Source organism: Balaenoptera ricei, chromosome X (genome assembly GCF_028023285.1).
Source record: "Balaenoptera ricei isolate mBalRic1 chromosome X, mBalRic1.hap2, whole genome shotgun sequence".
In the NCBI taxonomy this organism is placed as follows: domain Eukaryota; kingdom Metazoa; phylum Chordata; class Mammalia; order Artiodactyla; family Balaenopteridae; genus Balaenoptera; species Balaenoptera ricei.
The window spans coordinates 91,455,605-91,599,783 of record NC_082660.1 but is presented as its reverse complement, the minus strand read 5'-3'; the positions used below and the strand labels follow the sequence as shown (position 1 = coordinate 91,599,783).

Genomic DNA, 144,179 nt, shown 5'->3' with positions numbered 1-144,179 from the left:
AAGGCACAAAAACAAAAGCTCAGCGAGGTGGGGGAAGATGGCTCTTAAGAATCTAGGCAAATTTCAGAGCTCTTTAAGACACCCCTCTCAATTTTTACTAACAGCTCTCCTGGCTCCTCTCCACTCTATTTAGAATTTGGCACCTCTTCAGAACCTTACAGCCAAAGACCTGAAAGTTCATTCTAAAGTTCCCATCCTGGCCTCATTTTGCAAGTGGAGAAATCAAGGCATATAATATGGGTCTGTGGGCTGACCTTGAGTCTTTTTTTTTTTTTTCAGGGGTGTAAAACACTAAAGGTTTATTTCTTGCTCATCCTAGATATGACCTTGAGTCTTTCTTTGACATTCCCTCTTTCTCTTTCTTCCTTCTGCTACATACACTCTCGCTTGGAAAGGAAACTCTACGGCCCAATTGCCCCCCAGGTCTCTCCCCAACCCCACCGTGATAAAATCTGTAGGGCAATAGGACCTAGGGAAATTCAACCCTGAGGCCGAGAGAGACACTCCTGCTTAACCGCCTGGCTTGAGCGAGTGTGGGAGCGAGCTAGTTAGGGAGGGCGGGGTAGAACTGGGGGTCTGCTGCTGTTGGCTAAGAGGAAAGCTGTGGCTCCCTCCAGGGTCCGGGGGTCGTGATGAGAAGTGCTTCTGAAGGCTGGCCCAAGCCCCTTTGTGTCGCGCCTCTATGCACCGAGTACCCTTCATCTGGCCGCCCTGGAACTCGCAGGCTGGTTTTGTTTGGCCCCAGCTGTCTCTCCCATTTCGTGCAGCCCCGCCATCGGTGCCTTCGTTCCTGAAGCCACCGACCTCTCACAGCTGGAACTGCGAGCCAGGCAGGGACCCCGGCAGCAGACGGCGCCCGAGAGTTTGCCGACATCCGTCGGGCCGGGTTGGCGCCCCGCACGTCGTGTTTTTCGCTAGCAAAGTTTCTCTGTGGAAAAGAAGCCCCTCCAGCTTTCTCTTGATCCTGTAGCGGGCGCGCGCTCTGCTTCTCTCCCCGGTGACTGCGCTCGGGGCCGGGGTTGTGGCTTTGCTCCTGCCCCTGGCCTGGCTGCCTTGGGGGCGGAGCTTGGGGAATTGGAGGAGCCGCCGTGAGAACGCTTGACTAAGCGCGGGTGCGGAGAGACCGCCGGCGAGCAGGCGAGCTAATAGCCGCAGCCTAGCAGTAGCTAGGGTACCTGGGCAGTGAACTGGATCCCCAAAGGGACGCTCAGGCTGCGCCCACTCTTCTGCCCTGGCTCAGTTCTCGGCTGATCTGAGAGAGCACACTGGTCAGGGCTCCTCAAGAGGAGCTGCTGAGTGTCGGTGCCCCAGAGAGAGTGGCTACCCGCCCTGCCTGGGGGGCTGCGAAAGGCGGAGCCGCCACGGAAACAGCTGTTCCCATGGCTCTTGACGCGCCTGGAACTGGACTCCGGACTGGGCGCTAAGATGCTTGCTTTTTGCCTTGTCCAACTTCCACAGCACGTAGTTGACGATTGGAATCCTGGGCCAATCAAGAGTCTAGTTTCAAAGTGGTACTCCTGGCCTCTTCATCCCAGACTCCAGCAAGTCTAGTTTGAGACGAGAAGAGAGCGGTCTCCTGCTCTAATTAGTAGATCTCCGTTCTGGAATTGGACTTGACAGCTCTCCTCACCAATACTTGCACTGCAGTGGCTACAGGGTTCTCTTGGGAGGTGGGGATGGGAGTGCTCTGAAGACCAGACCACAACACTCAGAACCTCAACAATGGACCGAGATTTTGAAATTCCTGAGGAGCCAAACGTGGAGCCGATATCCTCTCTGGAGGAAGATGTCATCCGTGGGACCAACCCCCGATTTACCTTTCCATTTGGCATCCTCTTCTCCACGTTTTTGTACTGTGGGGAGGCAGCAGCTGCCTTGTACATGGTTACAATCTATCGGAAGAATAGTGAAACCTACTGGATGACATACACCTTTTCCTTCTTTATGTTTTCATCCATTATGGTCCAGTTGACCCTCATTTTTGTCCACAGAGATCTGGCCAAAGACAAGCCACTATCACTGTTTATGCATCTAATCCTCTTGGGACCTGTTATCAGGTGAGCAACTTTTAAATCTTTTCCCTCCTCCCCTGCCCCCCAACTGTGCAGAGAAAGATGAATTTAATATTTTTAGGACTGTTACTGTGCCTCGAATCGAATCGATTCTCCCATTCCCTCCCACTCTTGGTTTCCCTGCCTGCCATCCAAAAAGTCTTATCTGCAGTCTTAAGTGCCACCACAATGAACATATGGCATGTACCTGTGTTCCGAAACCATGTATGGTACCATTAACAAGACTTCATTTGACAATGTTTGCTATCTGGATTTGGGTTGTGAAAACTGGTATGAGACCAATTGATGTGGTCACCTTGTAAACACAGGCTGTAGCTTCAGAGTGTGTTATTTTGACTCTGCCTTTTAGATGCTCTTTAAATTGGATGGAAGTTCCTTACCCCCTCCATCCCATCTCACATTCAGTTTCTTTACCCTGAGTTGCTTGGGCTGCTGCCACTGATATTTTCAAATTTTCTGGAGTTATTTGACATCTGGAAAGTATTTTAAGCCATTTGTGCTCATCTGGTACCCGAACCCATAGTAGTTTATTTTTCTCTGTCAGTTTATTGGTCTCCTATTTATCTCTGTATCTTTCTGCAATAAAGGTACACGGTTAGAAGGGGGCAAAGGAAGATAGCCTATCTCTCCATCTGGATGCTGTAGCACAATGTAATAGTATTGAGTCTTTCCATTCAGATTGCTTTGAAGGGACAAGAATGTGCCTTCAGGGAGATCAGCTCGGTGCTTTGTGACCACCTAGAGAAGTGGGATAGGGAGGGTGGAAGGGAGACGCAAGAGGGAGGAGATATGGGGATATATGTATATGTATAGCTGATTCACTTTGTTATAAAGCAGAAACTAACACACCATTGTAAAGCAACTATACTCCAATAAAGATGTTTAAAAAAACAAAGAAAGAATGTGCCTTATCCTAGGGATACAGGCATCTGTGTCAGAAGTCTCATCTGGATGCTATGTGATTTTCAAGGTAGAGAGATGTTGCAAAACTTCTGAGGTCAGTAGGAAAGAATGGACCAAGTTTATCTTGATTGCAAGAGAGGCGGAAACTTGCAGTCAGCTGAGGAATATGGGTCAGAGTGTTGATGTTGTAATTGCAATGGGAAGATATTTCATCCTTAGAAATAAACACAGTCTGAAACTGACTAAGGATGGAACTGCCCCCTTTAAAAAATTTTTTTATCAATATGTTTAGATGGGGAGGAATTGATTACACTCCATCAGCGAAAATATGAGACATCGACAGAAACAGTGGCCTGGAATTCAGGAGACCTGGAATCTAGTTTGCCCTCTGTCATTGACTAGTTACATGGCCTTGGTGAAATCCCTGAAGATGCCTTGAGCCTCAGTTCCTTCATCTGTAAAATAAATGGGTTGGGCTAGATCATGGGTCTCAAACTCAAACACTTACAGGGGCCAGCCAGGCAGGTATCATAAATGACTGAAGCAAGCCAAGGATGAGAAAAAACAGTAGTTTCATGTGTGATGATAAGTAAAAATGAAGTCTCGATGTCAGAGAAATGATGGAGCGTTAGTGAGTACTGTGGCGGTCTGGAGTCCGCAAGATCTGCCTAAAGGAGGCCAGCCGCTCTACAGAACAGCTCCAGCCCATTGTTTCCCTGTTGGAATTCAGACCCAGTATCGCCAAGGCCCCAACTTTTCAGGACAAGCTCCCAAGACAGGATTTTATGTGAAATAGAATGATTGAACATGTTGACAGCTGATTTTGGTAATTAAATAAAAGCACTGTCGGGGCCAAACACACCACAGCTGTTCGTCAGATGTGACTCAGCTGGCCTATGCAACCTCTGGACTAGGTAATCTAAAGGGCCTTTCCAGTTCTAAATCTTTGAAGTTAAACTGTGAAAGGAAGACCTCATCTCGAACTTGGAACCAAGATGTCATTTAGAGATGTCATTAGAGCAAGGAAACCATTCTTCTTGCCCTTTTCAAATGCAATATATTGAGTTAACGGATCAACCCCTCTGAAGATGCAAATTTCAGTAGGTTCTGCCCCAGCTCCCCGTTTCAACTTCTCTCTTTGCTTTGTGGCCTCCCAAGCCATCTTTGATTTGGACCGTCCATATGGAGTGTTGAGTACTATGTTTCATTTTTGTCATTTAGCTCCCACTAGAAATGATCGGAAAGCATTTATAATCTCAGTCAGCTACCCCACAGCAGGGAAAAAAAATAATTAAAAGCTCATAAATCATATCCTTGATAATGCTTATTTTCAAGGCAAATTACTTTTTAGGTAGGCAGCAACTTGATGAATGCTATTAGGCACATGGAGGTGTTTGGAGGGCCTGGCTCCCTTGTATGAAACGCAAAGATACTTCTGGAAATGAAAATGTACTCTCATTTGCTGCCGCTTATAAGCAAGGCAAACACGCTTACTTAAACCAGTAAATGGCCTTAAGAATAGAAGCATAAACAGAATTCTTCATGCCACCACCTCCCCCAATGTTTTATTCAGCAATAACATTGATGGGCTTGGGTTAAAATCTAAACTCTCTTGTTGGAAATGCACTTATGCATTTTTCCTGAATAAGAAGAGAAAGTTGCTTTTTTTTCCTTTTCTGTTCTCTCCTTCCATCTTTTGCTCTCCTGGATTTTAGAGTTTTCCCTACAACATGGATGTTTCAAACTACATGCTTTAGGCTGGTACACACGCACCAATCTCAAAGGGATCCTGTGGGAAAATGATACAAATGAACTTATTTACAAAACAGACTCAAAGACTGAGAAAACAAACTTATGGTTACCAAAAGGGAAAGGTGGTGGGGGGAGGGATAAATTGGGAGTTTGGGATTGACATATACACACTACTATGTTTAAAATAGATAACCAACAAGGACCTACTGTGTAGCACAGGGAACTCTGCTCAGTATTATGTAACAACTTAAATGGGAAAAGAATTTGAAAAAGAATAGATATATGTATATGTATAACTGAATCACTTTGCTGTACACCTGAAGCTAACACAACATTGTAAATCAACTATAGTCCAATATAAAATAATTTTTTTTAAAAAAGGGGTCCTGTGGAGAATGGCAGCCAGCACTGTTCCAAGCTTTTCTATTGGGAGCCAAAGGCCTAGAGAGCATATAAATCTGAGCTCGTCTTTGGTCTGTTTTTTTTGTTGTTGTTAAATTACATTGCCATTATTAATTATTATCTTCTCCTTCCATCACTTCTCACCCTGTATTCTTTTTTTCCTTCTTACTCTTTCATTTACTCAGCAAATGTTTATCAAATGCCCACTATGTGATAAGAGCAGTGGGTAAGATAAATGCAACCCGTGCCCTCAGCCTGTCAGGAAAGACTGCTTAATTTTTGACACAACTGTTCTTACTTAGAAGAAATAGTCCACAGTTTCCATTTATTTCAGTGTGAGTGGGGGAAGTGGTAACTCAGGTGTTCCAAAACAATATGTTCTAGTTGCTTCTCTTTTCACCACATCAGAACTGCTAAAGACTTCTGATTTATATGGGGGATATGGGACAGGTACAGCAGGAAATGTGGTCTTAATATTATTTCAAGGATGATAGGATCTCATAAGGATGTTTTACTCTTTGTAGAGAAAGAATGAAGTTTAAAAGGCTATTGTTCCCAAACAGGTCAAGAGGCACCCAGAACAACCTTTAAAGAGATCTTTTGAGGTTCCCTAGGTATATAGTACACTCGGTTCTGAGTTGTCAAGCCTTTTAAGTACCTTTGTTGCTAAATGGCTTTCCTGTGTATTTGAGAGGTTTTTCCAGATCCCCTCCAAGACTTTTTGGCTGCGACAGTTATAGTTGTGGGCTTTGTCTTGAAAAAGCAGAGCTCAAAAGCTCTGATTATGGAGCTGAAAGCTTTGAATAAGGAATGCTTTACCTCAGGAACCTGAGGTGTTATGAAAACCAGAGCCTTTTGGAACCTTCATCATTTTCTCTCAACACATTTTTTTTTTCTCAACACATTTTTAATGTCTTTGTGTTCAAGCCATTTTTCTGTCACAGGCTTATTCTTAAGTCCTCAAACACTTCTGAATTGGTGTTCTTAGGTTGGTCGATTGCCAACCCAACACAAAGGATTTAGACTGAAGTGACACGTGGAAGGCATGACCAACTCCTTGCCTCATGAGAAATGAGTAGAACAGGAGAGAAGGAATGGCAAAAAGTAGCACAGCCCTCCTGAGTTATTGTTCCCCCCTCACTACAACTTTCCTTCCTAGGACAGCTTTAGTTAAGTACTCATGATGCTTTACTTCTGCAGATGTTTGGAAGCCATGATTAAGTACCTCACACTGTGGAAGAAAGGAGGGCAGGAGGAGCCCTATGTCAACCTCACCCGAAAGAAGATGCTAATAAATGGCGAGGAGGTGCTGATAGAATGGGAGGTGGGCCACTCCATCCGGACCCTGGCTATGCACCGCAGTGCCTACAAACGTATGTCACAGATCCAAGCCTTCCTGGGCTCAGTGCCCCAGCTGACCTGTCAGCTCTATGTGACCCTGATCTCTGCAGAGGTCCCCCTGGATAGAGGTGAGTGGGGTCAGGAGAGGGGAGGGCTCCACTGAAATCAAGGGTCTTAGAAATCTACACCTGAGCTGTCCAATATACTGGCCACCAGCTTCATGTGGCTATTTAAATTAAAATGAAAAATGAAAAATTTATTTCCTCAGTCATACTAGCCACATTTCAAGTGCTCAGTAGCTACGTGTGCCTAGTGATTACTCTATTGGTATTATAGAACTAGTTCTATTGGACAGCACCAAGAGTCAACTTGGGGAGCCAGACATCTCAGGCCTGCCAGATTTCTTGAACTGGGGTGAGGTATTTAGACTAAAAATGCCACAGATAAACCCTCTCTGGACCCAGAAGAAGTGAGTAATACCAGCAGCCAGTAGGACATTTTCCCTACCCACAGTGTTTAAATTGTACTGAGTGTGTTTGGTTGGTTGGTTGGTTGGTTGGTTGGTTGGTTTAGGGATGGCTGCCTTTAAGTAAGAGGTTCCCAAATATTACGGATCATGAGAAAACATAATTACTGGATGAAAGCTTCCTTTAAAACTTACATCCCATACTCAGACCTGAATCAATCTGAGTGTGGGAGACCAAGAATCTGCATTTTTTTTAACGTACCCCAGTTGATTCTGATCAGCCACTTTTGGGAACCACTGATTTAATCACTCCTTCCAACTCCAGTGGGGAGAAAGAAAAAGGGGTGTGGAATGAATACTGATGCGAGTCAGGCCTGGTCCCAGTCCTGACCTTCTCTGTAATCTTTAGAGGAAGTTACCAAAGAGGTCACTGTCTTAATTTCCCACTTGTAAAAGAGGGATCCCGAGATGAGTAAGCCTCTAGCTTGGGCTGGAGCTGGTACAGCTGTGGGTACAGCTTTGGACCATTTCCTTATTATTAGGTGCTGACCCTGCTTGGCAAAGCCGTATGTTTCAAATAAAGGAGGAAATGTGCCCTCTTTTTTTCTCTACTAAGAATTGTTCATGAAGTTCTACTGGTCTTGAAGCTTTTTACCTACCTAGAATTGACAGTAGTATGGGGAGAAAAATCTGGAAATGATGATGCTCTTCCTCCTGGGAATTTTGAGGGTAATTAAATCATCTAATTAAAATATGTATGCATCATAAAAGTAATACATGCACAAACCGGATGGCCTGCAGGTAATTGTACATGCACAGACTATTTCTAGAAAGATATGCAAGGAACCATTTACCTCTAGCGAGTGAAAATGAGAAGTCAGCTGACTTTTATTAGCTTTTACTTTATACCCTTTTATATGGTTTGGATTTCTTTTTACCATGATCATGTATTACTATTTTTGGTCCTTATTTTTTTTAAATATAAAAATCAGACATGGTTATGGTAAAGATTCAAAGCTGTACAGAACATATATATAAAATAGGAGATGTAATCTGACTTCCCAAAGGTAATCTGTTTACCATTTAGTGTATATCCTTCCAGACTCTTTCCTTCCTCCCTCCCTCCCTCCCTCCCTCTCTCTCTCTTTCTCTCTTTCTCTTTCTTTCTTTCTTTCTCTCTCTCTCTCTCTCTTTCTTTCTTTCCTGTGCTATACAGCAGGTTCTCATTAGTTATCTATTTTATACACAGTAGTGCAGACTTCTTTTTATTATGTAAATATAAACATACATACAACATATATATATGTATATATATATATATTTGCCAAAAAAGGCAAATTAAACATTCTATTCAGCAGCATGTTTTTTTCAAAAGTATGCCAATATTTCTTCAACAGTTATTTATATATATAATAATAATAATGATAAATATACTATATATTTCCTTTATATGAATTGGACCATTCTTTCTTATTTCCCTAATCTTCTGTTGGTAGGATTAAAGTTTGTTTATAATTTTTCCATCCATGCAAAAAAGTTTTTCTCTGATTACAGACTATGCTCCTGTGAACATCTTTATAAGCATCTGTGTACTGGAATGAGACTTTGTAGAATAACTTCTTAGCAGTAGAATTGCTGGGAGAAAAGATATGCATATTTAGAATTTTAGCAGTACTGCCAAAAGGTTGTATGAATTTGTATTCCCACCAGCAGTGTATGAAGATGCCTGTTTCTTTATATCTTAAACTAAATATTTATATAATTATAAAATAACTGTTTTAATAGTTTACTTTCTTTATGAGTGAAGCTGAGCATCATTTGGTCATTCTGTTCTTTAAATATCTTATTTATATGTTACTCACTTTTTCTAGTGGGTTGTTTATCGTTTCCTTATTAATTTGGAGGATCTATTTACTTATTCTGGCTATTAATCCTTTCTCTGCTGTGGATAAGTGTGTATGTATACATTTGTATAATGTTCTGTATGTGTGTACACACACACATTTTAAATGTGCATATACATGTCATACATGCAACAGATGTGCAACACACTATATGTAAGAGACAATATACTTGTAGTCTTTTCTGGCATTTTGAAGTATTAAATTTTTATGTATTCAAATTCTTTATGGCTTTTAGGTCTTGTACCTTTCAAAGGCCTTTCACAGCTCATATCTAGTAGAGCAATTTAGCCTGATCTTCCAAACAGAATGAATTTTCACAATCAATTTGTCAATTCCCCCACCAGAAAACAAAACAAAGCAAAACAATAACAACAAAAGAAAAAACATTTTATTGAGACTGTGATTGGGATTGCATTCAGTTGTTTAGGTTATTTTAGAGGGAGTTTACATCTTTACAGGATCAATCAATTTCATATTAGAAGATAATTTAACTCTCCATTTCGTTAAATATTTAAAAATCACTTCATCAAGGTACAACTGACAAACAAAAACCTCTACCTATTTAATGTGTACAACTTGATGAGTTTGGAGATAAATATACATCGGTGCAGCATCGCTACACTCTGTGCCATAAATATGTAAGACCCGTAGCAAGAAAACTATAGTTGACCCTGGGTATCTGCAGGGGATTGTTTCCAGGACCCCCTGCGGATACCAAAATCCGTAGATTTTCAAATCCCTTATATAAAATGGTGTAGTATTTGTGTATAACCTGTGTACCTCCTCCCGTATAGTTTACATCATCTCTAGGTTACTTATAATACCTAATACAATGTAAATGCTATGTAAATAGTTATGAATATGATGTAAATGCTAAGTAAATAGTTGCCAGTGCATGGCAAATTCAAGTTTTGCTTTTTGGAACTTACTGGAATTTTTTCCCGAGTATTTTCTATCCATGGTTTTGGTTGTATCTGTGGATGCAGAGGGCCAACTATATACAAGTTTACCGAAGTACATGTCATTAAATATTTTTAAATGTACTTCAGTGAAATTGTATCATTTTCTTATTATAGGTTTTTCACATTTTTGTAAGGCTTATGTCTATCTATCAGTTTTGAAATCACCTGATTTCCTAAGTGTCAGGGTAGCACCTAAGCAAAGTAAATGCATCTCCTGCACTTTTGGAAATAGAGAATGGTGATGATGATGATGATGATGATAGGAGCTAACAGATAGCATTTACTATGTTCCAGGCATTTCTCTATTTCATTTAAATCTTCACAACAACACTATGAGATACTTGTTATTATCCACATTTTACAAATGAGAAAACAGAGGCACCAAGCGGTTAAGCGAATTCCCCCACAAGGTTCCATAAGTAATAGATGGCAAAGAGGTTTGGAATGCAGGACATCTACCTTTAGGATCCGTGTTTCTAACTATAGGTCACTCTACAAAGGATGTAAGGGAAACTTTCTACAAGGCCTTGTTTTCAATTCTTCAGTGATTTCTCCTATTAAAAACTTTCTGACAACACCCTCTCTTTTAAGGTTTTGTGAACTACTTCTTGGTTTTAGTTTTCCTCATTTTCACCCACCCTCCTGTCTTCTCTTTGCTACCCCTTTTCTTATTCCTTTTTCTCTGGAAGGCCATCCAGATCAGCATAGATGAGCAAATTTCACTAGTAGCATTATGACCTCTTATGGCATGTGTCTTTTTGTAGGGAGACAGATGGAAGGTGTTTTTACATTTATTGGAAGCATCAGGCTTTCTGCTTTTTATTACACTACTATCAATAAACAAGTTCTAAATTTAAGGGAAAGCATCACCACACTTGGCTGGCTGTACGTATGCCCTGATGTTCCAAACTCCACAAGGAGCATCAACTCTTGAGGATGGGACTGAGAGTGGTTTATAAAGCTAAGAGTATATCAAATCATTACGCTGTACACCTTAAACTAATACAATGTTATATGTTGATTATATCTCAATAAAGCTGGAAAAAAATAATAAGGAATAAAAATAAAGGTAAGAGTAGACACTTTAAGAGAGTCTTCCAGTCTTAGAGACTGCAACCCTCTACTTAGAGCTGGAAAAGATCTCGGAAACAACGCTGTGCTTCTTTTTGGGTTTCTATCAGAAGGTCTTTACTTTGCTTGCAGATTAAATTGACATTTCAGTGGCTCTAGTTCCCTGGATCCAGTGTTTTTATGGGAACAGAAAGCTCCAGCTTTTCTTTTGGATGAGTACACTCTGGCGTCTCACTCTCCTTGAGAGCACTAGATTTTTCTTAGTGATTGGTATCCTCTGATATAAAGAAAGGAAGAAAAGGAAAGAGCCACTGTGTGACCTATAGTTGAGACTTAGGATAGCAGGATTAGAGGGCATCCTGATCCTTCAGGGCCCCTACTCTAACGCACAATGGTATGGATGTTATGGGCTAGGAAATGGGATTTTTAAATTTTTAAACCACTCTGCCAGAAGTTTGGGGATTCCTAAAGTATACCAAAGCATTGGGAAATTGGTATTGCTGATGAGTAATACAAGCAACTCTAGAGTATCTCAGTGTAGGTCACCTAGGGGACCGAGGCACATGGATATTCAGTGAGTCGCACAAGCTCTCACACTGCTGAACCAAGCACTTCTAATCGTAGGTATGTTATGGTGCCTCTCTAAACTCAGAATTCTTCATTAATTCCACAAACATTTGTTGAGCACCTACTATGCTCCAGGCAGTGTGCTAGGCTCTGGTGATACAGCAGTGAACAAAATAGACATGGTCCCTTCTGCCCTCATGGGATTTCCAGTATATATTTTATGTTCCAGAAGCATACACAAGCAAGATTAGTTCCTTGAAGAAGATGTTCATCAAAGCAGGGACTTCTATAACCAAAGGCATTCTCTCTGAGTCTCCTAAGACTGGATTTTTTTTCAGATCAAGTTCTCTCTGCCTCCAGCACTGTTTTCTCAGAAGCTTGTTTCATCAGGTAGATGCTGCCCATCCCTTTATATGTACTCTTCTTGTGTTAGTGACCTCTCAATGCTAGTGACCTCTCAATGATGGTTCTGAGGCCCACTGTTTTTTTAGTTTATTTTGTATGTTTACATGATTATTAAAATATTACCAGTATATGTTCATTTCTTATTTCATGGGAAATTTAGAAACTAGAGAAATGTAGAAAAAATTAAAAACTGCCCCAATCCCTGTCATGCAAAAAAATTTAGTTTATTTCCATTTTCTTTCTGTGTATGCTGTTTGTTTACATAGCTCTGTTCATTCGTAGGTTTGCTCTTAACTTGGGCCCTTGAGTCTCACCTATCATCTCTCTGGACCTCTGGGTCAGAGTACAAACTTCACCAACATTGACTGATTATCTATTTTCTTCTGTTTCTTTTTTTTTCTTACAGCTGTGCTAATAGTCTTTTCCCTGATATCTGTCACCTATGGGGCTACCCTCTGCAATATGTTGGCTATCCAGATCAAGTACGATGAATACAAGATTCGCCTTGGGCCACTAGAAGTCCTGTGCATCACCATTTGGCGGACATTGGAGATCACCTCCCGCCTCATGATTCTCGTGCTCTTTTCAGCCACCTTGAAATTGAAGGCTGTGCCCTTCTTATTGCTGAACTTCCTGATCATCCTCTTTGAGCCTTGGGTTAAGTTCTGGAGGAGTGGTGCCCATATGCCCAGTAACATAGAGAAAAATTTCAGCCGGCTTGGCACCTTAGTGGTGTTGATTTCCGTTACCGTCCTCTATGCTGGCATCAACTTCTCTTGCTGGTCAGCTTTGCAGTTGAAGTTAGCAGACAGCGACCTTGTTGAGAAAGGTCAGAACTGGGGACACATGGGCCTGCACTATAGTGTGAGATTGTTAGAGAATGTGATCATGGTCTTGGTTTTTAAGTTCCTTGGAGTGAAAGTGTTGCTGAATTACTGTCATTCCTTGATTGCCTTGCAGCTCATTATTGCTTATCTGATTTCCATTGGCTTCATGCTCCTTTTCTTCCAGTACTTGCACCCGTTGCGCTCACTCTTCACCCACAATGTAGTGGACTATCTCCACTGTGTCTGCTGCTACCAGCACCCTCGGGGCAGGGTTGAGGACTCAGAGCCATCCGTTGATGCTGAAGCAGGGCAAAGCATTGTCTGATTCTGTCTTTCGGGTATTTTGGGATGGGTTGGGGTTGCCAAGAGCAACCGTGAAATTGAAGGAGACGATGAGGCTCATGGGTGAGTACCCACCAGGACATTGTTTTGAGTTTTCTGTAAGCCTATCAGAAGAAAGAGCAGCCCCCAAATAGATTTTATTTCCTTAAGAGTGACTGCTATGTTTGGACACCAAGGTAACCACTGTGTACCTGGGAGGGTCAGAGATATCATTCACATTCCTCCCACCCAGGTCAGCTGTCTGGCTGCCCTATGAGATAACTTACCTCCATGCACCTAAGGCTCTCTGTAGCTCTGCTCATTGGCTTGAGCGTTACTGAGGTTTCTGTGGGCTGGACTGAATGGCCCAGAATCCCACCAGAATATATCCTGACTGATCAGAGGATGTGCCTGCTTATCAGCTATGGGTACCTCCCAGGAAACAGTCTGACTTATGTGAAACCTGTAACTGTGAACGTGGCTGGGGTCTTTTCATTCCAGTGAGAAACACTGATTAAGAGGAAAACCCCCACTATTAAAAGAGCTGCTCCTTAAATGAGTTAGCTGTCCATTAGGACTTTACTAGTGATCATTCATCAAGGATCTTTCTTTTCAGTGGCCCTTCAAAGGCACACTCTGAGGAGGGAGTACAGAGTGGGTTTCCTTCAAGGCATAAAGCAGAATGACTATCTCAGGGACCTGCATGGGCCTCCACTGTGCTGAGTGGAGTGGTTGAATCAAAGCTCTCACTTCATGCCTCCTTATCAGGGATTCCCTCCAACCTGGCTTTTCTGTGCTCTTTGACCAACATTGATGTAGATCTCAGAGAAGCTGAACTGTAATTGAAAATGTTTCTAATGTGTGGAAGAAATGAAGATTGCTTTGTGTTTCCTACTATCCTGAGTATTTTGTTGATTTGTTTTTTAGGGGGGAGAGAGAGGTAATGATAGCTAGGACATCGCCTTTATGTTGTTTGGGGTTGGGAGAGTGGCTAACACTCCAAGGTAGAGTGAAGGCAGAGGAGGGAAACGAGATCACGTTAAATCATCATCGGTACTGCTTCCTGCCCACAGGATTTTATTTTCTAATAAGGAGCATATGCTTATCAACCATCTGCTCGCTCACACACCCCCAGTGGATGAATGCAGTTCTCCCTTCCTTATGTTTCTTAATGTTTATATCTTTTATGAGTTGGGTATTTTGATGAGAAAGTCAGCTGGATGCCTCTAAAGTCACCAAGGAATTGAAGTTACTGTGGCCACTGCCTATTGGGATCGAGTATCCCAGCATTTACCTAACTAATGCTTGCCCCTCACAGACCAGGAAAGTGAGAAGAGCTCCTAGTAGCGTGTACAGTTGTGCCCACCACAATGCTGTGAAGAACTGTGAACAATCTAACCTAAGGCTTTCCATTCTCATCCAGTTTTACTCTTGGGATCATGTTAAGAATTTATCTTTAGCCATTTCCCCTCCTCTTATACAGTGTCAGGACATTATGTTGGAAGAGCTCCCTCTTCTAAGTAGCAGGGCTATGAGCCAGAATTGTCCTATTTGCTGATATGTCTAGTGTGGTTTTCCCATCTTCAACCACTGTTTGGGGCTAAAAGGATTGGATACTTAGTTTGGGGGAGAGTGAAGTGACTTGCTTTGGAGCAGTGGAGATTTCCTTTTTCAACCTAACTCCCGCATTCCTCATCCTCATCTTTCATGATAGAGATGAAGGTTGTTGTCATAAAAAGCACACACTGCTGTCCTCTGACTGTTATTCAAGGTGCATTTGAAAGAAATAATCTACCAAACCTCCAGAAGAACACACTGCCTCTTTGGAATTCAAGCAAGAATTTCTCCCTAATGGTTAATATGCCTTCCTTTAAGAGCAAGAGCAGTGTGGAACTATAATTTGGTCCATAAAAGCCGTGTGACTCGGCTACTTAAGGGTCAGATGCTATGAGAACACAGAGACACACAGTGAGCAAGGCAAACCAATTAGAGCTGGAGTGGAGATACACAGGGCAGAAAAATGTGCCTCATGCCGGACCAGGCATATTTTCCCCCACGTATCCTCTCCAGCCTCAGTGACTTAATATCCCAGGAATGCAGCGAGTTTAGGGTAAGGAGTGTGGAGCAAGTTCCACCTGAAAAACCTGTTGCCCTTACCTACAGAGGAGAGACACTAGTGATACATTATACAAATGAACCTTCAGAACCTCCTGTAGGTGGTGGCCTTTCTGTTCCACAGCAATCTCTTAAATACACAGGAGATGAAGAAATTGTGGAATACGGGGGGTAGAGCAGAGGAAAGTGCTCCCTTCCATCCGCAAACAGTTCTTTAATTGACAACTCTCTTTTTATCCTCAAATCTTAAAGTAACACAGGGTACTTTTGTAGGGGCAAGTCTAATGGAGTGGGAGAGGAGGCAGAGATGGGGCCAGCAAATAGGTCTTGGAAAAGGAGTGCAGAATCACAAAGTTTGGGTGTAAATGCTAGGCCACTGTAACAACAACTATCCTCGTGTCATTGGAAAGTCAGTAGGCTAAGTATGGGGAAATGAACATATTAAGGAAACGTATTAAATAAACTAATGGTCATCAATTTCATTTGCTCCACAAATGCCTTAAAGACTATGGGCATAGAACCATGAGGCACTGTCGGATAATTAAAGACTAGCTAATATTTATGAGCACTTATGATATGTCTGGCATGGTCCTTTATATGCATTATTTCATTCAATCCTCAAAACAACTCTTATGAGGGTAGGTACTGTTATTCCACATTTTACAGATGAGGATTCTAAGGCATAGAAAAGTGAAGTGACCTGCCTAAGGTCACAGAGAGTGTCAGAGCCAGATTCAGTCTTGGGCACTCAGGCTCCAGACCTTATACTCTTGATCATGACGTAAACCTCTAAGTTGTCTTAGGTCTTTTGTGAAATTATTTTAATATGTTAGTGGTTTCAAGAATATTTTATGGGCTATGGCTGGGTTCGTATCAAGCATGCTTTCTCACAAACACTCCTTATCAAGGGGCACCACTCAGTTCACTCTAGAGAAGGGTCAAGTCCTAAAAAGCTTAGGATAAAAACCGAGCATGAGTTCACATGCACTTATAGGCTGGGGACTGGGAGAGTTAGGAAGTGGGGGGTGAAGGGAATCATTTCCTTTCTAGTTTCAGGATTTTGTCTCCTGTATATTCTTAGACACATACCTTCTAGACCCTGGTTGTGGGGATAAAACTGGAGGGAGCAATTCCCAGTCAGGTTTGTATGAGTACTTCCTCCAGAAATAACCAATCAGAGCAGGGTAGTGCTGAAGCTCATTCTCTTATACTTTCTCTTGCCAACACTGCTCTTACTCCTGCTGAGAAGCTGACTCCCAGAGCAGGCCAGAGGATGGGGATGGTACAGAATAATGCCCCACTGGGAGCTGTCAGTCCTGAGAGACTAGGTCAACCTTGAGTGCTCTTTCAGCTAGCCCCCTCATCCCTGCACCTCACAAGGTCATAGTCCTTAGCATTACAGAATTGATTGCTACTTCCTGGGATAGGCGAGGTGGGCGGCTGTAGGGTTGGGTACTCCCCAGGATATTTCCATCTAAATCCATGAGACTCTGTCTCTGAGAAATCTTTTAGTACAAAATCAGTTGACTCTGGACCCTCCAAAATATTTATCTAAGAATGGAGATCCTCCTTCTCTGAAGCTTTTGCTATTGGGCTTTATTACTGTTGGGAGGCGGGGATATTGAGTAATATCCTCTGAACTGAGAAGGAATTTTAGGACCGAAAAGTGAAGCAGGCAACTCCATAAAGTACAATTATGAAGTTTGTTGGGGGTAACTTACATACAGGCAGGATCGGGTGGACAATGATCCAGAGGTATTCACAGCTGCACTCTGTGCCCCCGAAAGGGGTATGGGGGAGCTTAAAGGGGCCAAAGCTACAAATAGAATCTGGCTACCAAGGGAGAAGCACGGCTGCACCTATGGGAACCAGGCTTTTTTCCTCCCCCACCCCAGGGGTGTCATTACCATTACCCATCTATGTCAGCAGAAGGTATTCTTCTAGTTTTCATATCAGATGAAGGCAAGGGTAAAAGTTGATAGGGAACTTATCTGGCTTGGGTGCATTCCTAGTGAGTAAGCTAAAGCTCAGTCATGCAGAGAGGGGAGGGGGTAGGACCACGGGCCTAAGATGGAGCTGACAAAATGGAGTCAGTGTGGTTCAGCCACACAATTACTATCTTCAGGGGACACGTATGCCCATAATCTTATCATGCCTTTCCTCCTGAAAGACGGGCACCATCATCAGTCACACACTTTAGACCTTAGAGCCTGTGGAGTGCACAGTGAAAGTATGTTATGGGCCTTGGCAACAAAGCATATACCATGTGAACCTGGGAAGCAGCAAGGCCAATCTGTGTGAGATATGAGAACTACCTGTGAAAACACATTTCCATGTATAGAAATAACTAACATCTGAATAGCACTTTATAATATTCAAGACACACTTACACATATTGCTCTCTTACCAATGTGTCATTGTTAGGACAAGCCCTCTGAGTTGTACACATGAATTTGCATTGTTCTAATGACCGGGATAAATTAGGAGGATGGGATTAACATATACACACTGCTATGTATAAAATAGATGAACAAGAAGGTCTTACTGTATAGCACAGGGAACTATAATCAATATATTATAATAACCTATACTGGAAAAGAAACTGAAAAAGAAACTGAATCACTTTGCTGTACACTTGAAGCTAGCACAATGTTGTAAATCAACTATACTTCAATTAAAAAAGAAGAAGCATGGCAAGAAGGCTGATGTAATAAGGATAAATAAATTTAGCCGTGAGTGTATTAAATAAATAAATAAATACAATAGCTAACTTTCAATTCAATTCATCAAACAATTATTAAACTCTTATTTTGTGCCTGTAAAACCTATACAGATATCTCAAAGTGCTACATAGATGCTGAAAGACAAGTGAATCCAAAATATCAAGTGTACAGCAGAGGGAGGAACACTCCCAAACTCATTCTACGAGGCCACCATCACCCTGATACCAAAACCAGACAAAAATGTCACAAAGGCAGAAAACTACAGGCCAGTATCACTGATGAACATAGATGCAAAAATCCTCAACAAAATATTAGCAAACAGAATCCAACAGCATATTAAAAGGATCATACACCATGATCAAGTGGGGTTTATCCCAGGAATGCAAGGATTCCTCAATATACACAAATCAATCAATGTGATACACCATATTAACAAACTGAAGAAGAAAAACCATATGATCATCTCAATAGATGCAGAGAAAGCTTTCGACAAAATTCAACACCCATTTATGATAAAAACTCTCCAGAAAGTAGGCATAGAGGGAACTTACCTCAACATAATAAAGGCCATATATGACAAACCCACAGCCAATATCATCCTCAATGGTGAAAAACTGATATCATTTCCACTAAGATCAGGAGCAAGACAAGGTTGCCCACTCTCACCACTATTATTCAACATAGTTTTGGAAGTGTTAGCCACAGCAATCCGAGAAGACAAAGAAATAAAAGGAATCCAAATCGGAAAAGAAGAAGTAAAGCTGTCACTGTTTGCAGATGACATGATACTATACATAGAGAATCCTAAAGATGCTACCAGAAAACTACCAGTGCTAATCAATGAATTTGGTAAAGTAGCAGGATACAAAAGTGGTGCACAGAAATCTCTTGCATTCTTATACACTAATGATGAAAAATCTGAAAGAGAAATTAAGAAAACACTCCCATTTACCCTGCAACAAAGAGAATAAAATACCTAGGAATAAACCTACCTAAGGAGACAAAAGACCTGTATGCAGAAAACTATAAGACACTGATGAAAGAAATTAAAGATGATACAAACAGATGGAGACATATACCATGTTCTTGGATTGGAAGAATCAACACTGTGAAAATGACTATACTACCCAAAGCAATCTACAGATTCAATGCAATCCCTATCAAACTCCCACTGGCATTTTTCACAGAACTAGAGCAAAAAGTTTCACAATTTGTGTGGAGGCACAGAAGACCCCGAACAGCCAAAGCAATCTTGAGAAAGAAAAACGGAGCTGGAGGAATCAGGCTCCCTGACTTCAGACTATACTACAAAGCTCCAGTAATCGAGACAGTATGGTACTGGCACAAAAACAGAAATATAGATCAATGGAACAGGGTAGAAAGCCCAGAGATAAACCCACGCACATATGGTCACCTTATTTTTGATAAAGGAGGCAAGAATATATAGTGGAGAAAAGACAGCCTCTTCAATAAGTGATGCCGGGAAAACTGGACAGCTACAAGTAAAAGAATGAAATTAGAACACTCCCTAACACTGCACACAGAAATAAACTCAAAATGGATTAAAGACTTAAATGTAAGGCCAGACACTAAAACTCTTAGAGGAAAATATAGGCAGAACACTATGACATAAATCACAGCAAGATCATCCTTGACCCACCTCCTAGAGAAATGGAAGCAAAAACAAAAATAAACAAATGGGACCTGATGAAACTTAAAAGCTTTTGCACAGCAAAGGAAACCATAAACAAGACAGAAAGACAACCCTCAGAATGAGAGAAAATATTTGCAAATGAAGCAACTGACAAAGGATTAATCTCCAAAATTTACAAGCAGCACATGCAGTTCAATATCAAAAAAACAAACAACCCAATCCAGGAATGGGCAGAAGACCTAAACAAACATTTCTCCAAAGAAGATATACAGATTGCCAACAAACACATGAAAGAATGCTCAACATCACTTATCATTAGAGAAATGCCAATCAAGGCTACAGTGAGATATCACCTCACACCAGTCAGAATGGCTATCCTCAAAAAATCTACAAACAATAAATGCTGGAGAGGGTGTGGAGAAAAGGGAACCCTCTTGCACTGTTGGTGGGAATGTAAATTGATACAGCCACTATGGAGAACAGTATGGAGGCTCCTTAAAAAACTAAAAATAGAACTACCATATGACCCAGCAATCCCACTACTGGGCATATACCCTGAGAAAACCATAATTCAAAAAGAGTCATGTACCACAATGTTCATTGCAGCTCTATTTACAATAGCCAGGACATGGAAGCAACCTAAGTGTCCATCGACAGATGAATGGATAAAGAAGATGTGGCACATATATACAATGGAATATTACTCAGCCATTAAAAAAAATGAAATTGAGTTATTTGTAGTGAGGTGGATGGACCTAGAGTCTGTCATGCAGAGTGAAGCAAGTCAGAAAGAGAAAAACAAATACCGTATGCTGACACATATATATGGAATCTAAAAAAAATAAAATAAAATGGTCATGAAAAACCTAGGTGTAGGACTGGAATAAAGACGCAGACCTACTAGGGAATGGACTTGAGGACACGAGGAGGGGGAAGGGTAAGCTGGGACGAAGTGAGAGAGTGGCATGGACATATATACACTACCAAATGTAAAATCGGTAGCTAGTGGGAGGCAGCTGCATAGCACAGGGAGATCAGCTTGGTGCTTTGTGACCACCTAGACGGGTTCGATAGGGAGGGTGGGAGGGAGGCAGATGCAAGAGGGAAGGGATATGGGGATATATGTATGTGTATAGCTGATTCACTTTGTTATAAAGCAGAAAGTAACACACCATTGTAAAGCAGTTATACTCCAATAAAGATGTTAAAAAAATATATCAAGTGTAAGTGATGTTGGAGGTAAATAGGCACTTTCATATATTACTAGTATGAGAGTAAAATATTCACACAAATTTTCGGAAGGCAGCTTGTCAGTATTAGTCAAAATTAAATGGGCATACTTTTTGTCTCAGAATTTTAACCTCTAGGAATTTTTCCTATGGAAACATAGCCACAATTGTGCAGAGAGATATGTACAAGAATGTTCTTTGAGGCACTGTTCATAACCATGAAAAACTGGTAACTTAAATTTCCATCTACAGGGAAATGACTAAATTCTGGCAATTCCATAACTGGAATACTGTCCAGTCATTAAGAAGAATTGGGGGGGTGTGCTTCCCTGGTGGTGCAGTGGTTAAGAATCTGCCTGACAATGCAGGGGACACGGGTTTGAGCCCTTGTCCAGGAAGATCCCACATACCACGGAGCAACTAAGCCCGTGCACCGCAACTACTGAGCCTGCGCTCTAGAGCCCGCAAGCCACAACTACTGAGCCCATGTGCCACAACTACTGAAGCCCACATGCCCAGAGCCTGTGCTCCGCACCAAGAGAAGCCACTGCAATGAGAAGCCCACACACCGTGACGAAGTGTAGCCCCCACTCTCCGCAGCTAGAGAAAGCCCGCATGCAGCAATGGAGACACAACGCAGCCAAAAGTAAATAAATAAATAAATTTATTTTAAAAAAAGAAGAAGAAGAATGGGGTAGGTGTATACAGCATGTGCTGAGTGAAAAGATAGGTGAAAAGCAAGTTGGAGAGCAAAATATATAGCATAAGTTTATGAAGAATTACTCAAAATTTGGAAACAGGGGTGTGATAGGAAGAATGATACCCACTCCCTCCCACTCTGCCCCAAAGATCTCCCTTGTCCTAATTCTCAGAACCTGTGAATATGTCATGTTACATGGCAAGGGAGAATTAAAGAGGAATTGAGGTTGCTAATCAGTTGGCCTTGAAATAGGAAGTTACCCTGGATTATCCGGGTGTGCTAGATGTAATCATAAAGGTCCTTATAAGAGAGAAGGTGATGTGAAGATGGAGGCAGAGATATTTGAAGATGTTACACTGTTGGCTTTAAGATGGAGGAAGGGGCCACAAAATTAGAAATGCAGCTCTAGGACCTGTAAAAAGCAAGGAAGTAGATTCTCCCATAGAGCCTCCAGAAGGAGCAGGGCCCTGCTGACGCTTTGATTTCGGCCCCATGAAACTGGTTTTGGATTTCTGACTGTCAGAACTCTAAGGAAATGTTCTTTTTTTTTTTTTTTTAAATGAAAGTACCTAGTTTGTGGTACTTTATTAAAGTGGCACTAGGAAACTAATACAAAGGGAAAAGATGATTACTTGATGCTTTAATGTCACGTTGAGAGCATTTTCTAACAGGCTTGTTTAAGTGTCATCTGACTCTCTAGGTCTAAGAGAAGTGTAATTTAGCACAACTGATTAGGGTTTAGTCATTTTACAATTCTGTAAAACTGATGCAGTGACATTTTCTGTCCACCTAAAGAAGACACCATGATTATGGCTCTTATTGCCCTGTTGGACATTTATCAGTTTTGAGTCTAACTTAGCAATATTATTTTAACATTCCTTTGTTTTTTAACTGACTATATATAAAATACCAGTTCTCACATCCTCTTTTGAGTTAACTTTGCCATCCTGCTGGTTTCCTCCTTCATGAGTTAAATAAACTTTGACACATGCTCACAATCTTTGTATAAAACTTTTTTTGAACATTTTGAAAATCATACTTTAACAATGATCCCATTTTTGTAAAAACAAAACAAAAACAACAATATGGTGGTGGGAGGAGCTGGAAGAAAATGCTCCAAACTCTTCACAGCAGTTCTCTGGTTGGGGAAGTGGGGGACATGATTGGGGATTTCTTTTGTGTTAAGTAGTTTGTAATATTTGAATTTTGTATAATTTTACATGATGTTTGTAATTTGAAAAATATATTACTTTAAAAAGTAAATATATGTAAAAAAATCATTCACACACAGTGTCTGCCCCCAACAAGTTTAAGATCTGGTTGAAGAGGGAGAGATGTACTGCATACAACTAACTAGAAATATAAGACAAATTAAGATAGGTGCCCATGAAGGATGTGGGCTATCATCTGTTGAGTGCTTATTAGATACCAAGGTTCATGTCGGATCGTTTACATAATTTTATTTCATCACAACACTCCTCTGAGGTAGATGCTATCTATCTACATTTTTCAGACAAAGAAGCTGAAGCTGACAGTGACTTGCCTAAGGTCACACTACTCAGGGAAAGAGGCAGAATTTGAATCCTGTTCTTTTTTATTCCAAAGCTCATATCCTTCCCATTCTACTACACTGCCTCCCATAGATATTTGGTCCAATGGTCTGGACTGGGTAGGACTGAAGTCAGTGGGTATCTTATATTCAGCTTTGACTTTTTAAATGGGGCAGGTACATTCACAGAAGGGAACAAAGGATGCTTATCTCTGATATATACCCAAACTAACCTATGGCTTAGCCTGCTCTATATAGTTTCCTGACCTCCATGCGCTCATATTCTTGGCTTTGGACTCCAGTCCCTTCTTGCTTTCCAGACCCATTTTACTCTACTTCTCTGGTTTACCAACCTCTGCCTGCCTCACTTGACTCTTCAATTTGCTCTTTCCCATTGGATTGGCTCACTGCAATCAGGACACAAAACAATTTCAATACCCAAAAGAATTTCCTTATACTACCCCTTTACAGTCACACCCTCCCCACACCCCAAACCCCTGGCAACCACTGATCTGTTCTCTTTCCCTATAGTTTTGTCTTTTTGAGAATGCCATACATATGGAATTATACAGTACACAGCCTCTTGCATTGAGGGTTTTTGAGCAGAGGAGTGATGTAGTTAGGGCTATTTCAAGAAGATCACTTTTGTGGTGTGTGAAGGATGGATTACACGAGGGTAAAACTAGATGTCGAGAGACCAGCTGCAAGAATTTAAACTAGAGATGACCATATGTGGTACATATTCATTAAAGGGCCGATTGTAATTAATCAGAGCTGTAGGGGAAAAAAAGAAACTAAACTAGGTCATGTTTACATATCTATAATGTTTTGATATATTTTAGTTTCCATTGATTACTCAAAGGGTATAATAGTACACACTATAGACAAAACAAAACAAAACAAACAAACAAAAAAAAACAAGCCACAAAAGGACACATACAGAATAGTCCAAATCTTATATTTTTTTAAAAAGACATGTATCTATAGATAGTAAAATGTCTGGAAGGTATATAAATATACACCAAGATCTTTTTTTTTTAATATTTATTTGTTTATTTGGTTGTGCCGGGTCTTAATTGTGGCATGCATGTGGGATCTAGTTCCCTGACCAGGGATCGAACCCAGGCCCCCTGCATTGGGAGCGCAGTCTTATCCACTGCGCCACCAGGGAAGTCCCCTACACCAAGATCTTAATGTGTTATTTCTGCATGATGGAATTAGAAGTGATAGTTTTCTTCTCTATAATAGTTTACATTTCCAAAAGCCACATTTCCTCTCCTCCCACTTCCCCACCCGAACCCGGATGCCTGGAGAATAGGTAGGAGAATAGGTAGTATATATACAGTTCTTTGTTCCTTTGTACTACTTGGCATAATTCTAGGCACACATTAGACGGTAAATTTTATCATTATTTTATCAGTTATAATTTCTAAGTTACTAAGGAAAGAGTTAAGGTACTGTAATGAAGTGGCTTGGCCAGGATCACACAACTAATTAAGGATAAATCAGAATGGAATCTAGGGCTCATACCCCTAGTCTATACTTCTTTTTTTTAAAAAACTTTTTATTATAAAAGTGTTCAAACATACATAAAAGAGAGAATATAATATACTTTCATGTACCACCAACCAGCTTCAACAATTATCATTTTGCCATTCTTATTTCATCAAGCTTCCAATCGTTGTTTCTTTTCATCTGGCTGGAGGATTTTTTTTAAAAATTTACAATAATTAATTTGGTGTGCAATCTATAACTGTTAAAGACATTAAGAAATACACGTAGCACTATGCCATCATCACATCCAACAAAATTAACAATAATTCCTTAATTTCAGTCCATATTCAAATTTTCTCAATTGTTTTCAAGATGTCTTTGTACTGTTGGTTTGTTCAGATCAGGATCCAAACAAGATCTACACATTGCACTTGGGTAATAGGTCTCAAGTTTCTCTTATTTTGTAGTAGTCCATACTCCCTTTTTTATGTCACTGATTTGTTGAAGAAACAGGATCATTTTTTCTGTAGACTGTCATGCACTCTGGATTTGGGCAATTGCTTCCTTATGATATTGTTTAACTTGCTCTCCCATCACCTATATTTCCTATGAACTGTTAGATCTAGAGATTTGATTAGATTCAGCATCAATTTTTCGGCAAGGATACCTGATAGATGGTGCTAGGTGCTTCCTACCACATCAGCTTGTGAGGTGCATTATGTCTGCATATCTCATTTTGATTGATGCTAAGATCAGTCAGTGAGTTTAGATGATGCCAGCTTATCTCCCCTATTATAAAGCTCTCCGTCAACCTTTGCCTAGATTATTATGGAATTGCAAGATGGTGATTTTCTAGTGCTAACATTTCTTCGGCATTTATTAGCTGGAATTCTATAAATAATAACTTTCCCTCATCAGCTATCTGCTTACTCTGAGAAACCATTTATACACGGAAAGGCAGAATAAATGCTTCATTTCTTTTCTGTTTATTGGTTTTCTGAGTAATAAGTTGTTGCCTTAGCAATCTCCAATGGTGCTCAACAAAGGTTTTTTGCTTTTAGCATCATTATGAATTTATGTATTTTTATATGTTTGATGTGCTTCAATCCAATGCAGTCATTATTCTTTGTTTAATAAACTTTTTATTTTAAACTAGTTTTAGATTTATAGAAAAGTTGCAAAGATAATACAGAGAGTTCTCATATATCCCTCACACAGTTTCCCCTATTCTTAATATCTTACATTACTATGGTACATTTGTCACAACTAAGAAACCGTTATTGATACGTTGTTATTAACTAAGCTCCATTGTTTACTCAGATTTTACTAGTTTTTCCCTAGGGCCCCTTTTCTGTCCCAGGATCCCACCCAGGATACAACATGACACTTAACTGTCATGTCTCTTTAGCCTCATCTGGTCTGTGAGAGTTTCCCAGACTATCCTTATTTTTGATGACCTAGACAGTTCTGAAAAGTACTGGTCAGGTAATTCGTAGAATTTGCATATATTTTTCTCATGATTAGACTGGAGTTATGAGTTCTTGGGAGGAAGACCACAGAGATAAAGTGTTGTCATCATATCAAGGATACATGCTAGCAACATGACTTATCACTAATGATGTTAAACTTGATCACCTGGCTGAGGTAGTGTTTGCCAGGTTTCTCTGCTGTAATAGTATCCCCACCACTCACTCCATACTCTAGTCTTTGGAAGCAAGTCACTAAGAACAGCCCACACTCTAGGGGTGAGGAGTTAAGTTCCATCTCCTTGAGGAGGCATTATCTACATAAATTATTTGGAATTCATCTGTATGGGAGATTTGTCTATTCTCCCCAATTTATTTATTTGTTCAATCATTTATTTGCATCATGGATATTTATTTTATTCTTTGGGCTATAATCCAACCCTTCCTTCCTTCCTTCCTTCCTTCCTTCCTTCCTTCCTTCCTTCCTTCCTCCCTCCTTTTCTCTCTTTCTCTCTTTCTCTCTCATTCATTCATGGTGCCTTGCTACAATCTGGTGATGGTGAAAGTCTAGGTTTCCGCTCAGCCTTTGCTGGCATGGATGGGGTGGGACCACATTTTTTTCTGTGATGTTTGGCTGGAATAGAGCAGTCGTTGTCTAAAAGTTTTCTGTCTTACTAGGCTGCCCCTTGCCTAGTCCATTGGCTAAAGACAGCAGACTTTTGTTGGAGTTTTTTTGTTTTGTTTTATTTTGGTCTACACTCATTGGCATTTCCAACTTGCTGGCTTCTTCAGATCCAAGTCTATGATATGTGATGCAAAAAAGAAAACCCAGAGAACTCACCGCCATGTACTACCTTGGGTTCTGAGGTCTCTAGCCTGTCTGACTTCTTATCTCCATCTTTCAGAGGCTTCTTATGTTTGCTTATGTCCAGATTTTTAGTTGTACTTAGTGAGAGTAACAGGAAAAAGTACGTCTACTTCAACTTCCCAGAAACAGAATTCCAGCAATGAACTTTTGGACATTGACCTTATATCTTGCTATCTCACTAAAGTCACTTATTAGTCCCTGGAGTTTTTTGTAAATTCTTTGGGGTTTTCTACACAGTTTTGTTTCCTCCATTCCAACTAGCATGCTTTTAGAAAATTTTAAAAATCTTTATATCTTCTAATTCTTTAAATGCCATATCATTGCAAGTTTCTTTTTTTGGTTTTATATCAAATTCCTTTTTTATTGAAGTATATTTGATTTGCAATATTACATTAATTTCAGTGATTCAGTATTTTTACAGATTATACTCCATTAAAAATTATTACAGGATAATGGCTATAATTCCCTGTGCTGTACAATATAGCATTGCTGCTTATCTATTTTACATATAGTAATTTGTATCTCTTAATGCCATACCCCTAACGTATCCCTCCCCTCTTCCCCTCCTCACTGGTAACCATTAGTTTGTTTTCTATATCTGTGAGTCTGTTTTTGTTTTGCTATAAACAACAAAAATAAAAACAAATTTAAAAAATGAAAGCAATTTAAGAGATCTCTAGGATAACATTAAGCATATCAACATTCACATTATAGGGGTTCCAGAAGGAGAAGAGAGAGAGAAAGTGATCGAAAATCTATTTGACGAAATTATGGCTGGAAACTTCCCAAACTTGAAGAAGGAAACAGATATTGAGGTACAGGAAGCAAGATGGTCCCAAGCAACATGAACCCAAACAGACCCACACAACACATATCATAATTAAAATGGCAAAAGTTAAAGATAAAGAGAGAATTCTAAAGGCAGCAAGAGAAAAACAAAGAGTCATGTACAAGGGAACCCTGATAAGGCTATCAGCTGATTTCTCTACAGAATCTTTGCAGGCCAAAAGGGAGTGGCATGATATATTTAAAGCACTGAAAGGGAAAAACCTGCAACCTAAGATACTCTACCCAGCAAGATTATCCTTTAGAATAGAAGGAGAGATAAAGGACTTCTCAGACCAGCAAAAACTAAAAGATAGTTCATCAATACTAAACCCACTCTAAAAGAAAAGTTGAAGGATCTTCTCTAAGTGGAAAAGAAGCAAAAATCTATAGGAAAGGGAAAATGCCACTAGGAAAAACAAATAAAAGTAAAGACTAAAGATCAACCACTTAAATAATCCAGTATGAAGATTAAAAGAAAAAAATTGTAAAAGCAACTATAACTAGAATAAACAGTTAAAAGATGACCATGAAGATGTAAAATATGACATGAAAAAACACAGAATGTGGGGGATGGGAGTAAAAATGTAGATATTTTAGAATGTGTTTGAACTTAAATGACTACCAGTTTAAAACAAGCAGATATAGTTATAGGTCAACGTATATGAAACCTGTGGTAACCACAAATCAAAAACCTGCAATATGGTAGTTCTATTTTTAGTTTTTTAAGGAACCTCCATACTGGTAAGGGAAAAAAAAAAAAAAGGTCATGAAGAACCTAGTGGCAGGACGGGAATAAAGACACAGACCTACTAGAGAATGGACTTGAGGATATGGGGAGGGGGAAGGGTAAGATGTGACAAAGTGAGAGAGTGGCATGGACATATATACACTACCAAACGTAAAATAGATAGCTAGTGGGAAGCAACTGCATAGCACAGGGAGATCAGCTCGGTGCTTTGTGACCACCTAGAGGGGTGGGATAGGGAGGGTGGGAGGGAGGGAGATGCAAGAGGGAAGAGATATGGGAACATATGTATATGTATAACTGATTCACTTTGTTATAAAGCAGAAACTAACACACCATTGTAAAGCAATTATACTCCAATAAAGATGTTAAAAAAAAACCCTGCAATATATACACGAAAACTAAAAAGAAAAGAACATAGGCAGTTTCTTCCCTTTCATTTATTTGTCCTTTTAATTTTGCCTAAGATGTCCTTTGCTATAGGTAAAATGTTGAATTTTTTCTTTTACTGCTAAACTTTATTTTTAGAGCAGCTTTAGGTTCACAGCAAAATTGAGTGAAAGTTACAGAGTTCCCATATACCCCTGTCCCAACACATGTACAACATCTTGCACCATTATCAACATCTTGCCCCAGAATGGTACATTTGTTACAATCTATGAACCTACTTTGACACATCTTTATCACCCAAAGTCCACAGTTTACATTAGGGTTCACCCTTGGTATTGAACCTTCTGTGGGTTTTGACAAATGTATAATGACATGTGTCCACCATTGTAGTATCATAAAGAATAATTTTACTGCCTTAAAAATCTTCTGGGGCTTCCCTGGTGGCACAATGGTTGAGAATCTGCCTGCCAATGCAGGGGACACGGGTTCGAGCCCTGGTCTGGGAAGATCCCACATGCCACGGAGCAACTAGGCCCGTGAGCCACAATTACTGAGCCTGCGCGTCTGGAGCCTGTGCTCCGCAACAAGAGAGGCCGCGATAGTGAGAGGCCTGTGCACCGCGATGAAGAGTGGCCCCCACTTGCCGCAACTGGAGAAAGCCCTCGCACAGAAACGAAAGACCCAACACAGCCAAAAATAAATAAATAAATAAATAAAATTTAAAAAAAAATCTTCTGTGCTCTGCCTATTCATCCCTCTCTCCCCTTTAACCCCTGGCAACCACTAATATTTTTAATGTTTTCATAGTTTTGCCTTGCTCAGAATGCCATATAGTTGGAATCATACAGTATGTAGCCTTTTCAAATTGTATTCCTTCACTTAGTAACATGTTCTTAATTTTCCTACGTGTTTTTCCATGGCTTGATAGTTCATTTCTTTTTATCTATCTATCTATCTAGTGAATAATATTCTGGGTCGGTCCATCAAAAAGATATAACAATTGTAAATATTTACATGCCCAACATCACAGTACCTAAATATATAGAGCAAAAACTAACAGAGCTAAAAGGAGAAATAAAAAGTAATATAATGATAGTTGGGGACTTTAATACTCCACTCTCAACAATGGATAGATCATCCAGACAAACAATAAGGAAGCAGCAGATTTGACAGGTCAAAATACACATTCACAGTTCTTTGAGGATAAGGTCTGTATCGTTGTTTCCTCTGGCACAACAACCTGCACCAGGAGTATAGGTTGTTATCTTCACAGCTGCTGCCAATCTGGAGTGAGGGATGGCAAGTACACAATTTAAAATGCCACAGTCCTCTCACTGTAATGCAGCATCTTCTTCATTAAGCTTTCCCTTGGTTGGTATGAGTTTTTTACTAGATTCCAGAGATCCCAAAAAGTTGATTCTGAAAGTTTGATAGCTTATTAGTTGCTTCTGTGGAGGGACAGAACCCTGGAATTACCTACTCCACCATTTTCGGTGACCTCCATTTAAAAAAAAAAATTTTTGTAAGGATGGAAATTCCACTTCCAAGCTCTTAATATGCCTGAGCTAAAACCAGATGTCCATTCATTACCTTTAATGCACAAATTGTCTCATCATTGGCCAGTGGAATCCCCTTCAAAGTGGCTTGTTGTCCTTTTGACAGACTCCCAGTAATTTTTGATAGCTTCCTCGCTTTTTGCTACAAGATATCTCAGGCTCATCTTGTACACTTACTGACTCAGACCTGGATATTTGTTGCTATTGAGTTGTCATTGCTTCTAGGCTTTTCACTGGATAGAGCTAGGAAAAACATACAGAGTGAAGTAAGTCAGAAAGAGAAAAACAACTACCGTATGCTAACACATATATATGGAATCTGAAAAAAAAAATGGTTTTGAAGAACCTACGGGCAGGACAGGAATAAAGACACAGACATAGAGAATGGACTTGAGGACATGGGGAGGGGGAAGGGTAAGCTGGGACGAAGTGAGAGAGTGGCATGGACATATATACACTACCAAATGTAAAATAGCTAGTGGGAAGCAGCCGCATAGCACAGGGAGATCAGCTGGGTGCTTTGTGACCACCTAGAGGGGTGGGATAAGGAGGGTGGGAGGGACACGCAAGAGGGAGGAGATATGGGGACATATGTATATATATAGCTGATTCACTTTGTTATACAGCAGACACTAACACACCATTGTAAAGCAATTATACCCCAATAAAGATGTTTAAAAAAACAAAAAATATGAGTTTGTAATGATATTTCCAATTCAAATTTAATAGTACAGGGTTTTACCTAATTTCTTTATTTTGTACTTATATCTTTTTTCTCTTACCCTGGTAATCTTGGTTTATAACTACATTAACATCATACTTATTTACTTTATTCTAAATAAGCCAATAATAATTTAAAATAACAATGCCAATATTACGATTAACAATAAGACTACTGAAAGCACTTTAAGATATCTCTTTCTTTTTTTTTTTGCCACACCATGTGGCTTGTGGGATCTTAGCTCCCCACCAGAGATCGAACCTGTGCCTCCTGCAGTGGGAGCTGGAGAATTTCCATCTTTGTGGTTCATTTTGTTCTTAGACCATATATAGCTAGGGATGTACAGCCAAAATACTGTCTTTTAAAGTCACTTGACGTTATTCTCTTCTTTGTGTGATTATGCCACCAACTTGATAGACAGTGAGGTTCATTTGTTTCAGTTTGTTTTCAGTTTTTAAGGATTGATTTTTATTTTCCTTTTGATTTAATTTTATTTTTAATTATGCTTCCAACATCAAAACTAGATAACAAGGTACATTCAGAGAAGTTTAGCTTCTATTCCTGTCACTGCACTCTTCCCTCCTTCTCCCAGGTTGGTTTATACTATTGATGTTTCTTGTTGAAAAATATAAGCAGATATGTATAGGTATTTCTACCCTTTTTGTACATAAAAGATGACATACTATAGAAACTATTCTCTACCTTGCTTTTTACCACTTAGTATGTTCTGGAGATCATTCTATGTCAATACATGAAGATTATCTTCATCCCTTTTTGTAACTGTATATTATTCCATTTCGTGGAGGTACTGGGTTTCTTTCAGTCTTTTGATATTACAAATAATGTCACAATGAATACATTGGACATATGATATTTTTGAATTTTTTTCCAATATGCCTTTGGAATAGTTTCTGGAAAGTGAGATTGCTTTATGTATGCACGTCTAATTTTACTAGATTGAGACAAATTCCTCCCCGTAGGGGCTATACCATTTTTCATTCCCATCACCAATGTGTGAGAGTTCAGGCCTCTTTATATCTCTCCACAGGGCCAGTGTGGATCAAATTGGTAACTCTGGCCTTCATGGCACAGGAGAGGCTTCACCTTCCTCACCACTCATCCCACAGATACATAAGAGAGCTTGCATCCTATTATTTTCTCTATTACATACTCTGTGCTAAAAACAAATGGGTTGCCTGACAGTAATGAGGAACAAAGTAACGTGGCAAGCCTTGGCTTTTTTTGCGCCAGGTCACAAGCTGCCTGAGGCTGAAGTAGGTTCCGAAACATGTTAAACAGCCCTGACAGCCTGATTGCAAATAGTCCTCATTGTCCGCCGTCTATACCAATCATATGATCTTGCCTATGACCCTGTGACTGAAGGGCATAGACCAGTACGCACAAGGCAGAATGGGACATTAGATGTGCATCTTTATACTTCCCTGAAGTACTTGTTTTCTGTTCACTATTGTCAACTTTGAAATAAACCCATTGGAGGCATCCAAAAGACAAACACATTGTTGTTATTGTTATTGATATTTCTTTCATCTGAGGCACTTGTCTTCACTTCCATTCACTGCTTCTCCAAGTGTCTCCTTGGAGCTCTTGCCATCTTATGGCAGGTCAGCAGGCTTAAGAACTGAAATATTGACTTTTCAGAAGTGTGAAGAAAGTGTTTTCTAAACTATAACAGGCTGAGGCTCCACCCCCCACCAGCTTTGGCAACATTGTGAGGTAGAAAATGTTCATTACCAATATTCCAAGGTTTTCTTTTCTAGACCTCCCCTTATTCTTGTGTTCCCAGCCCTTCTTCAAGGTGCCCTCTCTCTGACCTCAAATACTCAGAGCCCTGGTGGTCTCTGCACCTATCAATAGCCTCTTGTGACCATATGTCATCACATTCCTCTCCTGGAGAGTTTGTCCTCTGACTGTGAAAAGAAAGGCTCTGTCTTTGGCTAAAAGGAGTTCAGGCTCCAGGGAGGGTGGCAATGGCAGAATGAAGGGAGGATACAAACTTGAGAGTGAGACCTTTTCCTGAAATCATGTCATGCAAACATCGTCTATTCAGCTGCTGCAGGGACCCTGAATTAGCAAGCTGAGAGAGGAACAGAAAGCACTTTCTGATATAATGGCAAATTTTCACAGTATCCTATCAGTTATTTCTATCCATGGTACATGCTGGGTACTGCAGCTCATTAAAGCTTTTCCCCAGAGCTGACTTGATGTTTCAGTGGTAGTCTAAATGTTGTGATCCGAAGGGTTCTGGGAAGACTCCGGGGCCAAAAAGATGTTTTCCACTAGACTTTTACTCTTCCGGAAATTTTCACTTGTATGTGAAAATATGTACTGTAAATTATAAAAGCAAAACATGGTTCCACTTAAATATGGCAGATTGAACATGTGAATTTGGTTTTGCTCCTTCACCAAGCCCCATTTAAATGACAGTGAAAGAAAACCTCCAAGACTTGCAAAATAATAACAAAAGGATTAGTATCCAGAATATGTGTGTTTAATATGTAAAAAAATGACAATGAAGGGATTTTTTAAAAAGGCATAACCCACAAGACTGAAGGGAATAGGAAAGAAGATAGCATAGATAGTATTTTGAAAGCTGGAAAGCAATGGTGAAGTGGGTAATTTACTCAGCAGATCTGACAAAGCTGAACCTTATAACAATAGCAAGAAAAAAAACAATTTGCACTGCCCCCCAAAAGGGATCAGGAATTGACAGAACCTTCAAAAGTGGGAATGAAGATGGGGCTAAAAACAGGGGGATTGGTTGAAAGCAAATCCCCGGAATCCTTCCTTCATTCCATGCATAGAGCAACTGTCCTTCTTTTTCCTGACAAAGGATTGAAGATTTATTTTCTGGAAGGTGTAAAACAGAGAATGTCTGGACAGGAGGGTTACTAGATACAATTGAGGACAAAGGTATCCAACCAGAAACAGAGAGATTAAGTGAATGTTTACATACTGAACGCTGATACTTTAGCCCTCTTCCCCACTCAGTTTCCAGAAAGCTGGTGGCCAGTTATGTATCCTCCAGATAGGAGACTGGAAGACTCTTCTCTGGAGAATCAGAAGAGCCCAAGAATAAAGACCTAAATATATTGATGCCAAATGTTCCCCAATGAAATGGCCTAACTACATTATCCTACAGTGAGTGTCACAATTGACAAACACCAACTACAGGCTTTGAACTTCCAAGTCGCTTTTTAGCTTCCCATTGTTAATTATAATCAGATGGCCAAAGGTCAGTACACATCTGAACAAAGTCTCTAATATGAAAGATAGTAGCCCACGTAAACATAGCAAAAGTGGATAATGTAAAGTTTTTCAGTCTGTTTCCTCTACCCCAAAGCAGAGCTTGAGGTAAAGGCTTGCCTGCAGGTGATTTATTTTGGGAAGTAATCCCAGGAAACAAGAATGAGAGACCTGGGATAGTAAAAAAAAAGGGAAGGAAGGAAAGGATGCATTATCAAGTAGTCACTGCTGTTGGCAACTGGGGTTCTATCTTGCTAGTACCTTCTGAGGAGCTATGTTGAACCTATCTCAGAATTATCCTCCTGAGATATGAAAAGGGAGAGCATTAATCCACTGGCTCCCATCCTTCACTGGTCAAGGATGTCAACTACCGTGCACTTCTGGGTTATGTAGGCTGCAGTGCAGAGCTGATTTCCCCAAGCATAACTTTGTAGGTCAGAAGAGCTCTAGGGCGTGAAGCAATTCTTGGTGCAGCTAAAGTGAGGCACTGTCAGATTACTCCTGCAAAAGACTGGTTGCCACAGCAATGGCTGGGCTAAACTGTGGGCTGAAAGAATGTGAAGCAATGTACACCAGGCGTCTGCTACATAGGGAGAAGAAAAGATTAAAAAAAAAAAAAAGAACTATTGTTAGTATCCCTAGAGTTAAGAGAAACCATTAGTAAGAATGGGTTGGGTTTCCCTGGTGGCGCAGTGGTTGAGAATCTGCCTGCCAATGCAGGGGACACAGGTTCGAGCCCTGGTCTGGGAGGATCCCACATGCCGCGGAGCAACTGGGTCCGTGAGCCACAATTACTGAGCCTGTGCGTCTGGAGCCTGTGCTCCGCAACAAGAGAGGCCGAGATAGTGAGAGGCCCACGCACCGCGATGAAGAGTGGCCCGCACTCGCCACAACTAAAGAAAGCCCTCGCACAGAAACGAAGACTCAACACAGCCAAAAATAAATAAATAAATAAATAATAAAATTAAAAAAGAAAAAGAATGGGTTGCACCTTTTTAAAAGGAAAAATCAGAATAACAAAGAGCTCTTTGGAAATAAAAATATGACAATAGGAAAAAATTCAATAGGAAAGTTGAAGATAAAGTTGAAGGAATCTCCCAGAAAGGAGAGCAAAAAGACAAAGATTGAAATAGGAGAAAGAATATTTGAAAATTAGAGGACCTGTCCAGCAGGTCCAGTATCAGAAGAGGAGGCATTCTATTTAGAGAGAAGAGAAAATGAAGGGAATAAAATGTTTAATATAGTCAAGAAATTTCCCCCAAACTGAAGGTCATGAGTTTCCAGGTTGAAATATCCTTGACTGATGAAAATGGACCCACACCAAAACACAGCTTCATAAAATTTCTCAACATTGGGTTAAAAAGAAGACTTTACAAGCTCCCAGAGATAAAAACAGGTCACATATAATGGATCAGGAATCACAATGGCTTTGGATTTTTCAATATCAACATTGGAAACTAGGAGATGAGCAAAAATGCCTTCAAAATTCTGAAGGATAGTTATTTTTAACCTAGAGTTCTGTACCCAGCCAAGCTGTCAATCAAGTGTGAGGATAGAACAAATACAATTTCAGATAAGCAAATTCTCAAAAATTTACCCCTCATACACCTCTTGAAACCAAGAAAGAAATCTCTTTAAACCTCTTTCTTTAAAAAATTTTTTTTATTGAAGTAGAGTTGATTTACAATGTTGTGCCAATCTCTGCTGTACAGTAAAGTGACTCAGTTATACACATGTATACATTTTTTATATTCTTTTCCATTATGGTTTATCACAGGATATTCAGTATAGTTCCCTGTTTGAAACCTCTTTAAACCAAGAAAGCAGAAGGACTTGGGTTTGTGGGGAGATGATCCAGCATAAGAAAGAGGCAAAAGGGAAGCTCCAGAAGAGGGTGAAGGTAGGTTCCAGGATGACAGCTGCACACAAAGAAGGAATAGAGGTCAACTAGCTCATACAGGTCAGGAGACTTCAGGAGAGATATCTTCAAGATACCTGATACACCAAAACACATGGAGAGGAGCTGGAGGTAACTGATCAAGAGTTTAAAGTTGAATTCTTGCTAAGTACATAGAAAATTATTTAAAGAAAAAACAAAATAATTATCAGCTCCAGGAAACACAAAAAGTTGTGCAAGTAAGGAAAAGTATTTGTGACTTCATGGCTGTGAATAAAGTTTCCTTGGTCACCATGCTGTAAACATTGAATAGTGGTCTAACCAAAATTATGATATGCCTATATTGGAAGAATGTAGGGATAAAAAGGGTCTTTGGGTGAATTGGGAGGGCAGGGTGAGTGTAGGTAATGCCAATAGACAATGTCAAAAACTTAAAATTCAAGAAGTAGCAATAAAATAATGTTATTTAGAGAACCAAGGTAAATACCAAAAGAATCACCTAAAAGAGTTGAAAACTCTTGCCTCTGGGGAGAGGGAAATTATGGGGAAGGGCAAAGGGCACTGTTTTTCATAACAAAACTTGTAGAACTTTTAAACTCTGTAAACTATGATAATGCATAACTTTGATAAAAATTTTAAAAATTAAAATATAAAAGCAATGATGCACATTATAAAAATGTAGAAAATTCAGAAAATCAAAAAAAAATCATAAAGAAACTCATTACTTATCAATTGCCACCTTTAATATTTTGCTATATTTCCTTTCAGGCCTTTTACATGCCAAATTATACATTGTTGTGATTATTCTGATATCTTGGTTTTTCTCTCCATTAACTTCAAATCATACACATTTTCCTGTTTCATTCTTTTAAATAGTTGTGTAGTGTTCCACTGTGTAGATATGCTATAATTGATTTGACTATTCTCTGTTATTGAGCATTTAGATTATTTCCTTTTTGTTGACCACTACAGATAATGCTGCAATGAACATCTTTTTTCATAATTTTTTTCCGTACTTCAAATTATGTCCCTAATATATTTTGAAGAATGGTAATCTTGTGGACTAAATTGTGTGTCCCCAAAATTCATATGTTGAAGCCCTAACCCCTAATGAAACTGTATTGGAGATAAGGCATATAAGTAGGTGATAAAGGTTGAGGTCATAAGGAAGGGGCCTTAATCTGATAAGGCTGGTGTCCCGGTCTCCCTGTCTCCCTCCCATTCTCCTTCTCTTCGTCTCTCCCTCTTTCCCTCTCTCCATGTACACAGAGGAAATGCCATGTGAGGACACAGCGAGAAGATAGTTATCTACAAGCCAGGAAGAGAGCTCTCAGCAGAAACCAACCTGATGGTGACCTTGATCTTGGACTTCCAGCCTCCAGGACTGTGAGAAAATAAATTTCTGTTGTTTAAGCCAACTGCTCTGTGCTATTTTGTTAAGGCAGCATGAACAAACTAATACACATACTTACTCTGTATTTTAAAGCACCCATATGAAAATATCAATGTCCCTAGGGAAGGCTCACACAAGGGGCTGTTGTCAGTCATTCCCACCCTTGTGCTAGTCATTCGTGCTGCTTTCTCCTTTACAATGAAGTGAAATACTGGCACCTGGAGGTGGGACTTAGCTGCAGCTAATGAAAGATTGGCAGAGCTTCAGAAAGTCAAAGAGATTCAGTAGTACTGACTTAATGAATGTCAAAACAAGAGTTAAGACTTATTTAGATTTGTAGCAATGTTTTCTTTTTGCTTAATGAGTTGTATACATTGTTTATCAATATGAACGAACATTACTGGTCTTCTTCCTCTTCAAAGTATTTACTAAATCCACACTTTCTTCCTACCTCCACTGCTCCAACCTTAGACCAAGCCTCTCTGGTCACATCCACCTCTCCCCTGATCTGTTCTTTGCACAACTACCAGCGTATACGTATAAAAAATGAAAACCAGATCACATCTCTTCCCTGCTCAAAATAGCTTTCTATCACATTTAAAATAAAATCCAAACTCCTCGCCGTGTTATATTGTATGTGTGCAATGTTTTATATTGCCTATAATTTACTTCAAAACACTTCAGTATCAGCTGTGTAATATACCTTGTTTATTCTAAGATGCATATTTTTCCCACTTTTCATCACCTCTGAAATTGGGATGAATTTTACCATTAATGGTACAGCATAGTTTAATTAAGAGCAATTTTTCTTTCTTGGTGCGTAAGAGAATGATGGGTCTTACAACCTATGGACATCTTGGATTCATAGAATCAATGATTTAATGAAACGGTGTATTGGTCTAAAAAATAATCTTTTGAAACATTGGTCTAGGGTGGGGGCAGTGGAGGTAGGAAGAAGGGGTGGGTTTAGTATATATTTTGAAGTGGAGAAAGAACAGGCAATGATTATTCACATTGATAAACAATTTATTCAACTCACTGTAAATTAGTTTTAATCCACACTCTGGGGGTGGTTAGTTAACATTTGAATTATCCTAATCAGGAATATAGACTCAGGAGTGGTTAGTTAGCATTTGAAAGATCCTACTCAGGTGTCCTTACCCCAAAGATAGTTACATGCCCCTCCCCCCCACACCATGTTCACATTTTCCTATCTGAACCTGTGCTAAAGCAGGAGTTCTTAAACTTTCTTTGTGCCATGGGCCCCTTTGGCCAACTGTTGAACCCGATTCAGAGTCATGTTTTTAATGCACAACAAGATAAAACACATAAGATTACAATTAAAACCAATTGTGTTGAAACGCAATTATCAAAATATTAAAGATACAGGGTAGGGGGGTGGGAGGAATTGGGAGACTGGGATTGACACATATACATTACTGATACTATGTATAAAATAGACAACTGATGGGAACATACTGTATAGCACAGGGAGCTCTACCTAATGCCCTGCCCTATGGTAACCTAAATGGGAGGGAAGTCCAAAAGGGAGGGGATATCCGTACGAGTATGGCTGATTCATTTTGTTGTGCAGTGGAGGCTAACACAACATTGTAAAGCAACCATACTCCAATGAAAATTAATAATAATAAAAAAAGAAATAGGAAAAAAATATTAAAGATACAATTTTGACATATTAATATATATATTTCTTTATTAGCCCAGCAAATACCAAGATCTAGCAGCAGATCTAATAATCACCATAATTTTGAAATAGTAATGAATTTAATGATCTTTTAAGATATTGGCAATAGCTATAATGTGATATGAAATTATCTTTGATATGTGCTGGTGACAAAGTCACAGGTACTACTAATAAGAAAGACTGTGGTTTGTTGACTACATTCAGCAAGAAAAAAAAATAAAGGCATAATTTTTTCCCATCAAGGTCCCAGAACCCCCTGGATTCTATCCCCAGGACCCAAGGTTAGGAAACCTTGCACCACAGACTCCACTTATCAGCATAAAAGATGTAAGAAATATATTTCATTGGTGAAATGGATTGCTTTCAAAATATGTGAAGTGGCTAGAAATATTGTCCAGGTGCTTCCATCCTTGCATGATCAGAATATAAAAATCTGGCAAGCAAACCCAACAGCTCAGTACTCTTTGGAGTGGCATTCTAGGCCTCAGACTCTGTGTGGTCCTCTATCTCACTACATGATAGCCAGCCTGCCAGATGGTCCCCAGTGATTCTTTCCTTGTGTAGTTACTCCCTTCCCACACTGAATAGGGAAGAATGTAACCACTGTAATGTAACCAGTAGACTATTATGGAAATGACCAAATGTGACTCCCAAGGCTGGGTCAGAAAAGACATTGCAGCTTCTGTCTTGCTGTGTCTTGGATCATTGCTCTGAGCTTGCACGTTATGAGAAATGGAGGGCCATGTGTTGAGGAACTGAGATCTGCCAACAACTAACACTAACTTGCTAGGCATATGAGTGAACCACCTTGGAAGAAGATCCCCGGGCCCATTCAAGCCTTTAGATGACTGCAGCCCTAGCCAACATCTTGACTGCAACCTCCCGAGAGACTCTCAGCCAGAAGCAGCCAACAAAGCTGATCCTGGATTCCTGACACACAGAAACTATGTGATATAATCAATGTTTGTTGTTAAGGCACTAAATTTGGGGGTAATTTGTAGCACAGCAATAGATAACTAATATATATCACTTAATGGAAGATTTTCCTGCTCCACCCAGAAGATAGGTTGATCCTGTTACCAGATTATTAGACCATCTGTTTCAGGTAAATCTTTCATGCAAGCAACTTGCTGGAGTTCCTAAAGGTCAGACAGAGAGTATGTATTGATACTTCACCCAATTTACAAGAAGAGGCTATGTGACTGTTTTGACCCCTGATTGCTAATAACTGCATGTGTCATAGAATTTAGTCTGACAGTTACCTTCTCTGTAATGTTCTACCTAGTAAGGAGGTTGTGGGAGAGGCGACCTATAGCCCTCATTTACCTCTAATCTTTAGAGGCTCCCTAAGTCTACCAAAAACAATGGGTTTAGGTCTATTTGCATCACATTTGCAAAGGCCTGCAAGACCCTAGATAATCTGACTTTTACCTACCTCTCTGAACTCATTTCTTACCCCATTCTCTCACTTGCCTCCAGCAACACTGGCTGTATTCATTTGTTAGGGCTGCCATAACAAAGTACCTCACACTGAGTGGCTTCAACAGAAAGAAGTTTGTTGTCTCACACTTCTGGAGGCTAGAAGTCCCAGTTCAAGATGTTGGCAGGGATTTTTCCTTCTCAGAGCTGTGAAGAAGAATCTGTTCCATGCCTGTCCCCTAGCTTCTGATGGTTTGCCGGCAATCTTGGGTATTCCTTGGCTTATAGAACTATCACCCTGATCTCTGCTTTCATCTTCACATGGTGTTCTCCCTGTGTGCATGTCTGTGTTCAAATTTCCTCCCTTTATAATGACACTAGTCATATTAAAAGCCCACCCTACTCCAGTATGACTTCATCTTAATGAATTACATCCAAATAAGGTTGCTTTCTAGGGTACTGGGGGTTCTGCATACAAATTTTTCTTTTTTGGCCATGCCACAGGGCTTGCGGGATCTTAGTTCCCTGACCAGGGATTGAACCTGGGCCCTCGGCAGTGAAAGCGCTGAGTCCTAACCACTGGACCGCCAGGGAATTCCCCTGCATATGAATTTTAGAGGAGACACAATTCAAGCCATAACACTGGCCTTCTTGCTGTTCCTCTAGCACACCAAGCTCATTTCCACCTCAGGTCCTTTATATGTACTAGCTCTCCCTCTAGAACGCCAAAGAAGCATGACTGTTCCCTTCTCAGCACACAAGTGTCATATGTCAACTCCTCAAAGAAGTCTTCCCTGATCATCCTATCTAAAATAGCCCCTCCACCACACACATCATTGTCTATTCCCTTCCCTGTTTCAATTTTCTTCATAGCACTCCTCATTACCTGAAGTATATTTCTTTTTATTTGTTTTTAATCTGTCTCTCCCACCAAAATATAAGTTCCATAAGGACAGGGAGCTTGTATATCTTATTTACTGCTGTATCATCAGCTCCTAACACAGTGCCTGTTAGAGAGTAAGTATTTAATAAATGTTTGTTGAGTGAACATTGAATGAGCAAATGCTCACTTTGTTGATTCTCTGATTTAGTCTTCGGAAAGCCCGGTAGAATCAAGTTTTCCCTGAGAAAATGGAACTTACCCCAAACTCCTCAAGGTATTCATTTTCCGCCTTGGAAATGAACTAATTTATAATCCAATTATAAAACAGTAAAATAATATTCCTCGTCTCCCCCCAAATTACCTGTTTTTCCTCTCTTTATACTACCAGGAAGCCACCTGAGGGTAGCAAAAAATCAGAGTGAAGAGAGGTCAGTTCCAAGGCAGAGGCACATTTTCAATCTTTCCTCAAAGATTGTCTGCCACCTGCTCTGTCTCCAGCCTGGCTAGTTTTTTTCCCTTCTAATAGGCACACATTAACGGGCCTAGCTGGACTACCTATTAGGAAAAATAGGGGATCCCTTTTCGTTGAATCAGCTTGCTCAGAAAAGGCCAAGGAACTAAGCTGAGTTCCAACTGAGATTTCTAAATGTAAGAGCCTTAAGTTGGAGCAATGACTATATTTTGTTCCTTTTTTTTTTTTTTAAGAGCAGTCCACTTTGAGATCTGACCTGCCACCTACCTCCCAGCTCTCAGCTGTATGACCTCTGACAGGTGCTAAGATAAAGTGGTATCTAAACAAAGTCTCTAGGGGTTTTTTGATTATCGTTTGTTTTCATTTCCTTAACAATCAAAAGAAGGGCTCCAACCCCGGAATCTTGATGTTTATTTCACCTAAACTGAGGCTTTTCCTGTAATAAAAAAAAGGGAGATTGTGTGTGGTTTGCAATCCGGGAAGATTCAAGCAAGGGGGGAAGGAAGTTTAGTTTCTAAACCATTTCTTAAAGGACAAATCTTTGTTAAATAAAGGAATCTAATTAAACCATTTTGTGAGATCAATTCCCAACTTTTTTTCCATTTAATCTTTTTCCCAACCTGCTTAAGTGTTTGAGCCCTTGTGAGTTGCAGACTCTGTAAGAGCAACACTTCTCAAATTTAATGTGCACATGAATCACCTGGCTATCCTGTTAAAATGAAAATTCTGATTCAGTAGGTATGGAGAGGGCATTATAGGTGGATCAAGGGGTTCTTCAGGCATTCACTTTGGCTTCAGTCCACCTCCAAACACCCAATGCACCCCTGTTTTCCAAAGTCCTCTGCTGCAGTACCCCATTCTAACTTCTCCTTACTGCCAGATGCCCCAGGAATCTGTCATAGGTCCCCTTCTCTCTGGATCCTGCCTTCTGTGAAAATATGAGTTACAGGTGATAGTGGGTTGATTCGTTATTTCCCTCTCTCTCCTTAGATCAGAGGCCTCATCCCCCACCCCCCACCCCTCCATCAATACAAGATAACAATGGAATTTAATCATAGCCTCTGGGAGCACAGCTTTTTAATTCCAATGGTAAGAATTTCCTACCCTATGACAGACTAATGAAAAGGCTATTTTTTAGTGGGATGGGGAAGAGGAATGTCATTTTGAATTTCTCAAAAAATTATACAACATAGGAGACTGCCTGCCTGACTTGCTTATACTTTCTCCTCTACCTCTCATCTGCTTTGGTCTCATTAAAGGCAACATTTTTTTATTTTAGAAGTGGAACCATGAATCTGTCATATTACCATCCATTTCATATTTATGTACAAAGAGTTGCAATTCCATAGCAAGACAAGCAACAGAGATCTGAGTGAAGGTTTCCCTGTTGATGACAGTACATTATTTGGTGCTTACAGAAGGTAAAAGGATCCTGATACTATTTGACCAATATTTCACCCAATAATTTTTCTATAATTTCCTCATTTAGGTAGAATTGAAACTAGTTAGCTAAAACTACTTATTTAAGCTTTCAACCCACAGCACAAAATACTTTATAGGGCAGCCTATTCTCACGCTCATTTTTTTTTAACGTCTTTATTGCAGTATAATTGCTTTACAACAGTGGGTTAGTTTCTGCTTTATAACAAAGTGAATCAGTTATACATATACATATGTTGCCTCCTCCCATGGGCACACCAAAATTACAATTATTTACAGAGAAACTATTGATTCGAAAAACAAAAGACTAGCAGAAAAGATCTTCTACAATGAAAGATATAGAGAAGGAACCATAATGAGACAGGACAAAAGATGAAACATCAAGAAAAAGAAAGAGAAGAAAAAAAAGAAAGAAACAAGTTCATACTATCACCTTTCCAAGAGGGGCTGAAGCCAGGTTGAACTTCTGATTTCCAAAACTTAGTCTTTTGGTGTAAGGTGGCCAAACAAGGATGCAGAGCCAAGCACTGTGAAACCTACAGACACATTGAAGAGCTCAGGGAATACGACGTCTTTCCCACCATGTCAAAACTCCTGAAACCAATCTCCACATCCTCTGTAACCACACAATAAAGACTTGGGAAATCACACCAGAAAGAAAGGAAAAAGAAAGGAAGGAAGGAAGGCCAGAAACTAGACTAGACACTTCTCAAAGAAGAAAACTCACTCAAATGGCCAACAGTTGAATTAAAAGATGCTCAACTGGGAGCTCCCTGGTTGCCTAGTGGTTAGGATTCCAGGCTTTCAATGCCATGGCCCGGGTTCAATCCCTGCTCTGGGAACTGAGATCCCGCTGTGGGAACTACACGTGCCAACATGTATGAATCTCAGAGACACAATGTTGAGTGAAAGAAGCAAATCACAGGAGCATATATACATACAAACAGATTCCATTTATTTAGAGGTTCAAAAACAGGAAAAACTAAACAATATGTTGTTTAGGAATGCATTTAGTTAGTAAAACTGTAGAGAAAAACAGGGCAACGATTACTCCAAATTTCAGGATAGTAGTTACATCTGATGGGGGAGAGACTGGGGAAGAAGGGAAATCGTGATCACAGAGGGACACACAGAGGACTTTAAGATACTGGAAGTAAATATTTAATTTTTTTAAACCTGGGTACGGAGTACATAGATATTCATTCCTTAAAATTATTTTTAAAATTACATATATATGTTTTATACATTCTTCTGTGTATATTTCACCATTTTAGAAAAGGAAAAATATCAGTGCCCAGAACTGAACACACAACTCTAGCTAATCCATCATACTAGAAGACAATCACCTCTCTCGTTTGGAATACTTTGCCTCTGTTTTTTTTGAACCGAGGTGTTCATTTGTACCTGCTAAATTTTCTTTTATTCTATGTGGCCATTCTTTTCACTTGTCCTTCCAACCAGTCAAGCGCTCCCCAGAGCCAGATTATCTTCCAGGAGAACTGGTAAACAAAGTTTCTGAGCTAGCCAGGCTGAGGTCCAAACTGCAGCAGGCAGCTGCAGCAGCTCTTCTGAAAGCCCACCTTAAAGCAGCTTCCTTAACCTGCGTGCCTTCTGCCCTGCTTTTCCTGAGATCATCTGTTTATAGCCTCAGCCTAAAATCTTCCTTATGAGAAACCTTAGCGAATGTCTTATCAAGGAAGACAATGCCTCACATTAAATCATGTTGATAAGTTGATGGGAGAGAACATTCTCACCCAAGAAGATTGTCATTTCCTGAAGGGATAAAACCTCACCAGGGAAAACACCCGTGGTACTTATAGGTAGGGCTGGTCTACCAAAGCTGATAACATAGTTCTGACCAGAGGAGGAAGGCAGAGTGCATGTATTCATTCCTGAAAGCTTTGTGGGTAGGTGTGCATCTTTCACATCGTAGAGATTCACAGCCCCTGAGCTGGACAGAGGTGCCAACCCTGAAGAATCTCTCCAGAATCCAAGTTGCTGAATCTTCCCTGCTGCCTACAGAGGCTCCAAACCACCACTTGACAATGGGAAACTGGGTGGTTAACCATTGGTTCTCAGTTTTGTTTCTGGTAAGTGATGTTTCACTTTCTAATAATTACTCTTAGAGTAAGGAGACGTTATGTTTGTTAATATTTGTGAAGTTACTTGAAAGGGAAAGATTCCATGCCAATATTGAGCTCATCAAGGCCAGTTATCAGCTGAAAGGTCCAACTCTAGGATTACATATATATGTTTTATATACTTTTCTGTGTATGATATATTTCAGCATTTTAGAAAAGGAAAAAAAGTCCAACTCCAGAAATTGATTGGTAAAGAGACAAAAATATAAACCACAAATATTTGGAATTTCAATCTGTTTTCATTTTTTGTGTTCTCTTTTTCTCTTCCATTTCACTTCTAACTAGTGCCATGGAGCATTCATTTCTCTCCATTCTTATATTGCTCACATCAAGAAATAATAAAATTGAATATTTGAGATAGAAGTGATCTTAGAGATTATGATCCAGTGCTGTCCACTAGAAATATAATGTAATGTCACATATGTAATTTTAAAATTGTCTAATACCTAGACAATTGAAAAAGGTAATAGGTGAAATTAATGTCCAGTAATATATCTTGTTTAACCCAATATATCAAAAAGTTATCCTTTCAACCTGTAATCAATATGAAAATATTAATGAGATAATTTATATTCTTTTATTTTTACTGTCTTTGAAATCTGATGTGTATTTTATACTTACAGCACATCTCAATTAAAACTAGGCATATTTCATGTGCTTAGTAGCCGCATGTGCTTAGTGGCTACAGCTCTGTGTAGTGCAAAACCAAACCAACTCTTTGATTTTATAAGGGAAAATAAGACCTAGACGTCACACAGTGAATTGATTGCAGAGCCATCACTCAAATCTAGCTCCCCAGGGTTCAAGCCAGAATGCCTTTACCACACCACATATGCACAATCCCCTTCTAATGCACTCTCTAACTGAACTCTAGTTTCAGTTCTGCTATTAATTGAGTGACCTTGTTCAAATTATTTATCCTCTCTAGCCTTCAGGTCACCTGTGTGTGTATGTGTGTGTGTGGGGGGGGGATTAATGAAAACTAGATTAGGTATAAGTGTGTTTCTAGCTCTAAAATCCTCTGCATTTTTTAAATAGATTTCCTAAGCACTAATTTATTTATTTATTTATTATTTATTTATTTATTTATTTTATGGCTGTGTTGGGTCTTCGTTTCTGTGCGAGGGCTTTCTATAGTTGCGGCAAGCGGGGGCCACTCTTCACCGCGGTGCGCGGGCCCCTCACTATCGCAGCCTCTCTTGTTGCGGAGCACAGGCTCCAGACGCGCATGCTCATTACTTGTGGCTCACGGGCCCAGTTGCTCCGCGGCATGTGGGATCCTCCCAGGCCAGGGCTCGAACCCGTGTGCCCTGCATTGGCAGGCAGATTCTCAACCACTGCGCCACCAGGGAAGCACCCCTTCTGCATTTTTTATTCCTCTCTTAGGTTTTGCTTGGAGAGTTCATCACCCCTGGTGGTGATGATGATGTAACTAGCTTTGATTTCCCACCTTGCACCAATGCCACTGGCAGGCTCAGACTTCTTGTTATCTCTGACATACACTCCTTTGAACTATTTTTTTTAATGAAAAATAAATTACCCCCAAAATATTTTTACTCTTCCTGCCAGGTCTTCTACTCTTTCTTTTCCATTCATAGTGGAGGAAATTATAGTCAAGGTGGGGAATGGAATTCCTTACTCTCAGATGTCACTGTATTTCATCATTCATCTTACCTACAGTTGATGATGGGCCGACACGGAGGTCTTTGCCTCTGTGTCCCTCTCAGATTCTGAAATATTTCTGCTCCCTCTAAATAAGCTTCTCTCCTTTGTCTTCTGAACTCTTTTTTTTTAAAATAAATTAATTAATTTATTTATTTATTTATTTATGGCTGTGTTGGGTCTTCGTTTCTGTGCGAGGGCCTTCTCCAGCTGTGGCGAGCGGGGGCCACTCTTCATCGCGGTGCGCGGGCCTCTGACTGTCGCGGCCTCTCCTGTTGCGGAGCACAGGCTCCAGACACGCAGGCTCAGTAATTGTGGCTCACGGGCCTAGTTGCTCTGCGGCATGTGGGATCTTCCCAGACCAGGGCTCGAACCCGTGTCCCCTGCATTGGCAGGCAGATTCTTAACCACTGCGCCACCAGGGAAGCCCTGTCTTCTGAACTCTTGAAGTATCTGTGGCTTTCACCTCTCTTTTTCCATTAAGGTCAAATGATCTCTGGAAGACACACAACTCTGGAAAGGGTGTGTGGGCAAAGAATGCAGGAAGAAATTGATTGGTAAAGCCAGTCTGGTGATGACACAGGCAGAATTTATTGAGCTTCTACTATGCACCAAGCATTGTATTAATCACTTCACATACATTATTTCATGTAAGCCTCACAGCATTGCTGTGGGGTAGATATAGTTATTGTCCTCATTTTATAGGTGAAGAAATGGAAGTCCAGAAAAGTTAAATCACAGATCTAAGGTTACAGAGCTAGAAAGTGGTGGAGCTAGAATTTGAGCCCAAGGAGTTTGACTCCAATATCACACTTCGAATCACTGTGTTATGATGCCAGAGGTGTGTGAGTGGTCCAGACCTAGGGAATCTGAATGGGCCATGTTCTAGGCTAAAGGCCCTCTACCTGTGGGGCTGAGATGGTTCTGGACCATCCTGGGGCCATGGATATATATCAGAGGCATCCCAGTGCCCTAGAGTCCTGATCAATTACAGACTAGCACCTTCAAGCTTGGGCTAAAGCCCACCTGGTTGTTCTCCAAGGCAATGGGCGGTAGGTTCCAAATTTCCCCCTTTGCCAATGTAGAGACAGATCTTGGGACAGACAAAAGAAGTCTTAAGAGCTCAAATGAGTCCAAAGCAATGATAAGTTAGTTTGAAAAAAGAATCACCATCTAAAAACAGGAAAGTGTATGTCAGGAAAGTGTATTAAAGAGGCAGGCCCATCTGGAATGGTTTAGTCCCTTCAGATGGGTATTGACACAGATGTTAAATTTATTTTCTATTTCTTTAGAAATCCATTTATTCACGTATTGCCATCTTTTAGGTGCAATAGTTTGAACGCTCCAATCCATAAGTTGGCAAATGTTTTCTGTAAAGGGCTAGGTAGTACATATTTTAGGCTTTGCAGTCCATATGTTCTCTGTCACAATTACTCAACACTTCCATTGAATCACAAAAGCAGTTATAAACAATACAGAAATAAGTAGGTGTGGCTAAGTTCCAATACCACTGTATTTATAGATACTGAAATTTGAATTTCATATAATTTTCACATGTCATGAAATATATTCTTCTTTTGATTTTTCCCAACCATTTAAAAATGTGAAAACAACAAAATATAAAAACCATTCTTAGCTTGTAGGCTGTACAAAACAGGTGGTAAGATAGATTTGGTCTATGAGCCTTGATTTGCTGACCCTGGTCATTAGCATCTAATGCATGTCTTGAAGTCCTAACTGACTCTGAGAGTAAGTTGACTCATTTAAAATGAAAACAGATATGGGAATTCCCTGGCGGTCCAGTGGTTAGGACTCTGCACTTCCACTGCAGGGGACATGGGTTCTATCCCTGGTCAGGGAACTAAGATCCCACATGCTGTGTGGCACACCCACCGCCCCCAAAATGAAAACAGATAAACACAAGATAGCCAAATGGTAACACTATTTTCTACCCCTTATCTACTCTTTCCCGTACCCAAATTTCACTTTATCCCTTGCTTAATTTTTCTTCCTCTAGGCTGCTTGGTTGGGGCTGAATGTTTTCCTGTTTGTGCATGCCTTCCTGTCATTTGAGAAGGCAACAAGTACTACTACACAAGACAAATCCTGGGGGTGGGTATCACAGTTGTGATGTGGGAAATCTCTGTTTTTTCTTATCTCTGACACTGGCTTCTTTGAGACCCAATGCACTCATTTCGCCTAGAGTTAGGGTTGCCAGAAAAAAAATACAGGATGCCCAGGTAAATTTGAATTCCAGAAAAATAACAAATATTTTTTTGGGGGGGTATAAGTTATTCCACATATTGCATGAGACAGGGGCATATTAGAAAATTATTCATTTTTTAAAAATCTGAAGTTCAAATTTAGCTGGGCATCTGTATTTTTGTTCATTAAATCTGACAGCCCTATCCAGGGCACACTCCCCGGATCCAATAATGAAAATACACAGTAAAGAAATATTGAGCAATTTTCAAACTGGTTTCCACAGAAATTCAGGTATCCCTACAGGGTGTGAGGGGAAGGCTAACTGGGCAGTGTCTCTACTTCAACCAAAGCAGCCTTTATCTGTCTTATGGATGCCTGCTTATGATTTTAAGAAAGAGTTTGGTTGAAAACAAATAAACGAACAAGTTGAAAACCACCGCTGTGGACTGATCTCACAGAAGAATACCTATCAAACAAGAGGGATACTTGGGGTGGGGGGTTTTGTGAAGTGGGTGGTGTTGCCAAATTCAAAGCCTGTAGAAAGGTGGGGTCAGGTCAGAGTAACAGGATGGAGAAGGCTGGGGAAGGAGCAGATCAAGGACAGAAGAGGAAGGGTGGGGGTGGGTATGGCACGTTGGTGTATGGCGGTTCCTAAAAAACTAAAAATAGAACTACCATACGACCCAGCAATCCCACTACTGGGCATATACCCTGAGAAAACCATAATTCAAAAAGACTCATGTACCACAATGTTCACTGCAGCTCTATTTACAATAGCTAGGACATGTAAGCAACCCAAGTGTCCATCGACAGATGAATGGATAAAGAAGATGTGGCACATATATACAATGGAATAGTACTCGGCCATAAGAAGAAACGAATCTGAGTTATTTGTAGTGAGGTGGATGGACCTAGAGTCTGTCATACAGAGTGAAGTAAGTCAGAAAGAGAAAAACAAATACCTTATGCTAACACATATATATGGAATCTAAAAAAAAAAGGGTTCTGAAGAACCTAGGGGCAAGGACAGGAATAACGACGCAGATGTAGAGAATTGACTTGAGGACATGGGGAGGGGGAAGGGTAAGCTGGGACAAAGTGAGAGAGTGGCATGGACATATATACACTACCAAATGTAAAATAGATAGCTAGTGGGAAGCAGCCACATAGCACAGGGAGATCAGCTCGGTGCTTTGTGACCACCTAGAGGGGTGGGATAGGGAGGGTGGGAGACGCAAGAGGGAGGGGATATGGGGATATATGTATACGTATAGCTGATTCACTTTGTTATAAAGCAGAAACTGACACAATATTGTAAAGCAATTATATTCCAATAAAGATGTGTTAAAAAAAAAAAAGGGGGGCTTCCCTGGTGGCGCAGTGGTTGAGAATCTGCCTGCCAATGCAGGGGACAGGGGTTCGAGCCCTGGTCTGGGAAGATCCCACATGCCGCGGAGCAACTAGGCCCGTGAGCCACAACTACTGAGCCTTCGCGTCTGGAGCCTGTGCTCCGCAACAAGAGAGGCCGCGATAGTGAGAGGCCCATGCACCACGATGAAGAGTGGCCCCTGCTTGCTGCAACTAGAGGAAGCCCTCGCACAGAAACGAAGACCCAACACAGACAAAAATAAATAAATTAATTAATTAATTAATTTTAAAAAAAAGAATTCATCCCATACAGATAGCCTCCACAGAATATGGAACTGTGAAATTGTAGTCCTATGTTCTTCAATTCACTTGTCAATTTTAGCTTTAAGGAACCTCTGTGACTCAAATAAGCAAGCAGTGGGAACCAATGTGGAAATGCAGGATCTTTGAGATGAGCAGAGAAAATTTACTCAGAAATAGAACCGGGCGTCTCTACCAAAAACAGTTGGAGTGTGACTCAGCAGAGGGAGAAAACACAGGTCATGTGGAAGAGTCAGAAATGGAAAACAGTAGGGTAGCTCATGTTCATTGCACTGCCTGACATTGTAAGCTATTATGGATGGTAGGCAGATCTTGACCTGGCTTATTAAACCAATGTCACGTTGTCCCGGGTTTAGGTTGTATGGAAAAATAGTTTTTGTGCCGAAAAGATAAAGAAAAGGCCGAGAAATTGTTAACTCTATCTCATATTCTTTTAGCAAGTCATTGACAGGCACACATGTAAGGCTGACCAGTCAGCTGAAGTGAACAAAAATTGCCTGGTTGCTGCCACCACTTTCACTGCTGCTGTGAAACTGTCACACTCCATTGTCTGCAATCCCAAGGAGCTGACTCAGAGACCAGTTGTACAGCTGAGGAGAGAAGTCAGAATTAGCTACCACAGAGTTGAACATATTCTGCCTAGCCTATACCTAATCAAGCCTATTTCTGGGCTCAATACTTCTTTGAAGCACTGATTCCTTGTCTCCTTTTCTAGCAGCTTCTACTGTTGGATCAGATTGATCTTGATGTATGCTGCCTGGCCACCCAAGGAAATCAGGTTGGAATTTTGTTCTTAGAAGTTCTCCCTTCTCAAATCTCTACCTAAGTTTAAAATTTTTGCTCTGAGGGGTTCATTCATTTTGCCAGTTTTATTCAATTATTAAAGAGATCTTAAATATAAATGGTTAATTTTTTATTGTTTTTATTACATGATTATTACATGCTTATAATTGCAACATTAGAAAATATAGAAAAGAGGAAAAATAGTTACCGTCTGTAATTATAACTCAAAATATCTAAGCTTTATTTAAAGTGCAAATAAAATATATATGATCTTCAAGATTGTTTTACAAGTGACAAACTAAAATCATAATTGAGTGTATTAAGCAAAAATCCTCGTAAAGTATTACATTCATAGAATTGATTTGTTAACATTAAATCTTGTTCTCTTTCATATTGATAAATATATAGTCAAACATTTCCAAACCACTGTCATGAGGATTTCTCAATTCAATGTTAAGTTCAGCAAATTTTCTGTCATTTGTAAACAGAGATTTTGGACTGATTGTCCAGGTCTCAGGCAAGGGGACTGGGCCCATGCTCACCTGCAAGATGAGGAGATGAAGCAGCTAATGGTTTCTTCTCTCCTCTGTTCTAGTCGGCATTGGCCTGGGCCCGAGCCTCTGCTCGCAACTTGCATTTTAACAGCATGCAGCAAGATCCTGCTTCCCGTGTGTCGAAATTTGCTGTCCTTCCTGAGAGGCACCTGCTCACTGAGTCCCAGCCACTTGTAGGTCAACTTTCACATTAAAGACAAGAGACTCTTGACGTCTCAGTAGGACAGCTCAACACCAAGCCCCTAGGAATGGAAGCCAGGGGTCTCCTTTGGTAACCAAGGGGGTGAGCAAGAGTGGGTGTGTATTGGCATACTCTATGTAAGACATGTTGGTTATGGGTTAGCAAATTTCATAAAGCTGCCTGGATACACCTCATCTTGATCATTTTACATTTGTCGTTTTGTAGGCGCACCCTGGGAAAGCAACTGGATCACAACCTCACCTTCCACAAGCTGGTAGCATATATAATCTGCCTACACACAGGTAACTGGGCAAACGATGAAACTGCAGGCTCCCGGACATTCAGAATCTAGTTTCATTCATCCACGCATATAAACATTCAAAATATATTTATTGAACACCTGGCACTATTTGCCAGGCACTATTCTAAACCTGCTTTCATGGAATTTACATTCTATTCCTTTGGGGACAGAGTGAGTATAAAAAAGATCTTGATTCTCTCTGTAATCATTATTGGGCACCTTCTGTGTACTCACCATTCTACTTGGCACTGTATATAGGATCCTCCTCTTCAAGTGGGGCATGCCTGCCATGATGTTTCTGAGACAACTCTCACATTCCTTTCCATCTTTTCATTTAGCTATTCACATCACCACACACCTGTTTAACTTTGAACGATATAGCAGAAGCCGACAGGCCACAGATGGATCCCTTGCTTCCATTCTCTCCAACCTATCTCATCAGGAGAAAGATTCTTGGCTAAATCCCATCCAGTCCTCAAACACGGTGAGTTGACTCAAGGGCAAAGCACCTGGAATCTGGTCATGAGCAGGAAAGGCATGGTGTCCCTGGTGGAAATTGTGTCAGGCTGAAATTTCTCCTTTCATAGACAATGGAGTATGTGACATTCACCTACACTGCTGGTGTCACTGGAGTGATCATCACAATAGCTCTGGTTCTCATGGTGACTTTAGCTATGGAATTTATCCGGAGGAGTTATTCTGAGGTCTTCTGGTATACACACCATATTTTTATCATGTACTTCATTGGCTTAGGGATTCATGGCCTTGGGTAAGGTCCTCAAACTCCCATTTTCATGCCCCAATTCCTGACCTTGCGTAATTCTTTGCCACATATTGTCTTTTTGTCTGTCTCAGTGGACTTGTCCGGGATCAAACAGAAAAGAACATGGATGAGAATCATCCTCACAGGTGTGCAGAGTTTCTTGAGAAGTGGAGCGATCCTGACTCCCACTGCAAGCCTCCCCAGTTTGAAAGGCTCCCCGCTGAGGTAAGACCAGGACAAGGATAGTAGATTCCTGTTAGGAGCTGTTATTGTTATTGTTATTATTACTCTTCTTATTATAACCATTATTAGCTCAGCCTGGTGCTGGCTCCTATGGAGGACATATGCTATACGTTATTCATCTTCTGACTGAAGGCTTGTACCCTTTGACCAGCATCTCCCCATTTCCCCCACCTTCCAGCTCCTTACTACTTTCTGTTTCCGAGTTCAACTTTTTTTCTTTTTTTTAAATTGAAGTATAATTGACTTACAATATTATATTAGTTTCAAGTGTACAACAGAGTGATTTGGTATTTTTATACATTACAAAATGATCACCATAATCTGTCACCATACAAAGTTATTAAAATATTACTGACTATATTCCCCATGCTGTACATTACATCCCTTTGACTTATAACTGAAAGTTTGTACCTTTTAATCTCTCTCACCTATTTCACTCATTGCCCCCCTCCATCTCCCCTCTGGCACCACCAGTCTCTTCTCTGTATCTACGAGTCTCTTTCTGTTTTGTTATGTTTGTTCATTTGTTTTGTTTTTTAGATTCCACGTGTAAGTGAAATCGTAAGGTATTTGTCTTTCTCTGACTTATTGCACTTTGCATAATACCCTCAGGATCTGTCCATGTTGTTGCAAATGGCAAGATTTCATTCTATTTTATGGCTGAGTAATATTCTATTATGTGTGTACATATATATAATATTCCATTATATATATATATGTCACATTTTCTTTATCCATTCATCTATCAATGGACACTTGGTTGCTTCCGTATCTTGGTTATTGTAAATAATGATGCAATGGACATAGGGATGCATATATCTTTTCAAATTAGTGTTTTTGTTTACTTTGGAAAAATACAGTTGACCCTTGAACAACCCAGGGGTTAGGAGTGACAATCCTGGAAAGACAAAAGTCTGTGTATAACTTTACAGCTGGCCTTTATCCACGTTTTGGCATCAGCAGACTCAATGAACCACAGATCTTGTAGTACTATAGTATGTATTTATTGAAAAAAATCTGCATATAAATGAACATGTGCAGTTCAAACTCGTGTTGTTCAAGGGTCAACTGTACCCAGAAGTGGAATTGCTAGCTCCTATGATAGTTCTATTTTTAATTTTTTGAGGAACTGCCATACTGTTTTACATAATGGCTGCACCAATTTACACTCCCTCCAACAGTGCACAAGGATTCCCTTTTCTCCACATTCTCACCAACACTTATTTGTTGTCTTTTTTATAATAGCCATTTTGAAAACTGTAAGGTGATATCTCATTTTGGTTTTGATTTGCATTTCTCTGATGATTTAGTGATATTGTGCATCATTTCATGTGTCTGTTGGCCATCTGTATGTCTTTTTTTTTTTTTTTTTTTTTTTAGAAATTCACGTTCTTTTATTTATTTATTTATGACTGTGTTGAGTCTTCGTTTCTGTGCGAGGGCTTTCTCTAGTTGCGGCAAGCGGGGACCACTCTTCATCGCGGTGCGCAGGCCTCTCACCATCGCGGCCTCTCTTGTTGTGGAGCACAGGCTCCAGACGCGCAGGCTCAGCAATTGTGGCTCACGGGCCCAGTTGCTCCGTGGCATGTGGGATCTTCCCAGACCAGGGCTCGAACCCGTGTCCCCTGCATTGGCAGGCAGATTCTCAACCACTGCGCCACCAGGGAAGCCCTGTATGTCTTTTTTTGAAAAATGTCTATTCAGGTCCTCTGCCCATTTTTTAATCGGGTTGTTTGTTTGATGTTGAGTTATATGAGTTCTTTGTATATTTTGGATATTAACCCTTTATTGGATATATCATTTGCAAATATCTTCTCCCATTCAGTAGGCTGTCTTTTCGTTTTGTTGATAGTTCCCTTCACTGTGCAAAAGCTTCTTATTTGATATAGTCCTATTAGTTTATTTTTGCTTTTGTTTCCCTTGCCTGAGGAGACGTATCAAAAAAATATTGCTAAGACTGATGTCAAAGAACATACTGCCTGTTTTCTTCTAGGAATTTTACAGTTTCAGGTCTTACATTGAAGTCTTTAATTCATTTCGAGTTTATTTTTATTTATAGTGTAAGAGAGTAGTCCAATTTGATTCTTTTCCCTGTAGCTGTCCAGTTTTCCCAACACCATTTATTGGAGAGGCTATCTTTTCCCCATTGTATGATCTGGCCTCCTCTGTCATAGATTAATTGACCATCTAAGTGTGGGTTTATTTCTGGGCTCTCTATTCTGCTCCATTGACCTATGTGTCTGTTTTCATGCCAGTATCATACTTTTTTGATTACTGTAGCTTTATAGTGTAGTTTGAAACCTGGGAGCTCTAGCTTTGTTCTTCTTTCTCAAGACTATTTTGGTTATCCAGGGTCTTTTGTGTTTCCATACATATTTTAGAATTATTGTTCTAGTTCTGCAAAAAATGCCATTAGTATTTTGGTAGGGATTGCATTGAATCTGTAGATTGCCTTGGGTAGTATGGTCTTTTTAGCAATAATAATTCTTCCAATCCATGAGCACGGTATATCGTCCCATGTATCGTGTCCTCTTGAATTTCTTTCATCAATGTCTTATAGTTTTCTGAGTATAGGTTTTTTATACCTCTTTGTTTAGATTTATTCCTAGGTGTTTTATTCTTTTTGATGCCATTGTAAATGGGATTGTTTCTTCATTTCTGTCTCTGATAGTTCATTTTTAGTGTATGGAAACACAACAGATTTCTGTATATTAATTTCATACCCTGAAACTTTACTCAATTAATTTATTAGTTCTAATAGTTTTTTAGTGGGGTCTTTAGAGTTTTCTATATATATTATTATGTCATCTACAAACAGTGACAGCTTTACTTCTTTCTTTCCAATTTGGATACCTTTTATTTATTTCTCTTGTCTGCTGTGGCTAACAATTCCAATACTATGTTGAATGAAAGTGGCGAGAGTGGGCATCCTCATCTTGTTCCCGATCTTAGAGAAAATACTTTAAGGCTTTCACCAGTGAGTATGATGCTGGCTATAGATTTGTCATATATGGCATTTATTTTGTTGAGGCATGTTCCCTCTATACACATTTTGTTAAGAGTTTTTATCATAAATGGATGTTGAATTTTATCAAAAGCTTTTTTGCATCTATTGAGATAATCATATAATTTTTATTCTTCAGTTTGTTAATGTGGTGTATCACATTGATTGATTTGTGGATATTGAAGCATTCTTGCATCCCTGGGATGAGTCCCACTTGACCATGGTGTATGATCCTTTTAATGTGTTGTTGGATTCTGTTTGCTAGTATTTTGTTGAAGATTTTTGCATCTATGTTTATCAGTGATATTGGCCTGTAACTTTCTTTTTTTTGTGGTGCCTGGTTTTGGTATTAGGGTGATGCTGGCCTTACAGAATGCATTCAGAATTGTTCCTTCTTCTGTGATTTTTTGGCATAATTTGAGAAGGGTAGGTGCTAACTCTTCTTCAGGTGTTTAGTAGAATTCACCTATGAAGCCATCTGGTCCTAGACTTTTGTTTGTTTGGAGGTTTTTTTTTTTTTTACTACTGATTCAATTTCATTACTGGTAATCAGTCTGTTCATATTTTCTATTTCTTCCTGATTCAGTCCTGGGAGATTGTATGTTTCTAGGAATTTATCCATTTCTTCTAGATTGTCCATTTTATTAGCATATAATAATTTTTTTATAGTAATCTCCTATGATCTTTTATATTTCTATGGTATCAGTTGTAAATTTTCTTCTTTCATTTCTGATTTCATTTACTTAGGCCCACTCTTTTTTTCTTGATGAGTGTGGTTAAAGGTTTATCAGTTTTGTTTATCTGTTCAAAGAACCAGCTCTCAGTTTCATTGATTATTCTTCAGTCTCTATTTCATTTGTTTCCACTCTGATCTTTACTGGTGCTAAGCTCGTTTAGCTTTTGCATGACTGTAAAACTCTTTATCTGTTCTTCAAATCTGAATGATAGCCTTGTCAGGTAGAGTATTCTTGGTTGTAGGTTTTTTCTTTTCATCACTTTGAATATACAGTGCCACTTCTTCTGGCCTGCAAAGTTTTTGCTGAAAAGTTAGCTGCTAGTCTTATGGAAGTTCCCTGGTACATAACTAGTTCCTTTTCTCTTGCTGCTTTTAAGATTCTCTCTTTATCTTTAATTTTGCCATGTTAATTATAATGTGTCTTGGTGTGGACGTCTTTGAATTCATCTTGTTTGGGACTCTCTGTGCCTCCTGGACCTGGATGTCTGCTTCCTTCCCCAGGTTAGGGAAGTTTTCAGCTATTATTTCTTCAGATAAGTTCTCTGCCCCTTCCTCTCTCTCTACTTCTCTGAGACCTGTATATTGCAAATGTTAGCATGCTTGATGTGGTCCCAGAAGTCTCTTAAGCTCTCCTCATTTTTTTATTCTTATAGGCTTTTTAATATACATACATATTCAGACATATGTATCTAGTTTTTTGTGGTTTTTAATAATGGAACAATTCTGTAGTACTTGTTTGATTCCTGATTTTCAAGAAAACCATATATCTTGAGCATCTTTTCAGGTCAATATAGCCCTATATCATTTTTTTCTCCTCATTTTTTAAAATTCTTTTTTCTGTTTAGCTTCAGTGATTTCCATTACTCTGTCTTCCAGTGTACTGATCTGTTCCTCTGTATCATCTAATCTACTGTTGATTCCTTCTGGTGTATTTTTTATTTCAGTTATTTTATTTCAGCTCTATTTGGTTCTACTTTATATTTTCTAACTCTTTGTTAAAACTTCTCAGTGTTCATTTTTTATTTTCCTGAGTGTGTTGAGCATCTTTGTGATCATTACCTTGAATTCTTTATCAGGTAGATTACTTATCTCCACTTTGCCTAGTTCTTCTGGGGTTTTGTCTTGTTCATTTGTCTGGAAGATATTCCTCTGTCTCCCCATTTTGCCTAATTGTTTATTTCTGTGTATTAGATAGGTCAGTTACATTTCCCGATCTTGGAGAAGTGGCCTTATGTAGGAGACATCCTATGGGGCCCAGTAGCACACTCCCCTCTGATCACCAGAGCTATATGCTGTTATGGGTGCCACCTATGTGAGCTGCATGGGCTCTTCTGTTGTGATGAGGCTGACTACTGTGGGCATACTGGTAAGCATGACTGGCCTCTGGCCACATTGGCTGCCAGGCCCTGCCTCTTGTAGTGGCTGCCAACCTGCTGGGTGGCTGGGTCCCTGTGTGGCTGCCTTCATAGTCTGGGGGTCCTAGGGCTGGTGCCAGATTGCTGTTGGGTGGGACCATGTCCCAGTGTGACTGTCTTTGCAGCTGGGGGAGCTCCAATGCCGGCCCACTGGTGGGTGGGTAAGCTCCCAGCACTAATAGGCTAGAGGGAGGACTCCAAAATGGCACTTGCCAACACCAGTGTTCTAGTGGTAGAACGAGCTCCCCCAAATGGTTGCCACCAGTATCTATATCCCAGTGGTTGGGCTCCAATGACCTCCTGCCTCTCCAGGAGGCTCTCCAAGATCAGCAGGTGGTCTGACCCAGGCTCCTTTCAAACAGCTGTTTCTGCCCTGGGTCCTAGAGCATGTGAGATTTTGTATACACCCTTTAAGAGTGGAGACTCTATTTCTCACAGCCCTCTGGGCCTCCCAAAAAGTAAGCCCCAGTGGCCTCCAAAGCCAAAATTTCAGGGGCTCGTGCAAAACCGCAGTCTGGGGAGCCCAGTGTGGGCCTCAGACCCCTCCCTCCTTGAGGAGAACCTCTGCAATTGTAATCATCCTCCCGTTTGTGGGTCACCCACCTGGGGGTATGGGTCTTGACTATAACACAACTCCACCCCTCCTAGCCATCTCGTTTTGGTTATTTCTTTATATTTTTAGTTGTGGAAAATCTTTTCTGCTGGTCTTCAGGTCATTCTCATAGATAGTTGCTCTGTAAATATTTGTAATGTTTGTGTGCGTGTGGGAGGAGGCAAGCTCAGGGTTTTCCTACTCCACCATCTTGGCCACAGCCCGCTGCCTTGTGATTTTATAAAATACCAACAAGAACCCTCTGAAGGAAGGTCCTCTCCTCAACTCCTGGATGGGGAACCTGAGGCTCGGGGAGCTTAGTGCCCTATTTTGCCATATGTCATTGGCAGAGGTCACACGGGAAGCCCCCTCAATTTATTTTTAAAACCATTCTTGAAGTTGGCTTTCTTTGGTATTGTAAGAACATGCCTGGAAATTATTGTTAGATAATGGATGATCAATAAACTGGATTCCAGGGAACTTAAGGTGTGCCTCAAGGTAATTGCCATGGATATTACGCTTTACCTTTGCTTGTTCATAAAATATGTTAGACTGAGGAAGAAATGGAAGGGAAAGGTTGATTTGTGGTGTCTTAAAGTGCTCTGAGGATGATTAAAGTCTTTAAATCATATGCAGAATTAAGAGCAATAGCTCTGTCCTCATGTAGAAAGAGAAAAATGTTTTTTGAAAACCCCCTGTGACTTCCTTGGTGGTGCAGTGGTTAAGAATCCGCCTGCCAATGCAGGGGACACGGGTTCAAGGCCTGGTCCGGGAAGATCCCACATGCCGCAGAGCAACTGAGCCCATGCACCACAACTACTGAGCCCGCGTGCCACAACTACTGATGCCCACGTGCCTAGAGCCTGTGTTCTGCAACTAGAGAAGCCACCACAATGGGAAGCCCACGCACCACAACTAAGAGTAGCCCCCGCTTGCTGCAACTAGAGAAAGCCCACTCACAGCAATGAAGACCCAACACAGCCAAAAATTAATTAATTTAAAAAAAAAGAAAGAAAGAAAGAAAGAAAATCCCCTAAAGTTGACATTGCAAATCAGTTGGGAAAAAAGATACATTATTCAATACTTTTCTTTACAATAATAGGATAGACATCTAGGAAAAAAAGCTGTCTCTTTATTCCACACTTTACAGTAAAATATGGTTAAGGATGCATGGATCAAGGGTTTAAATGTTGAAAAAAAAGAAAGAAATCATAAAAGCACCCTAAGACCACATGCGAATCTTTTCCTAATACTGGAGTGTTAGTATAAATACTCTAAATAATATTTTTAGAAAGCTCGAAGCCAGAAAAGGAAAGAAAATATATATTTTTATTCAAATTTATTTATTCTCTCCCTCTCTCTCTCCATCCATCCATACATATATATTTTTTTATGGCAAAAAAAAAACCATCATAAATGAAGACAGGTAACAAATTACTGAGTAGGAAAAGTATTTACAGTTCACAGACCGTGAATTAATTTCCTAATATACAAATATAGAGGTCAATAAGAAAAAGTCTAACAACCTGATTTAAAAAAAAGATGTAGAAGATATGAACAGAGTGATCACAGTAATAAACCTAACAGATTAGCAAAGATCAAAGAGTTTGCTCATGTGCTGTGTTGGTAATGCTCTCAAGCATTGCTGGTGAGCATCTAAAATATGCTTGCAAATGTGTTAAATTACATGTATTAGGTTATTCATTGAAGCATTGCTTGATAGAACAAAAGATTGGAAATAAGTGCCCATCAATAGGGGACTAGTTAAATTACAGGACTTTCCTACAATGGCATACTCTGTAACCATTGAAAATAAAAAGGTAGCTTTCTAGATGTGAATATGGACCAGTCTCTAAGATGTTAAATGAAAAAAAGTCAGGGCAGTATGTATGCTCTGCTACCATTTGTACTTAATGTAATATTATCATTTAAATGCATATTCTCCAAAAGGATTCACAAAATAATAATACTGACTGCCTTGGGGAGCTGAGGGGAGCAGTGGAAGGGAGATTTACTTTTTATTGTATACCCTTTTGTACTTTGAAATTTTGTGACATATACGTGTATTACCTATTATAAAAATAATTTTAAAAGGACATACCTGATATATGTTAATAGCACATTTCATTTCTAAAGTCAGTGGAACTTGTAGGCTATGACCAGACACCTTTTATATTATTTGACCAGTAAGAGGTCCTTAAAGACAAGAAGCTATAACGCTTGACTAGTCCCTTACTAGCTAAGGCAATTAATCCCCTGTCTTACCTTGCACATCAGCTTCTATCCCTTTCCCATCTATTACCTGAGATAAAGGTATAGTTGGCCTATTTGGAGGTATACTTAGAACTCAGGGGTTGCTTTGAATAGTCATGTAATACCACAAGGGAGAGAATACCGGTTTTGCCATCTGTTTGAATGTATTGGTTTGTTTCTTCCATAAACACACACAAAAATACTCTCTCCACATTCTCCCCATTTAAAAATTATAAAAATAATACATGCTTATTGTAGAAAGTTTGGAAAACACAGAAAAATATTTAGAAGAAAATTAAAATTTCACAGAATTTTATCACCTAGAAGTAATAACTTTTTTCCTTTAGTCTATATCATGGATCCTTTCCTATATTGTCAAGCATTCTACTGAAACTTTTTTTTTTTTTTTTTGCTGCACCACACAGCATGAGGGATCTTCAATCCCGACCAGGGATTGAATCCATGCCCCCTGCATTGGGAGTGTGGAGTCCTAACCACTGGACCACCAGGGAAATCCCTGAAGAATTTGTTTTAAAAATGCCATATGTTATACCATTTTTGTCATTTTTTTCTACATGATCATTTTTAATGACCTTGAGGGTATTATGCTAAGTGAAATAAGTCAGACAGAAAAAGACAAATACTGTATGATCTCACTTATATATGGACTCTAAAAAAAAAGGCTCATAGATACAGAGAACAGATTGGTGGTTACCAGAAGCAGGGATTGGGGTGTAGGCGAAATGGGTGAAGGTAGTGAAAAGGTACAAACTTCCAGTTATAAAATGTCCTGAGGATCTAATGTACAGCATGGTGACTATAATTAATAATACTCTACTGCATATTTGAAAGGTGCCAAGAAAGTAGATCTTAAAATTTCTCATCACAAGAAAAAAAATTTTTTTGTAACCATGCATGGTGAGAAAGGTTAACTGGAATTATTGTGGTGATCATTTTGCAATATATACAAATATTGAATCATTATGTTGTGCACATGAAACTAATATATGTCAGTTATATCTCTATACAAAAAAATAAATAAAAATTAAGAAAAGACAGTTTGGTATTAGCCAAAAAAATCTGTATGATATGCCACTTTTTTTAAAAAATAAATTTATTTATTTCTTTATGGCTGCGTTGGGTCTTTGTTGCTGCACGCGGGCTTTCTCTAGTGGCGGTGAGCAACAGCTACTTTTCGTTGTGGTGCGCAGCCTTCTCACTGCTGTGGCTTCTCTTGCTGCAGAGCACGGGCTCTAGGCACGTGGGCTTCAGTAATTGTGGCACACGGGGTCAGTAGTTGTGGGTCGCGGGCTCTAGAGCGCAGGCTCAGTAGTTGTGGCGCACGGGCTTAGTTGCTCCACGACATGTGGGATCCTCCCAGACCAGGGCTCGAACCCGTGTCCCCTGCACTGGCAGGTGGATTCTTAGCCACTGTGCCACCAGAGGAGTCCGATATGCCATTTTTGTCATTTTTTTCTTAGTAAATAAGGGGTCATGACTATACTTATATACTTTGTGCACACCTTAATTATTCTTTTATGCTCCATTTCCTAGAAGTAAAATTCCTGTGTCAAAGAGAAGGAAGGCTTTCAAGGCTGTTGAGATGTTTTGCCAAATTGCTCTCTGGGAAGATGCTACTTATTTGTACTTCCCCCAGGTGCACATGTGAATGTGTCTATTTCCCTGCATCCCACTTAATGGTGGGCATTATTGTTTGAAACTGCTTTCCAATTTGAGACGCTAAAATGCTATTTTGTTTTAATATTCATTTTCTCTGATTACTTTCAAAGCTAACATTTTTTTCCCACATTGGTGATTAGCCACTTTTTAAAAAAATTTGTTTTTGGCCACACCCCACAGCATGCAGAACTTCCCCGACCAGGGATCAAACCCGTGCCCCCTGCACTGGAAGCACGGAGTCCAAACCACTGGACCACCAAGGAGGTCCTAGCCACTTCTTAAATATATTTCTTTCATGTCTTCTGAATTCAGCTGGGGATTTTTTCCAAATAAGAAGTAGCATCAAATTGTATTATACCCACTCTCCGATTTACTGGCCCCGTCTCTGCCCCTTTCCTCCCCAGAGATACCCAAGAAAGTATCTTGCCTGAAACAGCATAAGAAACCTCATTCCACACAGTTCCAATGTATTGTGATTGAGCAGTTGGGCAAAAAAGAACATGACTTAGCACTGCTAGGAAATACATTTTTAGTAGCTCCTGTGCATATAGAAGCAAACTGCTGCCTTTGAGAAGATCTCAGGGATAGAGAGGCTGCTTTAAAAAAAAAAAGTATACAAGATAAAAAGTGTTTTACTATGTTAGATGTTTTGAGCACCTGAAAAAAGAGGTGATGGATAAATACCAAGTTTTATATATTACTGTTACCAATAGTGTCAGCCACACACTTTCCCTTTTTTGTTTGTTTTGTTTTTAATCATCTGCTGCTATTTCACATCTACCTTCTCTGGTGGTTTTTCAGATTGGACAAGTTGTCCTGGAAGATAGTCTTAGATTCTTAAAATTAAACTTTAAATATAATTTAAGAATATATATAATTACCATGTATTTTATTTCTGTGCTTTTCTCTTGCTTCCTGGTGAGACCTGTAAGATTTCAGGAAATGATCTGCTTTATGAGTAACAGATTAGCAAACAAAACCATTGTGGATTACTCCTTTCCATTTCCGGCTTCAAGCTTTGGTGAAATTAGCGGCTTAATAATGATACACATCAGAGAACTCAGTAAGTATTTATTGAATGAAGGAACGAACTGCTACACAAACAAATCCTAGAGAAGAGATTAATGTGTAACCTCACTTTTTTTTTTAAATTGGGAGGGTTTGTTTTTGGTTTTGTTTTTTAACTTTTGGGTTTTATTTATTTATTTATTTATGGCTGTGTTGGGTCTTTGTTTCTGTGCGAGGGCTTTCTCTAGTTGCGGCGAGCGGGGGCCACCCTTCATCGCGGTGCGCGGGCCTCGCACCATCGCGGCCTCTCCTGTTGCAGAGCACAGGCTCCAGACGCGCAGGCTCAGTAGTTGTGGCTCACGGGCCCAGTTGCTCCGCGGCATGTGGGATCTTCCCAGACCAGGGCTCGAACCCATGTCCCCTGCATTGGCAGGCAGACTCTCAACCACTGCGCCACCAGGGAAGCCCTAACCTCACTTTTTATTGTCTCTGTGTGCAGTCTTGGAAGTGGATCCTTACACCAGTCATTATTTACATCTTTGAAAGGATCCTCCGATTTTATCGCTCCCAGCAGAAGGTTGTGATTACCAAGGTAAAGAATATGCACTTTCTTCTTGCTCTGCTAAGAGTTGTGTTCTTCCTGATTATAGAAATAAATTGCCACGTTGTCACCTTGACGGGAATAAAAAAGAATTTGAGGGCAATATATTTGAGTTCCTCCAGAGCTGGACAGAGCTGGAAAGAGAGGTTTGGCAGAAGTCATCAGCATGGGTCTATGTCAGAAGCTGCCAACAGGCAGTCTGCGCCATATCTAGCCCACAGACATATTTTGTTTGGCACACACCCTGATTGTTTAGAAAGTCAAATTGGTTGCTAACATTTAGAAATCTGGATGGAGGCTTTCACATTTAAAAAATGGCATTTCTTGTTGCTTTTCCAGCCTACCCAGTTACAGCACAGGGAATTATATTCAATATCTTGCAATAACCTATAATGGAATATAATCTGAAAATAATAACTGAATCACTATGCTGTACACCTGAAACTAACACAATATTGTAAATCAACCATGCTTCAATTTTTAAAAGTGGCATTTCTGGCTTCTCTTGAAGAATCAGGCAACCTGATAATGCTGAGTCTTGGCTCCGTAGTGCGACCATTGTCTGGACTTGGTAACTGCTGCCCCCTTTAGAAAAGACTTGTGTTCGCAATTTACGGCCATCACCAGCTCTCCAGCTTTACTTATTTACTTTATCTGCCTGCCCCTGTCGCCATTTGAATTTGCCTCCTTTGGCCTCTGTGCTTTATTCATAGGATGAGTCATGCACCCATCCAAAGTTTTGGAATTGCAGATGCACAAGCATGGCTTCAGCATGGAAGTGGGACAGTATATTTTTGTTAATTGCCCCTCAGTCTCTTACCTGGAGTGGCATCCTTTTACCCTGACCTCTGCTCCAGAGGAAGACTTCTTTTCCATTCATATCTGAACAGTGGGGGACTGGACAGAAAATCTCATAAGGGCTTTTGAACAACAGAATTCACCAGTTCCCAGGTAGGTCCTTAAGAGCAGCAGAGACCCAGACCAGAACGCAGACAAGCAGAGAAGAGAAAGCAATTCCGCATTGAAACTTAAGTCTGGTACAATGGAGTATGATTAAAATAAACAGGTAGCAATCAGCTGTGGAACAGCTCTGCCTCTGGGAGGATTTTTGAGGTTGTGGGTGGAGGTGAGACTTCACTTGCCCTTTGTTTTTTGCCTTCTGCCAGGATCAAGGTGAATGGTCCCTTTGGCACTGTCAGTGAGGATGTCTTCCAGTATGAAGTGGCTGTGTTGGTCAGAGCAGGAATTGGGGTCACCCCCTTTGCTTCCATCTTGAAATCCATCTGGTACAAATTCCAGAATGCAGATCACAACCTCAAAACACAAACGGTATGCTCCCGAACACCACTTATCATCTGGTCTGAGCCTGATAGGTCCATTGCTTTCATGGGCTAAGCTCTTTACAACTGGTAAGAGAGTAACCCCTCCCTGGAGTTATGAGAGTGAGTGATCACTTCTCCCTGCCAAGGCATCCGCTTCTACAGACTTACCATAAGAACTGGGTCTTCATTTTCAACTGGAGTTTAAAATCACCTTGAACTAAAGCTGATGTTGGAGTTCTCTTTCCATAAGGGGAGTTGTTAGGACTCTGGACATTAATGCCACCTGAGGTCTGCTGTACTGTAGAGGTGATTTTTTCAGGTCACTCTTAGACTGGATCAACAAATATAGTGTATACGTACATAATCATGTCACCATAGTGCACATTGTAAAGGGCACTTAATAAGGCTATAGTCTCTCTTGCTGATTCCAGATCTATTTCTACTGGATCTACAGGGAGACAGGTGCGTTTGCTTGGTTCAGTGACCTATTGGTTTCCCTGGAACAGGAGATGGAGGAATTAGGCAAAGTGGGTTTCCTAAACTACCATCTCTTCCTCACCGGATGGGACTGCAACTTTGTGAGTTCAAACAACAGACTAATTCCCAAGATGCAAGATGAATGTCACACGAAACATAATGCATGCTGATTAGAAATAATCATTTCTTATGATTTCCTACCTGTTCTCACCTTCACACCCAAGTTTAAAAGTGGCTGAAGGAAGAGGCAGCTATCAGGACCTGCTTTTTCTAACTTCCTATTTCTCTGACTCCAGGCTGGTCATGCGGCATTAAGCTTTGACAAGGCCACTGATATCCTTACAGGTCTGAAACAGAAAACCTCCTTTGGGAGACCTATATGGGACAATGAGTTTTCTACAATAGCTACCGCCCACCCCAAGTAAGTGTATTCTCCTCTAGTTACAGAATTGATTTTGCAGCACTGATTGATTTTGCAGATTTAGGTTTAGGAAATGTATTACAGCATGTTGAACACTCTTGGGAAAGGTCTCTGGGGCCAAAACTATTTGCACCAATCTTAGATTCTTGCTTAAAAGTGAGGAAATTTCCTGTGGCGTTTCAGCGAAATAAGGGTCTTGATCTTGTAATTGATGAGAAGGCATTTGTTGTCCCCACATTCATTCAAACAGTGAGGCAAAGAGACTCAGTTCTGGTTGTATTACCAAACAAAATAGAGAACGGGAACAATTCAAATGCACTGTTTTGGGCCAAAGCAATCCTGAGGAAAAAGAACAAAGCTGGAGGCATAACCCTCCCAGACTTTAGATAATACTACAAAGCTGCGGTAATCAAAACAGCTTGGTACTGGCACAAAAGCAGATATATAGATCAATGGAACAGAATAGAGAGCCCAGAAATAAACCCACACACTTACGGCCAATTAATCTTCAACAAAGTAGGCAAGAATATACAATGGAGATAAGACAGTCTTTTCAGCAAGTGGTGTTGGGAAAGCTGGACAGCCTCATGTAAATCAATAAAGTTAGAACACTCCCTCACACTATACACAAAAATAAACTCAAAATAGCTTAAAGACTTAAATATAAGACATGACACCATAAAACTAGAAGAGAACCTAGGCAAAACATTCTCAGACATAAACTGTAGTAATATTTTCTTAGATCAGTCTCCCAAGGCAAAAGAAATAAAAGCAAAAATAAACAAATGGGACCTAATCAAACTTAAAAGCTTTTGCACAGTAAAGGAAACCATAAACAAAATGAAAAGACAACCTACAGACTGGGAGAAAATATTTGCAAGCAATGCAGCTGATGAGGGCTTACTTTTCAAAATATACAGACAGCTCATACCACTCAATATCAAAAAAAACAAAACAAAACAACCCTATCAAAAAATGGGCAGAAGACCTAAACAGACATTTCTCCAGAGAAGACATACAGATGGCCACCAGGCACATGAAAAGATGCTCAACATCGCTAATTGTTAGAGAAATGCATATCAAAACTACAATGAAGTTTCACCTCACACCAGTCAGAATGGCCATCATCAAAAAGTCTACAAGTAGTACATGCTGGAGAGGGTGTGGAGAAAAGGGAACCCTCCTACAGTGTTGGTGGGAATGTAAATTGGTGCAGCCCCTGTGGAAAACAGTATGGAGGTTTCTTTAAGAAACTAAAAATAGAGTTACCATATGATCCAGCAATCCCACTCCTGGGCATATATCCAGAGAAAACTCTAATGTGAAAAGATACATGCACCCCAATGTTCATAGCAGCATTATTTACATGGAAGCAACCTAAATGTCCTTTGACAGATGAATACATAAAGAGGATGTGATACACACACACACACACACACACACACACACACACACACACACACACAATGGAATACTACTCAGGGACTTCCCTGGTGGTCCAGTGGTTAGGAATCCACCTTCCAATGCAGGGGACGTGGGTTCAATCCCTGGTTGGGGAACTGGGATCCCACATGCCACAGGGCAACTAAGCCCGTGTGCTGCAACTACTGAGCACGCGGGCCACAACTAGAGAGAAGCCTGAGCACCGCAATGGGGAGCCCCCATGCGCCGCAGTGGAGGATCCCACAAGCAGCAACGAAGATCCCGCATGCCGCAACCAAGACCAGACACAGCCAAAAAATAAATAATAAAATAAATAATTAAAAAATAATAAATTTCTTTCAAAAAAAAAGGAATACTACTCAGATAATGCCATTTGCAGCAACATGGATGGACCTAGAGATTATCGTACTAAGTGAAGTAAGTCAGACAAAGACAAATATTATATAATATCACTTATATGTGGAATCTAAAAAAATGGTACAAATGAACTTATTTACAAAACAGAAACGGAGTCACAGACATAGAAAACAAACTTATGGTTACCAAAGGGGAAAGGGGAGGGGGAGGGATAAATTGGGAGTACTGAATTAACAGATACACACCACTATATATAAAACAGATAACAAGGATTTACCATATACCACAGGGAAGTAATAACCTATAATGGAAAAGAATCTGAAGCTGTACACCTGAAACTAACACAATATTGTAAAAGTCAACTACAATTAATTTTTTTTTTTTAGACTATCACAGAAGCCATGGTTTGTATGAAGATCCAATTATTTTTGAATTGTGTAGACTATTAGTAAGAAGGAATCCTTTTTTTTTTTTTTTAAACAACAGCTCCTGTTTTTTTTTTTAATTTTTTTATTTATGTATTTATTTATGGCTGTGTTGGGTCTTCGTTTCTGTGCGAGGGCTTTCTCCAGTTGCGGCAAGCGGGGGCCACTCTTCATCGCGATGCGCGGGCCTCTCACTATCGCGGCCTCTCTTGTTGCGGAGCACAGGCTCCAGACGCGCAGGCTCAGTAATTGTGGCTCACGGGCCTAGTTGCTCCGCGGCATGTGGGATCTTCCCAGACCAGGGCTCAAACCCGTGTCCCCTGCATTGGCAGGCAGATTCTCAACCACTGCGCCACCAGGGAAGCCCCAATTAAATTTTTAAAAATGCATTGTTTTGGGCCTTAACGACCTCTACTTAAAGTAACAAGGGTTTGGAGTGTATTAACTAGTTAACTGATGACCTGACCTCAGTTTTCTGAGGGGTTCTGAGACATGCTAGAGCATGAAAATCAGCCATAAAATCAGCCATTCCAATGGGAAGATTAAGCTGATCGTATTAGGTAAATCCCTGGAACAAGTTGGCAGGTGAAGATCAATTCTACAAACATTATTGGTTACCTTCTATAGGGTGCAGCACACACTATTCTAAAAGATTTGGAGGTTGAAAGAAAAATAGGATATGGTTCTTGCCTTCAAGGAGCACACATTTTAACAAGAGATGCATATAATCAACTCAAGCAGAATAATGCACTCCATGAAGCAGGTACATGGACACGGAGGAAAAGTCTATGCCCATATGGGGTGATCAGGAAAGGCTTCAGGAAGGCAGTGGAGAGAACACTTACTGACTTGGATTCAGATGATCCTGGGTCCTACTGCTAGTTCTGACACTTTCTAGTTCTGGGACCTTGAGCTACAAAGCCCTCTCATCTTCAGATTCCTCATATGTAAAATGGGGGTTTATATTAGCAAGCGCCTGCTCTACTCACTTGCAGGATTGTCGTGAATAATAAGCAAGACAATACATAAAAAATGTTCTGTAAACTGTAAAACAGCATGTAAACAAAAGAGATTAATTATTGTGTCGGGTTGATCATAGTTGAAGTTGTATTAAGGAATGCATACATTATGTGGGAAGGGAGAAAGATGAGCCAGGGAAGAAGTAGGAGAATGTGTAGAAGCAGTATCACAGAAGCCAAGGGAGGAAATATTAGAGGAGCATTGTCAACAGGGTTGGAGGAGTGGCAGGGTCCAGGAAATGCTTATTTAGTTTAAGGATGATCTAAGCATATTTATGGACAGATCAGGAGCCAGTAGATAGGAATAAAATAAACATACAAAAGGGGGGAGAGGGCTAGGATGGCCATAATAAAAGGGCAATAACAAGAGTTGGCGAGGAAATGGGGAAATTGTAGGCAAGTTCCTCCCACGTTGCTTATGGGAATGTGAAACAGTGCAGCACTTTAGGAAAACTCTGGCATTTCCTCAAAATGTTAAACATAGAGTCATCACATGACCCAGCAATTTCACTCCTAAGTACATACCCAAGAGAAATGATATGTCCACACAAAAACTTGTATGTGAATGTATGTAAAATAGCCAAAAAGTGGTAACAACCCGTGTCCATCAACAGATGAATGGATAAACAAAACGTGGTATATTCACACAAAGGAATATTATTCAGCTGTAAAAAGGAATGAAGTATATTACATGCTACAATATGGAGGAACCTTGAAAACAGTATGCTAAGTGCAAGAAACCAGACACAAAAGGCCACATATTGTATGATTCCATTTATATGAAATGTTCAGAATAGGCAAATCTAGAGACAGAAAGTATACTTGATTGTCTAGGGCAGGGAGTGGGGGCGGTTGGGAGGAAATGGGGAGTGACTGCTAATGTGTATGGGCTTTCATTTTGGGAAGATGGAAATGTTCTTGGATTAGATCGTGGTGATGGTTGCACAACTTTGTGGTTATACTAAAAAGCACTACCTGCACACTCTAAAAGGGTGACTGTTAAGTCATGTGAATTATGTCTCAAGTAAAAAAGAGGGGAGAGGAAGGTATGAGGGAAGGAAGGACAGGGTGAGACCCAGAGCCTAGTTAGAAAGATTATCCTTGGCAATAAGAACCACCACCTTTTCAGTGTGAGAAAACACTGGATGGATTTAATGGCAGCTAACATATGCACTTGCTATGTGCCAGGCATTTTTCTAATTGCTTTACATATATTATTTTTGTTTAAACCTTCAAACAACCCTGTGAGGTGGATACTATTTTTATCCCATTTTACAGGGGGGAATATTGAAACACAGAGAGGTTAAGAAACTTGCCTAAAGTCACACAGCTGGGACAAATGTCAGAACAGGGATTGGAACCTAGACAGCCTGGTTCCAGAGTCTAGTACTTCATCAGTGCACTGCACTCCATCTCCTGAGTGTCTGTGCTCAATAGAATAGGCAAGGCTGAGTGCTGAGAGGGTTAAGGGTTGGGAGCATATTTGGGGCTTGCAAGCGGAAAAGGTGAGAAGACGAACATGAAGAACATGAAAAAGTCAATAACTGAATTTTTATGTAAGGTTGTTGGGAGTAGTGGAGGCCTAGCAGAGGCGGAAACCATTCCCACAAACATTGTCAGCAGCCTTTGCTGCATTCTAACTCTGGCTACCATTCTATTCTTGCAGGTCGGCGGTGGGAGTCTTCCTATGTGGTCCTCAGACTTTGGCAAAGAGCCTGCGCAAATGCTGTCATCAGTACTCCAGCCTGGATCCTAGGAAGGTTCAATTCTACTTCAACAATGAAAATTTCTGAATTATAAGAATAAGGATGGTAATCTGCATTTAGCCTCTGTATCTTCAACAATTTACTTGGTCTGGTCAGGTTTGGGCAACCACTTAAGGACAGTAACATGTTTCTTTCAAGCCTTGACTCCCTGGTATTCTTTTTTGATTGGGCTCAACTTCTGTCATCACTGAGCTTCATGGACCTAAGATCTTCAGAAGTCACAATAACTGCAAAGCCCATGGATCCTTTCTTGGGAAAACAACTGTAAATCCTTCTGGAATGCCATGATTGAAGCAAGGCTTGATAGGAGACGTGGTTGACAGTTACACAATTTAACCCCAGGTGATTTTGTTGATTCCAAGTGTTACTGTCTCCTGGACTCTGGGTCACATGCTCCTCTCCCTCCCACCCGCAAAGAAGATTTCTAAGTAGGGTGATTTTTTAAAATAAAAATTTATTAAAGAATTAACGACAAAACATAATAATAAGCATAAATAGTAAAACAACGAACATAGAATTACCAAGAACCCAATCCCTATATAACACTATGTACATTCTTACTGCTAAACATGGTCTTATCCAGTGTGAACAGCAATTTATGCTTTACTTATTTTTGCTTGTCAAAAAATGAAGGATTTTCTTCTTTGCTTAATGAATAAATCTTTTGTTACTTTACCTAGGCTCTCCATTTGGGGAAGAAAATCTTGAAAGTATGCTAATCGTAATTGAAATTGTATTATAATTGAAAGTCAGTTATGTTGTCATTAGCTTGCATTGTTCTGTTGGAAATAATTGTGAAAACCTGAACTCCATCTTAGGATGATTATTTAGTCAACAAGGACTCTTTATTGCCATTTTTATCAAGGGGGTTTATTAATGTCTAGTCTTCAAAAAAGATAATTTAAAATTTTGACACCACATTTTTTTGGCTCGTACGTACCTATTCATTAAGGAATCATTCACCTAATGACATCAGCAAAATGCCTTTTCTTTCTCCTATCGAAATGCTTTTTATTTCTTCCATCCACCTGGCTCTGGGATGTCAGTAGTCACAGTGAAACAGTAGAAGGAAAGAAGATCGGGGCCCTTACAAGAGGAAAAATAATCCACATTTTGTTGTGCCCAAAGACAATTCAAATCACTGGATTTACAAGAATGTTTTTACTGAATCAACATTATAGCACCTATTTCTCTACCATTAAGTGAGCAAAAATGAATAAATGACTGTTTCTAATTATCCAGAAACCTACATGACTTGAAAGATTAGTAAAACCAATTTTTTCAGTCACTAGTTTGAACAAAATAAAGGTAGGTCATGAACTCATGGTAGCTAATTGTGTTTCATTTATTAACTGGACATCAGGAAAAAATACTAATGGATGTTTCCATGGGAATAGATTGGGATACCCCTGCTGTTACCAATTTCCCGGATTTCAGCTAATTTAAATTTAATAAGGCTTTAGGAACATGCACAATGGAACCTTGATGATATGGTTCCTACCAGACAACTGCTGACCAAATTATAGTTTGATCTTCAGTGAGTCTGATTTGGAATCTTAGTGTTCTTGAAACTTATAATGAGTTCCTAAGGAGAAAGGCTGTACTCTTAGTCTTAATGTCTAAATATATTGACACTTCAAGATATGACTGCTGCTAAAATCAACAACATATCAAGGCCTAGAATATTCATGGAAGTAGGCAGAAAAGGTAATGATAATAAATCCTACACATAATCAACATCTAAGCCTGAACTGGGGATGAGCAAGATACCCAGAAAGCTCCTCAGCTGTTTTGAGCAAGTTTTTCTTCCTAGGTTGTAATATCAAGTATCTTATTCAGCAAATTTTTGTTGCAGTAAATGTTTATATATCAGAGTAGAAAATCCCTCAATTTTAATGTCTCTCATAAAGTTGATTATCTTTGCATTCTTTTGCTTCACAGGTAAGCAATATGCTATTACATTCTCTAAGCCTATGGCAGGCTTTTAATTCACTTGACCATAATCCTAACCCAGAGGCTAGGACTCTGAGAACATAAATAGGCTCAGGAGTAGTTCCAGTGGAACGTTACTAATTATTAAGGCACCTCTTAACCTCTTGAGGTTGGCCTGATGGAGAGAAATCATGTTTCTCCTTAATGCCACTATGAGAGAGAGAATACTAGGCTGGAAGAGCAATAGGTTAGAGCCAGTGGCACTGATTATGTTCACACCTATTTGAAAGGAAGCAGGCAGGGGCAGGCCTAATGGGCAATCTGACAGCTTATGCTCTACATTTGGTCCTCTTAAAATAAATGAGAAAAATGTAAAAGTTTTAGAGTTTCTATGTTTTAGTTTCCTAGAATAAATTTGGTTACTGGGTAGGGCTGTAGGTTAGTAATTATTTAGAAGGCAGGATGAAATGTATTTTGTTTGATTTCTGTTCAGTGTTTATTTCACCTTGAACATGTGAAAAATTAGTGGCTTTCTTAACTTTTAAGGTTGACTACCCAGACTGAAGAGTTTTAAAACAGACAAGAAAATGTCAACAGTCTCTTGTGTTGCTGACACACTCAAACCAGTGATCATACATCATCTTTGTCTTAACTCTGAACTATGCGTGTGAATAGACTTGGTACTGACCAAAAAATACATTTTGATACTTGGATTTTTCTAAACTAAATACACTGCTCTCCTAGGTAGGCTCTTTGCATTGTTGGCCTTCTGACCATTTTACAGCTCTAAGCACATGCTATTGTCTCCCAGTAGACTCAGAAGTTCTAGCACGCTCTCAAAGGGCAAATATTATTCCTGTTGGAAGCAAACTAAGCAAAAACTAAGTTCCAGAAAACACTGTTTCTGAGAAATTCTCAAATATCATCAAGAAGAATAAATGGTTAACTTAAAAGGAAAAACAGAGCTATGGCAACATAATATTAAAGTACAATACTGCAGTAAGGGTAGAAAACACATGTTAAGGTTTCACCCTTTTAAAAGCAAAAAGGTCAGGTATATCAATTTGCAGTATACTAAAATTGTGTTCAAAGTTTATTTCAAGTCACAGAAAACATACAAACTAAGACAACAGAATGAACCGATTTTGTTCTGAGAGAAGGTGATGGGAGTCCTCCACCTGGCACCAATTTGAGTCATTCAAGGGTTAGGATGAAGTATCCATCTTTTTGCAACATTTCAACAAAGGTATGGAATTAATTTCCAGATTTGTCGCCAGGTAGTTTTGAAAACCTGTAAGGAAAAGTTGGGAGAAAGCCATCAGAAGTGGAGACAAAGTTCTCTTCCCCAAACATCAGGAAAAAAAAATTTAAAGGTGGGGGAGGGAGGCTACACATATGAGCAAATCACCAGGGACAGATCCCTAAGGTGTCTGCCTCTTGCTTCCCCAAAGTAATCATCCCTTACAGCGGAGTTTCTCAACCTCAACACTACTGACATTTAGGGCCAGAGAACTCTTTGTTATTGGGGGATGTCCTGTGCATTACAGGATGTTTAGCAGTATCTCAGGTCTCCACCCACTGAAAGCCAGTAGCACACCATACCCCCTAAAGCTGTGATAACCAAAAATGTCTCCAGACATTTCCAAATGTCGTGTAGGGGGCAAAACTGCCTCTGGTTGAGAACCACTGACCTGATGGTAATGGTACATAAGCCTGTCAGTGACAGCAGAGCTGGATCACAATGAGCAAGGTATAGGACGGAGGGAGAGCCAACATCTCGGCTACAGTATGCACAAATACCAGCAAATACACATTAAAACCTTCCCTGCATAGAACTACACACACAGAACTGCACAGAACTACGTGTGCGTACACACACACACACATACACACACACACACATATTAATGCAGGTTTAGTAAAAATGGTAAAAGGTGAATAAGGTCTGTAGTCTAGTTAACGGTAAGGTACCAAAGTCAATTTCTTCCTTTTGCACTATAAACCAAAAAGGTATGTGTACAACAGCTTCCCAAGATGTTATCATTGCGGGAAGCTAGGGGAAGGGTACACGAGGTTCTTTGTAGTACTTTCCCAACTTCCTGTGAATTTTTAATTATCTCAAAATAAAAGATAAAACAAAAAACCTTGCCCTGTGGTTTATGTGCAAGGCTTTAAAATGAGATATCTTATAAGCAAGAATACACAATGAAAGAACTTTCAGAAACATTTTTACCTCTACTATCCCAAAACATAATTTCCTCACATTGTAGGGAATGCCTTCTCTGGCATAAATACATTAGGAAAAGTAAAAGAGAGGAATAGTTGTTTTTTTTTATATATCTATTCCTCTGAATATAACAGGTCTATACTTTTATAGGTCTATAATAGTCTATACTTTTACTGAAGAAAATTGAATGCCTTGGGTATCTGGACTAAAAGTGCTGGTCATACTGAAAGTCTACTCCATCCATCTACAACAGCTTCCCATTAAAGTTCAGTCATTTAAAGTCTAGATACAGATATAATGCACATTTCCAGTTTGGATGTTTTAACAACATTACAAATATGGATTAAAATACAATATATTTAGTAAAGACTGCTAGTTAGTGTAAATGAGTTCACTGTCATATCATATGATAATACATGGATGGGAATTATAATAAAGATGGAATAAAAAGCAGAAATTCAAAATGTGATATTCCAACTGATATTGGGACAATGTACATTTTAAACTGTTCTTAGAAAGCAGAATTGTTTATGAAATACAAGATGTTGGGGAAAAATTTTTTAAAAAGAAACGCCAATACATGTAATCAATTTAGGTCACATGACTATGTTCCTTTTTACCTGACTGATGAGCAAGAAAAATAAGGGCAGCAGTGTACAGCAACCTCTAAAATGTACAGGGACTGATGGCGATGGTGGACATTCACTACCTTAAATTATGTGCTGTAATAGTTTAACCTCAAAGTATTCAATGTAAAATAAATACTGGAAACTGAATGCTTATACGTTTTATTGAAATGGTTTGTATTTTCTTCATTTTGATGGGGAAATATTTTATTTATTTTATTTATGTTATTTTATTTTGGAATAAAATAACAACTGATTCTGGAGGAATATACGATCAAACTATATTTAGGGGTTATGTCTAGGGAATGAGATTGAGAGGGCAGAGCTTTTACCCTGAACTTTCTACATTTCTGTATTTGATTAATTTGGTTAAATTGATCATACGTCACTTTTGTCATTAGGAAAGAAAGGTTAAATTAGATTACAATCCATTCAATAACTGAACAAATGCCTATTGCCTTCCCCTGTCATGATAGGGACTGAGCTACTGAAGGGTGAAGGGTCTAGCCAAGAGGAGTGCAGGCCTTGGAGAGTCCTGTTGGTTAAGCTTGAAAGTATATATCCCAAATGCACGAGGAGCTTGTCTGACTCAGGCAGGGTAAGTCTGCTCACCTTTTAAGGCGCTCCAGTAGATTTCTGTATTTGTTCCTTTAAGATCAGGATACTCTGCCTCTGCTCAGGAGGCAGCATGGCGATCTGGTCTGCAGTTAGTTGAAGAACCTGCATGATCAAAGCAGCCTGTGCAGAGGAAAAAAAGGTAGTGAGTTTTAATGATGGCAGCTAAAAAAACACCACCAGCTTCTGTCCAAAAAGGAAGGATAGAGGAAGGATAGTTCACACACAAAAAACAGCAGGCCAAAAAAAAAAAAAAAATCAAACCAAACCAAAGAAAAAACCAAAACCAGCTGGTGAGAAAAGGCACGATGAAAAACACAAGTACAATGCCTAAGATCAGAAGACTCAAAACAGACACCCTCATGAACCCCAAATTCTTACAGACTAAGGTGACACCTGTGAGCCCTGGGAAGTCTACAGTTTTTAATCCTGCTTTAAAAGTTTCTCCTGGGACTTCCCTGGTGGCACAGTGGTTAAGAATCCGCCTGCCAGTGCAGGGGCCATGGGTTCGAGCCCCGGACCGGGAAGATCCCACATGCCATGGGGCAACTAAGCCCATACTCCACAACTACTGAGCCTGTGCTCTAGAGCCCACAAGCCACAACTACTGAGCCTGCATGCCACAACTACTGAAGCCCACGTGCCTAGAGCCCGTGCTCTGCAACAAGAGAAGCCACCGCTATGAGAAGCCCGCGCACCACAACGAAGAGTAGCCCTCGCTCGCGCAACTAGAGAAAGCCCGCGCACAGCAACCCGCGCACAGCAACGAAGTCCCAATGCAGCCAAAAATAAAATAAATTAAAAAAAAAAGTTTCTCCTTTTCACAAGTTTTAGCTTTTCCATCAGATATGAGCTCCCTACAATGGTCAAATATAGAAACAGAAAGATATGCTCATGGGGAATCTGCTATTGTTTTTAGGGATAAGGTAAAAAAGGGAGGAAGAAAGGGATTTGGATTTCCAGGTCAATCAGGCCTGCACACAAAAAATCTACTGGCAGATGAGTCGAAATGTAAGATAAGCTGCCATTCACATACATCCATTTAAGAATTTTAGGACCAAGCCCACAGATTTTCAGGTGACAAGATCATAAAGAGTTCTAAGAGTAAAAACATCATTTCCAAAGGGACTCTGAAGACCCAGGACCTCCACATGGTGACTGTGAAAAGAGGACTCCAAAAGACTTGTGCATATGGAGGCAGCTGGACAGCATTACTTACCTTCTCATGGTCCTGCGGAGTGACTTGGTTCTGGCCAGGACTAAAGCCACCAGGCTGGCCTCCACCCTGAATGCTCGCTCCTTGCATGCCCGCTCCCTGCATGACTGGGACCTATGTGCACAGAGAGAGATGAAGAGAGATTTTCGGTACTTCTCATTTAGGTAACCAGAAGCCAGTAATAACAGCAATGTGAAAAAATACCTGATTGTGGATATGAGTTAAAAAAGCAAATTAATGACTCTGAAGATCATTTCCTACTGTTAGCATCAGCAGAAGGCAGGGTTTAGCCAGAGATCAACTAGCAAGTTGACAAATTTCTTACAATAGCTCCAGCATCATCAACAAGTATCACACGGCACAAGTGGATACCATCGAATCAAGCAAAATTCAGCCACATAAGCACAGCGGAAACTGAGAGCATTCTAGAAACTAGCACACAGTGGAAACAGAAACGAAAGCCGACAGAGTCTAGAATAATGTATGCTGGTCCACTGGGGAAGCTACATTCACAGGGATACCGCCTACCTCTAGTTCAATCAGACACAGGCCCTATGCCACAAGTAAGGCAGAGATGATCATAAGGGCAGAGGCAGAGAGGAGATGCGAAGGCCTCCAGGGAAAGGACTACTATTAGCCCAACATTTGCTTTTTATAACTTTCCTCAGAGAATATGCAGCAGTTGCTTTCTGTTACATACAGACCAAGAAACACGACTGACCTGAGTTAACAAAGTGCAGTTATATCATGCTTACTGGTACTTAAGATCTTCGACGGGTTCAATGTTTTGGAAGACAACCAGAACCCAAGGAAAAGGCCTCAGAGCACCTAGAATAACTGTTAAAAGGTCCCTATGCTGGATTTATGTTCACACTCAGGCATTCACCCAGAGCTTAGGTGGTACTCTTACTAAATACAAATTGTTAACAAACATGTTACCTGCTTCCCCAGCAGATGAGAAGCAGCAAAGCATGAAAGAAATGTGGATAAACCATTAGGAGCAGATATCATGACAGCAATGTGAAGAGCCAGGTGACAAACTGACAGTGAAGGATACCAGAAACCAAAACAGGAGATGCTATGCTTTCTATCATAGCCTATACAATAATGGGTACATTTAATGATGACCCTGAGTAATCAAAAATGATCAAAATAATTTTTTGTATCCTGTTTAAGAAGAGGAGTATAGTACACTTTATAAATGATTTTTCATTACAATAGTTTAAAAACTTGGTTGAATAATTCTATTATCTGGAACATTCATTTGGATGCATTAACTAATTTCCCAAAGACACCAGAGACATGAAGCATTAGTACAGCTTTGTACAGATTGCTAGAATATTATCACTTTCTGTTCTTTATCAATACTGAATCCGGAGACCAGTCTGAACCTTAATGAGCTGTTACAGACCTGAAAAATGGATGAGAATAACCTTTTTGAAGCTTCAGTCAATACTAATTTGAGGTACTGTAATGTGATCTAACCATTTAATAATGGCCATTTAAAGTTTCCAGATGAGCCTGTTCTAGGCTCTCAAGTAATAATACAGCTGACCACATATCCAGGTTTGCTAAGACAGTCCCAGTTTAAGCTTCTGCCCCACAGTAATTACTAACAGCACTCTCAAATGTGTCCCTGTTTGGATAGTAAGTTATATAATCACCCTAGTAATAATAAGCCTTTTACCAACAAGTCTCCAACAAGGTGGACTGAAGTTAATTTCAAAATTTGATTTAAAATTATGAGTTAAGGACATAGGTTAAAAAACAAGGTGCAGAACAGTAAAAGGAGGAAAAAGTAAGAATACATGTATATTCATATTTGCAAAAATAAGAATATATATTCTTATTTGCTAGAAAGATACATTATAATAAAAGTGATTATAGGAGATGGGGGTCACAAGGGAGACAGGTATGAGGAGGAAGTGAGGTTCTTACTGTGTATCTTTTGTACATGAGTGAATGTATTTTATATATTTATTTATAAGTAAACATATTAAACAACTTTTAAAAAGTTTGAAGATAAAATTATTTTCTCTACCTCAGATCTAATTGGCTTTGTAGAATCTACTAATGAAAACTATAATAAACGTAATATTAGAGTAATGAGTTCGAGTACTAGCAGATAAAGGAGCAAGAAATTATTGATACATGGTCTTCCAACCATTATTTTCGACATCTTTCTCCAAAGAATTATTGACAGAACTATATAAGGACATCATGTAGTTATTTGTTATTTATCTCCCCACTAGAATATAAGCTCCATGGGGGCAGGACTTCGTTTTGTTCACACTGCTATATCCCCAGTATCTATAGCTCTGTCTGGTACATAGTAGGTGCTCAATAAATATGTGTTGAACGACTGACTGAAAGCATAAAACCCATTTTTATTATGAGGCTACTGACCATAGAGGGTATGATAAAAATCAAAGCCCACAAACACATTTTTTTTTAAAGTGAAACTTGAAAAATAGAAAACAGTTTTTTCCTACACATACCAGAAAACAACATATTCATATTTCATATTAGAGAGGAGGGATAGACACACATATACAACGTGCAGATAACAAGACAGAGTAGCATAGCGGAAAAAATAGTGGGTTCTATTCCTTGCTCTGCCACTTTTTAGTTGTGTGAATTTGGATAAGTCACCTGAATTCTTGGGTCTCAGTTTCCAAACCTATAAAGTGAGAGAACTGGGTGACTGACATGTTCCATTCCAGCTCTGACAATACAGTTCTCTCTCTTGTGCACACACACACACACACACAAGGGGAAGTAAGGCACAGAAGCATATGGAAGAGAGAAGAGATAAAGAAGTACATAGAGGAAGGAGGAAGTCACATCGAGGAAAAATGAAGGTGGAAGGGTTAGAGTGAAACGAAGGTGTTAGCGGAAAAACAAAACAAAACAAACCAAACTCAGAGGGAAGATACACATGTACTACCTCCCCACAACCAACTGGAGGGTAAAAAGGATGGAGATGAGAACACATAGACAATCATAGACCACCATTACACGTAGCTGGAGAAAGCCAAATAAAGAGAAAGAAGAGATAAGAATTTAGTTGCACAGCTTTTAAGACAAGCATTAGTAAATTGCCTTTCAACTCCACTGTTCACTTTAGGCTATGTGATGAAAGTAAATTAAAATAGATTTCTGCAAACCTAAGATCAGCTAAATGACCACTAATAGCTCTTCATATGCTCTAATGCAGTGGTTCTTAGGGTTATACATTTGAATCATTTGGGGGAGATTTTTCAAATTATCCATGCCTAGATTCTACTGATGTGTTCTCTATCCCCTAAAATCAGGGATTCTGCTCTGAATGGAATTTGAAATTGTGGGACAAGGTTACACTTTCGGACTATAATCCTGGTAGTCAGAAAACCACCACCCTAAGGAACAGAGAAACTAAAGGAAGGGAGATCCTAATCTTCCCCAAAGAGCTGAGAAAACAACCCAAATCAGAAAGCAGTAATAATCAGCCTCAATAATCAATTCCTGAATAGATCAAGATTTCACACAGAAGTGAGAAGTGAGTGTTACATATACCTGTCTGGATCCCTGGGGGCCAACTGTCCCCATGTTAATTGGACTGGGACCCTGGATTCCACTAGGTATAGGGCCTCTAGGGCCTGGGACTGGGCCCCTTGTATCCATGTTTCTGGCCTCCATCCCTCTGACGTCCATTGCACGGGCCTCCATTGCACGGGCCTCCATTGCACGAGCCTCCATCGCACGGGCCTCCATCGCACGGGCTTCCAATCCTCTAGCATCTAATCCTCTTGCCTCCATCCCTCGTGCATCTATGCCTCGGGGATCTCTTCCACCTATAAAAACAGTTGCAAGAAAACCACTGGGTAGCTACCCACCTTTACTGCAAGAATAACCAACAATCAAATAAAGCATTCTGTATCCCAGATTGGAGCCTAAGACAGCATGTTCATCATGAGCCCACAACTACCAGTCAGTCTTGTGACGTGGTTTCCCCTTACCTCTGCCATCCAATGGTGGACCCCTCTGATCTAGCATGGGTCCTCTTGGCTCTGCCATTAGAGGTCTGGGCTCAGCTAATGGCCCTCCCCGCATCTCATGTGGGGGTGGGCCACGGCTGTCATGGCCAGGGACATGGTGCATGGGCGGACCCTGATGAGGTGGTCCCAGGTAACCTCTAGAGACGGAGAAAAAAATGTTGTATTTCAAAACAGAACAAAACAATAAGAAAAAAGTGTCAACCAGAAGATCAGTACAATTAGATAAAGAGCTGATGCAAACATCAGTCTACAAATGCTAAGAGAATAACACAAAACAGGTCAAAGAAAAGCTATTGAGATGTAAATCCACGTATTCTAGAATTTCGTATTTGGTCAGGGCACTCAAATTAAGGAGGAATGAATGGATATCCATTATATATAATGAATACACAGTAGGGTGCTTAAGAACATGGGTTATTGTATGGGTTCAAATCTAGGCTCTATCATTTATTAGCTGTGTGATCTTGGGCACATTTGCTTAACTTCTCTAAGTCTCAGTTTCTTCATCTGTAACATGGGACTGATATCAGTATCAATCTCACAGGGCTGTTGTGTGGATTTAGTGAGATGATCTCAGTAAAGTACTCAGAGCAGATTGAGAGGCATAATCCCCACTAATATCAATTATTATTATTATTGCTATTACTAGTATTACTACTAACAATAAGCAATATAAGTTTTTCCTGTTTAGACATGTGTGCTAGAATTTCCAATTTCTGAGGATGGAGTAGCAATGGTTAGTTCAAAATGACATACTCAACTACATAGTTCTGCCCAGGAAGTGCTTCATCTTGGACAGTGGCCATGAATATTTATTTATCTTTTGAAGTAAGCAAACAGGCACAACTGGTATGAAAAGACTTGGTTCTCAAAGCAAGGGGAAATTCTGATTCCTCCAGTCTTTTCCTTCTGTGTCAGTGCTTACCTAGGCTCTACCTCTCCAGTTACAGAAAGTAAAGTGCCTCCGCGTGGGTCATTTGGAGCGTCTCCCAACAGACCTCGAGGAGTTGGGACGTTGGCAGGCAAGGGCCCACGCTGCATAGCTGCTCTGGGGTCTTGCATCGGCACTGACAGGGAAACAAACGGGGAGGTACTGCTGTGAAGGACATGTAAGGCAAGAAGAAATGACTCTATATACCACTGACAACATAGTTCAGACCCCTTAGAGTGGGTGAAACCTCACCACAACAGACTTCTCTTGCAGCTCAAGAACAGAAGCAGGGTGTAGGCAGAATCTGTTCCATGTCAGAGGTATGGATGGAATTATGTAAAGAATAAACTGGGGAGCAACCTGCCAAGGCCTAGCACTGCAACCTGAAGAAACTTAGGCTTCTGGCTTTGCTTATAATCAATCTTACTTCAAGGACCAGAGTCACAAAAGAGAGGTAGGGTCTTGGCATATGTGAACACTGCCATGGCTCTGCAAGAACCTGCTGTCTCCTGACAGACTGCTATTCCATCCAAGCCTCCTGACACCAGTAGGGAGGGAGTACAGCCTCAGACAGATGCCCATATCATCCATGTTCTCTGCCCTGTGTGAAGAGGTCAATCTTAGGCTTGTGGCCCCAAAAGGAAAAAATGAAAAAACAAAAAACCCAAAACACTACCTTTTTGGGTTCCGAACGTGAGGATGACTGCCAAGCAGCCCTTGACCTCTCAACGTCCCACCCTGAACACCACAAGCAAAAGGAAACCCGCAGATACAATGGGTACCTTGAACTCGCTCAATTGATGCAGGCCCGGTGGGTCCCACGGGCGAGTGCTGTAGGGTTCCTAGGTGAGCAGTAAGTTCAAAAGGAGAAAGAACAGACACTTAAAATAGCTTGCGCACACATGCAGAGGCACACAGACACTGGAGATTTACACATATAAGTTAAAGAGCCAAGAGTTCATTAGCTTGCCCTGGGCTACAAAATCTTCCTAAACTATATGAGCTTCTTTGGGATCTGAAACTGTTCTGCTTTGATGAGATTGCTTCCTAAGGTAAAACGTGTGGGACACTGATTTTATCTGGGCAGGAATAACCAGCCACTTTCAATTTACACCTCTCCTACTAGGATTTCCCCTTAAATCTTATGATACTATGAAAAAGAGAAACAAAATATAAAAAGGATGCTTCTGAAACTCCAGTTAGGCAAAGAAGGTAAACATATTTTCATAAGCAAAAAATGAAAGAAATTACACTGAATCTGGAAGGCAAGATTTATTCTGGAAAAGCCCATTAACAGAAGTGGCACAGTATTATTTTTGTCATAATTTAAAGCACAAAAATTTCTGCTATCAAATGGGGAAATGCAGTGAATGAACTTTAGACAAAGAAAGAGAATATTAACTCCTCAAGAAGTACTCTGCCACTGTAAGTTTTTGATAAACAAACATCATGACATCAGCAAATAAAGACTAATAAGATGACAAGGGCGCCAACACTAAACAAAGGTGGCAGAAGGCAAGAAAAAGTCTCTTCTTAAACATCTCATTGTCTCTTTTCAACATTACAAATGTGTAAAAGAAGCATGGATTGCAGGAAAAGAATGACAAACTGGGTACAAATGAAAGATTCTTGCTTCCTCTGCTGGGTACTAAAGGAAAAGTATAAAAGAAAAGTCTCATTTTGTCTCTTCATGAAGACATCCTTGATATACCTTCAAAACTCAAGTCATTTCCCTTTGTTAACTTTTGCCCAGAAAGGTGAAGATAACTGTATCAAGAAGGAAGATGTCTTTTGGAAGTATGTATTAAACAAAGTTTGATTTATTGATGGCTGGGGGAGAGGTAGAGGTATGACTGAAACTTCTAATTCCTTCTCACTACTGCAAAAATACTTTGGGGCACATACACGATCTACTGATAGCGGCCAAGGTGGGTGGGGCACAACAGCATAAAAGCATGGTCTGCTCAGATGAGATGTCTGGACGAAGAGCTTGTTCCACTGTCAATTGCCTGACAAGATTATTAGCTCTGTCACTTAAGCAGCCAATATCAGTATACAAACCATAGACAAGGAGTATAGTGCATAGGCCTATATCTTAGTATTTTGCTTAAAAAAAAAATGGGTTTTGGGGAATTCCCTGGCGGTCCAGTGGTTAGGACTCAGCACTTTCATTGCCGTGGCCCAGGTTCAATCCCTGGTTGGGGAACTAAGATCCTGCAAGCCACATGGAGTGGCCAAAATAAATAAATTTAAAAAAGTTTTTTTAATGGGTTTTACTTATAGACCATATGCTAATAAGAAGTAACTTAAGCTTCCCTACACTTGTCCAAAGCAGTTCTTTCTCATCACAAGGACACAATGAATAAGAACAGAAGACATTGGAAGGAAACAGAAGCAGTGTGATTGACAGAAAGAGGATAGATTTCAGAGTCAGAGACTTTGGAATCTTAGCTCTGCCACTTATTAGCTGGAAAAGAAGATGAATGCACCAAGCCCAGGCCACGTTACTCAGATACCAGTATTTACTTACCATGTCCCCTTGAGGAAGTAACTCAGAACTCTGAGCTTCCAGCTCTTCACCTGAAAACTGAGGTGCTGCCACCTAACTCACAAGGTTGTTTATGAAAATTAAAGTGCATGGCCTATAAGATGCACTCAGTTTTACTGTTAGTTCCTTCTGTTTTCTCACTCTCTCTCTTCCTGATGTTGGTTTCAACCGAATCACTGCATTTTCTTTTCTTCAAACTCCAGTAACATAGAGAAATAACGTGGACATTTTGGAGCGGCTGCCACTGTGGTATCCAGTGTTACTGCCACAGTATAACATACACTTACCAAGCAGGCTTCACAGATCTTTGACCCCCTCCCAGTTTTCTCTGGGGTTGAAATTTAGTCTTCCACATACCCAGTCACATATTACATGGTCATAATTAAAATTCCTTACTCAGATCTCCATAGAGGGAGTGAGAACATGTAAGTAGAGGCATTAAACTATCAGGAAAAGGCGACATAAATTAAATAGAAACAAAGGATCCATTTGCTTCATCATCAATTCTTGTAGAGCTGGGCTCTGGATCACTAGAAGTCAAGACAGTGCTGCCCAACAGAATTTTCTGCAATGATGGAAGTGTTCTATATCTGCAATATCCAGTATGGTATCCACTAGCCACACGCGGCGACTGAGCACTCAGAATGTGGCTACTGTGAATGAGGAACTGAGTTTTACATTTTACCTAATTTCAATTTAATTCAATTTAATTAATTTAATATTTGAATAGCCACATGTGGTTAGTGGCTGCCATATCTGATAGTGCAGATATAGAACATTTCCAAGTCTAGTCCACATTAATCGGACATTAATATTTATTTACCTTGTCCCCGCTCCATGGACACTGGTCCATTTCCTGGCATTCCAACCTGGGCCTGCATTCCTCCTAGAAGATAAAGGGCAGGAAAGAAAAACAGAAATTAGGACAGTGGGGAAAAAATCTGGACAGTGGCTGAGTTAACAAATTTCCTCTTTCTGCCCCACAAGCAGAAACCTATAAAGGAAGATCATAACTACCACTAAACAATGCAGTTATACAGAAGATGGAGTTTGTTACTGTACTTTAGCCTTTGATGACAGAAAAGTGAGTTAAAGAAGAATTCGCAATCTCACTAGTTACCAAAACCTTGGCAGGGAGTTCTGTAATATAGAACAACGGCACTTACCCACGTACCTCCTCCCACAGGAGGCATTAATGTTTCCAGTGTACTTTGTAAATGGGTGGGTATACTGTTGCAGTTTTGACAAAGATTTGTGGGGGCACGCCTGGCATTTTATGAGAAGCCAACAGGGATACTAGATGTCCTGCAACATATGAGACAGTTCCGCAAAATCAAGGATTACCCTGTCTTGCAAAACTTTCAAACATCTTGCTAAACATTCACACAAATGGAAACCTTTTTATAGTCATCTGAACTTAAAACTTGTCTGTTTTATTTGTAAACAAAGCGCTTCTTTGCCCAGTTTTTACACACACACACACATTGAATTTTCCAAGAATGCAATTACTGAGTAAATTATGGGTATTGTATCTTGTTTTTTTTTTTTTTTTTTTTTTTTTTTTTAAAAACTATTTTCTTTTTTTTTTTTTTTTTTTTTAAATTTATTTATTTATTTATTTATGGTTGTGTTGGGTCTTCGTTTCTGTGCGAGGGCTTTCTCTAGTTGAGGCAAGCGGGGGCCACTCTTCATCGCGGTGCGCGGGCCTTTCACTGTGGGGGCCTCTCTTGTTGCGGGGCACACGCTCCAGATGCGCAGGCTCAGTAGTTGTGGCACACGGGCTTAGTTGCTCCGCGGCATGTGGGATCTTCCCAGACCAGGGCTCGAACCCGTGTCCCCTGCATTGGCAGGCAGATTCTCAACCACTGCGCCACCAGGGAAGCCTGTATCTTGTTTTGTTAAGAACTTTACCAAGAGTTTTCATTTTCACCATTCAGAAAATCACATCATCAATGTCAACAGTCCTTGTGGTATCTGAATTGCCAAAACAACATACCTGGGTCTGTCTTTTAGTTTTATAGTATTGGTGCAAGCATCTGACTGCTATTTATTGTTTTCTAGTGTAGTTTTGCTTAAGTACTTGCGTATTTATAATATTCTTTTACTATAAATTAATTTCCTTTTATTTCTCCTTTATATTATAGTTAGGGTAACTATACTGATTTTTTTTGGAAGCCATGTTAAGTATGCTATGTCACCTGTGCATTTCATTTCAGGATAGTAAAGGGTCACTGCAAGATATGTTACAAAAAGGAGCCACTGGGTCTAATAGTGTTGAGAATGACAGGTCTACTCTAACCAGCAGGGGTATGATTGCTATACAAAGACTAGACATGTACCATAAGTCCTTGTCTGGTCCTTCCCACATAGCAATAATTCTGTTTTCCTCAAAGGAACAATATATGCTGCGAGTGGGGAGAAAAGACAAGCTGAACTGTTTGCAGTTCATTAATACTCACCTAAAATACCCAAGTACAATACATGTCACATTCTCTTATCCCACTTAACATGCCAGGAACCAAAGAGCCATGAATTAAGAACCTGAGTCTCTGCTAGCCCTACCAATGCTACTAAGTAATTGTCGTTTTGAACAACTGATTTGATAAAATTAACATACCCTCAGGCTTCCGCATCTGTAAAGTGAATGAGTTTATCTAAACAGTGTTTTCTCAGAATGTGGTCCGCAGACCAGCAGCGTCAGCATCACCAGAGACTTGTCAGAACTGCAAAGCTCAGGGCCCTACCTCAGACCTGCTGAATTGGAAAGTCTGGGTGTGGAGACCAGCAATCTGTGTTTTAATAAGCCCTTCAGGTGATGCTAATACACACTAACATTTGAGGTCTAAATGATTTCAAAGCTCTCTTCTAGCCATAACATTCTATGATTTATTCAGACCACTCATCAAAACAATACAAAAATTTAGGATCTGAGGAAAGCAATGGCAGAAGGCAACATAGGTAATTTATCATACTACACTATCACATAATGGCACTTTTATCTATATGGACTAGCTTCCCAGAAGTGGAATTGGTGGGTCAAAGTGTATATGAATTTTTAATGTGAGACTACTTTCTTAAAAGGCTGAAAAACTTCACATTTCCACCAGCAATGTATACTACCACTCTCCCCACCAATATTAAGTGTCATCTCTGAAACTTTTGCTAGTATGATGGGTTTAAGTAAAGTGAAATCTCATTATTTAATTTGAAATCCCCTGAATATAAATGAATGTTTTTGTTGCCATTTGGATTTGCTCTTCTATGATGTGCTCTTCTATAAAGTGCCTACTCATTTCCTTTGCCTACTTTTCTACTAGTTTGTTCCCCCTTCTCATCAACTGCCAAAGAGCTTCGTACAGGGTATCTCAAAAATTGTAGTGAAGTTTTAAGTTTCGATAACTTCAGAACTATAAATGCTACAAACGCATAAAAAATATCACTTGAAAATTCAATTATTTAAGTTCCTTTTACACTTACTTTCAACTTTTGTATTTATTAATTCCCTCTTCTTGGTACCTTGGTTTTTTAAAAAAATTATTTTTCTAATACTTTAGAACTAGTAGAGTTCCTTTATTCTTTAATAAGGCACTTAAGGGTATTCATTTTCTTTTAAGTACTTCTTTCACTATTTCCTGCACTTTTTTGTATGAAGTGTACTACTTTTTGTTGTCTTTTAGATAATTTATAAATTTTTTATTTCCTCTTTAATTCAAGGATTACCAAGAATATGTTCCTTAACTTTACAAGTAAAGGTTTTTTCCAGTCACCTTTTAATTATTTATTTCTAACTTTATTGGCTTATAATCAGAGAATGCAGCCTGTAAAATCTCTACATTTTAAAATTTGTTTTTATTTTAGGGCTAAGTACAAGGTCGTTTTTTAATGGGGGGGAGTATATTCTCCAATCAGAAGATATAAGGCTCCCTCTCTATATTAAATCAAGCTTATTGATTCCATTATTTTATTTCTCAACATCCTTACTTATTTTTTGTCTACAGATTTTTTTGTCAAAGTGTGGTCTACAGATGACAATGATCCACACTGTATGTTAACAGTTCGTGACTGTTAACTACAGAAATGGAGAGTAGACACTTTTATAGCAACTTGACATTGCTGTGACATCCAAGTGCATGACGTGTACTTGTCTCACTGAACAGGGTATAGACCAGTTTGGGTGTTTTTCAACTCATGTAATGAGCTGCATATGTCATGGGTTGCACACTTGTCATGTGTAGTAGGACCACATTACAACTTCTGATATTTTAAGGTAAGCTAGGTACCTATAACACAAAAAAATGTATAAAACACAGAATCTATTTCTTTCAATGAAAGATAATTTAAGTTTAATGGTAACTCTATAGGATAAGTGCAAATCGTGAGTTTGCTGAAATTTATTTGAAAATCCCTTCTCCCATTCCCTGTCAACTTAGCTCTTTAGACTGGTTTCTCTATAAACCAGAACAATTTAAGGCCAAATTATTGCCCATTAGTTGTGTTGTAGTCAATCTAACCCAGATTAGATAAATTAACAAGAAGTGAGTTTGTTGTACAAAAAACTTTAAATACTGATACACATCATATGTTCATACTGGTGTTTTATATGAGGAATCACTTATTTCACCCATAACTTTTTAAGTTATGATTGTTAAATGACGAAAAGCTACAAGCGTAATATTAATTCCTATATACACAATTTTAGTGAACATATTAGTTTTTAGAATTCTTTGCTCCTTTTGTTGTTTGGTCTAATTATATTTCATGAAATCCAATGTTATGTTTGTTACATATAATAACAAATGTGACCAGGCATTTTGCTTCTGGTTTTTTTCCCGCATGTATTTTTTAACCTAATCTGACAGTCTGGCTTTTAGTGGGAGAATTCAGTCCATTCACATTTAGCAGAATAATGACTATATGAGATTTTATTCCTTCTACCTTAACTCTATGTTTATTATTACTTACTTCACAATGTCATTTCCTTTTCTCTGTATTTGCTGGCTTGGCCTAGTTTCCATTCATTCTATTTTTCCCCTCGTTAACTTGGAATTTTACTGTACTTTTCCAATTTACTGTTCTTTCCTCTGCTCTCATAATCAGACATATAGGATGTGTATATGAGAAATCAACTATTTCTTCCACCTAGGATATATACTGCCTAGCTATACATTAATTTAATATCAAGATCTCGTTGCCACATAATAATTTGGCTACACTATGCCATTTGCTATAACAAAACTCTAGCAAAATACCAAAACGGTGAAAATTCTAAATGAAAACGTACCTCCAGGAGCTAAGGAACCAGGCCCAGGTCCTGTTACAGTGGCTGGTATCTGCCCTGGTGCTGCAACTCCAGCCTGCAGAGAAGCTTGCATCAGAGGAGGTGCGCCATTGACATGCATTCCACTCTGACCAAGAGAAAAACCAGAGTATGTATATGCCTCTGTGAAGACTCAACACACAAAGTCTATGACCTTAAAGAACTCTTCAAATTGACACCCCCAAATATTCTACCAAATACCCTTTTCTGACAGCATGACTCATGCAGCATTAGATTTATAACACACTTTGAACAGAAGCTGCAATACATGCAATGAGCCTGGTTACATAGAACACGATTACGACAGACCATATTATAAAAGCAGAGATTGACGAGTCTTATCTGTGTGGTGAGGCCATATATAGCACCTATTTGTTGACTTAGAGACGAGGGCCTGGCATAAAAGTTTTTTTAAAAAATGCCTTGAATGCAAGAAGAAAGAAATGAGGACTTTAAAAAAAAAAACCAGAACTGCTGGTAGTCTACATTTTTAAGATGGAAAATTTTCTTTGACCAATCTTTTCTCATCGCTGTCCTCAGAAATAATTCTAGTTGGTAGGGGGATGTAAAATTTTTCTAATGCTACATTAAAGCTCCTGGAGAAAAAGGGAATGTTATGTTTTCATTTGTGCATTCCCAAAAGAACTGAGCAGTCCCTTGGAATAGAAAAATAAAAACTAAGATATATATAAATGTTTTAAAAATCACATATATTCTCAGAGAACACAAACAAAACTCTAGAATAGAAAAGAGGAAACTGTATAGTGAGGTGGTTGAGAGAAAACAGGCTATGATGTCAGACAGAATCAGGTTCAGATACTGGATTTGCCACTTAGATTGTTATTTTTGGAGCAGTTAACCTCTCTGGACCTTAATTTATTTCCTTTCTATTTCTGAAAAAGTATTTATTGAATCAGAGCAGGGGATGGTAAACTATGACCCATGGGCCAAATCTGGCTCACTGCTTGGTTTCATAAATAGTTTCACTGGAACACAATCATGCACATTTGTTTATGTACTGTCTGTGGTTCATTTCACACTCCAATGGCAGAGCTGAGTAGTTAAGACAAATTCCACGACCTGCAAAGCCAAAAATTATTTACTATTTGGCCATTTAGAAGATGTTTGCTGACCCTAACCATAACTTTGTATGAGCCATCCAAGTTGTTTACCTCTGCCAATCTAACAGGTGAAAAATGATAGCTTATTGTACTCATTCACATTTATCTTATTTTGAGGTGGAATACTTTTCATACATTTAATATATATTTGTATTTCCATTCTTATGAACTGTTCATGTCCATTGCATAGTTTTCTACTGGGTTATTGGTAATTTTCTTACTAATTTATAGGAGGTGTTTTTTAATATGAAAAATTTCAGACATATTAAGTTGTATAGAGAATAAAATAACCATACAGCTTAGGAAACAAATCACATATATAATTGAAATCTCCTGTATGGTCTTCCCCATTGCATCCTGTATCCCCTTCTTAGACAACCACTTAAGAATTCTTATAGATGTTTCGAAATTTTATGTAAACCATTACATACTAAACTTATTCTTTGCAACTCACTCAACATGTTCTTGGGATATGTACAGACACATACATCCTGTATTTTGGAAATATTTCCACATTCACTTATTTTCACTTCTGTATGGCATTATGTTTTTGAGTTACCTGTGTTGATACCATGTATCCTAGTTCATCTTAACTGCTATATGAAACTACATTTTTGAAAGTCATTCATGGTGACACATGTAGTTTATTTAACTGTTGTAGAGTATTTCATTGGATAAATATACCACATTTTCTCCATTCTTTCATTGCTGTACATTTAGGATGTTTCCAATTTTTCACTATTAAAATGTGGCAATAAACATTCTTGAATATGACTAACGGCCCTTAGGTAATCAGCCTGCTGTCCATCACGTGTGTGGCAAATACTTTTTCCCAATTTGTCATTTGTCTTTGGTGTTTATTTCTTTTTCTCTGTACAGAAATTTTTCAGTTTTCAAATATACCAATTTTTCATGGCTTCAGGGTTTTGTGTCACACTTGGAAAATAAGCTTTACTTTCTTCATCAGTAAGAATGGAGATGTGAAGAGTGCCGACCTCATACAACTGCTCTAAGTATTAAATGAGATAATGTATATGGAATAACAAAGTGCCAAACACAGTGCCACACATGCACATACACACAAAATCAGCTTATAAAAAAAGGGCATAAAGGAAGGATCTCTGTTTTACAAACTTGGCACTAAATCTGTATTCATTCAGATGTCATGTACTCTGCAACCCTGTTAACTGCTTTTATGCCTGGAAACTGAAATTATCATCTCTGGCTGCTCACCATTCTTCTTCCAATATATCCTCCTAAAATGAAAATGACATTTTCAAGGCAGTTAAAAAATGTTAAGGGATAAAGTCCTACCAAAGACTGGGCCTGAGGGGCCTGAGGATTCTGCTGGTTCATCGACACATTGGATCCTGAGCCAGGTCCGGCGCTGTGGACTGTCTGAGGGTTGCCTGCAATCAGTGTTGGGATATTTGTCTGGCGGTGCAGAATTTTCTAAAAAGTGAAATGACAAATCTATGAGCTGTCTGTTTCCACCCCACTCAAGGTTTACCCTAGCATTTCCATAAAAGAACCAGAAGCACTCACCAAGGCAATTTCTGGATCCACAATTCTCATCACTACCTGGGCTTGTAGCAAAGCATAAGCCAGTTGAGGGTTCTGAAGCAACATGTTTCGTGCTTCCTGAGGACTATTCTGGACACAGAGCTGTGAAGATAAACAGATTCATCATCAGGTTCAAAACTTATTACTCAGAAATTGACAGTGATTTAGAGCTATTCCCATCTGAGAAATGTAATATTCAAGAGGCTTTTAAAGCTATTATCAGTTTTTACATAGCACACAAAATCTTGGTCATGGCAGGCAAGAGAAGGAAGAGGCATTTCAAATACCATAATACCACCATTTAGGAAAAAAGCCACATTTTAACATCTACATTTGATATCTATGGGCCACAAAAACCCTGCCAGATTGTGTAGGTGTGTTTGTGTACAAAAAATGGAAAGCTCTTTGTACAAAATATACAATACACTGTGCACATATGGAATACTGAAGGTGCAAGAAATGTTGGTCAACAGGCACACTTTCTATTTGAGCTCAGGAAATCATTTCCATTAACTCAATGTTAATTTCCATTAACATCAATGACTCCTTGAAGAGTTGATATGCTATGATTTTCCATAACCTAATGCCTCCTCTTACTTTCATTTGTTTCATCAGCTCAAACATCTGCTCTGGTGGAAGACTGGCAACTGCTTTGCTAATGGACTCAGGGGCATCCTCAGGACTGATGGTCTCTCCATAAGGTGACTCAATGACAGGGGCACCAGTGCCAAGGCCTGATTGGGAAGAAAGTACAATAACATTAAGGAGGCAAATTAAAGAGCTAAATCATTTCAAGTATCTACTTTCCAGGGTTGCTGTAAGGACCTGTTGATAACTTTAAATTTTCTGGAGCTTAGAAATAAGTGACTTCAGGACTTCCCTGGTGGCGCAGTGGTTAAGAATCCGCCTGCCAATGCAGGAGACACGGGTTCAATCCCTAGTCTGGGAAGATCCCACATGCCACAGAGCAGCTAAGCCCGTGTGCCACAACTACTGAGCCCACGTGCCACAACTACTGAAGCCCACATGCCTAGAGCCTGTGCTCCACAACAAGAGAAGCCACCACAATGAGAAGCCTGTGCACTGCAACGAAGAGTAGCTCCCGCTCAGTGCAACTGGAGAAAGCCCATGCGCAGCAACGAAGACCCAACACGACTAAAAATAAATAAATAAATAAATATTTTTAAAAAAGAAAAGAAAAGAAATAAGTGACTTGCAAGTCTTTTATTTCTGTGGAGGAAAGTGACAAAGTATATTTTCTACTCTCAAAGGAAAGCTGAGACCAGGATTGTATAGGTGAACAATGTTAACATAAATTAGGGACTAGGGATATCCATTTCCTTTCACAAGTCATTTCAGAAGCAAAAGTTTCAAATAGAAAAAAATTCTAATTTCAAAATGGAATTTCTGGACCTCATGAAAAAAGCCATGAGAATGCCTCAGTATCCCCATCAGTTACAGATCTGGCAACATAATTACAGGAGTGGCAAACACTAATGACAGACATAGTTAACATAACTAATGGCGTGGTAAACCTGTAACTCATCTTCAACTGGAAATGAACTCCTTGGCAATGGAAGGACTTAAATCAACTTTACCTTATTTCTCAAAGATACACACTTCCCTAATACAGGCACCTCAGGTGGGTCAGGTAAAGAAGCTGTGTGGCTGATAACCATTTCAGCAGATGCTAAAACATATCATTAAGTGGAAAATCTTCATTGTTACATCTTTACTAACTCATGTTGCACACAGCTTGGGTTTATACTCACTCTTCAGCTCTTCTTTGTTCTTTTCGCTGGCAGCATTGTCCACTCGAAGTGCTCTCCCACTGAATTCACGCCCATTTAGGTTTCGCATGGCACTAAGTGCTGTCTCCTGGTCTTGGTATTCACAGAAGCCATAACCTTTTGGCTTTCCTGTCTCCCTATCATATACCAACCTGGAGAGCAGAACCAAGTGTCAGGCACAAATGTTACATACACACAGGGTTCCCACTAACATTGCCATGTTCTAATTTGATCTACCGTAAGACAAATAACCTTATCGCTTTGTCTCACTGAAATATTTTTCACACATCTTTTTAAGTGAAAAATATGTATCTTTTAGTAAAAATGAATGTGAACTGTATGGTATGTGAATTACATCTCAATAAAGCTGTTACAAACAAACAAAAAGAATGCATGTGAAAACTCACCAGTAAAAGCCTTGCCATTATTACTAAGGGCCAAATTTGTGGTGATTTTAAAGAAACTCCCACCAAGTGGTAAAAGGGGATCTCACCTGAAACTAACAACAGGTCCAACCTCAGAAAAGATGTCCTTTAATTGCTCTTCAGTAGCCTCATATGGAATGTTCCCCACTAAGGAAGAAAATAGATAACATATCAAAATTCTGAGTTTGTAACCTAGATCTTTAGTGAGAAAGTATCTACATATATCACTGCAAATTTAACAACTGGTTCAAATACAGTTGTTACAAATACAGCGTTCCTCCAATCCTGGTTCCAGGGTACTCCCTTAGACAAGATTTCAATCCTGTCTGCTGACTTTATTTACAAGAGAAATAAACCACTTAGACTAAACACAAAAGGTGTAGGCACTCCTAAGTGTCAGTTCTCAGACTTAACTGACATGTGTTAGATTTTCCTTAACTATGGTGAAAATAAATACTTAGGCATTAGTATTTACCTGAAGGTGTTTAAGTCTTATCAATAACTACTAAAAATGTCAATATTATAATTTTTAAAGCCGGCTCATATGTCCGTATTTCTACATATACATGCACTCAAAGGAGAATGACCATGAATGTACTGGAGGATGTTTAAAAATTGTTGTAACTCAACTATACTTCCGTAAAAAAAAATTATTCTGAACTGTTTTGTCATGTTCCTTCCAAAAGATGCTTTAAAATCACCACACATACTTTAAAATAAACAACTTATTTTGGTTGAAAAGATTACTCAGAATAGACTCCACCCTCTTTAAAATTTCTTCCATGAGGTCTTAGTCGTTCATTCATTCATTTATTTACAATCCACCTTAAGACGCCGGGTAGTCGCTACCACTAATGACGAACTAAAATGTAACGGGTAAAAAGCAGAGGATGAAAGCCCTTATGAGAGGGCGGGAAGTGGACACAAGGATCTATACCCTCAGCACACAATCTGTATTCTGGGACAGGGGGTGAGAAGTAGTACGGGACAGTTGCCATGAGCCCTCACTTCTGGATAATAATTGAAGCTCATGAAAAGAGAAACGCATATAAGCTGAACGCTGGTTTAACTTCCTCAGCCACATGGTGAAAAGGCTGCGAAACCTCGGGGGAAGGGGAGCATCACTTTGCCCACGAGTCCACCAGGCTGGCCACCCCACGGGATAGGCAGGTCGAGCTGCAAGCCCGACCCATTACCAGCTCCCGCGGAGATTTGTGAGGTGCAGAGGGGCATTGCTCGCCGATTCCTGTCTTTTTCTGTCCCTCCCCGATGCTTGGCTCCACCGAATTCCTCTAATTCCTCTCACCGAACACCGAACGTAGAGAACGATCCACCGCAGGGTCTCTCACAGTCAAACCCGCCATCGCTCTCTCCCAGCGGCTTCCGGTGCGCCAGAGCACACTTCCGTACGGCGCGTGAGCCCAGCGCCGAACACGCTTCCGTACGGCGCGTGAGCCGGAAACTCCTGGGCCAGAGGGACGCAGGGTCCCTCCCCCGGCGTTATCCCGTCAGCAGCCGGCACGCGTTACGTCCACGAGAGCGCTACTCCCCCAGCTTCTCCCGCGCTGGGCTCCCGCCTGAGAATAACTTGGTTCTGAGCTGGAGCTCGGCTGATTTGAAGGCTTTTAGTATGTAGAATTTCTTATTACTCATTTTTTTCTTAGGCTAACGCAAGTAATAGTCGACCACAATAATGAGGCGGCGGCGGCTTTACCATGGTAACAGGGAAGTCATATGATAAACAACCATGGCATTTTCATTTTAGTTCCGCCCTGTTACGGGAGGGAAACGCTTGGCCCCGCCCCAGCGGCGTGCGTTTTATTCTTTTGCGAAAGCTGTGAACCTTCGGGGCGACATGAGGAAAGACAGTCGCGGCAGCCTAGAGAATGAGGGGCGCTCAACGTCAAGGCGCCTACATAGCTGAGGAGATGGGGAGGTAAACGCAGAAGAGACCCCTGCCTGCTCTCGTGCAGCCTCGGGGCTCCAAGTGTTTCGTGGTGGTGAGGGGGCGGGGCGGCGGAGGACGTTGGCAGGCAGGGTATCAGAAAACTTCGGAACAGAAAATATCTTTGACCGGTTATACGCAGGAAGCAGCTAAGACATGATTTTAACTCGGGTTGCTTTGGCTCCAGAGGCTGCATGTTTAAGTGCTGTATCTACTGCCTACCAGTATAACTCAGAATTTTTAATGGCGTAACTTTTTTTTTTTTAACCGTTTTTGGAAAAGAACTTAGAGCATAGGGCCTGGTGATGGTGGATCACTGTCTCATAATAATGAACCACCGAAGAATAGGTTGAGGCGCTTAGCCAGGGCTTGTTATGCCATCAGCCATTTGTGGAGAATGGACTGTTGGTTCTATCACTTCATCAACCACCCCTACTGGTTATAAAAGAAGACATGTGTACAAGGAGTATTTCCTAAGCTTTTGGTTTTTTTATATTTGTATTTCAGTTATAGACCATGTGCCTGTGACCCCATGTCTCATTGCTGTTGTCCATGAGGGTCTTTCCCCTTAATTGCTACGCTCCCAGAGTGACACATTCCTTTTGCCTCCAGGTTGTAGCAAAATGAAGACAGAAGGTGTTGTCTGATGCTGTTGTAGGTATTATGACTGAACCTCAGTTAACACAAGGAAATAGGTGCTGTATGAAGAGGTAGGGGAAAAACTAGGAAAGATGCATTTCTACACAAATGGGACTAAGTGTTATTTGGGGGCTTTGAGCAGAAGAGAAAGGGTATGTAGTGGAGAATCAAAGAATTTGGGAAACCACAGGCAAGATTTGTGGGGCCTTGGCAGAAAGTTTTGTGGTAAAGTCCTGAATTCTTATCCAGTTTTGTTAATGGCACTAAGAATATTGGATAAGGTACCAGTGAAGCAAGCAAAGACATTCAAGATTGTGAGGGCACAGAGACTTGGGTTATTTCTCCTGGCCATAAAAGGTCATACTTCCAAGGCTGGAGTAAGTGCTGCTTATGTTTGGTCCACATTTAAATTTCCTCAGACAGTCATGGAATGAAATCTCCCTTTGAAAGGCAGAAACCTATGGATAGACAACATTTCACAAAAAAGATTCCAAAGAGAACTGTAGCATTACCCAAGTTAGGAGGAATCCTCAGTGGTGCCTGCAAGACATAAGGTAACTTGGGGCCCTCAGAGAGCACGTGAATGTTGACACAGATCCTGGTCAGTATCTGGCTATAGGTACCAATTGGCTAGCTTTCCAGAAAGAAACATCATTCCTAGGTTTTGCACTACTGCATTATCACACTGGTTCTGCACCAATATTTATACTTTCTGAGAATGTTTGAGGGTTCAGCTTTGAGGCTACTCTACAGATAATTGTCTAACCCATCAAAGCTGGTTGTTCTGGTCTTTCAGCTTTAGCACTTTCATTTTTTATTTCTTATGTAACTACTTCTGTTCTCAATTCATGCTCAGTGAATATATTTCCTGTATTCCTTTCCCAGAATCCTGTTCCTTCAAAGGAGGTTCAGGATTGTTTACCTGCTCAAAGGCTGCCTCATTAAATATGTTGCTTGGTAGCAGGCCAGGGAGTTGGGTGGTCAGTTGAATTGGAGGATTTCCTTTGTTCTTGGCAGTGGCATGCTGACCTCTTGCTGCTGAATGAGGACTGTTTCCAAACCAAGCATTGGGGAAAACTGAGTAAGAGGAGGAAGTCTTTTGAATTTTTTCTCTAGGAACCACCAGGCTTGTCTGAAACTTTTGTCTATTTGGGGGCTTGTTCTATTTCAGAACCAGAACTCTGGGAGACCATTGCCTTGGCACGTGGAATTCAGGGCCTAGCAAAATGAAGGTGGATATCACTGGATAGCACTTAAACCCCAACAGTATGCTGCTAGGTGAGCATGGCTCGGTTAAGCATGTGGATAATGGCATCAGGCTGGGGTAAACAGGGTGGTGATTAAAAAGAGCTAATATTTGTGAAGGGCCATATAGATTACAAAGCTTTTTTACATAGATCTCACTTGATTCTCACAAAACCTGGGAGATGGTTTTAGTATGCTATCTTTTTTATTGTGGTAAAATATACATAACAAAATTTACAGTTTTAACCATTTTTAAGTGCATAGTTCGGTGGCATTAAGAATATTCACATTGTGCAACTGTCATCACTATCCATCTCCAGAACTTTCGTATTTTCAAAAACTGAAACTCCATACCCATCAAACACTAATTCCCCATTCTCTCCTCCCCGCCAGCCCCTGGCAACCACCATTCTACTTTGTCTCTATGAATTTGACTATGCTACATACCTCATATAAGTGGAATCGTTAACACTTTTTCTTTTTGTGATTTGTTTATTTCACTTAGCATAATGTCTTCAAGGTTCATTTATGTTGTAGCATGTATCAGAATTTCCTTCCTTTTTAAGGCTGAATAATATTCCATTGTGTGTACATACCACATTTTGTTTATCCATTCATGCGTTGATGAACACTTGGGTTGCTTCCACCTTTTGACTATTGTGAATAATGCTGCTATGAACATGGGTGTACAAATATCTGTTTGAGTCCCTGCTTTTAATTCTTTTGGATATATACTCAGAAGTGGAGTTGCTAGATGGTGTGGTAATTCTATGTTTAATTTTTTGAGAAACCATCATACTGTTTTCCACAGTGGCTGCACCATTTTACATTCCCACCAGGAATGCACAGGGGTTCCCATTTCATCCTCACCAACATTTGTTATTTTCTGGTTTGTTTTTTGTTTTTTTGATAATAACCACCCTAAAAAGTATGAAGTGGTATTACATTGTGATTTTGATTTGCATTTCTGTGCTATACTGGAAAAACCTACTGTTCTCCTCTCCTGTGTGTCTCCTTTACTTTCACATAGAACACTTTACTTTTGACACTTCTGGTCACCAAATGTGTGGTGGGGGATTTTCCCCACAACAAGCAATTCTCTGCGACACCAGCTGGGTGTCGTACAGTTTAACTCAATTCTGACACTATCTACCTGGAGATAGCATCAAATTCACAGGTTAAGGGCTCAGTCCCACAAGACTGCTTTCCACCCCCACTTATGCCAATCGCAAGCCCAGGTTATCACCTGTGTTTTTGACCAAGTGGCTATAAATCAGAGGTTCCAACGACTCCCTCCTTGGGTTCAGTTAATTTGCTAGAGTGGCTCATAGAACTCGGGAGAACAGTTACTTTTATCAGTTTACTAAAGGATATGACAAAGGATACAGTTGAACAGCCATTTGAAGAGATATATAGGGTGAGTTCTTCAAGGGTCCCAAGTGCAGGAGCTTCTGTCTCTGAAGAGTTGGGGGTGCATCATTCTCCTGGTATGTGGATGTGTTCATCCACCTGGAAGCTCTTTGAACCCCCTACTTTGGGGATTTTTATGAAGGCTTTATCACATAGGCATGATCAATTATTACTCCATTTCCAGCTTCTCTCCCCTCTCTGGAGGAGGGGGAGGGGGCAGAGCCAAAAATTCCAAGCTTCTGATCATGGCTTGGTTATTCTGGTGACCAGCACCCATCCAGGAGCTCACCCAGAGTTGCCTCATTAGAACAAAAGATGCTGCTAGTGCTCTTATCATTTAGGAATTTATGAGGCTTTTAGGAGTCCTGTGTAAGGGATGGGGTCCAAGACCAAATATTAGAACAAGAGATGCTCCTAGTGCTCTTAGGAAAAGGTTTTAGGAGCTCTGTGCCAGGAACCAGGGACATAACCAAATATATATATTTTCTGTTATCTAACACCTAAGGATTAATGAGGTTGAATGTCTTTTCATGTGCTTATTGGCCGTTTGTAGATCTTCTTTGGAGAAATATCTATTTAAGTCCTTTTCTCATTTTTTAATCTGGTTGTTTTTTTTTGTTGTTGTTGTTGAGTTGTAGGAGTTTTTAAAAATACATTCTGGGGACTTCCCTGGCGGTCCAGTGGTTAAGACTCTGTGCTTCCACTGCAGGGGGCACGGGTTTGATCCCTGGTTGGGGAAGATCCCGCATGCGGCGTGGCCAAAAAAAAAAAAAAAAAAAAAATATATATATATATATATATATATATATATATATATATATTTTTTTTGGATCCTAATCCCATATCAGATACATGATTTCCAAATATTTTTCCCATTCTGTGGGTTGTCTTTTTACTCTGTTGGTAGTGTCCTTTGGATACACAAAAGTTTTAAATTTTGATGGAGTTCATCTTATCTATTTTTTTATTTGTTGCCTGTGCATTTGGTATCATTTCCAAGAAATCTTTGCCAAAACCAGTGTCATGAAACTTTTCTCCTATGTTTTCTTCTGAGAATTTTATAGGTTTAGCTCTTACATTTAGATCTTTGGTCCAGTTTGAGTTAATTTTTGTATATGGTTTAAGGTAAAGGTCCAACTTCATCCTTTAGCATGTGGATATCCAGTATTCCCAGCGCCATTTGTTCAAAAGGCTGCCCTTTCCCCATTGAATGGTCTTGACACCCTTGTTGAAAATCATTTGACCATTGACCATATATGTGAGCGTTTATTTCTGGACTCCCTATTCTATTCCATTGATCTATATGTCTGTCTTATGCCAGTGCCATACTGTTTTGATTATCGTACGATAGATTTGTAGTAAGTTTTTAAATCAGGAAGTGTGAGACCTCCAACTTTGTTCTTTTTCAAGATTGTTGTAACTTCAAAATCCCTTGGGATTCCATGTGAATTCTAGGATAGATTTTTTAAAAAATTTCTTCCAAAATGTCATTGGGATTTTAATAGGGATTGCTTTGAATTTGTAGATTGCTTTTGGTGGTATTGACATCATAACAATATTGAATCTTCCAGCTCATGAACATGAATGTCTTTCTATTTATTTGTGTATTCCTTAATTTCTTTCAGTAACCTTTTGTAATTTTCAGCATAAAAGTCTTTCACCTTCTTGGTTAAGTTTAATCCTGAGTATTTTATTGTTTGATATATATATATGTATATATATTTGACATGTAACATTATATTATTTTCAGGTGTACAACATAATGATTCAATATTTGTATATATTGCAAAATGATCACCACAGTAAGTCTAGTTAACAGTCATCACCACACATAATTACAACTTTCTTGTCTTGTGATGAGAACTTTTAATATCTACTCTCTTAGCAACTTTCAGGTACACAATGCAGTATTACTAACTATATTCACCATGCTTTACATTACATCCCAGGTCATATTTATTTTATAACTGGAAGTTTGTATCTTTTGACCACCTTCACCCTCTGGCAACCACCAGTCTGTTCTAACTATGAGGTTTTTTTTTTTTTTAGGACTCCACATGTAAGAGAGCTCATATGGTATTTCTCTGACTTACGTCACTTAGCGTAGTGCCTTCAAGGTCCATCCGTGTTGTCACAAATGGCAAGATTTACTTCTTTTTATGGCTGAATAATATTCCTTTGTATATGTATACTACATTTTCTTTATCCATTCATCCATCCATGGACACTTAGGTTGCTTCCATATCTTGGCTATTGTAAATAATGCTGCAATGAATATTGGGGTGCATATATTTTTTAAAGTTAGTGTTTTTGTTTCCTTAAGATAAATACCCAAAAGTGGAATTGCTAGATCATGTAGTAGTTCTATTTTTAATTTTTTGAGGAAACTCCATACTGTTTTCCATAGTGGCTGTACCAATTTACATTTCCGTCAACAGTGCACAACAGTTCCCTTTTCTCCACACCCTCACCAACACTTGTTATCTCTTGTCTTTTTGATAATAGCCATTCTGACAGATGTGAGGTGATATCTCATTGTGGTTTTTGATTTGCATTTCCCAGAAGACTAGTTGTGTTGAGCACCTTTTCATGCATGTTGACCATGTGTATGTCTTCTTTGGAAGAAAGTCCGTTCAGATCCTCTGCCCATTTTTTAGTCGGATTGTTTGCTTTTTTCCCTTTTGATTGTTATGAGTTCTTTATATATTTTGGATATTAACCCCTTATCAGATATATGATCTGCAAATGTTTTCTCCCATGCGGTAGGTTACCTTTTCATTTTGTTGATGATTTCCTTTGCTGTACAGAAGCTTTTTGGTTTGATGTAGTCCACTTGTTTATTTTTGGTTTTGTTTCTTTACTTACTCTTTTTGATGCTATTATAAATGGAATTGTTTTCTTAATTTCCTATACAGATTGTTCATTCTTAGTGTATAGAAATGCAAGTGGCTTTTGTATGTTATTTTTTTATACCTTAAATATATATATTTTTTAATTAAAAATGTGTAAAAACATTACTACAGAAACATTACCTAAGTTCAGAAATGAACTGAGTTATTATTTGTAAGTGGGTCCTTCAATATGATTTTAATATTTGGGAAAATATGTTTTAGTAATTCTGATGAAATTTAGAATTCCAGTATTTTGGGGTTTTTTTGTTTGTTTTTGTTTTTAATTTTTATTGGGGTATAATTGATTTACAATGTTGTGTTAGTTTCAGGTGTACAGCAAAGTGAATCTGTTATACAAATACATATATCCACGCTTTTTTAGATTCTTTTCCCATATAGGCCATTACAGAGTGTTGAGTAGAGATCCCTGTGCTGTACAGTAGATGCTCATTAGTTACCTTTTATATATATATAGTGTGTATGTGTCAATCCCAATCTTCCAATTTATCTCTTCTCCCCCTTTACCCCCCAGTAGCCATAAGTTTATTTTCTACATATGTAACTCTATTTTGGTTTTGTATATAAGTTCATTTGTAGGCTTTTTTAATTTTAATTTTAATTAATTAATTTTTTAAACATTTTTATTGGAGTATAATTGTGTAGCCTTTTTTTAGATTCCACATATAAGCGATATCATATATTTGTCTCTCTCTGAGTTACTTCACTCAGTATGAGAATCTCTAGGTCCATCCATGTTGCTGCAAGTGGCATTATTTTGTTCTTTTTTATGGCTGAGTAATATTCCACTGTATATATATACCATATCTTCTTTATCCATTCCTCTTTTGATGGACATTTAGGTTGCTTCCATGTTCTGGCTATTGTGAGTAGTGCTGCAATGAATATTGCGGTACAAGTAGCTTTTCAAATTATGGTTTTCTCTGGATATATGCCCAGGAGTGGGATTGCTGGGTCATATGGTAGCTTTACTTTTAGTTTTTTAAGGAACCTCCATACTGTTCTCCATAGTGGCTGTATCAGTTTGCATTCCCACCAACAGTGTAGGAGGGTTCCCTTTTCTCCACACCCTCTCCAGCATTTATTGTTTGTAGGTTTTTTGATGATGGCCATTCTGACCGGTGTGAAGTAATACCTCATTTTAGTTTTGATTTGCATTTCTCTAATAATTAGTGATGTTGAGCATCTTTTCATGTGCTTTTTAACCATCTGTATGTCTTCTTTGGGGAAATGTCTGTTTAGATCCTCTGCCCATTTTTTGATTGGATTGTTTGTTTTTTTGATATTGAGCTTCATGAGTTGTTTGTATATTTTGGAGACTAATCCCTTGTCGGTTGCTTCGTTTGCAAATATTTTCTCCCATTCTGAGGGTTTTCTTTTTGTTTTGTTTATGGTTTCATTTGTGTGCAAAAACTTTTAAGTTTAATTAGATCCCATTTGTTTACTTTTGTTATTTTGTACTCTGCAAGTTTGCTGAGTTCATTTATTAGTTCTAATGAGTTTTTTCAGGGGGAGGAATATTTAGGCTGTTCTCCATATGAGATCGTGTCATCCGCAAACAGGTAATTTTAGTTCTTCCTTTCCAATTTGGATGCCTTTTATTTAATTCTCTTGCCTAATTTCTATGGCTAAAACTTCCTTTTCGATGTTGAATATTATTTATCTGAGAGTGTCTTAATTTCTCCCTCATTTCTGAAGGACAGTTTTGCCAGATACAGAATTCTCAGTTGACATTTATTCTTTCAGCCCTATAAATATATTATCTCACTTCTTCTGGTCTCTGAGGTTTCCACTGAGAAATTTGCTGATCATCTTATTGAAGATCCCTTGCACGTAAGAGTAGCTTTTTCATGCTCCTTTCAAGATTCTCACTATAGCTGTTGACAGTTTGATTATAATGTATCTTGGCGTAGGCCTCTTTCAGTTTATCTTACTTAGAGTTCATTGAGATTCTTGGACTTGTGAATCCATGTTTTTCCTCAAATTTGAGAAGTTTTCAGCCATTATTTCTTCAAATAACCTCTCTGCTCTTCTTTTCTTTCTTTCAACCTCTGGGACTCTCATAATGCATATGTTGCTTGATTATGTCCCATTAGTCTTTTAATCTCTGTCCACTTCATTCTTTTTTGCTCCTCAGACTTGATAATTTCAAATGATAACTTCAGCTTCACTGATTGTTTCTTCTTGTCAGTCTATTGTTGAACTCCTCTAGTGAATATTTTAGTTGAGTTACTATATTTTCAGCTCTAGAATTTCTTTTTTGTTCCTTTTTATAATTTTTGTTTCTTTGTTGGTATTCTCATTTAAAAAATATATTCCTTTCCTCATTCCTTTGGTTCTTTGTGTTTTCCTTTAGTTCTCTGAGCATATTTAAGATAATTGTTTTAGTCTTTGGTACTTCTGGTGCCTGTGCCTTTTCAGGGACAGTTTCTGCCACTTTATTTTCTTCCTTTGAATGTGGCATATTTTCCTATTTCTTTGTATGCTTTGTGATTTTTTAAATTGAAAATTGGGTATTTGAAAAAACAGCCTTGCAGGTAGGCTGTGTGCTGGGGAAGACATTTTCTAATAATTAGCAAGGCTTGCTCTGGGCCTTGGAATCAGCCTCATGTGAAGGCTTAAAGTCTTCTTGGACCTTTTCTAGGCGTACATCTCGCCTAGGCCATTGTGTGTGCTTTTTCAATTCCCTTAAATACGCATCTGTTTTTAAGTGTCTTAATTTCCAAAAGACTGTCACCACTGCTTCTTCTGGGGGCCATTGATGTTCTGTTGTGTTCTTCCACCTCTAATCTCTTGCCCCAGATGTTGCGAGACTGTAGTCCCTCTGCAGCTTTCTCGAGCGGTGTCCACCATTTCCTGTCTTTTCCTAGCCTGAGATCCGAGCTATACCACTTTTCTCTTTCTGAACTCTAAGAGACCAGTACCTCAGGCAGCCCCTAGACAGATTAGAACATTGCAAAAAAGGTCTGCCTTCCTCTTTCCAGTTTGAGGGAGGGAATTGACAGCTAGGCCACTGCATCTCCCAGACTGTGCTTCCGTGCACTACAGGGTAAGGAGAGGTGGGGTACAAGTAAGTAAAAATACCATGGAATTTCCTTCCATTTCCTATGTGGCTTTTTCTTGATTAAGGTTTCGCTTGGTTGCTATAGGCTGTTTTCCAGATCTCCTGTAAAGTTATTTTTTGCTAATTTCTAGTTGATTTTTAAAAAATGTTAATGTGGGTGGGGGGAAGGGGAACCTGGAGTTTCCTAGTTTACCAACTTGCAGATGTCACTGAAATAAACAGTATTCTATCTGTTTTATAAACAGAGATACCAGTGTTTAGATAGTGACTTATACAAGGTTCACAATTAATGAGGACAAAAGCTGGGCTTTGATTCTATTTCTTTTTCCAGGTTTTGTGATTTTTTAAAAAATAAACTTTGTATTTTAGGATAGTTTTAGATTTACCAGAAAGTTGCAAAAATAGTACAGAGAGTTCCCATATCCACCCACTCCCTGCCCTGCACACAGTTACCCCTTTTATCAACATGTTACATTAGTATGGTACATTTGCTACGATCAGTGAACCCATACTGATGAACTAAAGTCCATACTTTTTTCAGATCGCCTTAGTTTTTACTTAATGTCTTTTTCTGTTCTAGGATCCAATCCAGGACACCACGTTAGATTGTTCTCATGTCTCCTTTGGTTCCTGTTGATTGTGACAGTTTCTCAGAATTTCTTTGTTTTGATGACCTTGACAGTATTGAGGAGTACTATTCAGGTATTTTGTAGACTGTGCCTCAATTGGGATTTGTCTAATTTTTTTCCTCATGATGAGAATGGGGTTATGGGTGTTTGAGAGGAAGACCACAAAGGTAAAATACCATTCTCATCATGTCATAACAAGGCTTTGATGAGCTGACCAGCCTTTGCCAGCTTTTTCCTCCATAAAGTTATTTTCCCCACTTTCTCTACTCTATTCTTTGGAAGTTAGTCACTAAGTCCAGCCCACTTTCAAGAAGGGTTGGGGAAGATTAAGCTCCACTTCCTGGAGGGTGAGAATCTATATAAATTATTTAGCATTCTTCTTCTTTTTTTTTTAATTATTTATTTATTTATTTTTATTTTTGGCTGTGTTGGGTCTTCGTTTCTGTGCGAGGGCTTTCTCTAGTTGCGGCAAGTGGGGGCCACTCTTCATCGCGGTGCGCGGGCCTCTCACTATCGTGGCCTCTCTTGTTGCGGAGCACAGGCTCCAGACGCGCAGGCTCAGTAGTTGTGGCTCACGGGCCTAGTTGCTCCGTGGCATGTGGGGTCTTCCCAGACCAGGGCTCGAACCCGTGTCCCCTGCATTGGCAGGCAGATTCTCAACCACTGCACCACCAGGGAAGCCCCTTAGCATTCTTCTATAAGGAAGAATTATTTATTTTGTTTCTCAAATTGTTCCAGCTTTGTTCATTAGAAACTCTTTCACGTTGGACCCTATATCCCTTTGGCACGTCCCCATTGTTTTGTTCTTTGAGCACTTCCTTACTTTCTGGCACTACAGGTTGCTCATTTTATATATTCCCTGCCACAGCCATGGGAGAACCAGCCATTTCTCCAAGGAGACCTGGTTCCTTTTAGTAAATCAGAATGTCTTCCAGAATATGAAAGATCTAGATGACTGTAATAGAACCAGTGGAAACCCATTTGGAGGGGTATGTGTGTGTAGGAGGTGGTTAACAGGAGCAAAAGAAAAAGGGAAATCTGGAAGGGTCATAATCCAATTCTCTTGAATGATAGTTTACTATCCACTTGGAGGCAATTTAAGAGCACAAACTAAGAGATACCTTGGGTTCAGATGCCAGCTCTGTCACTTTCTAGCTGTGTGTCTGTGAACCTCAGTTTCCTCATCTGTAATGTGGATATAATAACCTCATGAGGTTGTTGGGATGATGATGAAGTGATTTATTTATTTATGTATTTATGTATTTACCACACTCTGCAGCATGTGGGATTTTAGTTCCCCGACCAGGGATCGAACCTGCGCCCCCTGCAGTGGAAGCACAGAATCTTAACCACTGGACCGCCAGGGAAGTCCTGATGATTAAGTGATTTAGAACACAAGCTTTTGCACAGTGCCTTGCACATGGTAAGCATTCACATCTTAGCTATTATTCTTAGTTTCAGTTCTTGTCTGAACTAGATACTGTAATGTCACGAACAACTGTGAACTCTCACTTTTTAAATTTGATGCCTTTGTTATTCAACTTCCTTCTTGTTATATTTCTTTCCCTAGGAATGATTTTGGTGGGACCCAGTGCATCTTCTCATTTGAGATATCACCGAGAAGCTGTGAGTGATGTCATTGCCCTGTACTGGAGAAGCACTGGTGTGGGGGGGTCTCTATGCAGGTGATGATTCTAGGGACCATGGGCTTGAAGTAGTAGCCTATTCCCCAGACCCCTATTCAGGTCCAGTCTACTCTTGAAACTCTTGAATCAGTGTTTTTCTTCAAGGCCATAAGAAAATTGTGTTGTTCAAATATGGTATATTCCTATTAAAGTGCAGTGAACTCCAAACCTGTTTTTGTTAATAGAATAAAAATTCTTTATTACCTTCCCAGCAAATTTAATGTCCCCTTGTCAGGTAAGCTCTTTAAAATGTAAGAAGAAATTGTCTTCCTTTTGATCATGCGATTCTCCTCCTAAAGGCTCTTCCTGTTTCACCGTGGATGAAGTCTAAAGTCCTCCTCCTGAATGTCAGCACCCCCTATTAGATTGCCACATTTTTTATAACCGTGGACCTTCTCCCATGACTCCCATGCCTGACACGTTTTCTCATCATTTCCTTCACTAGACTGTCATTCAAATAACCTTTTAAACTCTGCCCAGAGTAATGTAAAGAGTGCTAATACCTCCCTATCTACTGTCTTTTGAACACTACTGTTCAGTTATTACCTAGAATGCACTGGCCTTTGGTAAGTGTATGGTATAAATACTCAGAGTACTCAATGTTTGGTTGTGTTTCTGTGTATCTTCTAAATATTTGTATTAATGTCGTCTTATCCCTAAAGAACAGGTATGTAAGTACCCCAGTCAATATAGTACTAAGTATCTGCTTATTGATAATGAGGAGGAAGATAAAGATAGGTCTAGAGTATAGTCATCAACAAATTTGAATAAGGGGACTTCTTACATCTGAGGTAGTCAGTGTCTCTGCCTTCTTAAGTCCCTTGGCTGTGATTATAGGAAATTAACTCCCAACTCAGTCCACAGCTGGGTGTTCCTTCAAGGAGATTGCTATTTCTGAGTCTTAGAGCTTGGAACCTATATTTATGGTTGGCCACTTGGGACCCATAATCTCAACCAGTGTCTAATCTTCCTGTAGGGATTGACTATTTTACATTACCATTCCTAGTTTATGCTGATGCTGCCTTCATCCATGCCTGTGATTGGAATCCTCATGCTCTACCTGCTCTGAGAAAAATATCTAGAGATAAATGGAGTAGCAGATCGGTGCCAAATATACTTTGAGGATAACGGGAAGGTAAGTACAGGGGAAATATATCTTTTGAGTGACTTTCCACATATACTACCAGGCAGTGACTTTCAGAAAATATCCAAAGTAAGACCAACTGTGTTGTTTACCTTCATCATCTCACTATACAAAGTACTGTTCTTATATTGAATGATTTCACTTATAGAATTTGAGTGATACATGTAGATAGTTAGTTGCATGTAATTGGGTAAAGGAGGAGATGGGTAAGCAGCCAAGGTCTGGAACTAGTGCAGAAAGATAATAAAATGGTTGAAATAAAACTATGGGACTTTAGATTTTTAATGCTGTTTAAAGATGTGGATTGCCTGCTCTAAAAGAAATTGGAGAGGAAAATGATGGGAGAAATGTTAAGTTGGAGTGAAAACTCATGAAAAATGAGTCTTCCTTATTTCCTACAAAATAAAGTGGAGAAGCATTTGTTTCTTTGTTTTTCGTCTTTTCAAAATACACAAGTGGAAGAGAGAATTCGGAAAATCTTCATAGTCATTTTCCGTCTTGCTGTGCTATGGCTATGTCCTATTTGAAAGTACTGCTGTTGTTCCTCATTTCATTTTCTTTACACCTCTTGTAGCTGAAACTGTTGCACATTGCTGACAGGGTAGTTCTTGGGCTGGTCCTTAGCTCTGAAGAAGGCTGGTTCATTGCCTGCCAAATGTTACACCAGGACACTGGAGGCATTTTGCATGTCCACTGAAATGTGGAACCTTTCCTGAAGAAGAATCTAGCTTCCTGGAAGCAGGGACATAGAAGAGAAGCAGCACTGTTAGTATCCTCAGCAAATTATCAATGACAAGCGGAAATATAAAGCTACTAGGGTGTCTGTGAGGGAAATGCTGGTGGTAGTCACCGAACCACAGTGGCAAAGGTGGGCTCAACCTGTAGAAACTCACGTTGCTGTTCTCTACCAACAAGAGCACAGTAAACCATGGAAGACACAGATCTTGCATATTCAGCTAGTAAAATCCTGTGGTGCCCATGTGGATCACAGAGTTCTGGATATGAACCGCCACCCCTGTCCTCTAATTGACTAGAGGAGGTGAATCCAGGGGCACAAGGGTTCCATCTGTGAGTAAGCTTCCATAGTTGATTCCCTTAATTTATTAGTTCAACTCAAGTTGTAATCCCCTTGTCTCCTAGTGATATGTTTTAATTTTTTTTAAAGAAAAAACAGCTTTGTTGAACTATAATTCACACTTAAAGTATACAATTCAGTGGTTTTTAGTATACTCACAGAGTTCTAGAACCATCACCACAGTCAATTTTAGAATATTTTTGTCACCTCAAAAGAAACCCTATAACCTTTAGCTATAAGCACCCCAATCCCCTATTCCCTCAAGCTCTGGGCAACCACTAATGTATATTTTGTCTCTGTTTGCCTATTCTGGATATTTCATATAAATAGAATCATATAATATGTGGTCCTTTGTGACTGGCTCCTTTTACTTAGCATAATGTTTTAAGGTTCATTCATGTAGTAGCACATATTAGTACTTCATTCCATATGTATGTGAGAGAGAGAGTGTGTGTGTGCACGTGCATGCATGCACATAACAGCTATATTGAGACATTATTCATATAACATACAATTCACACATTTAAAGTGAACAATTCAGTGGTATTTAGTATAATCACAGAGGTATGCAGATATCAGTCATTTTAGATAAATTTAGAACACCTGTTTTCAGTTCTTTTGGGGCATGTACCTAGGAGTGGAATTGCTAGGTCATATGGTAATTCTGTGTTTAACTTTTTGAGAAAGTGCCAAGCTTTCCAGGGTGGCTGTACCATTTTATAGTCCCACAAGCAATGTACAAAGTTTCCATTTCCTCCACATCCTTTTTTTTGTTTGTTTTGTTTTATTTTGTTTTGTTTTTTAAAAATTATTTATTTATTTATTTATTTTTGGCTGCATTGGGTCTTCGTTGCTGCGCGTGGGCTTTCTCTAGTTGTGGCGAGCGGGGGCTACTCTTCGTTGCAGTGCGTGGGCTTCTCATTGCGGCGGCTTCTCTTGTTGCAGAGCATGGGTTCTAGGTGCGTGGGCTTTAGTAGTTGCGGCCCGCGGGCTCTAGAGCGCAGGCTCAGTAGTTGTGACGCACGGGCTTAGTTGCTCCGTGGCGTGTGGGATCTTCCCGGACCAGGGCTTGAACCTGTGTCCCCTGCACTGGCAGGCGGATTCTTAACCACTGCGCCACCAAGGAAGTCCCCCTCCACATCCTTATCAACACTTGTTACTTTGTTTTTTTGCTTATGACCAGCCTAGTGGGTGTGAAGTGGTATCTCCTTGTGGTTTTGTTTTGCATTTCTCTAATAATGATGTTGAACATTTTTTCATTTGCTTGCTGGCCATTTGTATAACTTGTTTGGAAAATGTCTATTCAAGTCTTTTGTCCACTTTTTAATTGGGCTGTCAATATGTTGTTGAATTGTAAGAGCTCTTTATATATTCAAGATGTTAGAACCTTATTAGATGCCTGATTTGCAAATATTTCCTTCCATTCTGTGGTGTTTTTTTTTTAATTAATTAATTTATTTTATTTTTGGCTGTGTTGGGTCTTCGTTTCTGTACGAGGGCTTTCTCCAGTTGCAGTGAGCGGGGACCACTCTTCATCGCGGTGCGCAGGCCTCTCACTGTTGCAGCCTCTCTTGTTGCGGAGCACAGGCTCCAGACGCGCAGGCTCAGTAGTTGTGGCTCACGGGCCCAGTTGCTCTGTGGCATGTGGGAATCTTCCCAGACCAGGGCTCGAACCCGTGTCCCCTGCATCGGCAGGCAGATTCTTAACCACTGCGCCACCAGGGAAGCCCTGTGGTTTTTTTTTTAAGGCTTAATTTTTTTGTGTGTGTGGAGCAGTTTGTAGGTTCATAGAAAATTCAAGAGAAAGGTACAGAGATTTCCCATGTACCTCCTGCCTCTATACATACATAGCCTCCCCCATTTTCAACATACCCCACCAGAGTGGTACTTTTATTACAACTGATGAATCTGTATCAACACATCGTAATTACCCAAAGTTCATAGTTTATCTTAGTGTTCACTCTTGATGCTGTACATTCTGTGGGTTTGGGCAAATGTATAATGACTTATGTCAGTCATTGTAGTATCATACAGAATATTCCACTGCCTTAAAAAAATCCTGTGTACTCAGTACCACCACTCGCCCCACAACCCCTGGATACCACTGATCCTTTTTACTGTTTCTACAGTTTTGCCTTTTCCAGAATGTTATATAGTTGGAATGATACAGTATGTAGCCTTTTCAGTTTGTGTTCTTTGCGTAATAAGCATTTAAGGTTCTTCTATGTCTTTTCATGGCTTGATAGCTCATTTCTTTTTAGCACTGAGTAATATTCCATTGTCTAGATATACCACAGTTTATTTAGCCATTTACCTACTGAAGGACATCTTGTTTGCTTTCAAAAGTTTTGGCAATTGTGAATAAAGCTACTGTACATACTTGTGTGCACATTTTCATGTGGACATAAGTTTTCACTTCCTGTAGGTAAATACCAAGGAATGTGATTGCTGGATTGTATTGGAAGAATATGTTTAGTTTTGTAAGAAACCACCAAGCTGTCTTTCAAAGTGGCTGTACGAATTTATATTTGTACTAGCAATGAATGAGAGTTCTGCTCTTCAACATCTTTGCCACTATTTAGTGTTGTCAGTGTTCTGGATTTAGGGCATTTTAATAGGTGTATAGTGATATCTCCTTGTTATTTAATTTGCAATTCCCTGATGACATATGGCGTGGAGCTTCTTTTCATATGCTTATTTGCCATCTGTATATCTTCTTCAGTGAGGTGTCTGTTAAGGTGTAAGGCCCATATTTTAATCGAGGTACTTGTTCTCTTATTGTTTTTATTTTAATCATTCATTCTTTAATAATTAGAGCTCAGTTACAAAAGCATTGGCTCTTTTAACATGATTTTTCATTAAGGTATTGTTGATTTACAATATATATAAATTTCAGGTGTACAACATAGTGATTCGCAACTTTTAAAGGTTATACTTCATTTATAGTTATTATAAAATACTGACTATATTCCCTGTGCTGTGCAATATATCCTTGTAGCGTATTTATTTTATACATAGTAGTTTGTAACTTTTAATCCCCTACCCCTATATTTCCCCTTCCCACTTCCCTCTCCCCACTGGTAACCACTAGTTTGTTCTCTATATCTGTGAGTCTGCTCCTTTTTTTTGTTATATTCACTAGTTTGTTTTATGTTTTAGATTCCACATATAAATGATATCATACAGTATTTGTCTTTGTCTGATTTATTTCACTTAGAATAATGTATTCCAAGTCCATCCATTTTGTTGTAATTGGCAAAATTTCATTCTTTTTTATAGCCAAGTAGTATTCCATTGTATATATATACCACATCTTCATTTTCCATTCGTCTGTTGAAAGACATTTAGGTTGCTTTCACATCTTGGCTATTGTAAATAATGCTGCTATGAATATTGGGGTGCATGTATCTCTTCGAATTAATGTTTTTGTTTTTGTTGGATATATGCCCAGGAGTGGAATTGCTGGATCATATGGTAGTTCTATTTTTAGTTTTTTGAGGAACCTCCCTACTGTTTTCCACAGTGGCTGCATCAGTATACATTCTCACCAACAGTATACCAAAAGGGTTCCTTTTTCTCCACATCTTCTCCAACATTTCTTATTTGTGGTTTTTTTTTTGTTATGATAGCCATCTGACAGGCATGAGGTGATATCTAATGGTTTTGATTTGCCTTTCTCTGATGATTAACAATGTTGAGCATCTTTACATGTGCCTGTTGGCCATCTATATGTCTTCTTTGGAAAAATGTCTATTCAGGTGTTCTGCCCACTTTTTAATTGAGTTGTTTGTTTTTTTGATGTTGAGTTGTATGAGCTGTTCATACATTTTGGATATTAATCCCTTTATCGGTCATATCATTTGCAAATATTTTGTCTAATTCAGTAGGTTGTCTTTTTGTTTTGCTGATGGTTTCCTTTGCTGTGCAAAAGCTTTTAAGTTTAATTAGGTCCCAAGTGTTTATTTTTGCTTTTGTTTCCTTTACCTTAAGAGATAGATCCAAAAAAATATTGCTGCAGTTTATGTCACAGTGTTCTGCCTATGTTTTCTTTTAGGAGTTTTATGGTTTCTGGTCTTATATTTAGGTCTTTAATCTATTTTGAGTTTATTTTTTATATGGTGTAAGAAAATATTCTAATTTCCTTCTTTTACATGTAGCTGTCCAGTTTTCCCAACACTACTTATTGAAGAGACTGTCTTTTCTCCATTGTATATTCTTGCCTCCTTTGTTGTAGATTAATTGACCATAGGTGTGTGGGTTTATTTCTGGGCTTTCTCTCCTGTTCCATTGATCTATATGTCTGTTTTTGTGGCAGTACCATGCTGTTTTGATTACTTTATCTTTGTACTATAGTCTGAAGCCAGAGAGCATGGTACCTCCAGCTCTGTTTTTGTTTCTCAAGATTGTTTTGGCTATTCGAGGTCTTTTGCATATCCATACACATTTTAGAATTATTTGTTCTAGTTCTGTGAAAAATACCATTGGCATTTTGATAGGGATTGCATTGAATCTGTAGATTGCCTTGGGTAGTATGGTCATTTTAACAATACTGATTCTTCAAATCTGTGAACACGGTGTAGCTTTCCATCTGTTTGTGTTGTCTTCAATTTCTTTTATCAGTGTCTTACAGTTTTCTGGGTACAGGTCTTTTACCTCCTTAGGTAGGTTTATTCCTAGGTATTTTATTCTTTTTGATGTGATAGTAAATGGGATTGTTTCCTTAATTTCTCTTTTTGATCCTTCATTGTTAGTGTACAGAAATGCAACAGATTTCTGTATGTTAATTTTGTATCCTGCACCTTTACTGAATTCATTGATGAGCTCTAGTAGTTTTTTGGTGGTGTCTTTAGGATTTTTTTCTATATAGATCGTGTCATCTGCGAACAGTGACAGTTTTACTTCTTTTCCAATTTGGATTCCTTTTTTTTCATCTGATTGTTGTGGCTAGGACTTCAATACTCTGCCCATTTTTCAATTGTATTTTTTTGGCTGTTGAGTTGTATGAGATCTTTATACATTTTGGATATTAGCCCCTTATCAGATATATGATTTATAAATATTTTCTCCCATTTGGTAGGTTGCCTTTTCATTTTGGTGATGGTTTCCTTTACTGTGCAGAAGCTTTTTGGTTTGATGTAGTCCCACTTGTTATTTTTGCTTTTGCTTTTGGTGTCAAATCCAAAAAATTCTTACCAATATCAATATCAAGGAGATTACTGCCTATGTTTTCTTCTAGGAGTTCTTTTTAATGATTTCAGGTTTACGTTCACGTTTTTAAGTCATTTTGAGTTAATTCTTGTGTATGGTGTAAGGTAGTTGTCAAGTTTCATTCTTTTGCATGTGACTGTGCAGTTTTCCCAGTACCATTTATTGAAGAGACTGCCCTTTCCCAATTGTATATTTTAGATCCTTTGTCATAAATTGACCGTATATGCATGGATTTGTTTTTGGGCTCTCTACTGTGTTCCATTGATCTATGTGTCTGTTTTTATGCCAATACCATACTATTTTGATTACTATGACCTTGTAATATAGTTTGAAATCAGTAAGTGTGATGCCTCCAGCTTTGTTCTTCTTTCTCAAGATTGCTTTGACTACTTGGGGTATTTTGTGGTTCCAAAGAAATTTTAATATTATTTGTTGTATTTCTTTGGAAAGTGCCATTGGAGTTTTGATAGGGATTGCACTGAATCTGTAGATTGCTTTGGGTGGTTTGGATGTTTTAACAACATTAATTCTTCTAGTCCATGAACATGGAATGTCTTTCCATTTATTCTTCTTTCATAAATGTCTTCTAATTTTCAGTGTACAGGTCTTTCACCTCCTTGGTTAAATTTATTCTTAAGAATTTTTTTTGATGCAGTTGTAAAAGGGATTGTTTTCTTATTTTCTCTTTATGATAGTTCATTATTAATGTATAGAAATGCAACATTTTCTGATTTTGTATCCTGCAACTTTACTGAATTTGTTCATTAGTTCTAAGAATTTATTGATGGAGTCTTTAGGGTTTTCCATATATAATATGTCATCTGCAAATAGCAACAGTTTTACTATTTCATTTCTGATTGGAATGCCTTTTATTTCTTTTTCTTGCCTAATTGCTGTGGCTAGGACTTCCAATACTATGTTGAATAAAAGTGATGAGAGTGGGTATCCTTGTCTTGTTCCTAATCTTAGAGGAAGGTTTCAGTTTTTCTCCACTGAATGTGGTGTTAGCTTGGGCTTTTCATATATGGTCTCTATTATGTTAAGGTATGTTCCCTCTATGTACACTTTGTTGAGATTTTTTAAAATCATAAATGGATGTTGAATTTTGTTATATGCTTTTACTGCATCTATTGAGATGTTCATATGATTTTTACCCTTCATTTTGTTAATGTGGTATATATCACATTGATTAATTTGCAGATGTTGAACCATCCTTGTTTCCCTGGAATAAATTCCACTTAATCATGGTCTGTGATTCTTTTATAGGGTTGATTTCATCTTGCTAATATTTTGTTGAGGATTTTTGCATCTGTGTTCATCACGGATATTGGCCTGTCATTTTCTTTTTGTGGTGTCCTTGCCAGGTTTTGTTATGAGGATAATACTGGCCTCGTAAAATGAGTTTGAAAGTGTTTCCTTCTTTTCTGTTTTTCTTTGGAAGAGTTTGGAAGGATTGGTGTTAATTTTACTTTAAATGTTTGGTACCATTCACCAGTGAAGCCATCTGGTCCTGGACTTTTGTTTGTTGGAAGGTTTTTGAATACTGATTTAATCTCCTTACCTTGTAATCAGTCTATTCAGATTTTCTGTTTCTTCATGATTCAGTTGTCATAGGTTGTATCTAGGAATTTATCCATTTCTTCTGGGTTGTCCAATTTATTGGCATAGTTGTTCATAGTTGTCTCTCATGATCCTTTTTATTTCATAAATTTTAAATTGAATGATGAAATCTCCCCATTTCACCCTGTTCCACCTGGAATCCCCAATCACTGACATAGTCTGCTCCTGACACACAACCACAGACCTCTCTTCGTCTCATCATGTAGGTATTATATTACCTCACATCATCACAAGAAGAAGGGTGAGTACAGTACAATAAGATATTTTGAGAGAGAGAGAGAGAAAGCACATTCATATAATTTTTATTACAGTATATTGTTAGAATTGTTCTATTTTATTATGAGTTATTGTTGTTAATGTCTTATTATGTCTAATTTATGAATTAAATTTTATCATAGGTATGTATACATAGGAAAAAACATAGTATATATATATATGCTTCTATACTATGCAGTTTCAGACATCCACTGGGGATCTTGGAACATATCCTCCATGGGTAAAGGGGGACTACTGTATAGCTATCCTTGCTTGCTTTTGATTTCCATTTGAATGGAATATCTTATTCCAGGCCTTCTCTTTAATCGATATATGTCCTTAAAGTTGAAGTCAGTCTCTTGCAGGCATTATATAGTTGGGTCTTGGTTTGTTTGTTTTTTTAATTTGTGCAGCCACTCTTGGTCTTCTGATTGGAGAGTTTAGTTTACATTTAGAGTAATTATTGATATGTATGGTCTTATCACATTGTTAATTGGTTTCTGGCTATTTGTAGTTCATTTATTCCTTTCTTCCTCTCTTTACCTCTTCTTTTGTGGTTTGATGACTTTCTATTTTTAATTTTTTTTATTGAGTTGTATTTGACATATAACACTGTGTAAGTTTAAGGTGTACATTATATTGATTTGATACATTTATTTTGCAGTATGATTGCCATTGTACCATTAACACCTCTATTGCATCACATAGTTATCATTTCTTCTAATATTGGGAACAATTAAGATTAGTTCCTTAGCAAATTTAATGTTTAATACAGTTTTGTTGTCTATAATCACTGTACTGTGTATAGGTCTCTAAGAATTATTTATCTATTTGAAAGTATTTACTCTTAAATGACATCTCTCCCATTCTCCCACCCCCCAGCGCCTGGTAAAGACCATTTTATTTTCTGCTACTATGAGTTTGGGTTTTTTAGATTCCACATATAAGAGATATCATAGATTATTTATCTTTCTCTGTTTGACTTATCTCACTTAGCATGATGTCCTTAAGGTCCATCCATGTTGTTGCAAAGAGCAGAATATCCTTTTTCATGGCTGAGTAGTATTCCATTGCATCTATATATATCACATCTTCTTTATCCTTTCATCCATTAATGGACAGTCAGTTTGTTTCCATATCTTGGCTATTGTGAATAATGATGCAGTAAACATAGGAGTTCATATATCTCTTGTTAACCTGCTTTCATTCCTTTGGGTGTATACTGAGAAGTGGAATTGCTGGATAATATGTTAGTTCTATTTTTAATTTTCTGAGGAATCTCCATACTTTTCTCCATAGTGGCTGAACCAGCTTACAAATCCCACCAGCATTGCACAAGGGTTCCCTTTTCTCCACATCCTTGCCAACACTTGTTATCTCTTGTCTTCTTGATGACTTCTAGTCTTACAGGTGTGAGGTGATATCTTATTGTAGCTTTGATTTACTTTTCTCTGATGCTTAGTGATGTTGAGCACCTTTTCATGTGCCTGTTGGCCATTTGGGTTTCTTTTTTGAAAAAATGTCTATTTAGTTCTTATGCCCATTTATGGATTTTTTTAATCATTGAGTTGTATGTATTGTATAAGTTCTTTATATATTTTTGATATTACTCCCTTATCTGATACATGGTTTGCAAATATTTTTTCCCATTTTGTAAGTTACCTTTTCATTTTGTTGATAGTTTCTTTTGCTGTGCGAAGCTTTTTAGTTTAATGTAGTCCCACTTGTTGATTTTCACTTTTGTTGCTTGTGCTTTTGGTGCCACATCAAAAAAAGCATTGCCAAGACCAATGTCAGGGAGCTTCTTCCCTGTATTTTCTTCTAGGACGCTTATGGTTTTAGGTCTTATGTTTAAGTCTTTGATCCATTTCAAGTTAATTTTTGTAAGTGGCGTAAGATAGGGGTCCAATTTCATTTTTCTGCATGTGGTTATCCAGTTTTCCTGACAGCATTTGTTGAAGGGACTATCCTTTCCCTACTGGATGTTTCTGGCTTCTTTATCAAATATTAGTTGACTGTATATGCAAGGGTTTAATTATGAGCTCTCTATTCTGTTCCATTGGTCTATGTGTCTATTTTTATGCCAGTACCATGCAGTTTAACAAAAGAGCAAAGACAGCACAATGGACCAAAAATAGTTTTTTCAACAAATGGTGTTGAAATCACTGAGCATCCATATGCGAAAAAAAAAAATCTAGATGCAGACTTTATACCCTTCACAAAAACAACTCAAAATAGATTAGAGACCTAAATGTAAAAAAGTGTAAAACTTTGAGAATATAACATCGGAGAAAATCTAGATGACTTTGGGTTTGGCAGTGGTTTTTTAGATGCAACACCAAAGGCACAGTCTATGAAAAAATGGATTGATAAACTGAACTTAATTAAACTTAAAATGTTCTGCTCTACAAAAGGCTTTCAAGAAAATGAAAAGACAAACCACTTCCTGGGAGATAATATTTGTAGAAGACATACCTAATAAAGGGACTGTTATCAAAATATGCAGAGAACTCTTAAAACTCAACAATAAGAAAATAACACAATTAAAACATGGCCAAGAGGCCTTAGCAGACCCCTACCAAAGAAGATATATAGGTAGAAATTAAGCATATGAAAAAGTATTCCACATCATACATCATAAGGGAAATGAAAACTGAAACAAAAATGAGATACCACTATACACCTATCAGAATGACCAAAATCCAGGACACTGACAACACCAAATGCTAGCAAGGATGTGGAGGAACAAAAACTCTCATTCATTGCTGGTGGGAATGCAAAGTGGTACAGCCACTTTAGAAGACAATTTGTCAGTTTCTTACAAAAGTAAACATACTCTTACCATATGATCCAGCAATCATGCTCCTTGGTATTTATCTAAAGGAGGTGAAAGCTTATGTCCACACAAAAACTTGCACTTGGGTGTTTATATCAGCTTTATTCTTTTTTTTTCCAAAACAAACAACTTTTTATTGAAGGGTAGTTGATTTACAAGGTAGTATTAGGTGTACAGCAAAGTGATTCATATATATATATACACACATACATATGTATTCTTTTCAATTTCCTTTCCATTATAGGTTATTAAAAGATACTGATTTTAGTTCCCTGTGCCATACAGTAGGTCCTTGTTGTTTATCTATTTTATATATGGTAGTGTTAATCTGTTAATCTCAAACTCCTAATTTGTCCCTCCCCCCTCCTTTCCCCCTTGGTAACCATAAGTTTGTTTCTATGTCCTCAAGTCTATTTCTGTTTTGTAAATAAGTTCATTTGTATAATTTTTTTTAAGATTCCACATATAAGTGGTATCATATGATATTTGCCTTTCTCTATCTGACTTCACTTAACATGTTAATCTCTAGGTCCATCCATGTTGCTGCAAATGGCATTATTTTATTCTGTTTTATGGCTGAGTAATATACTATCGTGTGTGTGTGTGTGTGTGTATATATATATATACATACATACATACACACCACATCTTCTTTATCCATTCATCTGTTGATGGACATTTAGGTCACTTCCATGTCTTGGCTGTATATCAGGTTTATTCTTTTTTTTTTTAATTTTATTTATTTATTTATTTAGTTTTGGCTGTGTTGGGTCTTCGTTTCTGTGCGAGGGCTTTCTCTAGTTGCGGCAAGTGGGGGCTACTCTTCATCGCGGTGCGCAGGCCTTTCACTATCGCGGCCTCTCTTGTTGCGGAGCACAGGCTCCAGACGCGCAGGCTCAGTAATTGTGGCTCACGGGCCTAGTTGCTCCGCGGCATGTGGGATCTTCCCAGACCAGGGCTCGAACCCGTGTCCCCTGCATTGGCAGGCAGACTCTCAACCACTGCACCACCAGGGAAGCCCCCAGGTTTATTCTTAATTGCCCAAACTTGGAAACAACAAAGATGTCCTTCTGTAGGAGAATGGATAAATAAAATGTGGTACATCCAGACAATGGAATATCACTAAATATTCCTAAAAAGTGCTAAAAAAAAAAAAAGAGCTATCAAGCCATGAAAAGTCATGGAGGAAACTTAAATGTGTGTTACTATGTGAATGAAGTCCATCTGAAAAGGTTACATACTATATGATTCCAACTTTGTGACATTCTGGAAAAGGCAAAGCTATGAAAACAGTAAAAAGATCAGTTGTTATCAGTGATTAGGGAGGAAGAGGGGTGAATGGGCAGAGTACAGAGGATTTTTAGTGCATTGAAACAACTCTGTATGATTCCATAATGGTAGATACATGACATTATACATTTGTCTAAACCCATGGAATGTACATCAAAATTGAACTCTAATGTAAACTATGGACTCTGGGTGATAATAATTTGTCCATGTAGGTTCATCAGTTGTAACAAATGTACCACTCTAATGGAGGATGTTTTTATTTGGGAAGGCTGTTCATGTGCGGGGGCAAGGGGTATATAGGAAGTCTCTGTATCTTCTACTCAATTTTACTTGAACCTAAAACTGCTTTGAAAAATAAAGTCTATTAAAAAGTATAAGACATACTTGAAAGAAGTTAGGTAATATCTACATCAATGAATGACATCCCATGTACATAGATTGGAATATTCAAGATTTTTAAGATGGCTATGCTCCCCAAATTCATCTATAGATTCAATGGAATTCCTATAAAAATCCCATCTGTTTTATAGCATAAACTGGAAAGCAAATGTTAAAATTCATATGGAAATACAAAGAACCCAGAATGACCAACAATATTGAAAAAGAACAAAGTTGGAGAATTCACACTTTCCAATTTCAAAATTTACTGTAAAGCTATGGTAATCAAGATAGTATGGTACTGCAGTATTTATATAAGGATAGACATAGACATCAATGGAATTCAATGAGAGTCCAGAAAAATAACCCCTAACATTTATGATCTATTGAAATTCATCAATAGTGCCAAGACAATTCAGTGGGGAAGGAACAGTCTTTCCAACTAATGGTGCTGGAGTTACTGTATATCCACATGCAAAAGAATGAATTGGGATCCTTACATCAGATAATGCACAAATGTTAACTCAGAATGGATCATAGACCTTAATATATAAGGGATGAAAAGTATAAAGAAGTCTTCATGACTAGATTAGGCAATGGTTTCCTACACATGACACCAAAAGCATAAATGACAAAAGAATAGAATACATAAATTGGACTTCTCAAAATTAAAAACTTTTGGGATTCAGAGGACACTATGAATAAGGTGAAAAGACAACCCACAAAATAGGAGAAAATATATTTAAATCATATATCTGATGAGGGATTTATATCAAAAATATAAAAATTCTTGCAACTCAATAATTAAAAGACAGTCCATTTGAAAATGGGCAAAGATTGAATATTCGCCAAAGGAGATTTGCAAATGACAAATAAGGATATGGAAAGATGGTCAATATAAACAGTCCCTAAAGAAATGCAAATCAAAACCACATTGAGAGGGCTTCCCTGGTGGTACAGTGGTTGAGAGTCCGCCTGTCAACAAAGGGGACTCGGGTTCAAGCCCTGGTCTGGGAAGATCCCACATGCTGTGGAGCAACTGGGCCCGGTCACCACAACTACTGAAGCCAGCGTGCCTAGAGCCCGTGCTCCACAATAAGAGAAGCCACTGCAATGTGAAGCCCACGCACCACAAAGAAGAGTAGCCCCCGCTCACCACAACTAAAGAAAGCCTGTGCGCAGCAGCAAAGACCCAACACAGCCAAATATAAATAAATAAAATTTTAAAAAAATATATTGAGGGATTGATCAAGATGGCGGAGCAGGAGAACATGGAGCTCGCCTCCCCACACAAACACATCAAAAATACATTTATATGTGGAACAATTCTCACTGGAAACTAGAAGCTGCCAGAAAGACTCATGTACAACCAGGGCTGTAAGAAAGATCCACACATAATCAGGTAGGAAGGGAAGAGAAGTGATCAGGTCAGGACCAGTGTCCCTGGCAGGGGACTCAGAGGAAAAGGGAGACTCCATGGGTGGAGATTCACCCTGGGAAGTGAGTGGGTCAAGTCACAGATTGGATGCCCCAGTCCTGGGGTCCTACACAGGGGAGATGAGCACCCTTGACTGATTGGGACCATTGGAACTAACAGGAGGGCTAGGGAAGCCTGGACTCCACTCCTGAGGCATGCATATGTGCTGGCTTGCCCCTGAGGCAGGGCGGAGAGGCCAGAGTAAGGACTCCTCAAGTGGCTGCCAGTTTCCTGCGACTGCCTCAGCAAGTGCCCCAGCCTGAGCCATGTGAATGCTCCAGCCCCCCCTTACTCCACATTGCGGCACGGGACTGGATTTAGGACTGCCATGGTCTGGGAGAAAGCTCAGAAGGATGCAGAAGTGACTCAGTCCCAGGGCAACGTTTGGGTGGGATGGCAGTGGCCATTGTTGGCGCTTACTCAAGCAGCACATCAGAAGCAGCCCAGAACTCTGACAGTGGCCAGTCCACCACAGCTCACCCCCGGATACATGCTGAGAGCCCAAATGGGACCCCCTGCCCTGTGGTGTGGCTCCACAATAGGGCAGGGGTGGCAAAGGCTAGGGGGAGTGATTGGCTGTGAGGGACAAAGGGGACTTGGACCCAATACTCCATGTGAGCAGAGTGAGGGAAACAATGGATACCTGCACAGGTAGTGCATCAGAGACAGCTTGGACCATTGTTTGTGGCTGACGTGAGCTGAAAGCACTAGTGGGCCCCCCTTGCTTCAGCACTCCTCCTCCTCTGGGTCAAGGGTCCCAATGCTGGGAGAGGGGACAGCACACACTTAAGGGAACAGAGCCAGCTTGGGCCTGACCCTCAGGACTTCTGCTCTAGCAACTTGGGAGCAGACCCTGTCCCTGATAGGGCAGTGATGGCCACTGAGCAGAGGGGAAACCCTACCTCACACCTGGCTCCAGCACTAGCACCTCCATCTCCAGCCCCACCTCCTACCAAGGCAATAGCTGCCAGCACGCCCTGAGGGAAGACGTGACTTGCATCCATGTTAAATCCAGCTCTCCTACCAAAGGCATTGGGCACACGTAGCCTGCATGAGGATGCTCCCACATAAGGACACCCCTTTAAGACCACAATAGGTAACTGTTTCACCTAAACTCATAGAGGCAGAGAAAGTTAAGCAAAAGGAAAAAGCAGAGGAACTGGTTTCAGTTGAAAAAGCAAGAGAAAATCCTGAAAAGGCAAATAATGAAAAACAATTTACCAGATAAAGAATTTATAGCAATTGTAGTAAGAATGTTAATTGAATTAGGAGAAAGATGAACACAGAATTTTAACAAGGAACTAGAATATATAAAAAAGACCCAATCAGAAATGAGGAATTCAATAACAAAAAACACCCTAGAAGGAATGAATAGCAGACTAAATGAAGCAGAAGAGCACATAAGTGATCTGGAAGTTAGAATAATGGAAATCATCCAACCAGAACGTCAAACAGAAAAACAAGTTAAAAAAATGGGAACAGTTTAAGAGATCTTTTGAGATAACATTAAGCATACCAACACATTATTGGGGTCCCAGAAGAAGAGAGAGGAAGAAGGGGATCGAAAATGTATTTGAGGAAATTATCACTAAAAACTTCCCAAACCTGAAGACAGAAATAGATATTGAGGTATAGCAAGCACAGTGGGTCCCAAACAAGATGAACCCAAACAGATCCCACACCAAGACATACCACAATTAAAATGGCAAAAGAGAATTTTAAAGGCAGCAAGAGAAAAAGAGTCATATACAAGGGAATCCCCATAAAGCTATCAGTTAATATCTCTGCAGAAACTTTGCAGGCCAGAAGGAAGTGGCACGATATATTCAAAGTGCTGAGGGAAAAAACCTGCAACCTAGGATACTCTACTCAGCAAGCTCATTGTTTAGAATAGAAGGAGAACTTCTCAAACAAGCGAAAGCTAAAAGAATTCAGCAATACTAAACATACCCTAAAAGAAATGTTGAAGGGTCTTCTCTAAATGGAAAAGAAGAATCTATAGGAAAAGGAAAATCCCAGTAGGAAAAGCAAATATACAGTAAGAATTGAAGATCATTTAAAGAAGCCAGCATGTAGATTAAAAGACAAAAAGTTGTAAAAGCAACTATAACTACAATAAACAGTAAAGGGATAAGCATGAAGATGTAAAATATGACATCAAAAACAAAATGTGGGGGAGGGGAGTAAAAAATGTAGATGTTTTAGAATGTGTTTGAACTTAAATGACTACCAGTTTAAAAGAAGTATATGTAGTAGTATTCAATATATGTGAAGCCCATGGTAACCACAAATTAAAAACCTACAGTAGATACACAAAAGCTAAAAAGAAAGGAACACATACCACTAAAGAGAATTATCAAAATAATGAATGTAGACACAGAACTTACACCCTTCACAAAAATTAACTCAAAATAGGTAATAGACCTAAATAATTTGGTTCTGTTGTTTCTGGAATTGGCTTTCTAATGTGATCAGATTTAAAGACACCGATGACTCTATTTCCAGTAGTAAAGAGAACATTAATAGTCCATGATGGGAACTGTTTATAGAGATACACAAAATATATACTCCTAATCAACCACTTATAAGAAGCAAGAGGCTAAGTGACTCAGTGAATGATACTTTTCAACGTTTTTTGAAGATTAATGAATTAAGTGATGTGGTTGGTTGCTTCTAATGTTGCTGGACAAAGTGGTGTAAGAAAAGGATAAGCTCAGGGATTTGAATACCTAGCTCAAGTGTCATGTAAATGACCTAAGAGCTTCTCTGTGTGCCTTGAAGAAGAGTCTTATCGCCTGTAGAAGCAGAGCTAAAATTGCTGAAAATCAAACACAGCACTTCACCTTGTAATTGGCTGAGTTACAACACAAATTTAACTCAGCCTTGCAGAGTGTCTACTGTTAAAGTGAAGGCATTGATTAGGAAATAATGGGATCCTGCAAATTGGGATGGAAATGTGTGGGAAGATGCTGATGAAGCTGGAGACATTGAGCCCCTAAATACTGATAAATCTTCTTTGCCAGTGGAAGAGGTCTCCCCACCCCCAGTGGAAGTGGCCTCCCCATCTTCAGTGGAATCGACCTCCTTACCCCCAGCTGAGTTGATATCCTCAGCCCCAGGAAAAGTGTCTTCCCCAACTATAGAAAAAGTAGCCTCCTTACCCCTACCGGCAGCAGCATCTCCACTCCCAGTTTCCCTTCCCACAGTGATATGGTCCTCTCCACCTGTCTATGGGGATTAACATAGCATTGCTTGAGGAAATGGTAATTGCCTCCCTTTAGGCAGTTGCCATACAAGATCATGGTGAGACCCCTCAGGATCCACTCCCATCACCCTTCTCTGCTTCTAGACCTATAACTATACTCAGGTCCCAGCAGGCCTCTAAAGATGAGGTACAAAGTGTGATCCATGAGGGAGTGCACTACACTCCAAATGAACTAATTGAGTTTTCTAATTTATATAAGCAGAAATCTGGGGAAATTGTACGAATGTATACTAAGAATGTAGGGTAATGGTGGAAGGAACATTAAGTTGGATCAGGCCGAATTTACTGATATGGGCTCATGTTAGTTTGCAACCTTGGGAGTCCCTGGGTGAAACTTGAAACTGGCCCCCATACTTGGAGTACAAGGAGAGACCCAAGAAAGAGACCACTCCAGATTGGTAGGTGGCAGTTTTAATAAGCAAGGGAACTTACACATGAGGTTTATCTTGGGTAGTCACAAGACAAGCGGATCTCTGCACCCACCAGCCAGCATCTTAAAAGTTTAGTCATGTGCACAGTCCAAATTGTCTCAACAATACGTTACTCTCTCAAGGCTGCATCCTTGAAACAGCTCGTAGTGTGGGAATGGTGGGCAGAATGTACATTCCAAGGACAGGGGAACAGGTAAGCAGCCATCGATTGCCCAGGTCCAGCTTGCAGGTCAACTGGAGGTCAAGTCCTCTCAATAACCTCTTCTAATACTCCATCCCTGGTGACCAGCTCTTACAATCTTATACATCCCCCTCTTCTGCAGTGTCTCTTAAGTAATCAGCAAAGAGTTTTAATACCATGGACGTGGCTCGATTGATAGCTCTCTGGCTACATTGGAGGTAGACACCTCAGCAACAGTATAAGCACATGCAAGAGAAAACACAGATAAAGATAATGATTCTCAATATAAGTAACAATTTTTTTCCCACCAAGAACCCCATGATCCAAAACATTGATTTACTAAGTCCCCTAGTGAGATTGCATCACTCAGGGCATTCACTTGTGTCCTCATGTGATTTAATAAAGATGATACATTAGTAGACTCATCAGGTATGAACATACAACATTCTGTTTGGGTAATGGCATAGGTGCCTCCTTGTGAGTCAGTAATACTGTCCAAGGCCATCCTATTTTAGAGGATGGTTTTTCTCATTAGATACTTGTCAGTGTTCAGTAAAGAAAGGCTTTGCTGGCTATCATTTAAGTCTTGTTTGGTGAATCTAGTAAGGGATTCTATGTGTGCTATAATGTCCTCTAGGCTAATGTTAGGAATAAAGACAATGGCCAAATGACCCTGGCAGTGGAAACTGTGCCCATCCAGTGACTGGACACCACAGGACAGGGACAGCAGAAGTCTAAGGTTGGAAAGACAGATATTTAGCAGGAACTTGTATGGGGAGGTCTTCTCATATAAGAATAACACTTGTTGTCTGATATGTAGATGTTAACATGACTGTAGCTTTAGGAATCTGACCTGGTTGTGCATACCATACACGTTGCCAGGGGAGGCAGCACTGTCAGGCATGAGGAGATAGACGGGGGGTGGGATATGCTGACCAGGACTTCCACCTTCTCCCCTCTTTCAATGGTGTGTGTTCCATTCCAGGTATGTTGTGCTTCAGTAGGTCTGACTTGCAGTAGGACGGTGGGATCCCAGTGGAGATTGAGTAGTTCTCCTTCATCCAGAGGTGCAAAGTAACTCACCCATCCTGGTGGGATGATTGGGATTTGCAACATTGCAAATTTCAGTAGATAACACTTTCCCTAGGCGTGATGGGGCTTGGTGTTCTCAGCAGCATAGCATGTTGATCCATGATGAGAGTCGAAGCAATAGTTGTCTTCTATGACTTCCATACCTTTTTATACCTTCACGGTGTTGGGTGTATCAACCAGTCTGGCATATGGGGAAACAGGTCCTACTGCTTGATCTGTCAAATGTAATAAAGCCTGGGCCCATACTTTAGTCCATTCAGCCAAGGTCATTTTACCTGTTAGTAATTTAATCTGCTGTTTAATATTCCATTTTTCCTTTCTACCAACACTGCTGCTTGTGGGCTATAGGGAAGATGGAACCTCCACTGAATGTCATGTACTTTTGCCAGTCTTGCATACCATGACATTTGAAATGTGAACCCCCAGTTACTGTCTATTCTATGAAGGTGTCTGTACATGGTACTCAGCTTCTCTAGTCTCCTAATGGTGGCAGCCTAGTTTGCATGGCAACAATGGAAAGCTTGGGTTAGGCCAGATGCAGTGTCCACACAAACCAAAGTGTATTTAGCACCTTCAGTGAGATAGAGGAGGCTAATATAATCAATGTGCCAGTGCCTCACCGATTGGGAACTCTTGTGGATGGCCCCAGACTCCTTTGGCAGTTGCCTTGGCTGTTGTTTAGAACAAACAGGACATGTTGTTGCTGCATTAGCCAAGTCACTGTATTACAAGGGCAATCTGGCATCCTTGGTAATACACCATCACACCTGAGTGCTACAGTGGCCACTCTTTCTATGCACCCAGTCTGCTGTGGAGGACAGTGAGGACTGCCTCAGTCTCTTGCAGATGAATTTAAATGTCTTTCTACATATCCTGACTCCATGAGGGCTTATTTGTGATTATTCATCCCTTGGTTTCCCATTGTCCAAGACATAAGGTTAAACCCTTTGGAACAGCCCAACTGTCAGTACAAAGGGCTAATAGCCAGGGCTCATGAGCGATCACCAGCCAAATTGTTGAGTTCAGCACATAGGCTGCTATGGTTCATTCTTGTTTCCATCCAGATGGTGTCAGTTTGGGCTGAATAGCCACTGAAATGCATGTGGGCGGGTTGCCCTGACTAGATCCATCTGTACACCAGGCATTAGTGGGAATTTCTTCTATTACCTCTCTACAGGACCCAGGGGCCGCGATAGGAATAAGGGCAGAGGCATTTGAAGGATCTACATGTTCCACAGGCCTAGTAGCACCTGCATTTCCAGAGACAGTGGGCTGATGGACAGGGTGCTCCTCTGCTGCATACAGGCATGAAACTTAGTCAGAATAGGAGTTTGAGCAATAACAGAGGTGAGTTGATAGAACATATTCTCAACCCAACTCTTCATGGGAAGGGAAGTTCTTACCATAATATGCTGTTCATTAGAGCTGTCTGGTCATATCTGATTCTATGCACATTTTAAAATATGACATTCCAATCAAAGCCTTGGTAATATAACCAAGTTTCCAATTGTGTCCTGTTTCAATGAAAACAGATTCTTATTGAACTTATGCAAATAAGTATGTTGCCATAAAATAAGACTACTCACCAAGAGTTTCTGAATCCTGGAGGGATCAGGTAGGGAGAAAAAGATAAACGTTTCATCTTTGTTTACAAAGGTATATGTTAGCAAATTGCTAATAACTTGAGGAAAGAGATAAAGATTATCTTAAATACGGAAAAACAAAGCATAAAAGAACCAACAATGTTTCAAACAAAAACATGTAAAAATTATAATCATCCTCATCAGTTCATTTAGTCCAATATAATTAATTCTTGTTGATCTTGATCTTTGGTTAGCAGTTTTATAAATTCATCCTTTTTTTCCTTAGAGTTCTGTGAATTCTTATTCAGTTCAATGGTATAATCTTCTTTATCAGAAGCCTGTATGTGTCAGTCTTTTCCATGAATCTCCTTGAATATGAAGCACTTTTGCAGGAATACTTTTGCAAAAGCATCAGAGTAAAAAAATAACTGTCTGTAAATGACAAGACTTTAAAATGGCCATGGTTAAAGATCTGATGAGAGTTCATTGTAATGCAATTGACAAGGGAATTTGGTTATTTCTGTAACATCATTTTTAAAATAACTAGAATTATTGTTGATGGAGGTCATTGAGAGGACGTGACCACTGGTTGACCCATGAGCTGGACCTGGGCAATCAGAGGCTACTCACCTCTTCCCCTGTCCTTGGAATGTACATTCTATTCACTGTTCCAACACTAGGAGCCATTTTCAAGGATGCAGCCTTGAAAGAGCAATGTGTTGTTGAGGCCATCTGGACTGTGTATGTGACTGAACCTAGTTAATGCCTCTATATAAACTTTTAACATTCTGGTGGACTGGTGCAGAGATTTACTCATCTTGCAGCTGCCCAAGACAAGCCTTGTATGTAAGTTTCGTTGCTTATTAGAACTGCTACCTACCAATTTGGAGTGCTCTATCTCTTTCTTCAGTGTCTCCTTGCCCTCTGTGTATGGGGGCCAGTTTTTGAACCAACAGTTGCTGAGCCGGCCAGGAGACCTGAGAAATGGGTCTTGGTAAAGAGGCATCTGTGAGGGAAAAGAGGTATCTTGAGTTGGTCACGGCTTCTGTGTGGCCAGGGGTGGTCCATATATTAGATGCTTGTGGATCACTGCTTGAGTACAGGGGCCTCCTGAAAATGCTGGCTGGTTTGACACGCTTGTTTGGAAACTACACATAGTGCACTGTGGCAAACAAAGAAAACAAATGGCTTCTGCAGTGGGCTGGTCTCTACTGTGGTCAGTAGAGTAATTTAACATATCAAATTTAACACATCAAATAAGTCTAATTAGCTTAATCTCTCTCTCTCTCTCTCTCTCTCTCTCTTTATTTTTGGCTGCATTGGGTCTTTGTTGCTGCACGCGGGCTTCCTCTAGTTGCGGCGATCAGGGGCTGCTCTTTGTTGCAGTGCGCAGGCTTCTCATTGCGGTGGCTTCTCTTGTTGCAGAACACAGGCTCTAGGCACGTGGGCTTCAGTAGTTGCGGCACGTGGGCTCAGTAGTTGTGGCTCATGGGCTCTAGAGTGCAGGCTCAGTAGTTGTGGCGCACGGGCTTAGTTGCTCTGCAGCATGTGGGATCTTCCTGGACCAGGGATTGAACCCTTGTCCCCTGCATTGGCGGGCAGATTCTTAACCACTGTGCCACCAGGGAAGTCCCTAATTTCTCTCTTTTATCAGGAGAGAGGACAAATCTTTCAGATGTTCCAGGGACCCTCTGGAAAATCCCAAAGTTAGTTTGAAGTCAAAAAGACTTCATTTAGAATTTGATTTTGGGGAAGTTTGTCAAAAATATCAAAAAAGGTTTTAAAAGACTTGCTTAAATAGGATATTAGGTCACTGTGAAATAATATTTAGTTATCTATTTAGCCAAAGTGGCAATTAAGGACTTTGAAGGCAAAATCAGAAAGTTACATAGTCATAAAAAATCTTAGCTCTTTTAACAGAGAAGACTCAGTTTTCTTAAGTAATGAAAGAACTGATAAAGACAACATGAAGCACAGAAAATTATTTTGATAAAACACAGAATCTTTGTTTTCTAGGAAGATTACTTAAAAGATAAAAACTTTTCATAATCTTATCAAGAACAAACCAATAGTTCAAGGAAACTTTGTTCTTCTCAAAGATGAAAGAAAATTTAATTATAGTTTTACCTAAGTACACTATTGATATTAAAGCTTTTTTTCCTTTACCAATTAAATAGAGCTCTTTTATAAATTAATTTTGACAATACCATTCGGATGTAGAAATATATCATATATAACAGGTAAAAATAGACATACAAAAGCATACAGACAGACACAAACAGAGACCATATAGCTTTCATTTCAAAATTTTAGCCATGAATCAGGTACAGCAATACAAAACTCACTAGTTTATAAATAATAGTTGAATCCAAATGTGACTCGCAGACAGAACAAGTTAAGATTAGCCACTCAAATGGATAAAGCTTTTTACTAATATTTGTGGAGAAGACTTTTAAGATTTGTATTTGCCCTTGACCTATAATCATATAGAGGCTGTGGACTGATTTTGGGCAAGGGAGCTTCTATAGCAGTATGTGTTTTAAAAAGCCTCTTCTGCCTTTTTCCCCCTCCAGTCTCGAGCAATCCTGGGCAGTGTTTTAGTTAGCTCCTGGGGTATTTACATTTCAAAGACATTGTAAGATTTACAACTTCAATGGGCAGAGAAAGAATGCAAGTTTTTCTCTTAGGAGTTTTGGGATATATTTCTCTATTATCAGAAATCTGGGTAATTACTATTTAAATTTTTCATTTGTATTAGGGGTCAGATGGTGTATGGCACTACGTCTGTTTCATTGTCAATAACCACAACACTCTCCCCTTTGTTCTCCTCACTTTCCCAGGGATTCCACGTCTTAGTGTCTCAGGCTTTGTCTCAGACCTTAATCTGCAACAGCTTGTGCCCTCCTAGCTTTTCAAAACGGGCATGCTATTGTCTTCAACTTATTATCCTGCTCTGCCCCAAAGCTAGCAGAGCAGTGAACAATCACACATCCTTCTCTACCCTCAGCTCTTCTTCCAGCTGTCTAACTTGAGCTTCAGCTTCTAGTTGGGCATCAGTGGCCAGATGAAGTGCCAACAGTAGAGACCAACCCACTGTTGCAGCCATTTGTTTCCCTTCTTTGCTGCAGTGCACTGTGTGTGGTTCCTCAAACACATTAAACCAGCCAGCGTTTTTGGGATATCCCTGTAGTCATGCAACAGTCCACAGACATCTAACTATGCACCACCCCTGCCCACAAAGAGGTCAGTGGCCAACTCAGGATTTCCCCTATGGATGCCTCTTTCCCAAGACCCATTTCTTCCATCTCTGGCTGGCTTGCCAATTGTTGGTTTGCAATTCTTGGGAGTTCCCTGGGTGATATTCAAAACTAGCCCCCATTTAACAGAGGGCAAGGAGAGACCAAAGAAAGAGGCAGAGCACTCCAGATTGGTAGATTGTGGTTTTAATAAACAACGGAACCTATATATGAGGCTTGTCTTGGGTGGTCGCAAGATGAGTAGTTCTCCGCATCAACCTGCCTTAATGGGGGTCAGTCACATACACAGTCCAGATAGTCTCAACAACACATGAACAGAACGCACATCCCAAGGTCAGCAGAGGGGGGTAAGGAGCCTCTGATTTCCTGGGCCAGGTCATGGGTCAACCAGTGCTCACATCCTCTCAATTACCTCCTCTAACAGCTCACTAAGCAGAGATTCTGCATTTAATGTAGCTGAGGAAGTTAGAAAGGCCTCTAGTTGTTTGGTTGGTTATCTGACTGAAACGTGGACAAAAAATTTCCCACAGTATGTGAATTGGAAATGCCTGACCTCCTTTGGTTTAATGTAGAGGAAGGGTTCAGAGATTTAGAAAGATTGGAATGTTAGAGTGGATTTGTCATTTAAGACCTACTCATCCACACTGGGAGTGTCTAGAACAGGGGTCCCCAACCCCCCGGGCCTTGGACCAGTATCTGTCCGCAGCCCATTAGGAACCAGGCCACACAGCAGGAGGTGAGCGGCAGGCGGGCAAGCAGAGCTTCATCTGCGGCTCTCCATCGCTCACATTACCGCCTGAACCATCCCCCCCAACCCCATCCGTGGAAAACTTGTCTTCCACAAAACCGGTCCCTGGTGCCAAAAAGGTTGGGGACCGCTGGTCTAGAAGACATACCTTTCACCAATACTTTGAGAAATAATTTGGTGAGTGGAGTCCTAGCATCCTTGAAGATCTCCATGATTGCTCATCTCTGTAAGTGAGACATTACCGTGGGAACTGCAGCCACTCAATGGAAAAACCTAAATGCAGTAGGAGTAATTTGATCCTGACGTGGCAGGGGCCAAGTGGCAGCATTCAATCACCAAAGGGAATGTGGGTGTGGTTACCATAATGGACAGCAGAGACGAAGCAGCAGTCAGAATAGTCAGATTCATGCAGACTTATGGTGCTGGCTAGTTAATTATGGTGTTCTAAAAAGTGAAATAAATAGGAAGCCTACTAGATTTTCACTTGATCTGTATAAGCAGAAAAGTTCTAGATCAAGTGAACAAAAATCTAACTCAAATCATAAAAACAGAGAGTCACAGCCCCTTGATCAATTCCAAGACTTAAGACAGTTTGTAGACTTAGAACCCCTTGAATGAAGGGGGGGTTGGTTCCCCTTGAAGAAGGATCCCAGTACACTAGTGAAAATTTATACTGTTAATGTTTCTCCCAAAGGGACCTGCAGCCTTTTACCAGAGTAACTGTACATTGAGAAAAAGGAAATAATCAGACATTTTGGGGACTACTGGCCACTGGATCTGAACTAGCACTGATTCTAGGAGACCTGAAGCACCACTGTGGCCCTCCATTCAGAGTAGGGGCTTATTAAGGTCAGGTAATCAATGGAGTTTTAGCTCAGGTGTACCTCACAGTGAGTGTAGTAGCTCCCCAAATCCATCCTGTGGTTATTTCCTTCATTCCAGAATGCATAATTGGAATAGATACATATAGCAGCTGGAAGAATCCCCACATTGTTTCCCTGATCTGTTGAGTGTGGGCTGTTATGGTGGGAAAGGCCAAATGGAAGCCATTATAATTTCCTCAACCTACAAAAGTAATAATAAAAAATAATACCACATTCCTGGAGGGATTGCAGAGATTAGTGCTACCATCAAGGACTTGGAAGATGCAGGGGTGGTGATTTCCACCACATCCCCCTTCAACTCTATTTGACCAATGTAGAAGACAGATGGATCTTGGAGAATGACAGTGGATTATCACAAGCTTAACCAGGTAGTAATTCCAATTGCAGGTGCTGTACCAAATGTGGTTTCATTGCTTGAGCAAATTAACACATCATCTGGTACCTGCTATGCAGCTGTTGATCTGGCAAATGATCTTTTTCTCCATACCTGTCCATAAGGCCCACCAGAAGCAATTTGCTTTCAGCTGGAAAGGCCAGCAATATTCCTTCACTGTCCTACATCGGAAGTATATCAACTCTCCAGTTCCGTGTCTTAATTTAGTTCACAGAAATCTTGATTGCCTTTCCCTTTCACGAGGTATCACAATGATCCATTACATTGATGACATTATTCTGATTGGACCTAGTGAGTGAGAAGTAGCAACTAATCTAGACTTATTGGTGAAACAGTTGCATGTCAGAGGGTGGGAAATAAACCCAACTAAAATTCAGAGACCTTCTACCTCAGTGAAATTTCTAGGGATCCAGTGGTATGGGGCATATCGAGACATCTCTTCTAAGGTGAAGGATAGGTTGTTGTATTTGACCCCTCCTACAACCAAGAAAGAAGCACAATGCTTAACTGGTCTCTTTGGATTTGGTGGCAACATATTCTTCATTTGGGTGTGTTATTCTAGCCCATTTACTGAGTGACCTGAAAAGTTGATAGTTTTGAGTGAGATCCAGAACAAGAGAAGGCTCTGAAACAGATTTGGGCTTCTGTGCAAGCTGTTGTGCCACTTGGGCTACATGATCCAGCAGATCCAGTGGTGCTTGAAGTGGCAGTGTCAGATCGAGTTAGTGTTTGGAGCCTTTGGCAAGCCCCCGTGGGATGAATTACAGCATAGACCCTTAGGATTTTGGAGCAACGCCCTGCCCTCATCTGTAGATAACTACTCTCCTTTTGCGAATCAGTTCTTGGCTTCCAACTGGGCCTTAGAGACTAAACACTTGACCATGGGCAACAAAGTTACCATCAAACCTGAGCTGCCCCTCATGAACTGGGTGTTATCTGACCCACCAAGCCATAAAGTTGGGCATGCACAGCAACACTCCATCATCAAATGAAAGTAGTATATATATGATCAGGCCTGGGTAGGCCCTAAAGGCACAGGTAAATTACCTGAAGAAGTGGCCCAAATGCCTATGGTCCCCACTCCTGCTACACTGCCTTCTCTTTCCCAGCCTGTACTTGTGGCCTCATTGGGAGTTCCTACAATCAGTTGACAGAGAAAGAAAAGACTTGGGCCTGGTTTAGAGATGGTTTTACAAGATATGCAGGCACCATCTGGAAGTGGACAGCTGCAGCATTACAGCGCCTCTCTGGGACATCCCTGAAGGACAGTGGTGAAGGGGAGTCCTCTTGGTGGGCAGAACTTCAGGCAGTGCACCTGGTTGTTCACTTTGCTTGGAAGGAAAAATGACCAGATGTGTGATTATATACCAATTCATGGGCTGTGGCCAACGGTTTGGATGGATGGTCTGGGACTTGGAAGGAACATGACTTAAAAATTGGTGACAAAGAAATTTAGGGAAGAGGTATGTAGATAGACTTCTCTTAATGCGAAAAAGACATGAAAATATTTGTGTCCCATGTGAATGCTCACCAAAAGGTGACTTCAGAAGAGGAAGATTTTAATAATCAAGTGGATAGGATGACCCATTCTGTCGGTACCATTCAGCCTCTTTTGCTAGCCACCCCTGTCATTGCGCAATGGGTTCATGAACAAAGTGGCCATGGTGGCAGAGATGGTGGTTATACCTGGGCTCAGCAACATGGACTTCCATTCACCAAGGCTGACCTGGCTACAGCCACTGCTGAGTGCCCAATCTGCCAGCAGTGGAAACCAACACTGAGCCCCTGATATGGCACCATTCCCTAGCATGATCAACTAGCTAGCTGGTGGCAGGTTGATTGCATTGGACTGCTCCCATCATGGAAGGCAGTGTTTGTCCTTATTGGAATAGACACTTACCCTGGATATAGATTTGCCTTCCCTGCATGCAGTGCTTTTTCCAAAACTACCATCTGTGGACTTAATAGAATGTCTTATTCCCCCGTCATGATATTTCACAGAGCATTGCTTCTGATCAAGAGCAACCCTTTACAATAAAAGAAGTGTGACGGTGGACCCAAGCTCATGGAATTCACTGGTCTTACCATGTCTCCCACCATCCTAAAGCAGCTTGCTTAATAGAACAGTGGTATGACCTTTTGAAGATTTAGTTACAGCACCAGCTAGGTGGCAGTACCTTGTAGGGCTGGGGCAAGTTTTTCCAGAAAGCTGTATATGCACTTAATTAGTATCCACTATATGGTGCTGTTTCTCAAGTAGCCAGGATTTACAGGACCAGGAATCAAGCAGGTGGAAATGAAAGTGCACCAGTCACTATTATCCATAGTTGACCCACTAGCTTCCTGTTTTCATGACTTTATTTTCTGCTGGCCTAGAGGTCTCTTAGTGTCAGAGGGAGGAAAGCTTCTATCAGGAGACATAACAATGATTCCATTGAACTGGAAGTTAAGACTGCCACCCTGCCACTTTGGGCTCTTCATGCCTCTGAATCAACAGGCAAAAAAAGGAGTTATGGTGTTATCTGGGGTGATTGATCCTGACTATCAAGGAGAAATTGGACTACTACTACATGGTGGAAGTGAGGAAGAGTGTGTCTGGAATACAGGAGATGCCTTAGGGCGTCTCTTAGTATTACCATGCCTTGTGGTCAAAGTCAATGGAAAACTACAACAAACCAATCCAAGCAAGACTACTAATGGGCCAGACCCTTCAGGAGTGAAAGTTAGGGTTACTCTGCCAGCTAAAGAACAATGACCAGCTGAGGTGCTTGCTGAAGGCAAAGGGAATACAGGATGTGTAGTAGAAGAAGGTAATTATAAATACCAGCTACAATCACACCACCAGTTACAGAAATGAGGACTATAATTGTCATGAGTATTTCCTCATTTTGTTATACATGTGTTTGTGTGTGCATATATACATAAACTAAGCAAATATTTTTGTTTTATTTCCTTTATTATTCTCATCATATAAGATAAGCTGTATTGACTTTACATCAGTAATTGAGTATTGCTAATTTTACATCATAGTATTTAAGTTATAGGATATCAGGAGAAGAGTAAGCATCACTCAAGTACTCTTCCTCCTCTTCTGGGGAAGGGATTAGTGCATTTTCAGTTGTTTGTAGGATAGCTGTATCATGTCAGTTGGAACTATGACCTTGTTATTGTCTTTATTTGGAGATCCAGTATGGTTTAAGGAGATATGTATGGGTACCAAGCTGACAAGGGGCGGAGTTATGATAGTTAATTTTATGTGTCAACATGATTGGGCTAAGGGCTGTCCAGAAAGCTGGTAAAACATTATTTCTGGGTATGTCTGTGAGGGTTGTTAAAAACTAAAATTCAACTGAGTAAATCTGAAGATCTAATTGTACCTTTTCAAAGATTCATGAATCAAGCAGCATCTCATCTAGCAAACAGAAAGGAGCTCTGAGGAGCTGCACCAAATGGAAGGCTTTTATAGACAGAAGGGGACAGGAAAAGGAAGTTTCTAGCCAAGAGTGGACTGTCTCAGGCAAAATCACCTTCCTATGGGGGACAAAAATGGTCTATCGAGTGGATTACCTCACTGGTGCTGACCAGGTAATTCCAGATTGACTTGTTACAGGTCACATTCTTGGGAGAGGCTGAAATTGCAATTAGATTAGGTATTAAGTCTTGGTTTGCTGATGTGGGGCTTAGCACAGGTGACTCCATTTGAGGCCTATTGTTTCTTTTTTAACAGGGTGTTCCCAGAAGAGATTAACATTTGAATTGGTAGATTGAGTAAAGAGGATCACCCTCACTAATGTGGGTGGACATCATCCAATCCATTGAAAGCCTGAATAGAACAACCAGGCAGAAGGGCAAATTTACTCTCTTTACTTGACCTTGGACATCCATCTTCTCCTGCCCTTGTACACAGGCATTCCTAGTTCTTGGGCCTTTATAGACTCAGACTGGAACTTACACCATCTGTCCCCCAAATGTCAGGCCTTTGGACTCAGACTGAATTACACCATGACCTTTCCTGGTTCTCCAGCTTGCAGTGGCAGATCTTGGGATTTCTTGGCCTCCTTAATCACGTTGGCCAATTCCTGTAAGTCTCCTCTTATTTATATCTATGTCTATATCCATGTTATTGATTCTGTTTCTCTGAAGAACCCTGTCTAATGCAATATGGAATCTAAAATAGTCAAAGTCATAGAAGCAGAGAATAGTATGGTGGTTGCCAGGGGCTAGGGTAAGGGGGAAATAGGGAGCTGGGAAAAGGGTACAAAGTTTCAGTTATGCAAGATAAATAAGTCTTAGAGAACTAATGTACGGCATGAAGACTATAGTTAGCAATACTGTATTGTAAACTTGAAATTTGCTAAGAGGTGTTCTCACCACACACATAAAAAAGTAATTATATTAGATGATGGATATGTTAAATTAGCTTGATTGTGGTGATAATTTCACAATGTGTGTGTGTGTATATATATATATAAACATCAAATTGTATGCCTTAAATATATATAATTTTTATTTGTGAAGTATACCTCATTAAAGCTGAAACAAACAAACAGAAATAAAAATGTCCAGATTGGATGGAAAGAAGTAAATATATATATATATTGTATTTCTTATATACACCCCCACACACAATTAGAACTAATAAATGAATTCAGAAACATTTCAGGAAACATGATCTGTGTAAAAAATCAGTTAACTTTTATACGCTAGCAATGAACAATCCAAAAATAAATTAATAACTTTACTTAGAATAACATCAAAACGAATAAAATACTTAACAATAAATTTAACCAAAGAAATGCATGTCTTGTATACTGAAAATTACAAAATATCTTTGAATGAAATTAAATAAATGGAAAGACATTCCATGTTTATGGATTAGAGGGCTTAATATTTTTAAAATGATAATACTTTCCAGAATAATCTACAAATTCAATTCAATCCCAATCCAAATTCCAGCTTCTTTTTTTTCTCCAACATTAATAATCTAAACTTAAAATTCATATGAAAATTCAAGGGACCCAGAATAGCCAAAAGAATCTTGGAAAAAGAGCAACAAAGTTGAAGGACTCACATTTCCCTATTTCATGACTTACTACAAAGCTACAGTAATTAGAGCAGTGTGATACTGGCATGAAGATAGGTATATAGATTAATGAAATAAAATTGAGAGTACAGAAATAAATCAGTACACCTATGGTCATTTGACTTTCAATAAGTGTGCTAAGACAATTCAATGGAAAAAACCAGTTTTGTCAACAAATCTTGCTGGAACAACTGGACCCCTGTCTCATACCATATGTAAAAATTAACTCAAAGTGTATCAGAGACCTATATGTAAGAGCTAGAACTATAAAATTATGATAAGAAAGCATAGGTGTACATCTTCCTGTACTCAGATTAGGCCATTTTAAAAAATATATGATACTTACAAGCAACAAAAGGAAATAGAGATAAAGTATACTTCATCAAAAATTTTAAAAAGTTGCTTCAAATGACACTATCAATAAAGTGAAAAATAAATTCACAAAAGGAGAAAATATTTGTGTCATGTATTTGATGAGTCTAGTATCCAGAATATATGAACTCTTACATGAGTGTAAGAGTTCTTACAACTCAAAGTAAAAAGACATATGAGCCAATTTAAAAATGGACAACGGATTTGAGTAGACATTTCTCCAAAGAAGATAGATAAATGGCCAATAAGCACTTGAAAATTGCTCAACATCCTCAGTCATTAGAGAAATACAAATCAAAACAACAGTGAGGTTCCACTTCACACACATCAGTATGGCTATAATGAAAAAGACAGAAATGTTGATGAGGATATGAAGAAATTAGAATCCTCATACATTGCTGGTAGGGTTGGAAAATGGTGTAACCTCTGTATAAAACAAAACCTCAAAAGGTTAAGCATAGAATTAACATAGAGGAATTCCACTTGTAGGTATATACCCAAGAGAATTGAAAACATGTGTTCGCACAAAAACTTGTACATGAATGTTCGTAGCAGCATTACTGATAGTAGCCCAAAAGTGGTAACAACCTAATGTCCATCAACTGATGAATATATAAACAAAATGTGACATATCCATATAATGGAATATTATTCAAATGTTAAAAGCAGTGAAGTTTCTCAGCACATGACACAACATGGATGAACCTTAACAACATTATGCTATGCGAAAGAAGCCAGTCACAAAGGGCCAAATATTTTATGATTCCATTTATATGAAATGTCCATAATTGACAAAAACATAGAACTACAAAGTAGAATATTGATTGCATAGGGATGAGGGGATGGTGTGGGCAGGAGAATACCAATTGGCATGGACTTTCTTTTAAGGGAGATGAATATATTCTAAAATTAATTGTGGTGATGGTTGCACAACTCTGTAAACATACTAATTCACAGTTGTACGCTTTATAAGGTTGGATTTTATGGTATGTGAATTATGTCTCAATAAAATTTATCCCCATAATGAGAAGCCCAGGATCACATCACTTAACTGGTGAATCCTACCAGTCATTTAAAGAAGAATTAATATCAATTCTATATAAATTCTTCAAAAAATAGGAGGGAGCAGTTCCAACTTTATTTTATGGTACCAGTATTAACTTGATGCCAAACGTTTCCAAGCACAT

At 39.6% G+C, this 144,179-nt stretch overlaps 3 protein-coding genes and 2 pseudogenes across 5 annotated transcripts; 4 read left to right on the top strand and 1 right to left on the bottom strand.

Moving 5' to 3' along the window:
* The first annotated feature begins 1,568 nt into the window (after positions 1-1,568).
* On the top strand, positions 1,569-13,284 carry XKRX (XK related X-linked). Its single transcript, XM_059911007.1, has 3 exons — positions 1,569-2,057; positions 6,330-6,598; positions 12,252-13,284. The coding sequence occupies exons 1-3, from the start codon at positions 1,723-1,725 to the stop codon at positions 12,995-12,997; spliced, it is 1,350 nt and encodes a 449-aa protein (XP_059766990.1). The 5' UTR covers positions 1,569-1,722; the 3' UTR covers positions 12,998-13,284.
* Positions 13,285-45,549: 32,265 nt separating this feature from the next.
* On the top strand, positions 45,550-72,572 carry NOX1 (NADPH oxidase 1). Its single transcript, XM_059910717.1, is given in 15 exon segments — positions 45,550-45,594; positions 49,325-49,385; positions 49,388-49,419; positions 52,580-52,633; positions 52,635-52,691; positions 52,934-53,021; positions 53,359-53,504; positions 53,608-53,789; positions 53,876-54,008; positions 65,214-65,308; positions 66,033-66,266; positions 66,482-66,644; positions 67,069-67,215; positions 67,411-67,535; positions 72,446-72,572. Coding segments are annotated over 15 exon segments (1,689 nt in total).
* Positions 72,573-75,557: 2,985 nt separating this feature from the next.
* Positions 75,558-98,275, bottom strand: CSTF2 (cleavage stimulation factor subunit 2). Of its 3 annotated transcripts, none has more exons than XM_059911175.1 (15): positions 98,200-98,275; positions 96,962-97,040; positions 96,451-96,620; positions 95,276-95,412; positions 94,661-94,780; positions 94,430-94,567; positions 91,959-92,082; positions 87,501-87,563; positions 84,912-84,971; positions 84,124-84,265; positions 83,160-83,335; positions 82,717-82,994; positions 79,165-79,275; positions 77,943-78,068; positions 75,558-75,768 (listed from the first exon to the last, which is right to left on the bottom strand). In XM_059911175.1, exons 1-14 carry the CDS (start codon positions 98,255-98,257, stop codon positions 77,946-77,948), a joined length of 1,779 nt encoding a protein of 592 aa, XP_059767158.1. In that variant the 5' UTR covers positions 98,258-98,275; the 3' UTR covers positions 75,558-75,768; positions 77,943-77,945. The 3 variants fall into 3 exon arrangements, with proteins under 3 accessions (XP_059767158.1, XP_059767159.1, XP_059767160.1); XM_059911176.1 differs by lacking the exon at positions 98,200-98,275 and adding an exon at positions 98,090-98,161; XM_059911177.1 differs by lacking the exon at positions 84,912-84,971.
* Positions 98,276-98,672: 397 nt separating this feature from the next.
* LOC132357127 (tRNA wybutosine-synthesizing protein 2 homolog) lies at positions 98,673-112,597 on the top strand (annotated as a pseudogene).
* A 13,433-nt stretch (positions 112,598-126,030) lies between these two features.
* On the top strand, positions 126,031-140,403 carry LOC132357126 (uncharacterized; annotated as a pseudogene).
* The last annotated feature ends 3,776 nt before the right edge of the window (positions 140,404-144,179 follow it).

Coding starts and splice junctions, on each gene's coding strand:
- XKRX (XM_059911007.1), top strand. CDS start 1,723: ATGGACCGAGATTTTGAAATTCCTGAGGAGCCAAACGTGGAGCCGATA. Junction 2,058..6,329: donor CTCTTGGGACCTGTTATCAG/GTGAGCAACTTT, acceptor TTACTTCTGCAG/ATGTTTGGAAGCCATGATTA. Junction 6,599..12,251: donor AGAGGTCCCCCTGGATAGAG/GTGAGTGGGGTC, acceptor TTTTTCTTACAG/CTGTGCTAATAGTCTTTTCC.
- CSTF2 (XM_059911175.1), bottom strand. CDS start 98,257: ATGGCGGGTTTGACTGTGAGAGACCCTGCGGTGGATCGTTCTCTACGT. Junction 97,041..98,199: donor TTCTCTACGTTCGGTGTTCG/GTGAGAGGAATT, acceptor TTTCTTCCTTAG/TGGGGAACATTCCATATGAG. Junction 94,781..95,275: donor AGCTGATGAAACAAATGAAA/GTAAGAGGAGGC, acceptor TTATCTTCACAG/CTCTGTGTCCAGAATAGTCC.